This window comes from Oreochromis niloticus, linkage group LG20 (genome assembly GCF_001858045.2).
Source record: "Oreochromis niloticus isolate F11D_XX linkage group LG20, O_niloticus_UMD_NMBU, whole genome shotgun sequence".
Taxonomy (NCBI): Eukaryota; Metazoa; Chordata; class Actinopteri; order Cichliformes; family Cichlidae; genus Oreochromis; species Oreochromis niloticus.
Genome location: NC_031984.2, coordinates 16,818,625 through 16,962,803, shown reverse-complemented (window position 1 = coordinate 16,962,803; position 144,179 = coordinate 16,818,625). Strand labels below are relative to the sequence as shown.

The window sequence follows — 144,179 nt, the reverse complement described above, 5'->3', positions numbered from 1 at the left end:
GTGATCCAAAGTTGTTCCACAACCTCAGTGTCTTACGTTTTCATTTATTTGGTTAAATGCGAAATGATGGGTATTGACTATATATTTGGGTTTCAAAGTAAACATGTAAATGTTTCCACATTCAAATCCATTTTCCCTATTTGCTCCCTTTCAACATGCAAAATAACCTACAAACTGTCTGTCTGTGTGTGTGTGTGTGTGTGTGTGTGTGTCAAGTCAAGTCAAGTCAAGCTTTATTGTCACTTCAGCCATATACAGTTTGTACACAGTGAGGCGAAACAGCGTTCCTCCAGGGCCAAGGTGCTACATGCAACTTAAATTTACAACATAAATTAACAGAAAATCACTAAACTAGCTAACTAGAGACAGGACAGACTGACCTAACATAAATTACAACATAAATTAACAAAAACTAACCATCTAACTAAAACTAACTATCTAACTAGGTAGGTAGTGCAAAGGAAACCGTAAACATACTTGGTATGTAGGTAGTGCAGGAACAGTAAACATAAAAATATTGTGCAAAAAGAGCATTTACAGGTTGATGTGTAAGTCCAGTCTCAATGCTTTGAGGTAGTTGAGTTGAGCTGAGTGATAGAGTGTGTGTGTGTGTGTGTGTGTGTGTGCGTGTACTCTCTCTGGCAATTGATGAGATAACATGACACTTTTTCCAACAGAACCCAAATCACCCCAGGCCACAGACTATTTGCCCTTTATATATATTTATATATATACTGTATATGTATATATAATCGACAGCGCACAGTGCGCTTTGAGGTAGCAGCCAAAAATGGTGTAGTTTTCGTCTGTGAGCACTCGTGTGTCCACCTGTGAGCATGAGCGCACTTGTATTTAAAAGGTTCCTTCATGTAATGATCTGCTAGAGGAGGTTGTGGGGGGCCATAGCCCCGTCCTCCTGGGTATGAAGCAGCTATGGAGGAGATCCAGGCTCCAGACATCCAAAGACCCCCAGAACACAAGAGACCAAGGAAGACCAACGAAGGGGCAACCATGCCACTATCCCTGAAAGAGCTGAGGGGAGCCACAGATGAGGGGTCGCTCAGCAGCCACAGAGCAGAAGCCAGGGGGGGTTGCAGTGATGTGTCCGTGAGCTCCGCCGGCAGCCAGCTGTGCCAGAGTGACCGAGCTCCAGGCTCAAAGGCTGAGGGCCCGAGCGAGCCCCAGGCTCCAGGCCCCAACAAGCAGCCACCACACTGTAAAATATAACTTGTTGTTTCAACTTAAAAATATGAGGTAAAGGGCTGCCTTAAAATTTTAAGTTAAGTCAAGAAATAGAGTTTGTTCTTATAACACAACCAATTGTTATCTTAATGAAAAATCACATGTTGTCTAAACTTTCATCTTAGTTTAGTTGACTGAGATTTATTAGTCAGTTCAACTCCTTTAATTGTCATCTTTACTTGGGAAAACCCTTTCAGCTAAATTAAAATAATCTATTGTTTAAACTCTTGTCCTAGTTCAGTTGACTTGGGTTTTTTAGTTAATTCAAATACTTTAGTAGTTCTTTTAACTTAGGAATCTATTTTAGCTTAACTAACATGATCTGTTAGCTAAGTTGATTTAAGTTTATTAATTAACTGAGCTCCTTAAGGTAGCTGAGTGAACTTGTAAATCAGTTTCATTTTAATTATCAGAGTTGATTGACTGGATGTAAAGAAAAATGTGTATTAAACATCTTAAGTTTTGTTTTGTTTTTTTTGGCTTTCTAACATCCATTTCAGCAAAACTACCTGTTAGGTTTATCTTAGATCTCAGGTTTAAATACCTACATTCCTTTAATTTTCTGTTGTTTACAGAAAAAAAATAAAACCCCACAGATTCCATTAAAGTCTATCTGATCATTTCATACAGAAAGTTTGTTTTAAGAACATGACAAGACAATTACTCATGAGCACCCAACATTCACCATTTATTGTGCCATCTTAGTCATCTGAGAAACAGAAAAATCAGTGACGTAGCTCATCAGGCTCACAATCCATCAAAACTCAAAGGCTGCTCCCTGTGAAACAATAAATTTGAACTTGGTCTTGAGCCCAGTTTGGGTGAAGATGAAATTCTGACCAATACTCTAGGAGCAGTAGTGATTCTTGTGAAGTAACAACATAAAGTCTGCATTAATGTAATGTATCAACGGGACACTTGCTATTTTAGAAAAGTTATTCTTTACATTTACAAAATTTTTAAACTTCATTGTGCTCAGTCACACCTGTTAGCATAAAACTTGAAATATTAAAATAGTACAAAACCTTTGATAAGTGACAGTAAAGATCAGTTTATAATAACTAAGACATCAAACTCTTGTATTTGTCTTCGTTTACAATTGCAACAAATTCCACAGAACCAATATCTCTGAAAATGACTGCATGCTTCTGAAACATTTGATAATATGGATATTTCAGAAACATTAGTTTGAGTCTGCTCAATTGCAAAACAAAGGAAAAACTACTGACTTGCATGAGATAAGCATCTGCAGAGTCCAGCATTATATTGTTGTTCACATAAGTTTCTTAAACCATGAACAAATGAGTAATTGTCTAATCTGGAATGTAAAGTGTAGTCATTTAGTGACATACAAAAGTGAGAATGAGAACTTGCAAGAATAAAAAAACAAACAGTAAAATAAAAACTGTCCTTAACACTAAGGATCATACAATTACAGTTCTGCATGGCTTTCTGCAAGAGTCTGTTTCTTAGACCATGCACTAGTGAGATGCACTGCCTTCCACCAATGTTCATTAGGATGTTCTGAATGACTTCAAAGATGTCCTTAAGTTCCTTTGGATAGTCTATGTTGAGGGCAAAAAGAAGGCCCATCAGCATGGAAATGGCACTTGAGACATCCCTCAGATTAGACAGGATTACTGCCGCCTCAAGGACAACCAACACATCGATGATGTCTTCTTCTTTCACCATCGCAATGCCAACTTTCATCCTCTTAGAAAACGTGTCTTCAATACCTGTCGGCTATAAAAGGGTTCAAAGACAAAAAAAAAAAAAAAATTACACAATTACAATTACACAACATTCTTTGTGCTTAACAATTCATGTCTTTCCAAAGAAGAGCCATACTGATGCTTTGGATGATGGTGATTGGCTTTGGGTAACACTTATTAGTTGTTAAAGTTTTTTCAGAATGAGATATGCACCCCCATGTTACAAATCCATTTCTTGCTTTAAACAAAGACCATGTTCATAAATAACTGAGCATGTCTTCAATTGCAGAATTCAAACAAAATTTTCAATTTAAATGGTAAATGGCCTGTATTTGTATAGTGCTTTACTAGTCCCCTAAGGACTCCAAAGTGCTTTACACATTCAGTCATTCACACACATGGGTGGATGACTGAATCGTGACTCAAGAGTTGACAGTTCGTCTTATAATTGGAAGGTTGCCGGTTCGAGCCCTGGCTCCGACAGTTTCAGTCGTTGTGTCCTCGGGCAAGACACTTCACCTGTTGCCTACTGGTGGTGGTCAGAGGGCCCGGTGGTGCCAGTGTCCGGCAGCCTCGCCTCTGTCAGTGCGCCCCAGGGTGGCTGTGGCTACAATGTAGCTTGCCATCACCAGTGTGTGAATTTAAATCTACTTATGCTAAATATTGGCTGTGCTCTAAACCAAATCTGGCTGAGAATACATGAAATGTGCAAACTGCAGCTACACTACAGGATCAGATTATGGCTCCATAGACAATGCTTCTTTAATCAGTTTATTGATTAAAGTTTATTTTTTCCCCCTATATTAACAGCATGAAAAAAGAGCATATAGACATGGCTGAACAGGTTGCATAATTGGCACTGAATATCAACATCCACCTTTACCCAGCTGCCCAATGACTCTCGGCCAGTAACCTTTAATTGCTTACCCAGTCTACACAGTCTCTTTTCCAGGGTCCAGGACATTTCACCAAAGTATTGCCCCCCACAGCTGTAGCAGCCACTGCAGCCCCTTAAATATCCTAATATCTCTGCCATTACAATATACAATGTGAGAAATCAAACGTAAAGCTGAAGTGAACAGTACAGCAGCGAAATGTCAAAGACCCTGGTGAAGACATGAATAAACACAAGACACTAATAATATCAATGCTAGCTTGCCAGTTAGTTTCTCTGAAACCCAGACCAAATCCAGTGTCAAAGATCTTGTAATAATACATTTGGTGAGGAAAAAGTACACATGTACTTTTTAATTTAAAATCCACTGTGGTGCTGTCATTATTAAATTTACTAAAAGAAACAATGCTAACCTTCACAGTCTTGAAAGTGTGTGAGGGATCTTCCTTTAGAAAATGAGGTCCTCTGTCCTCTTCCTTTGTGTAGGGCTCTGGTCAAAGAAGTCAAAAAGAAAACAAAAACACTTTTTAAACAGTGTTTATGAAGCATGTAGACAGCTCCAAATTCACAGCTTTTTGATGCATAATTCCATCAATATATGATTATCATTGGAGATTTTGAATCAGGCTTATCAGGACATTCAAGTAGAATATGATATCCAACCTACCACCAATATACATAGATTCTGTAAAAGTTACCACACTAAATGTCCAGTTGTGAAATATGATGACAGACTTTACTTATCAGCTTTCTTTCAATGAGTTCATCAGTTGAACTGGATAACCTAAAACTTAAACAAAGGATTAGATTTCGCAGTTGAACACTTACATCATCTCCGAAGCATCTTATGAGCCTAGTTAGCCTTTCTATGCCGCTCTTGATTTTGTACAGCTCCACGAACCTCTCCATAATGGTCAAGCACAGCAAAAAGGAACCCTTTCAGGTCAACAGATGTAAGACGGGCAAATTCTGCTTCAACCTGAGCAATAGAAGAAGAGGGGTGGAGAGTACAGGCAGAATTAAAAAAAGATTCTTTGAGACCCAAATTTAAGCAAACAGTCATCTGAGGCCCATTAGAGAAAACACAAACACACAAAAGCAAACAAACAAAAAGATGCACTTTACCTGCCGTTCAGCAAACAAGGAAGTTCAGAGAACAATAAGCTCTGTCTTGAAATCTTTTAAAGTAGAATGATTGTGAAAATGACTTATGTGATGTAAAACTTTAGTAAACGTGCGATTAAAAGAACACTGAGTAAAAGGACAAGTAACAATTTCCTTATTCCTCAGATGTTTACCTTGATGAGCAATACTGTTTTAGTCCAACTGCCTCATTAAAGTTACACAACAGGCTTTTTACATTAAAGCCAGCAAGTCCATTACATACTCCCTTTTTAGATCTGAAATACTGTGCAGATTCTGTGTATATGTAGTGGACAGCAATTTACCCCAAAGAGCGCAAAGTTTGCAAGTCCACCTCATTTAAATGACAAAGTCAAATGTGATCATCTAGACCTGTGAAAATAAATTAATGACAAACTTGCAGTTATGGATGTTATTACAACCACAAGAACCTAAACAGTCTGCTCCATTGCTTTTGTTAATGAATCATTTGTTGGTAACACGTCTGAATATTTAGTTTATGCCACCTGCATGTGATCATCAATAGTGCCATATTACTTCTTAAGAAGTACCCTGACACTACAATCTTTATATCATTTGTTCTACAGAGCTATTAAATTACAATATAATCTGAGGTGTTTCCAGTATGACAAAATGCACAAATTGTAACTTACCATTTGACTCCACTGACAAAAATAAATCCCCAGCATCAAGTTTGGCTTCACAGACCTAAAATAAGTAAAATAAAAATATATGTTATAATTATATTGTTTTCGCCATTTATTCATGTTTGCTAATTTTCTGACATATAAACAATGTTAGTTTTGTTACAATACAGAGAATGCAGTTTAATTAAAAGGTAAATTATGCAAAAAAAAACAAACTTCTGCAGTATACCATGCCAAAAATCAGTGTCTCTGATGCCAATTATTTTATCACTACAGCTCGTTTAGTATGGAAACTCACACAATCTAGTCATACTGATCACAAGAGTTCAAAAATAAGTCAAAATAGTGAGCTGTTGTTAAGCATAAAGCATTTCAGGGTAACAAATAACTGCACAATATAATTAAAGCAAAAAATAAGCACACTGGAGGACTATCTGATAAAAACTAATATAATGCTGGTTTGTAGACCATATTTTGTCTCAGTCCTCAGTGCACTCTTGCAGCTTAGCATGCAGCAGTTAATAACAACTTAAGTGATTACATAGGGATAAACAGATGACAACAAGCATCCGAGTCCTGCCAAAAAGTTCTTTTTGAACCCAGTCAGTTATTGGAAATATTGCCAAAATGAACTTCCACCAAAATACAACAGCCTGTGAACTTGAAAGAAATTTACAAGTACAGAGACAATATGAAATAAGCTTTATTAATTAGCTGAGTTAGCTTGCTAATATCGCAACAGGGTGAGTGCACAACCTTAAAGCTAGCGGCACAATACTTGTGATTTGCTCAGCGCCACATTAAACCCATAAAAAAGGCCATGTGTCAGTTTATTAGGTCAAGTTTGGTCATGACACACAAGCTGGACCTTGTCGGCTAAAGTTACATTAGCTAAAGCAAACATTTCGGTAAAAGAGAAAAACACACATCATGCCATAAATTCAAAACATGTTCCAACTTTTGTAGCTCTCTTTCCTTATAGTTATAACCAATGTTACTCACCTTGAAAGCATATTCCAAAGAAGACGATTAGAAAACGTCCAAGTAAAGTGAGCATGTCGTTAACCGCCAATTCCCCATGATGCACCTCGGTAGCAGTCACGTGAGGCAGTTTTGAATCCTGCTGTGCTCAACTTACCCGCATTGTCAAGTTCACATAAGTTTCTGATTTAGCTGGACATGAGTTTTCAAGTTAGCTTTTTTTGGTGTAATTGGGACGTTTTTAACTTGTAATTCTATGTTATAACAACAACTTCAGTCATCTATCGTCAAACTGATATAGAATAATATGTTGAAATAACAAACAGCTAGAATTACATTTTACAGTGCAGGAGTGAGCCGGTGGGTATCTGGACGCCCATCCCCGGACACAAAGAACCACCAATGCACCGATATCTGAGGGCGTCTGCCACTGGCAGGGGAGTGGTGGGGGGAGATAGGCTATTTGCCCTTTTTAACCTCTGCTGATTTCTACTGGTTTCCATTAAATAATGTGTGTTTCTGCATAAGCCATTAATATATAGTAAATGGTAAATGGCCTGTATTTATATAGCGCTTTAATAGTCCCTAAGGACCCCAAAGCGCTTTACATATCCAGTCATCTACCCATTCACACACACATTCACACACTGGTGATGGCAAGCTACGTTGTAGCCACAGCCACCCTGGGGTGCACTGACAGAGGCGAGGCTGCCGGACACTGGCGCCACCGGGCCCTCTGACCACCACCAGTAGGCAACGGGTGAAGTGTCTTGGCCAAGGACACAACGACCGAGACTGTCCAAGCCGGGGATCGAACCGGCAACCTTCCGATTACAAGGCGAACTCCCAACTCTTGAGCCACGATCGCCCAAAGAAACAAAGAAATATAAAGGGACACTTTGAAAACACCTCAGATATCAATGGGGAAAAACAATGTATGTGCCAGATGTGCATGTACACAGTTTTTTCTCCAACAGTGGCAATTTTCTGGGCAGAAAAATCTAAATTGAAAACAAAGATCTCCTTTGCAGGATTTGTTGCCAAATGTGTCAATCATAATACACATAATACATAATACAATACACATTTTCCATGTGTATTTTGCATGATGAAAAATGTGATGAAAAGCAAAAAAGTTCAAAGAAAAAAAAGAGAAACTATAATTTCTGCCAGGAGTTGTATAGTTTCCTGTATGTCTAAGCCAATTGAAGTGGAGATCTTTGACCATAAATGTGATTTGCATGTTTTAATACACAGTAATTCAAAGTGGGATCAGTTTCCTTCTGTGTCAAGAGGGAAGGTCAGTGACACTGAGGTAGATAATCAAATATTGAATTTGCTGTACAAATGGGTATCGAAGTTATCACCTCAATGATCAACTGTTGCTTCCTCCATTGAAACAAATGTAATATTGTTTTCTGCTGTGATCCATCAGATAGCTCTATTACTAACAGGCCCAACTTAGTTCCCATGGCTTGGGTTGGATTGGTTTTCTAAAGAGAGAATTTAACACACTCATGGGCAACAACGGTGAGACCCAGAGGGTCCTAACTGGAAGGAATGCCTTGCTGCAATTTACCTAACAAAAAATTAAAAGCAGGTTTTCAAAGCAGATTTGTCCAAATTTCCAGCCAGTGATAAGTTAGTGAGAAATAAAAGCTTTAGTACACACTTCAGTAAACACTGCTGATTAGGCAGAGGATCAATAGGGGGTCCATGACCCTCTTAGGGACATTCCTAATAGAGCTTAAATCTGGGACTCTCCATCAAGCACTCATAGAACTGAAGAAGCTCCTCGGATGAGAGGTGAAACGTCTTCAGGAAACTTAAAGAAGTCCAGACGTTTTTTTAAGACGATGTATGTTGAGCATAATGATTAACATACAATGATCATATGTTGGTGCAGTGAAGTGTGTTTCTCAAATAAAATACAAAACTCTCATATGAGAAGAATAATTTAAAAATACAAATGCTGATGCATGAATATGCAGTGAGTCCAAGCATCAAGTTACGTGTACATATGACTTGTTTAAAACACGTGTATGAGCTCAAACAATTGGTAAAACAAGTCTGAACGTTGGACACACCTAATGCATGAACATAAATAAATAAAGCAGTAGAAAAACTGGAAACACAGGACGAACACAACACAACGGACCTTGAGTGATTGTTCCACAAGTATTTCTTGTTTTATAGTTGAGTCTTCCTCATCATCATGTTTTCTCTTTCCTTTTTTGTTGTGCAATCACCCACAACTTAAAGATGCTCGGGAGAATATTTCCATAGCCATTTAATCATATCAAGAAAATGGGATGAAAGTAATTTCAGAAAGCTGAAGTAAAAAATGTTGTGAAAGAGAAAACGGAAAGGCAGTAGACTGATTACAGCTACCAACAAATTATTTTTTCAGTGATTATTTTGTACTGTTCCTGCCCAGTGATCTTAGCTATTTATAGGCTAATTATATCATTCTCAACATGGCATTTAATCTGTTATTAGACTCAACTGGCTTCTCAAACCTTCCTTTCATATCAAAAATCCTTGAAAGAGTAGTTGTGTCACGGTTCTTTTTGAGTTTATTATGTTATAGTTTAATTCTGCTTCATGGTTTGTTTTCTTATTCTCTTGTAGTGATGATGATGATGATTATTATTATTATTAGTTTCTTGTTTCTGTTTATCCGTGCTTAAGGATTTGTGGTTTCATGTTTTGTTTGAGTTCCATGTGTTATTTTCTGTCTCTCAGTGTCGAGTCTGAGTTCTTGTTTAGTAATTCTTGTTTCCTGTTTTATTGTGAAAGTCTTTGTCTTATGTTAGTGTGTGCAGCTTTGTTCCCCCTGTCTCGTTAGCCCTGATCTCTCCCAGCTGTGTCTCCCTCCTGTTGGCCATTCCCTCATTACTACCCTGTGTATTTAAGCCCTGTGTTTTCCCATGCTCGGTGTCGTGTCGTACCCTCAGATCCTGCCTGTGTGTTCCAGTTAGTGTTTTCATGTTTGGTTTCTGTTTTGTTGGTGCCAGCAATAAAGCTGTGGTTTTCAGTTACATTTCCGTCTCAGAGTCCTGCACTTGGATCCACATCTCCACCTGCCCACACACAGAGCCCTGATAAGTTGTCAAACAGCTAACAGATCATCTGCAGAGGAATTTGGTCATATAACCGGAAAGTCCTGTTCACACACTAAGGTTAATTATGGATTCAGTATTCATTGGATACAGGGTTCAATGTTAGGACCATTTCTGTTTACATTAAACATCCTTCCCTTAGGCAGTAACATCAGAAGACATAGTAATAATAATAAGAAACTTTATTTATAAAGCACAATTAAAACCAAGGGTATGCCAAGGTACTTCACAAGTAGCACAGAGAATGAAAGGAAGATAATAGAAATAGGACCAAAGCAAGTACTAGGTATGCAAGCAGAAAGCTGTCACTGATACATAGAAAGGCAGCAGATACAGAACAAACAAGGAATTAAATGAGCATAAAAGTGCAAAATATAAAATCATAAAAGAAATGTTAACTAGAGGTAAAGGCAAGATTGAACAAATGGGGTTTTAGTCATGATTTAAACAGTGCAATAGAATCAAAGGCGCGGATATCAAGTGGAAGGTTACTCCACAGTACCGGGGCAGCCAGAGCAAATGCACGGTCACCCCAAGACTTCAGCTGAGATCTAGGTTGCGTCAGAAGTAGTTGAGTGGCAGATCTAAGTGTTCTAGCAGGAGTATGTGGCTTGAGAAGTTCACTAAGATAACTCGGCGCTAATTTATTAATATTTTTAAATGTAAGGAGCAATATTTTAAATAGAATATGGTACTTTATGGGCAGCCAGTGCAAGCTAGCTAGAACAGGAGTAATAGAGCAAATTTTCCTGGTACCAGTCAAGAGGTGGACTGCCACATTTTGGACTGTTTGCAGTCTAAGAAGAAGAGAAGAGGGAAGACCTTAGTAGAAGGAATTACAATAATCCAACCTAAAGGTCACAAAAGCGTGAATAAGCTTCTCCGGGTCCTCATGCGGAACATAATGCCTAGCCTTAGAGATAAGGCGCAGTTGGTGGAAGCTAGATTGCACTACAGCAGACACTTGCTTATTGAGTTTGAGCGAGCTATCCAGCAGTACACCCAACTTACTGACATAGTCACAGGAAGAGCTAGCAAAAGGACCCAGGGCAGCACAAAGTTGGACACGAGGGATTTTACTGTTGAACACCACAATCTCAGTCTTCTTATCGTTTAAAACGAGGGAATTACTCAAGAACCATTCTTTGACCTCCCGCATGCATTCCTGAAAGTAGTGCAGGGACACAGCAAGGTCATCAGTAAGTTCAAAATAGATCTGTATGTCATCAGCGTAAACATTTCTTGTTTTATAGTCAAGTCTTCCTGATCATCATGTTTTCTGTTTCCTTTTTTGTTGTGAAATCAGACACAACTTCAAGATGCTCAGGAGAATATTTTCATAGCCATTTAATCAGGTGAAGAAACTGCAGAAAGCTGAAGTAAAAAATGTGGTGAAAGAGAAAATGGAAAGGCAGTAGACTGATTATAGCTACCAACAAATTATTTTTTCAGTGATTATTTTGTACTGTTGCTGCCCAGCGATCTTAGCTAATTATAGGCTAATTATATCATTCTCAACACGGCATTTAATCTGTTATTAGACTCAACTGGCTTCTCCAACCTTCCTTTCATATCAAAAATCCTTGAAAGAGTAGTTGTCAAACAGCTAACAGATCATCTGCAGAGGAATGCGTATTTGAAGAGTTTCAGTCAGGTTTCAGAGCTCATCACAGCACAGAAACAGCTTTACTGAAGGTTACAAATGATCTTCTTATGGCCTCTGACAGTGGACTCATCTCTGTGCTTGGCCTGCTAGACCTCAGTGCAGCGTTCGATACTGTGGACCATAATATTCTATTAGAGCAATTAGAGCATGCTGTAGGTATTACGGGTACTACGCTGCACTGGTTTATATCATATCTATCTAATAGACTCCAGTTTCCTCATGTAAATGGAAATGGTCCTCTTCACACACTAAGGTTAATTATGGATTCAGTATTCATTGGATACAGGGTTCAATGCTAGGACCAATTCTGTTTACATTATACATGCTTCCCTTAGGCAGTATCATCAGAAGACATAGCATACATTTTCACTGCTATGCAGGTGATATCCAACTTTATGAGAATCTATGAACGCATAACTCCAATTTTAGCCAAATTACATTGGCTCCCTGTTAAATATCGCATAGATTTTAAAATTCTTTTGTTTACTTTTAAAATTCTGAATAATTTAGCGCCCAGCTATCTTTCTGATCTACTCCACTTATACAATCCCAACAGAGCACTTAGATCGTCCAATCACAGGCTCCTAGCACAACCTAGGTCTCGAATGAAGTCGAGAGGTGACCGGGCCTTTGCAACTGTGGCACCTAGACTGTGGAATAACCTCCCTGTTCATATTCGTACTGCCGAGTCTATCCAGTCTTTTAAATCACGTCTTAAGACTTATCTTTTTACTTTGGCTTTTGATTCTAACTAGTTGGCTGTTCTAGTTTGTTGTGTTGTTACCTATCGTTTGTTGTCCTGTTTTATTGTTTGTTTTTAATTGTCTCATGCTTTTACTGACTGTGAAGCACTATGGTCAACACTGTTGTTTTAATATGTGCTATATAAATAAATTTTGATTTTGATTTGATTTGATTTATCTATCCATGAAGCCAGATAATACACACCAAGTGGTTAAACTGCGGCAGTGTTTAAAGGCATAAAGAGCTGGATGACCTCTAATTTTCTGATTGTAAATTTTAATAAAACTGAGGATTTTGTAAATGGCCCCCAAAATCTTAGAAATATGGTGGCTGGATGGCATTTTCTTGGCTTGCAGTCACATTGTGAGGAACCTATCAGACCACTGGATGCATGAACAAAAAAAGCAGTTAAAAAAATGGAAAGACAGGTCGAACACAACACAACGGACCTTGAGTGACTGTTCCACAAGTATTTCTTGTTTTATACTCAAGTCTTCCTGATCATCATGTTTTCTGTTTCCTTTTTTGTTGTGCAATCAGACACAACTTAAAGATGCTCGGGAGAATATTTTCATAGCCATTTAATCAGGTGAAGAAACTGCAGAAAGCTGAAATAAATATTGGTTTGAAAGAGTAAAAGGAGAGGCAGACTGATTACAGCTAGCAACAAATAATTTTTTAGTGATTAATGCATGAACCAAAAAAAAAAAATCATGTAGAAAAACTGGACACACATTATTAATACAACACTTAAATATTTAGTCACTGAAGACACCAAGTGAAGTGTTTCAGGTGTAATTTTGTCCCATTCTTCCTGCAAACAAGTCTTAAGGTGGGCAACAGTACGGGGTCTTCGTTGTGGCATTTTGCACTTCAAAATACGCCACACATTCTCTATTCGAGACGGGTTTGGACAAACTTTTACATGATGGCTCAGGACAAGTTTAACTCTTTTTAAATTACTGTTAATCTCCACAAACTCTGTAACATTTCATTTTAGGATGTCACTTTGGACTATGGGATGGAAGACAATGACCCCATCAGTAAAGCATTTTTCTATCGCAAGGACAAGCCTGACAAAGCAATCCCAATATCCAAATCAAAGGTGAGAACTATACCCTTAATTTCTATGAGCTCTGTTCTTTTTTATGCATCTCCATAAGACAACATTGGCTGTGTAATATGTCATTTTTATGCTGCTGTCCTTGATGTCAGGTGTCCAAGCTTCTCTCAGAGCACTTTTCTGACGAGATACTTAGGGTTTACTGGAAGAACCATGAAGGACTGCAAGGAAAAGAGAGAAAAAATAAAGAAAAAGAGGTCAAAAAATTCTTTAAAACCCAATGCGAGGACTATGGCTTTGAGGTACTACTTACTTAATTCTATTTAATTGCATTGATTGGTATTACTACATAAGCGGAAGCGAATGGATGGATGGATGATATTACTACAAAATAAGCCTAATGATCAGTGTAAGCAGGAAAGCTGCAGTTAAAACTGTCTATCTTGTCAGATTCCTGAGTTCAGATTACTCTTCATAACTCTGATGTCTTGTTATTAATAATAACCTTTATTTACAGATACAGAATGCAGAAGAGGATGGTGACAATGACAGTCAAACTCCAGTACCAGTCAATCTGAACATGTGAAAGATTCAGATATCAAGTTTTTGTGTGACTGTAAGGATTTTAATATAGGAGAATTGAATCAGAAAATTTATGCAGTTTGGGTATTTTCCATTTTTCAGTTTAAATGTTAGCTATCTGATTTAGTCTAGATATGAAATGTTATCAAAATATTACATACTGAATGACTTTTAATCAGTTTTTTTGGATTGATAATAAGTGATACTAACTACTTCCTTCAACATGTATCAATATAAAATAAACTCTTGATAATCTAATATTAATTATTTAGTGTAATGTTCCAACTACTAAATAGAGTGCCTAGTTTCGATACATGCAATTTTGGGTACTCTTGTGACTTACTCATTGTGTGGAAATTCATTATTTTTCATGTCATTGCTAAATGAAAATCTACAGAAGTTAAAATCTTTCAGCTGTTTTCCTGTTCCAATTTGTTTACTGCTGATTTCTGGTAAATTCAAAATAAAGCTCTTTTTCTCTCATGTTTTGTGTCACCGTGAAGTTCTTACAACATAACATTTGGCACAGTGTCCCTCCCTCCGGTTCTGCCTGAAAAAGGTAACCAGAATGCGCCATGCGCAATGGCACTGTGTAAAACTAACTTGAAACTTTAACCACTTAAGAATAAATTATAAAAACTTACATTTTAAGCTCATTCATCTTCTCTAATAAAATGAACCTGACACCATCTGTAAAGATTCCATACTAACACAAAGCCAACCAAGAAACTGGAGGAATGATAAAGCCAAGTAGAGCTTAAAGCTTAAGTGGGATGTGTGAGTAGTAAGGAAAGTGTCTTGAGAGCATCTGAAGAATCTTTTGCACTACTTGCCGGGTTGGTAGGTTCCACCTAAAGAGCTGATTGAGAAGGTGGCAAGTAGGTGGTTGCCAAGAGCCATCATATGCTTTTAGATCATCAAGTCTCCAAAAATGAAAGGGTTTCTAAAGTTTTGAAGCATTTCTAATGTTTTATCTGGAGTGTCTCCCTGGACAAGTTCAATTTAAGAGCAGTTTACAAAAAACTGATTTGTTGTTTATAAACGTATGTTTTTTTTATTCCTTCCCTGTGTAGATCTGGAGGGCTATTCGAAGCTAACAAATCTATGCTTATTTAGAGTAATATAACTATGAAGACTTTGTTTCTGAAACTTTACTACACACAGATATTGTAGAAATGATGTCCTGATCAGTATGGAGGGTCTTGAGTGCTAAAATGAATGAATTAAATACATAAAGAATTAATTATATGTATAATTGATTAATTAAAATTTGAAATACATTAATTAATTAAATTGTCAAGATCTTCGGGCCTAGATTGAATGTTAGGTTAGAAGATGTGTCGGGTCACATATTTTGAAGCCAATATGTTAACCTTATCCTGCCAACGATGTTGAGGTCCAGCTTTTGAGATCCAATTAAAATCAAATCACTCAAAAAGATCCTCTGGAAAAGAGTAGAATTTTTAAAACAGAGTTTATTAAACAGTGTCATATGAACAGAAAAACAGCTCATTATAGCAAAACAACACATAGCAAAGCAAGCAGAGCAAACCCCCGGGTGTAGAGCCTTTAAGCACAATCATCAGATACACACAAAGTAACAGACAGGGGGAAAAAGCTGGTCGGGGCATATCTGACCTTCCTTTTATAGGAGGCCACAACCCCTCCTCCAGCTGCTGAGTAACTTTCCATTCCTTGCTTTTTACTTGGACCGTGTTAATTTTAAACTAATAAGTATTTTCTCAACTCTACAAATGTCAATATTACCCCAATTACCAATGTAAGATGTTTGTCAATACTTTTCCCCAATCAGTTGTCAATCCTACTTGCACTTGTTCCTTCTCGGACACTTGTGTTACATAACTTTCTGGCACTACTCCATAACTTTCTGAGTGCTATTCCCAGACCTTGTTATCCATCATTTTTAATTGGGTCCCTTTGACAGTTTTATGACCACAGTGGGTCCAAAAGTCCACAAAACTACAGACATCAATCCAGCTGCAGAGCAAAATCAATTAATCCTCCTGACAACTTTGTCAGGTTTGCTGCCAGAGGTAGGCTACTATATTTGTTAAGGAAGTGTTTTTCACAACTTTGGGCAGCGAAAACATGCAGCACAGGAGCGAGCTCTGAGTACAAGATCATAGAGGCTGGGGTTTATCACACAGGCAAGATCCCAGGAACAGGCAGTGTAAAGATGCCCCTGAGACAATCCATCATATAACGGCAGGATGCAAGATGCTAGCAGGCAGGGCATTCCAGGATCCCAGGAACAACATCCAAGATCTCTGTCCAGAATAGCACAGTCCTAGGAACAGCAGGACCTGTGCAGGACCCCTCAAGTCCCAGGATAGACAGCCTGCAGGGGCGAGAGGGGAATTTAAAAAGAAAAATTCCTCTCTCTCGCCCCTGCAGGTGGTCTTATCCTTCAAGCATGGGTCCTCTACCATAGGCCTGGAAGCTTGAGGTCCTGCGCAGTATCTTAGCTGTTCCCAGGCCTGCGCTTTTCTGGACAGAGATCTCTGATGTTGTTCCTGGGATCTGCTGGAGCCACTCACCCAGCTTGGGAGTCACTGCACCTAGTGCTTTGATTACCAATGGGACCACTGTTACCTTCACCCTCCACATCTTCTCCAGCTCTTCTCTGAGTCCTTGGTATTTCTCAAGCTTCTCGTGTTCCTTCTTCCTGATGTTGCTGTCATTCGGAACCGCTACATCGATCACTATGGCCGTCTTCTTCTGTTTGTCTACCACCACTATGTCCGGTTGGTTAGCCATCACCATTTTGCCTGTCTGTATCTGGAAGTGTCACAGGATCTTTGCTCGGTCATTCTCCACCACCCTTGTGGGTGTGTCCCATTTTGACCTCGGGACTTGCAGGCCATACTCGGCACAGATGTTTCTGTACACTATGCCAGCCGCGTGTTTATGGCGTTCCATGTATGCCCTGCCAGCTAGCATCTTGCACCCTGCTGTTATGTGCTGGATTGTCTCAGGGGCATCTTTACACAGCCTGCACCTGGCGTCTTGCCTGGTGTGATAGACCCCAGCTTCTATGGATCTTGTGCTCAGAGCTTGTTCCTGTGCTGCCATGATTAGTGCCTCTGTCCTTTCTTTCAGTCCAGCTTTGTCCAGCCACTGGTAGGATTTCTGGATATCAGCCACCTCCTCCATCTGCCGGTGGTACATATCGTGCAGGGGCCTGTCCTTCAATGATCCTCCTCTTTCTTGGGTTTCTGCTGCCTGAGGTATTCACTGAGCACGTGGTTGGTTGGGGCCATCTTCCTCATTTTTCATGTATATTTGCTACCTCATCCTGGACTGTGGTGGTGACACTCACTAGTCCCCGGCCTCCTTCCTTCCGCTTAGCATACAGCCTCAGGGTGCTGGATTTGGGGTGAAACCCTCCATGCATGGTCAGGAGTTTGCTGGTCTTGATGTCAATGGCTGCTATCTCCTCCTTTGGCCAACTTATTATCCCAGCCGGGTACCTGATCATGGGCAGGGCGTAGGTGTTGATAGCCCGCATCTTGTTCTTACCGTTCAGCTGACTCCTCAGGACTTGCCTGACCCTCTGCAGGTACTTGGTGGTTGCAGCTTTCCTAGCGGCCTCGTCATGGTTCCCATTTGCCTGTGGGACCCCCAGGTAGCTGTCCTCTATGTCTGTAGTGTTACCTTCTGGTAGTTCGATCCCCTCAGTTCTGACAGTACCTTCCCTCTCTTCGTTATCATCCGACTAAACTTATCCATTCCGGACGACATTCCAATGTCATTACTGTATATCCTGGTGGTGTGGATCAGTGAATCGATATCTCGTTTATTCTTGGCATACAGCTTGATGTCATCCGTGTACAGGAGATGGCTCACAACTGCTTCATTCCATAGTCGGTATCCATAGCCAGTCTTGTCAATAATCTCGCTGAGGGGGTTCAGGCATTCCAGGATCCAGGTGTGGGGCATTGAATCATAGGCCTTCTTGTAATCAATCCAGGCATTGAACAGGTTGGTCAGCCTAGTCTTGCAGTCTCGGCTGACTGCTCAGTCTACCAGTAGCTGGTGTTTTGCGCCTCTGGTATCCTTGCCAATCCCTTTCTGTTCCCAACTCATGTATTGAACCATTGCCTGTTCATCTTAGCCACTATGATGTCTGACAGGAGCTTACATGTGGTACTGAAGCAGGTTATTGGCTGGTAGTTGGATGGGACTGTCCGCCCTTCGATTAGCCATTCTGGGTGTGTCTCGTCAAGTAGCAGCTGGCTCATTTGTGCTGCCAGACGTTCGTAGAGTGCAGTCAGCTTCTTCAGCCAGTAGGCGTGAACCATGTCGGGGCCTGGTGCTGTCCAACTCTTCATACTGGTCCCTGTTCAGGGAGGTTGCTGTGGTCTGCTCTCAGATTCACTAACCACTGAGCGTTGCTGTTATGGGTTGCGTCTTTCTCCTTGTCCCATATGCTATGGATTTCACTGAGCTACTAGTTGTTTCACCGTCAATGTGGATGTTGGGTATGGAAGATTCCATAGGTCGCTCATCCTATTAACGTAACCCCTTCTGCCAGGGTTACTTGCATAGTAGCATGCCCACAACGCCCTATCTTCGTCTCTTGCCCACCGATGCCTTCTTGTCCCAGTAGCCCACTTCCTCAACAGCTGATGCGGACCTTGTTGATCCGGGCAACGTCCGAGCGGGCATGACTTCGTATTTATCTCTCTCATGTATGCAGCAGGCTCACTTAGCATGGGGGTCTAGCCTTGGGACCCTTACCGGATACAGACGCCCCAGGCGGGATTCGAACTCAATATTTGAGACAGAGTAAAACTGAATTCTTTGTAGCGGATTTTGATTGAAACCATTTCAATCCATAGGTTCATGCTCACCTGCATACTAGCTTATTAGCCCAGTTTAACCTGCAGTTAGGCAAACTTTTTGTTGCAAGGAAAACATTTTTTATTGGAAAATGAAAAATAATCATGCCCAAGCTGCAATGTTGGAAAAAACAAAATGATCACACTTTTTTTGTTAATATCAGGTTGATTACAATATTTGTGGTTTGTGAGTGCTCTAAAAAAGAGAGAGAGAGATGTTGATGTGACTCTTCTCTCCCTTTCTTAGCTCAAGAAAGAAGACCAAGAGGAAATAAAAGTAAGAGTGAAAAGTGATCATAAAAAGAGATTAGCAAAACAATGATAATATCAATGACAGCACATGTTCTCTCCTCCATCTGTCAGAAGATGAAGGACAGCTTGGAAAATGAACTGGTTAAAGTCATTCCAAAAGACATCTTTGAAATTACTGAGTTTTTATTCTAATTATACTCAGTAATAAATCTTCCTAAAATCTTGGGTTTGTTTAGTTTAGTTTTTTATTTAATTTTAATTGTGTTGCCAACCTTCACTGAGTCATAATGTACATGTGAACATAAACACAGGCTGGTCTGTCACACTCCTCTTTTAGGTTGTCACTTTGGACTATGGGATGAAAAACAAGGACCCCATCAATACCACAAATTTCTACACTAAGGCTAAACCTACTGAAGCATTCAAGATTTCCAGAGAACAGGTCAGAACTACTGCATGTCTTTGCATGAGCTGTATGTTCTTTCTGTAGATGTCTCTGTAAAACAGCTTTTATGTGACTGTCCTTGTTGTCAGGTGTCCAAGCTTCTCCCAGTGTGCTTTGCTGAGAAGATCCTCAGGGTTTACTGTAAGAACTCAGCGAGTCTGAAAGATGCCACGTTCTGCTTTCAAATCTGGTGTCACAAAAATGACTTTCTAACTGAGGTAACACTTTATTCTCTTCGTTGGCAGTGACAGGCATTACCATGTTACAACCAATGTGATGAGAACATAAACAACAAAGCTGCAGTTAAACCTGCATATCCCGTCAGAGCCTTGGGTTCACATTACACTTTTGACCTTTTGGTTGTACTAATAAACTTGTCTGTGTCCTTATATATCTGCAGGATCGAGACAGAGCAACTCCATGAAATGCAGATGTGAAACACTGATAAATTAGGTTTTTTTGTGTTACTCCAGAGATTTAAAAACAGGTAAATTGGCAAACTAAAGTAGTTTGATGATTAAGTTATTTATCACACATTTTCACTATAATTAGACTATATAGCTCAATGTGGCTGAATGGTTTAGATAAAGGCTACTGTTATGATTTGCTCATTGTGTAAAACAAAAATCATTATTTATTATATAACAGCCCACATAGCAAACAGGTCTGGCCTGGATCTGGTGTCAAGCCGGCACTGCTGGCTGACTTCTGGCATGGTAAGTGGTATGCCATCCAGATATGGGCCGAGCTTAGCATAGATGGCACGATTTATGTGATGGCATGCCACATCTGGCACGATTATGGTTTGATTTATGTGGCCCAGGCTCATAGAAAACAGGTCTGGCCTGGATCCGGCATCAAGCTGGCACTTCTGACTGACTGGTGTCATGGCAGGGTGTAAGTCAACCAGATGTGGGCCAGGTCTGGCAATGATGGCACTATTTATGTTCTTATTTTCTTATTTTAGTTAGAAGACCCAAATGCCATGTTGTAATACTATACTCCTATGGTAGCCAACGTTTCAAATGCAGGTTTGACAGGTTTGTGAGTGTACACTTTATCCAAAACCTAGTGAGGGTTTCCTCATGTTTACCATTGGGTGGCTGTAGCTCAGGAGGTAGAGCAGGTCACCTACTGATCGTAAGGTTATTGGTTCGATCCCTCGCTCCTCCAGGCTGCATGTCAAGAGTGTGAATGTAGTTAGGAAGCACTCAGTTTAGATAACGTGTATAGATGTGTTGTATAGAGCACTTTGAGTAATCTGAGAGAGTAGAAAAGTGCTATATAATAATCAGTCCATTCGGTGTCTGAACAGAGTTTTGTCATGTTACTTTTGCACTATCATGTTCCGGCAAATTTTATTACATGGCTTGATTAAGGTACACATTAGGCTAACATCTGGGGACAGAGCTATAACTGTTCTGGGCCAGCACAGGGCGAGCATTGTGTCTGCAACTGGCCCGTGGCTGCACACAACTTACACATGGCCCACATACCGCAAAGAATGACAGCCCTTTGGTGGCCCAAATCAGGTTTGCCAGAGGTAATCCACACATGGGTCAGCACAGGACCACCAGTGTGTCTGCAACTGGCCTTGTGCTGGCCCATGTGTGGGCCACATTTGGTCCAGGGTTTGCCCAGGGCGCCAAACAGGCTAGGACCGCCACTGCTGGTAACTGTTGGAAAAAGCATCCAGAAAAACCTAATGTAGCCAGGTAGCAAAAGCTCTCATTATGAAACCCCAGTCACCAATCAGACATAGCACAAATTGATAGCAATTCTCGTTGCATGTGATTTTTCAGCGTTCCCTAGTGGTGCTGTTGGAAGAGTGGAGTTTAGGTAATAATAATTATTGTTCAGAGAGATCAAGCCCATATGCTGTTAGCCCCTTTTCTGGCTTCTCTAAACCTCAGCTGTGGCAAACTTTTGTAAACTTTGTAAGAATGAAAGATTACAAGAACTGTGTTGAAGAGAGGACAGCTGGACAGTGTCACAGGACAGCCACAAAAGCTGTTGGCACAATTTAGATGCTTGTGCTCCGACTTACTAGCAAACCAGCTGCACTGCAGTTACGAAGTTTAGAAGAATCTTTATAACACATGTATCAGACCACATGTGTTTGTGTAACACATTTTTGTTGTAAAATTTCAAAATCCCTTTTTTTGTAGCTGGAATTCACTTACAAGCTATTGTCCAAAGCTAGTGAATGTCAAGTGCTGGATGAGTAAAGCATGTGGGGCTGACATTAAATGCTATTGAATGGAACATGAAAATGAACATGCAAAGTCAAAGACTGCTACAACCACCAGAGTGTATTGGTAAAAAAAAATAAATTGAGAGGCAAAGTGACTTGGAAGGATTCTTCCCAGGAAACACAATTTTAAGCTGCACTGAGTTGCCAGTTAAGGAAGTTTGTAGTGTTTTCAACGAGGATGTTGGTGACACCGAGTTAAACCACAAATGAAGACCCTGGAGTTTAGTTGCAGCTTGTTTAATTGTCTCCATGAACATGTGGTGAAAACTGAAATGACAGAAAATAAACTCTATCTCAACAGGTAGAAACATGTTTACACCAATAAAGTGCATTAATCTCACTAAAACATTCATGTTAGCAAAATATACATTAACATCCAAAGCTATTTGTATAAACTGTCATATAAAGTAACTTACGGCGTTCCAGCCTGATAATTCAGAGAAGATGGCATCTGATTACATCTCCATGCTGCCTTCTGCATGAGGAGCCTGTTTCTCAGCAAAAACAGTGTTTGACCCAAACCGGAAGTGCTTGACCGGAACCGGAAGTGAGCCGCCCGAACAGGAAATACATTCTAGCAATATTTTCCTTTTAACTAAAACATATGTAAAGTATGAATTATTCATTTTAACAACACATATCAATGTTTTAATGACAAATCTTTTTAGAATTATTTATTTCAAACTTATGAACCTATTTATTCAGAGAAATGCCTTAAGGGCAACACACTCCCCGCCTGGCCTCGGGAGGCCACTATGCTAAACAAACATTATGCATTCAGTCCTTTGGCATGAGGAGGATAACTTCTGTAACCGGTCGCATAAATGTCTTGATCGCATGTCTTTACCTCAATTTTCCTTACTCGATCGTCCTTGCTTGGGAATGTGGCAGTGACCCTGGCCATGGGCCAGCTGTTTCGTGCAACCTGCTTGTCCTTTAGCAGAACCAGGTCGCCAACTTGGAGGTTTCTGCGCGACCCGGTCCATTTCTGCCTTTGCTGCAATGTGGGTAGATACTCTCGCCTCCAGCGTGTCCAGAACTGGTTGGAAAGGGCTTGGACCCGTCTCCATTGTTTGTTGTAGAGGTCTTTATCCGAAAAGTCTCCAGGTGGGGGTAGGAGGCAAGATTTCTGCGTAAGGAGCATTGAAGGGGATAGGATGAAAGGGTTCTCTGGATCAGAGGACACTGGGACAAGCGGCCTTGCATTTATTATGGCTGTAATCTCAGCCATGAGTGTGCATAACACGTCATGAGTCAGTTGAACCTTGTTTTGTAGTAGCATGGAGTCCAGGATTCTGCGGGCGACTCCAATCATGCGCTCCCAAGAACCTCCCATGTGGGATGCATGTGGTGGATTAAACTCCCAACTGCAGCCTTGGATAGTTAGGTACTGTTGGAGTGATTTGTCCATTCCAAGTTCCTTTGAAGTGCTAATAAAATTGGTGCCACGGTCAGATAGTAGCTGTTTGGCGGGGCCTCTTAGAGCGAAGAAGCGGCGGAGGGCGTTCACGCAGCTGGACGTGTCCAGAGATTCGATTACCTCAATATGCACGGCTCTCGAACTCATGCAGGTAAACATGATGGCCCACCGCTTACTTTCAGCTACTCCGCCCCTAGTACGCCTGGTTGTTATGGACCACGGTCCGAAAACATCAAGGCCGACGTAGGTGAAAGGAGGACAAGTTTTTAGGCGTTCAGGTGGTAGGTCCGCCATGAGTTGTTATTCTTGTTTTCCACGTAGTTTGCGGCAGGTTAAACATTTGTGGATCACTGAATTGACTAGTTTTTTGCCGCCTAAAAGCCACAGCCCAGCAGCTCTGATTGCTCCTTCCGTCAGATGACGACCTTGGTGCCTTGTGAGCTCATGGTAATGGCGAGTGATCAGAAGGGAGATGTGACTGTCTTTGGGAAGAATTACTGGGCTCTTTTCAACACTCTCAATTTCTGTGTGTTTGAGCCGGCCTCCAACAGAAATGAGACTGTCCTGTAACATTGGGCTGAGCTTCTTGAGGGGGCTCTGTTTTGAGATTGGCTTGCCAGCATCAAGGGCAGAAAGTTCCTTCTCAAAGTATGCCTTCTGTGTCTCTTTGAAGATGACAATTTTTGCTTGAGCAATCTCCTCTGGAGTTTGAGGCAGATGACATTTGTGCCAGCCTTTGCATTTTTTGTTTGGATTAGTCCCATTGAAGGACTTTGCAATATGGATAAGATTTGCTATGGCTCTGACTAAAGACTTAAAGGTAGAAAAGTGCTCAAAACGCTTACAGATAAGTACTTGGAGGTGAGTGACGTAAGTTTTTACTTCTGGTCTAATTTCTGAGTCCTTATCTGGTTCAATCAGGTCAAACATTCCACTCCGTTGTGTTGTCTCTGCGGCAGGATGGTGAATGAAGGGTGGTCCGGTGAACCAGGTGGACTTTTTTAGTTGGAATGCCGACAATGACCTAGACGCATGGTCTGCTGGATTTTCCTCTGTGCGCACATAATGCCACTGTTCTGGCTTTGATGACTGGCGAATGCGCTGTACTCTGTTGTGAACGTATGTGTAAAATCTTTTTGACTCATTACAGATGTAGCCGAGCACTACCTTACTGTCCGTATAGAAGTGCACTGCATCAAAGTCTAAGTCCAACTCATCTTGAATGAGGTCAGCCATTTCTGCTGCCAAGACGGCTGCACATAGTTCAAGCCTTGGTATTGTAGGTTCTGACAGTGGGGCTAGTTTTGCCTTGCCCATTATGAACCCAACCTCGACCTTCCCATCTATTTGAATTGCCTTTAAGTAGGCTACAGCTCCTATGGCCTTAGTGGATGCATCTGAGAATAAACACAGTTCCTTGCGCTCTGCTTGACTTAGTGAGGTGGAAGTGTAGGTTCTGGGAACATGTAGTTCTCTTAGATCCTGAAGGGAATTTCTCCACGTTTCCCATCTGCTTTGTTTGTCCTCTGGAAGGGGTACGTCCCAATCTGAACATTCCGAAGTAAGCTCTCTGAGTAGGGCCCTTCCTTGGATTGTAACGGGTGCCAATAGGCCCAGGGGATCAAAGACACTATTGATAGAGGACAATACGCCACGGCGAGTGAATGGCTTGTTTGAGGTGGCCACTGAGTAAGTGAATGTGTCTCTTGTTATTTCCCAAATGAGTCCAAGGCTTCGCTGGGATTGTGTCTCTTCACCACTTAAATCTAAGTTTTTAATGAGAGGAGCACAATCTTCTGGGCAGAAGGCCTGCATAACTGCCTGAGAGTTGGAAACGAACTTATGCAGGCGCAGGTTGGATTCAGCGAGTGAGGCTTGTGTTCTTTGAAGCAAGTCTATAGCCTCAGCAGGAGAGGGGACAGAGACCAGGCCGTCATCTACATAAAAGTGCCTCTCCACGAACTTTACTGTATCTGCACCATAGTCTTTCGAACCTGCTCTGATGGCCTTGCGTAGTCCATAAATGGCAACAGCGGGGGATGTTGAGTTGCCAAACACGTGGACTTTCATCCGGTACTCGACAACTTCTTTGTTTAGGTCATTGTCCCTATGCCACAGAAAACGGAGGAAGTTGCGGTGGTCTTCGCGTACCATAAAACAGTGAAACATTTGCTGTATATCTGCCATGGTTGCAACACTTTCTGTCCGGAAGCGGAGAAGAACTCCGACAAGTGTGTTGTTTAAATCAGGGCCAGTAAGGAGGACATTGTTAAGTGAGACACCCAAGTACTGGGCACTAGAATCGAAGACAACCCTGATCCGATTGGGTTTTTGTGGGTGGTAGACTCCAAATGTTGGAAGATACCAACACTCTTCTCCCTTTTTCAGTGGGGGGGCCACCTCAGCGTGACCATTGGAGAGGATTTTTTCCATGAAGGCCACATAATGCTCCCGCATTTCAGGTTTCCTATTAAGGGTGCGTTTCAAGGAGGAGAACCTTGTGGCTGCCTGCTGTCTGTTGTTTGGTAATTGCTGGCGGGGTTCCTTAAATGGAAGTGGGGCGACCCAACTGTTGTCCACATCTCTGAACATAGCATTGTCCATCATTTTCAGAAAGAGAGTGTCCTGTATTGAGTGAGCTGGTTTGTTGTCGTTATCTGTCTGGTTAAAAACCGTTTGACCCAGAGTTTGTTCGGGCGCTTTACCCGGCCTGTTTGTGTGTGGCATTTCTTTGAGTTGCAGGAGGCTGTTACATGGTTTGAAAACTGTAGGGCGGCCATTTTCCAGAATGACTGTCTTCAGGGTGCTGACTGTAGGCCTATGAACATTACCCAGACAGACCTCCCCAACTACAACCCACCCTAGATCCTGGCGCTGGGCGAAGGGGGCACTATGGGGGCCGTTAATTCTCTGCCTGACCTTGTGTGCCTGCAAAACGTCTCTCCCTAGTAGCAGGAGTATTTCGGCTTTAGAGTCTAGCTCTGGGATGTACTTTGCTATGGTTCGTAGGTGCGGCTGGTGTAGCACTGCGCTGGGAGTTGGGATTTCACTCCTATTGTTAGGAATGTCCTGACACTCTATGAGCGATGGTAGAGGGATAACTACTGACCTATCCAGTGACTCGATATGGAAGCCTTCAGCTATTTTACCCCATGTTTCTACAACACCAGAGCATGTTCTAAGATTGTAGGAGAAAGGTTCACTTTTAATGTCAAAAAGTTCGAAGAACTCAGGCTTGGCTAAAGAACGATTGCTCTGATCGTCTAGTATTACATATGCCTTAACAGCTCTGTCCTTGTAACCTTTAGGGTACACCCATGCAAGACATATCTTGGAACATGAACGTCCCCACTGACCTGGACCGCACACGTCTGTGCAGCTTGTTGTGACATCAACCGTGTCGTGACTGTTTTCTCTCTCCCCGCCATTCTCTTGTGCCGGAGGTGGAGCCTTGTTGGTCTGTGGTGGAGGACCGGGATGCATAACTGCGTCGTGACTTGTGCTGTCACATTCAGAACACTTTATTGAAGATTTGCATTCCTTCGCAAGATGAGTATCTGAAGAACAGCATCTGAAGCATATTCCTTTCTCTTTGAGGAAGGCCTTCCTTTCGTCCAGTGGTTTATTCCTAAATGTTCTGCATCTTTTGAGCGGGTGTGGCTTGTTATGCAGTGGGCAGTTCCGGTTAAAGTCCTTGTTAGGGGGAGAAATATTGGTTTTGTGTACCGTAATAGGTTTGCTGGAATTTAAGTTTTTTGCAAAGGGTTTTTCTGGTTTTAAGTTTTGCTGGTGGAAACTTGGATCATTGCGTTTCTTTGCCTCTTTACATATGAATTCACAGAAGTACTCAAAGGGTGGGAAACAGCCTTGGTTGTTCTCTTTATATTGAGAGCCGTGTGACATCCACCTCTCCTGAAGTCCATATGGAAGTTTGTCTACGATTGGGCTAATTCCACGAGAAGTGTCCAGATAGAGTAGACCAGGCAGATGGCCGTCTTCCTTAGCGCCTTGAATCTCTTGCAGTAAGTCTCCTAGTTCACGTAGCTTGACATGATCTTTGACTGTTATTTTTGGGAAACTGTCCAACCGTTGGAAAAGTGACCTTTCGATTATTTCTGATGCTGCATAACATTCATTCAGTCTTTCCCATGCTTTGTACAGAGCTAATGTGGGGTTGTTGACATATACTGAACGTATGCGTTTCACCTGATCACCTGACTCCCTCCCTAACCACTTCGTCATGAGATCTAGCTCTTGAATGGGGGTGAGTTGGACCTCAGCTGTTGCACTGGTAAACGAAGAGCACCATGCTCTGTAATTCTCTGGCCTGTCGTCGAACTGGTAAAGGCCTGAGATTATTAAATCCCGACGTGCCATGTATTGGGCAAAGGGCTCTGCTGGATTTAAAATGCTGGCCGTGGTGTTACAGTTATGCTGAGGTGTGAATGGTGAGCCGCATGGGTTGAGAGAGGTATTTTGTTTCTCCACTTTAGGTTTTGTTTCACCTTTCAGCTGGCTGGGCTTATTTAGAGCAGCGATATTATCTTTGGTAAGCATTGTTTCAGAGTTGATAGGTTGTGGCTCTAAATTGCCTTCTTCAGAGGGATGCCACGTTACAAATGTATTGGGTGAACTTGCTTGGGGACAAGAAGTGGTTGGTAATTTGCGTGGACTGGGAGATAGCTTGGTGTCCATTTGAGATCGTACATATTCATTTGTACGTTCTAGTTTTACACTTTCTGATGGAGATTTTCTACTCTCAGGTTCTTCTTGTATTGCTTCAGCTTCCTCTAGCACTTCTGCTTCAGCTACAGCAGCATCAGCTTCCCTCTGTAATGTTAACACTTCTAATTCTGCATCTATTTTTGCCTTTTCCAGTTCGCTTTGAGCTTTTTCAACCTTTAACTGTGCTTCTTTAGTTGCATAGCATGCTCTCACCTTTGCAGCCTCCGCTTTAGCTCGAGCATGGGCAGCGCTTACTGCTGATCCAGATGAGCGGCTGGTCCTTAAACTGCGTGCAGACTTGTTACTGGATGCCATTTTGACCGTGATGAATCATCAGTAGGCGCCTTTTCACTGTAGTGTTTTCAACGAGGATGTTGGTGACACCGAGTTAAACCACAAATGAAGACCCTGGAGTTTAGTTGCAGCTTGTTTAATTGTCTCCATGAACATGTGGTGAAAACTGAAATGACAGAAAATAAACTCTATCTCAACAGGTAGAAACATGTTTACACCAATAAAGTGCATTACTCTCACTAAAACATTCATGTTAGCAAAATATACATTAATATCCAAAGCTATTTGTATAAACTGTCATATAAAGTAACTTACGGCGTTCCAGCCTGATAATTCAGAGAAGATGGCATCTGATTACATCTCCATGCTGCCTTCTGCATGAGGAGCCTGTGGCTGTGTCCGAATTCAGGGGAAGGATGCTTAAAATGCCATATTTGGAGGCAATGACGTCACAGCGACGCGACGAGGACTGTCCGAATTCAAAGAGCACTCAAAATGTGGCGACAAATGTGTCCTACTTTTCCGCGAATTTGAGGGTTAGTTGTGTCCGAATTCAGGGGAAGGATGCGCCAATGCCATATTTGGAGGCAATGACGTCACGGCGACCCGACGAAGGCTGTCCGAATTCAAAGAGCACTCAAAATGTGGCGACAAATGTGTCCTACTTTGCCCTGAATTCTAAGGATGGTCTGATGTATCCTTCATGTCCTACTATATCCCAGGATTCATTGCGGGTCATAGAGGAGATTTGTTTCTGATAACGATGGTGGTCAAAGCAGGAGAGGAAAACACTTTCATATGTAAGTATATGAAAATCTGGTTGTACAAAAGTTAAATTGTTATAGCGGTCGTTTTGTTAAGCTTTGGGCATCTGCATAGACATGTTTCTTTTCTTTAAAATAACCATAAACCAGCTTGTATCGGGGGTCCCGCGATTTTTCATGTATTGCCGCTTACATACAGCTAATTTTGATTTTTTCGAATTGGTGATATGTTGTGGGGAACAAAGACCAAACGGCTTAATTTATTAAAACGAGGAGAAAACGATCACCTCTTCACTGGGGTGAAGAATTGGGCCGCTACGGCGTGGATGTACAAGAATAAATCAATGTACACATCATATTCATATGAGTGCGGTCCTATTAACCCTCATGCTGTACAGCAGCGGTCCCCCAACCTTTTTTGCGCCACAGACCGGTTTATGTCAGACACGGAGCGGCCTTTAAGGTATCGCGGATAAATACAACCACATAAAATGATCCGACCAAGACAAAAACTGTGGTATTTTGTAAATATAATAATAAACGTGAATGTACTGTGTAACTGTGTAACTTTATTAGAAGCGTCCTCCTGAAAATGCGCCAATATTGACAGTAACATCCTCCTCTCTGCCACTTAATGCTCTCTGGTCGCTATGGTAACGTGTAAATATTTCTTTCAAAATAAGACACACAACTACAACAAGGGAAAGACTCAGGGAAACCGAGTTAATGATAAAGCCCCTGAAAACCATAAATTTCACGCCGGAGCCTCAACTCTGTGGCCCGGTACCAAACGACTCACGGACCGCTGCTGTACAGAACCTGTGATGTCCAGACGGTGTTCCTCTGGTGTTCTGCTGTGAAAACCTTTGGACTTAGGGATTAACATAGTTGCCATGGTTTCCTTTCTTCTCTTATTTGTTGTGTGTGATCAGGACAATTCTGGAGAGGATGGGCCTGCAGGGGAAAGTCACCCCCTTGCAGGCCAGAAGACATGAGATAACTTTAAAGAATACAAAGTACGTATGTGTGTTATCAAGAAGATAATTCTCAAGAACACAAGTTAATAAATGTGCAATTACTAAGAGTTGTTGTGGTGTTTTTATTTGCCTGCTGTCATTTTTGATTTCCTCTGCCTTTAGGATTGCAAGTATCCAGGCTCAGGAGAGGGGGTCAGTGGGAAGCCCACTGCTGCTACTTGGCCCTGGTTTGCCCTCATGGATGAGGTGATAGGACAGATGCCTTCCATTAAGCCTCCTGTCCTAATTTCCTCTCTCCCTGAGGACACTCCAGGGCCAAGCGCAGCAGTGGGTGACCAAAACGACAGTGATGACGAAGCAGCTCAGCCACCTACAACAGGGAGAAAGAGGAAAAGAGACGGGGATGATGAGCTGCTAGACCTCATCAGAGAGGACATGAGGCAGCAAAGAGAGGCTGAGGAGAGGAGAGCAGGGAGAGGACGGACAGACTGTTTCACTTCTTGAAAGATTAGTTCCCAAATGAGTTATGTATTGAGAAATGTATTTATTTGAATATATTTGTTACATTGTTATATGTGTTGCATTAGTTTAAAGGTTTTATGTTATTAATAAATTGATTCAAACAAACAGTAATTGTCACTGAACTCAATTTGATTTACAGGCATTTGTAACACGTATGAACACAACGCTAACTTTGAACAATATTACTTGGATATTTATTTGATAGCAATAAAGTAAATAACAATAACAATTAAACAAGAATATTTCAAATACACAGTATGTAAAGATGGAAAAACAATATTTACAGTTGTTCACACAGGATTAACCTGAGTGACCTGTTCCTGGACCATTTCTTTAACAACTGTAATAGATTACAGGAAGTCTCTGGCAGTGTTGCTGAATCTGCCCGAGCAAGATCAGACATGGATGAGCTGCAACTGAGACCTGCGGTTTGTCTTTTCTGGTGGGCGAGTGGAGAATCACACAGGGTGGTCTGCAAAGAGAGCTTCAGGATGCTTCCTCCCACTGTCCACTGCATCCTCCATCCACAGGGTTTGCAGGGCTGGCTCACTCATGGCTGCCACACCACTAAGATGTTTACAGAGATATGCAAGCAGGAGATGGTGGATGCTATATTATTAGTATAATACTTGTAACTCTGTAGCAGACAACAGTTTGATAAAGTGCTATGTATAAAAACAAACAAACAAAAGATTAGATTCTATACGTTTCAAAGATATTTAGTTTATATATTTTATATGATACAGTACATGTGTGAGAATGACCGATGTTGTGGCAAAAAATGATCGTCTGCCAAAAACTGATTTCTGGTTTTTGCCCTAAACTGATTGCTCGTATTTAACCTGCCATGAATAACTTGTTGGTCTATAATATGTGAAACATGTCACATGTGTCCCTCATTAATGATATCAAGTCACCTGCCACCAGCAACATTCCAGTAACAAGGTAGAAGCTGCAATCAGTTTTTGGCAGTGACTTTTATATATCCTTTATTCATCCAGTTAAAAAAAAAATCTTATTGACATTAGAAATTTATTTTTTAAGAGTAATCTGGCCAAGAGGACAGCAGACAGCGCAACAAATATATCAATTGTACCTACATTATAACCAGAGTTATAAAGATACTTGAACAACAGGTAATTATTGTATATATAAAACCCCTTAGTAAACCATGTTCACCGAAGTCTATTTACCAACATACATAAAGATATTACACATATTACACTCGGAAACATTGGAAATCAGTTTTGGCAGGCGAACACTTTTTTGGCACAACGCCGGCGATATTTCAATTATCCGTGTAATTAGCTAAGTAATTCCTAAATGCGTGTAGATTAAAGGAAATGATTTTACCTGGATATGATTGTCTCTGATGAGCCTAAGGTACAAAACGTGCGGGCGGTGACGATAAGGTTTTTCTAGCTCCTTGAGAAATAAAATTGTCCAAACAACGGAGCGACATTTCTGGGTCCATTTTAAAGTTTTCGCGCTGTGGCGCTAGCGATCGGGAAAAACACGCAAGTAAGGGCGGAGTTGAAGGCTAGGAGGCTGTCCACAGCCCATCTGTTATGTTGGATACTCATTGTTTGTTCAATAAAGTTTCTATGGAGAAAAAAAGGGGGCTGTCCAGGCCTTCTCACTTCCTGACTACCCGTCCGTCTAAGGACACTACCTTGTGATGTAGGTAGGTAGTGTCCTTATGAGCATCCTTCCCCTGAATTCGGACACAGCCTGTTTCTCAGCAAAAACAGTGTTTGACCCAAACCGGAAGTGCTTGACCGGAACCGGAAGTGCGCCGCCCGAACAGGAAATACATTCTAGCGATATTTTCCTTTTAACTAAAACATATGTAAAGTATGAATTATTCATTTTAACAACACATATCAATGTTTTAATGACAAATCTTTTTAGAATTATTTATTTCAAACTTATGAACCTATTTATTCAGAGAAATGCCTTAAGGGCAACACAAAGTTACAGGTAATATGTGAAGTTGGTACAACGATAAGATGCCGTAACCCATAATGTTACAGATTAGAACTTACTTATAGGTATACTGACATTTTGCAAGGACTACATGTCTGGCAATCACTTGAAAGAAAACGAATAAAAGAAAAAGTATATTAAATGTCATTTAGTAAACATCACAGCAGAGCACAGTCTAAATTCATTGCACAGTCAATCACTGTGATCTCCTGGAAGCACAAAGTTTAATTACAACACCGGGGATCCAATCAGTTCTGTTCACTTCAGGATGTGAACAGTAAGCAAGTCAGAGATGTACTGGGGGAACAAACAACAGAGTCTTACTTACCTGGATGGTTGAGCATGCATTTAAAGGAACCCTGGCTATTAAGACATGTTTGCGTTAAAATATGTACTGTGCTTTCAATAATATCTCTCTACTGTATAGCGTTGCCCTGAGGCAACAAATCACATTTTCATGCCTCACACTGGCCCTTCAAAAAAAAAACAACTTATTTTTTTTTGTGCCTGGTAGCATTATTTGAAGAAAAAAAAAAACGTTTTTCTTTTTCCTCAAATAATGCTACCAGGCACATCTCTGGCTGTGATGGCCAAACCCATGGCCACACTCTAAAGGCGGTAACTCTTATATATTTTTATTCATTGTTTAAACACAATAACACACTTTAGTTTCCAATAAGTTTATTGATTGGTTTGGATACATTTGTTCTATTTGTAAGCACGCACATTTAGTTTACTTCTGTATTCATACCACTTCATTACTTTGATTTTTTTTGACTAACCTTTGTTCCTTTTACTTCTTACCTGCCATCATACCTGGGAGTTGCCACACAAAAGGTGGTGGCCAGGGTTTGAAACCACTAAATGCAAAGAGGGATAATTGGACTGCACCACTACTTCCTGCTGAAGGGGGGGGGATGTGTGTTTTCTTTAATTTAAAAACAAAGTAGTTGTACTTAATTAAATATTTGAATTTAGGGTTTAGTAGTTTTGATTTCCTTCTTTGGTGTTTACTTTATTAACAAACCAGACTATACTGCATTGCTTTTTGTTTACAATTTTGTTTTGTTTAGTTACCCCTCGTGTGTCATAGTGGTCTGATCAGCCATTATATACCCATTATATTATTGTGTGTCATTTCATATTTAGGTCAGTTATGGTTGTTTGGGCAGTTGCTTGTTTTGTTAAGTTTGCAGTCTTTTTTTCCAGTAATATAATGCATTAGTATATGTGTGTAGAGATGTGTTTGTGTGCATTTATATGATCATAGTCAATGTTTTTTACTTTATAATCTACTGATAATTACAGGACGTGGACATAAAAACATTTTATGGAAGGAAACCAAGGGAATGTGCAGTTAGGGACATTCCCTCAGAAAGTGAGGACAGTGAGCTTTCAGGGAGTGACAGTGAAGTGGAGGAGTGGATCCCTGAATCAGATTTGAGAGACACTTAGGAGCTCAGGGGTCAGTTGGTAAAGTAATTGTGTGTGTGCGTGTATTACTTATTGTTGTGGGGACACAAATCTGTTTACACACTCACATTGTGAGATCTCGCCTACTTTATGGAGACAAATTGCTAGGTAAATCATTAAATTTTAGGGTGAAGACTTGAGTCAGGGTTAGGATAAGGTTAGGTTTAGGATAAGGTCAGGGTTAGGGTTAGGTTCAGGCACGGACTTGTGCTGGGTAGGGTCAGGATAAGTCTCCAGGAAATGAATGTAAGTTAATGTCCCCAGAAGTGATGGAAACACAACGTGTGTGTGTGTGTGTGTGTGTGTGCGCGCGCGCGCGCACGTGCATCTTCCTGTTGCATTTATTTCTTTTTAATACTTTTTTATTTTTATTTGTTGTGTATTTGTTCATCCTTGTTGTACTAAAAACTTATTAAAGAATAACTTGGTGTTTGACTACCCTTGTTGCACAATGTTGCCTTGAAGCAACAAACCAATATCTGTTTGGGGGGGATATATATGTGGTATTAACATACACCAAATGTTTTCCTTTTGAGCACATTTTATATAAAACCGACTTACCAGTAGGCCGCCATTGTTATTTACTTCTCAATGTACGTCAATGACGCCATATGGTTGCACCGCATCAAGTTCACAGTTAGCAGTGCACTGGAAATGGCTTCTGTTCAACCTTTCCAGTTTGAACCAGAGCAAACTGAGAGAAAGGATAAAAATAGTCAACCAGTACTTAATTTTGATGAAGATGAAAACAATCTGTCACACGAGGACAGGAGAGTGGGGGAAAACTACTGGTGTCTATGCGGCAACTGCTTGCCTATGGCAACAGCGACTGAGAGCGTTTGTTGTAAAGAGCTCAATTTTATGGCAGCAGCTATCCATGGTATTGCATAAACACATGATAAAAACATTAATAGAATTCTAATTTTTATTATACAGTGAAATTACGATATTGTTATTTTTACAGATTCTCCATGCAACAAAGTGCACCAGAACTTTGAAGCCGTATGTCTTATTCCACATGTTCTTTGGGCAGCACCTGTTAGCCTTCATGACCGGTATAGTACTAGTCTACCAAGTCATAAGCAGGTCACTAGGCAAGTTAATTAATATCGTTGCTACACTATAAAAAAAATTAAGTAAACTGAGCTATGTACTTCTTAACGTTTGTGTTTTACCAGTTAAGACAAAAAGCATAAATGACTAGTCTATAGCTCATTCTTTTTTTTAAGATCTTACAGTTATGCTTCATATCGACAGTTTACCTGGTGGATGCATGGCTGGCTAGGGAAAAGAGTATGTAGAGTCATCCCATCATGACCAGTGAACAAAATAAGGACAGCCTATCCAGAACCAAGTAGCATATATACAGGTTTCAGGTAGATGAGCCGTGGAGAGATTTTATTACATATAGTTTACATTCTTACTGTCTTGTTCTACCACGTAATTTATGTAATTAATAGCTTGACAAGATTTAATAACAAACCAAAGGTTTGGTAACAACAAAGTATACGTGTTAATATGAACACTGGCATTGTTACAATAAAAATGATGGTGAAGTGCACAGCAAAACTGAATGCACTATAGCAATTTTAACAATTTCGCCAAATTAGCAGATCCTAACACCTTCATATCAAAATTTGATCTTTTATAGCCATCGCCCACCCACCTGTTATTGTTTGTTTATGCATGTTATGTCACTGTTGTCACTGCTGAAATGTCACTAAAATAAATGTTAGTGACATTTGAACTTAAGTTGAGAGTACATCTTTTTATTTGTAATGATGCAGCTACTTGAAACGTGAAAACTGTTGTGTTTGAAAACTAATTTGTTATCTGGGTAGTCTTTCTTGTGGAGTGTGTCACGTTCACTCTCATGTCCATGTCTTGGGTTGAATCCAACACAGCAGAGAGAACATCTGTCATCATAGCTGCCATGTATAGTCTTTTCCAGCAGTCACTGGTCTGGCTGTGTCTTGTGGACTTTGCTCCATGAAATTTTGAACTTTGGTTCGCTAACACTTTCCCCATCTTGACAAACAGCCTGTTCAAAAGCATAAATAAGAAAATATATAATTGATACAAAATTCCCAGCGTAACATAGGGGTGAGCGATAAGGCAAAAATATAATATCACAATTTTGTTTTCAACACCATTTTAGTTGTTTAGTTGTAAACTGTAAACTAAACTGTAAACTAGTTTAGTTTACAGGAACGAGCAGAGCACAAAGAATTCACTGTAGCACAATTCAAACATCTTCCCAGATTAGCAGATTGTGATAACTTCATATCTCAATTTGATTCTTTATTGTCATAGTACCCACCTCAAGCATAATGTGCTTACAATCTTAAGAAAGTTATTACAGTTTACATACCTGTTCCTTGTTTACATTGTTGTTATGATCCAGGGCAGCAAGCATGGAGGCGTGGATCATCACATCATATCCAAAATGTGTTCTCTTAGGGAGGTATTTGAGGTACATGGAGTGATATACCTGAAACAAATTTGAAATCAAGAATATCAGGTATATCTTGCCAATATAAGATTAGAGACTATATAAGTGAAAAAAGTAAATCTTTGTCTAGTGTTTTTGTGTGAATGCACTTTGTCAGATGATCAAGGTCTTTCAAAGGCCGCTTGTCTGTCACAATCTGCACGAGTGCATCTCTGGACTGTGTCATCAAGGGGGTTATGGGCACATTGGTGATAATGTCTGTTCCCTGGCCAGTCGTGTCGGATGGTTACATGGTGTATTACTGATATCAATTTCTCCTTCAAAAGCAAAGCATCACCCTCACAAGTTTGTGTGCTTCACCACAGATGATTGATGATGGATGGATCCAAGCTCCCAGACCTTCACAAACCTTTCTCTTAGATTCAGCTGCCAGTTCTTTGGACACTCCTTTAGTCACATGCCAGGGATCAAATTCGTGAAGCTTTTCGGGATTGCTGACCCTCATTTCTTTTACAATTTGAGGATGTCTGTCAGTGGAAATGGTTGAGACCTTCACTTTATGTTCCTCTATGGTTTTGAGAGCTTCTTTAAATCCTTTGATTTCCATGGCATTACAGTTTGAAACTTGGGTGACACTTACTAATTGAAGTCCACAAATTTTTGTACTTTGTGCATCTAAAAAGGTGTATATGCAGTATTTGGCTGAGTGTCCAGGAGGATCACACCTGTCATCTCCATAGAGCACAACGTCTTGTGATTTCATGGTAGTTAGCTCACTATTTTGCTCTTTTATCCACATTTTCTTAAGGATAGGAAGCACAAAGTTCTTTCTTAATGAGGCGTATGTATCTTCAATTATTTTTTTAAGGTTCAGGTTACTACAAAAGCGCTCAAATTTAGCAAAATGAATGGCACTAAAAAAACGGATTCTGTTAAAAGCAGGTTTCCTTGTCCTTTATTGCCACTCAAAGTAAGCTGAGACTACCATCTGTAACTACAACTGTTATCACATGTGAGCTCGTGAGTCAACTGTGATCCTTCATTTTGAAGCTCTTTGATTTCTTCTTGTACAATCAGGGAGCCACACTTCATACAGTGCTTAAGTAATTGTTTTAACTGTTGCTCGTAAACTAGAAAAGGTCTTATGTTTGTATGTGCAGTATTTGAAGTCTGAGATTCAGAGTGCTTTGAGACAAATCAGAAGAACTTAGAATGAATTCAGGGTCATACTGACTGCACAGTGACTTTGGTTCACTAGATTCATCATATGAAATGAACAAATCCTGGGAGTTACCATCATCCATGTCTACTTGTTTGTCCAGTTCAGTCTCCTGTCTACCTTTAGAGGTGTGGTCCGTTGAGACTGGAAAGTGCACATCAGATTGCCATTGTACCGCTACATCTGACTTACTTATCTCAGTCTGGGTTGATGTATCTGTTTTACTTGATGAACACTGAACACTTACAGATACTTTAGTAGCTTCAACTGCTTCATTGTTTGTCTCCTCCATAACTGACACAGTGTCTGAGTTGTCATCATCATCCACGAATATGCTGCAGAAGTGAGTTGTTGTTCATCCAGGAAACTGTTTAGTGTCTAATGTCTTATGTGTTTCTTAGCGTGGTTTTCACTCGCTTTTCACAGATGCATGGTCTCCTTATGGGGAAAAATTGTTGGGACTGCATTTGGTTTTAGTCTTTGCTTATAGCCAGATGCATCTGTGAGCTCTTTTAGCAACTGTGGTCAATTAAATGCCTCAGGGCTAAAATGGCAAGAGCACAGCCGTGGGTCTTTTGGGAGTTGTATTCGACCGCAAGCATCTTCCAATTACTTTCTTCTTCTTTTTTTTTTCATGACGAAAGCTGACTTACATCTGTTCCTTTGTTGCCCTTTGACTGGACATTACAACCAAAAGCTGCACAATGCGGCATGGTAGTTCGTCTTCTGCAACAACAGGTTAGCTGAACGAAAGCGCCCGTACTGCCAACAACCATATACGTCATCATCCCAGAATGCATTGTATGCAAAAAAACATGGTTGCTCCCACAGCTCCAAAATAGTTTTAAACAACGAAGATTTAATGAATAATGAAAACACTGTAGTTATTTTATTTTACTTTATCTGGTCTCTGGACCCCCAAGGAAATATTTGCCCAAACACCCTGGAGAGGACACAGGAAAGAAAGGTGAGTAATCACATCCCATAGTCACTTTTTTTGCACCACTTTTTCTAGATTTTTCACACACATTTGCCCCAGCTCTCCAGGACCTGGCACCAAAAGGCTACCTACTGATTTTAAAATACGCAATAAATATTCAATAAATAATTAAACTTGTCTATGCTAATGTTCTTCATGTGCAAATCTATGCTCAAGGTGTAATGCTAAATAAAGTGCTAGATAAGGTGCTTTTAATCAAGTGCAACAATGCTCCTAGCGTTCTATAAAAGTTATAAATAATTGTAGCAAGAGTCCTCTTCCTTACAACATAAAAGATTTTCAACACTTCTGTTTAACCAGCTGCTGCCTGATAAGAGGATTGAAATGCAACACCTCACCTGTCTCTGTCTCTCTGTAATTCAACACAATGAAATTCTCAGTCTCAGTTTTCAAGTTCTTACATGATGTAGCTGCCCTGTTCTGTTTACTGCTTCTGACTGACAGCTGGGATACAGATGACAGAAGCCATTTTTAGCTTGCTAGTTAACACATGGTAACGTCAAAATGTCCTTTCCTTTTATCTAAAGTAGAAAGGCTGCAAAAGATTGTTACCTTAAACCGGATACCAATTGGACAGTTAGTTTACACTGCCTCTTTTTTTAATGTTCTGGGTGATGGTAAGAATCTACCAGCTAAGTAAAAAAAAAATGACAGTGCATCATTACTTTAAGAACTGAAGGTCAGTCAATCCGGAAAATTTTAAAAACGTTAAATGAGTCCCTAAGTGCAGTTGCAAAAACCATCAAGCACTACAATGAAACTGGCTCATCAACTTCAAAAATCAGGCCTTTATGGTCAAATAGCTGCTAAGAAACCACTACTAAGAAAAAACAACAAGCAGAAGAGTTTTGTTTCAGCCAAGAAACACAATGAATGGATACTAGACGAGTAATCTTTGCTTTGGTCTGATGAGTCCAAATTTTGAGATCTTTGGTTCCACCTGCAGTGTCTTTGTACAACGCAGAAACGGTGAACGGATGGTCCCTACATGCATGTTTCCCACTGTGAAGCATTGAGGAGCAGGTGTGAAGGTGTTGGGGTGCTTTGCTGGTGACACTTTGGTGGATTCATTCAAAATTGAAGTCACACTGATAGTATGATAGTTAAAAATAATTCTGAACCTTTGTTTACGAAAATGTAAATACATTGTGTGGACAGCAGTATAACAGCACTGATGTCATGATTGATGGCAGGTGTGCAAACAGGTAGCTGGGAGGAGCACCAAACCCTTGGCAACACAAACAGAGAGGCAGATAACAAAAAGGAAGAGAGACACAGAAGTGCACGATCATAAGGTGCACTGTGCAAACACTGATAAAAGGTGAGTGTCTTCCAGGTAAATGGGTGTGTGTATTTGTTCCATTTTCCAAGCAAAATGGTCTAGAAACAATTGTAACTTGAGCTATAATGTTTAACACACTTTGCACTGTACTACAACTAAGTTGAATGAAATCTAAGGTTATCTTGTTGATTCCTATGGTGTTTATAGGGTCTTATGCAAGTCTTTTATAAGTTTTTTCTATTTCTTTTCCATATGGGCAGTTATTGTTTTTCATTAATGTATCCAAATCAAAGATGAGTTACTGACAGTAAGAAGTACAAAGATGTCTTGCGTTGCATTTGTGCCAGGCGCTTGTGAAATACAGTTTGCTTCATTAGCCAGTAAGCGTGAATCAGGTCCAGCTCTTCATACTGGAGACTCTTTCTTAGATGTCTGCCACTGTGATGTTTACTGGATCTTGTTCAGTGAGGTTGCTGTGGTCTTCTCTTAGATCCACTAAACATTGAACATTGCTGTTATGTGTTTCCTCCTTGTCCCATATACTTTTCCAGAATTGCAAGCCTTGGTGGAACTGTTCTCATATTGTTCGCCTACCTCCGAGCGTACACCTTGGATCATTCAGTGGAAAAAGTCTGGTTTATTCTCCTGATGGTGTATTTTTATGGTTATTCCTTCAAGAAACCTGATTGCTAGCCTAGCTAGATCACAGAAACCAGGAAACTAGTTAACGTGTTTTATTAACATTAGTTGTCACTATTTTCCACAGTGGAAATGCTGCAGAAGATTGTCAACTTAAATCAGACAACAATTGTATAGCAACTTTACTACCTATTGTTTTTCATATTCTGGGTGATAAAAAAAAATCTTCTGAATCTGTTGGAATGAACAAAATCAGAATATATTTTCATACACGCTTGAATTATATGAGCTAACAGCACCAAATTGAGTTGCTGAACAGTTCTCAGCTCCCACTTTCTCCATAGCAGGAAATACAATATTTATGTGTGATGTGAGCATTCAGGTGACCCTTTTGCGTTTAGCCATGACTTGTATCAAAGTACTGTTAAAAGTGTCACATCACAGTGTTGCCTAATAAAATAAGTATCCTAACTTGTCAGTTTTGTCGCACCAAACACATACATTATTTTGCAATTAACTGTTGCCTTTTGGTTATAGTGTAAATTACGCTGCATCATTTAACTTAACAGGCCTGACCAGCAATGATGCGAAGCGCTTAGGCCTCAGTTGCATCTTCAAACAGCAGACTTGGATTAAAGCTGGTTAGCAGTAATTTATTGCAATACATGAATAGGTAGGGATGTCAAACTGATCCATTTTGAAGTTTAAAAATCTAAAAAAAAAAAGAAAAAAAAAGTATACAGTATTTTTTTAAACATGAAACTCTTATCCCTCATCTCTTTTTCTAGTATTTTGTTCTTGTTCGTGTTTGCAATTCAATTTTCTTCTGGGTTTAAGTAAGTCCCTGCATTTTGGTTTAATCTGATCCTCAGAGTGTGTTCTTATCAATCTAGAAAAGTCCTTTGCTGAGCTCCAGAGGTTCCCCTCTATCTACTATTCCTAATGCCTTTTCCTTTACCTTGAAGAATTGCCCTGGGAACTGAAACAGAAAATGGACTACAAAACGTGCTTCTTAGACACAAGGTGTTTTTACCCCGTTGTTTCACACAGGTCAAAATAAAGGAAAAACACATGCTTATGCAGCATTTTAGAAAGTCCTACAAATACCTATGTAATGATATCACTGTAAAACTGTGTGTTTTGTTTTGTGTGGGCCTGCAAAGGTTATGTTTGTTAGGAAAATGTTCCTCTTAAAACACACATTAATTTCTAAATAGGTTTTGTTTACATTGCAAATAATTTCAGAGAATCGGGTAGGGCTGTTGTCTGAAGTTGTTCCATAATCAGATACTCAGTGACTCACATTTTTACTTGTTTTTGGTTAAAACAAGAGGGAAGGTCAGTGACACCGAGTGACAAATCATTTCACAGAATCAGGTAGGGCTGTTCTCCGAAGTCAGATACTCAGTGCCTCATGTTTTCACTTGTTTTTGGTTAAATGATAACATGGATCCAAGACATATGATGCCCATTTCCTCTCTCTGACACCATCTAATTATTTTGCTGACTGTAATAGTTTTGTACTTTGACATATTCATTCTTAATTAAGAATTTCAGCACTTCCTCTATGGGACTGTTAAAATTGGAGAGCAACATTGGAAATGTTTTAAAACATACCATTTTAAATTGCTTAATTTATTCTCAAGTGAACGCATAATGGCATGAACAGAAACAACTTTAGAAACAAGTTATGTCAAAATCAAGTCAAAAGTCAAAATCATAAAATAAAGATTCAGTGTCAGAACAATATTACATCCATAAATAGTCTTAATTCTTAGCATGAATTCTTTCGAATATGATCAAGATGAACATGTTCTGTAGTAGGCAGCATGTTGGCACGGTGAATAACACTGTTGCCTCACAGCAAGAAGGGCCATCACCTGGCTGTATCCTTTGTGTGGAGTTTACATGTCCTGCCCGTGTTTGCGTGGGTTCTCTCTGGGAACTCTGGCTTCTTCCCACAGTCCAAAGAAATGCAGTTAGTGGGGTTAGGTCAATTGGTCATTCTAAATTGCCCATAGGTGTGAATGTGGGTGTGAATCTGAGTGCGAATAGTTGTCTTTCTCCATGTGTTGGCCCTGCGACAGACTGGCGTCCTTACCAAAGTGTACCCTGTCTCTTGCCCTACGGTAGCTCGCCCAGGCCACTGGATGAGCTCCACTGAGTGCTTAGCAGCTGATGGAGGCAGCGCATGAGAGAACTGAACTGAAGGTAAATGAAAGGTGAGCCTTTATTTGGGCAGATACAAGAATCAAAACCAAAAGCGAGAGGAGGACTACACATACTGTACATTAACTCATAAATACAGAAAAACTAAACTCAACAGCTAAGACAAGACTAACTTTGACTATGACTTTGACTATGTTAAAGATGGAGGGGCGCATAGTTGCAGCTGCTCACTGCTCCTCACGTTCGGTCCTGTTTTTTTATATTTTCTACGTGTATATGTGTGGGTGTATGTGTTTTTTACTACTATATATCAACTAGAGTCTACTTACAGTTGTCAGGACCTTCTGAGTTTTGGATTACGCTGTGCAAGGAGCATTACGTCGGACTATCACCACTTCCACAGAATTCCAGAGGACATAATAAGAACTCCAGGGTCTCTGTGCGGCAAGCCAAAGAGGAAAGATAAACAAAGGAGACAGAAGCATGGCTGCAGGGCCAGCTCCATAGCATGGCTAAAGAAAACCATTTAAGCCACCACTTCAGAGTATTTTCCTCTCCAACGTCAGGTCCATAAACAACAAAATCGACGAACTGAGATTACAGGCTGAAGTCAACAAGTGTATACGGGAGAGCAGCATTATACTACTCAGAAACTTGACTGCAACCATCAATTCCAGACTCGGCTATTGAATTAGCATGCCGCACGGTCTGCTGTCACGACAGGAACGGCCTCTCTGGTAAGATAAAAGGAGGGGGGTTTATGCATCTACATCAATGACAGCTGGTTCAAAAACACAAAGACTGTAGACAGCCACTGTTCCCCGGATTTGCACTAGTTGACTGTGAAATACAGACCCATCTATATACCTACGGGGCGATCGTGGCTCAAGAGTTGGCAGTTCGTTTTGTAATAGGAAGGTTACCGGTTCGAACCCCGGCTCGGACAGTCTCGGTCGTTGTGTCCTTGGGCAAGACACTTCACCCGTTGCCTACTGGTGGTGGTCAGAAGGTGCGATATGGCAGCCTTGCTTCTGTCAGTCTGCCCCAGGGCAGCTGTGGCTACAATGTAGCTTGCCATCACCAATGGGTGAATGACAGAATGTAGTGTAGAGCACTTTGGGGTCCCTAGGGGACTAAGTAAAGCGCTATACAAATACAGGCCATTTACCATTTACCTTGCAAGTTTATTGCCTTAATGGTAACAGCCATGTATGTACCACCTGATGCTAATACTAACTCAGCCATGGATGAGCTGCACAAGGCAATAAGTCGTCAGCAGAACTCCTATCCTGACAGTGCACATCATAGCTGAGGAATTCAACCATGCTGACTTAAGGTCAGTATTCCCCAGATTTGAACAGCATATTAAATGTGCAAAAAAGGTGGAAAAACACACTGGATAAAGCCTACAGCAACATCCAAAAAGGCTATAGAGCAACTCCTCTACCACATCTAGGTTGGACATGTCAGACCACATGTCCATGTTGGTGATCCCTGCATACAATTCCGTTAGGAGGAGAGCCCCCCCAGCGACAAAGACTGAAAACCTGGCCAGAAGGTGCATCACATCAGCTGCAGGACTGTTTTGAAAACAGACTGGAGTGTGTTTGAACACCAGGACCCCAAAGAGCACACAACATCAGTGCTCTCATATATTAACTTCTGTGTCAACAGTGTCAATGTGGACAAAAGTATCCGGGTGTATTGCAACCAGAAACCTTGCATGATAAAAGAGGTCCAGGTCCTGCTGAAGCAACCTGACGCCGCTAGAAGACCACTTCAGCAATAACAACTCATGACAGTGTTGCGGGTTCAGATATTGAGGACGGGCACAAAAACAATGGTCCAGAGGAGTCGGTCAAACAATGATTTTTAATGAACACACGCACGTGGGAGATGTATGCTGCAACATCAGCTGTAAATCTCAAAATGGTGGAGCATTGCTCAAACTCTTATAGCTTCTAGTGGCCCCCACCTAGTCATAAAAGCCTAAACATTCACATTCTTTCTAACTCCTAGCGAGCCTGACTTATGGCCTTGGCACCCTGTTTATCTGCTTCCAACAAGGTGGTGGGGGTGAAGCTCCTGTGGAATGTGCTCTGTCTCCTCTGCTATCAGAACAGAAAGGCCCTGACTCTCTGCACACAATATTCTCTTCTTAACTCAGCAGTATAGTGCATCGTAAAACAATACCATCCATTCACAATAAATCAGCAGTCCAATGTAATACAAATCAGTTTAACCAGTGTAATAATTATCACTTTCTTCTAATTCAGGAGAATAATGCAAACTAAAACTGCATAATATTTTCACCATCTTTAATTAGGGGTATAACATGGCATAAGATAATATTATAATCCCACAACAGGTATGGCAGGGAGTTCAGCACTTAACTACAAGCCTGGCAATACCACATTGACGGAGGGCAACGCAGTGCTTGTGGAGGAGCTGAACCACTTGTTTGCACCCTTTGAGGTGAGGGGACCAGAGGCAGTAGCAGCAGCTAAAACATTGGACAGCAGCTGCAGCCCAAGCTTCATGGTGCAGGAATATGAGATGAGGCGCACACTGAGGGCAGTGAACCCTAGGAAGGCTGCTGGTCCAGATGGGTTTCTAAAAGAATGTGCAGACCAGCCGGCTGGGGTCTTCACTAAGATCTTCAATGCTTCACTGTCCTAGTCCTGCATCCCGCCATGCCTAAATTCGGCCACAGTTGTCACACTGCCTAAGCGTACCACAATTAGCAGCCTCAATGACTACCGACCAGTTGCTCTAACACCTGTTATAATGAAGTATTTTGAGAAACTGGTCTGACGTCACATCATTTCCTACCTGCCACCCACACTCGACCGGCTCCAGTTCGCATACAGAGCTAACAGACCAACTGAAGACGCCATTGTTACAACGCTCCACACCACCATCTCTCACCTGGAACAGCGGGGGCATTATGGAAGGGTGCTCTTTGTTGACTTTAGCTCTGCTTTTAATACAATACTCCTGGACAGACTAATAGTAAAACTCCTGGATATCGGACTTCTTTCTACCACCTGCTGTTGGATCAGAGACTTGCTCTCAGAGTGCTGTGCAGGCAACAACCTGGACCTCAATATCACCAAGACAAAAGAGCTGGTGTATTCAGCAGGAGGAAGCCTGTGCTGCAGCCTGTCAGCATCAACGAAGAGTGCGTGGGAAGGGTGTCCAGTTTCAAGTTTCTGGGTGTGCACATAGACACAGACCTCCAATGGAGCTCAAACACGTCGGCGGTTTTAAAGGCGGCCCAACGGCATCTCCACTTTTTGAGAATCCTCAGAAAAATGGACCTGAAGACGGAGCAGCTGATCGTCTTCTACCGTTGCTCCATTGAAAGTGTGCTGACATACTGCATCTGTGTATGGTTCTCCTGCACCATGGCACACATGGTCAACAGCAATAACTGTTAAGGAGGAGGTTGTTCAGAGTTAGTTGGAGCTTGTTACCATCATGGGCTCATCCGGTCAGAATGAGAATGAACAGTCATCAATCACTTGCAGGTTTCTCGTTTTATTTGAATAATCAGTATTAAAGGACACATATGGACTGCTAACTCTGAAACAAAACAAAGTATGATTTAAGTCACTTGCTGTGTCCGAATTCAGGGGAAGGATTCTCATAAGGATCCTACCTACCTACATCACGTAGGTAGTGTCCTTCGACGGACGGGTAGTCAGGAAGTGAGCGGCTGTGAACAGCCCCCTGTTTTTTCTCCATAGAAACTTTATTGAACAAACAATGAGTATACAACATAACAGATGGGCTGTGGACAGCCTTCTAGCCTTCAAGTCCACCCTTACTTTCATGTTTTTCCGTCCCCTAGTGCCACAGCGCGAAAACTTTAAAATGGACCCAGAAATGTTGCTCCTTTTCTTGTACATTTTTAATTCTCAAGGAGCTAGAAAAGCCTTATCATCGTCGCCCGCATGTTTTGTACCTTAGGCTCATCAGAGACAATCATATCCAGGTAAAATAATTTCCTTTAATCTACACGCATTTTGGAATTACTTAGCCAATTACACGGATAATTGAATTATTGCTGGTGTTGTGCCTAAGAAGTGTTCGCCTGCCAAAACTGATTTCGAAGGTTTCCGTCTGTAATATCTTTATGTATGTTGGTAAATAGACTTCGGTGAACATGGTTTACAAAGGGGTTTCATATATATAATAATTACCTGTTTTTCAAGTATCTTTATAACTCTGGTAATAATGTAGGTACAATTGATATATTTGTTGCACTGTCTGCTGTCCTCTTGGCCAGATTACTCTTCTTTTTGAGCTTGATAAATAAAGGATATATAAAAGTCACTGCCAAAAACTGATTGCAGCTTCTACTTTGTTACAGGAATGTTGCCGGTGGCTCAAGGTGACTTGATATCATTAATGAGGGACACATTTGACATATGTTTCACGTATTATAGACCAACAAGTTATTTATAGCAGTTTAAATACAAGCAATCAGTTCAGATAAAAAAAACCAGAAATCAGTTTTTGGCAGACGATCATTTTTTGGCACAACACCAGTCATTCTTACACATGTACTGTATTATATAAAATATTTAAACTAAATATCTTTGAAACTTATACAATCTAGTCTTTTGTTTGTTTGTTTTTACATAGCACTTTATCAAATTGTTGTCTGCTACAGAGTTACAAGTATTATACTATATTATAATATAGCATCCACCATCTCCTGCTTGCATATTTCTGTAAACATCTTAGTGGTGTGGCAGCTGTCGATTGAGCCAGCCCTGCAAACCCTGTGGATGGACAATGCAGTGAACAGTGGGAGGAAGCATCCTAAAGGTCTTTGCAGACCACCCTGTGTGATCCACTCGCTGACCAGAAAAGACAAACCGCAGGTCTCAGTTCGAGCACCCATCCATGTCTGATTTTGCTTTGGCAGTTTCAGCAACACTGCCAGAGACTTCCTGTAATCTATTACAGTTGTTAAAGAAACCGTCCAGGAACAGGTCACTCAGGTTAATCCTGTGTGAACAATTGTAAATATTGTTTTTCATCTTTACATACTGATTATTTGAAATATTCTTGTTTAATTGTTATTGTTATTTACTTTATTGCTATCAAATAAATAGCCATGCAATATTGTTTAAAGTTAGCATTATGTTCATACATGTTATAAATGCCTGTAAATCAAATTGAGTTCAGTGACAATTACTGTTTGTTTGAATCAATTTATTAATAACACAAAACCTTTAAACTAACACAACACATGTAACAATGTAACAAATATATTCAAATAAATAAATATCTTAATGCATAACTCATTTTGGAACTAATCTTTTAAGAAGTGAAAACAGTCTGTCCATCCTCTCCCTGCTCTCCTGCGCTCTCCTCAGCCTCTTTGCTGCCTCATGTCCTCTCTGATGAGGTCTAGCAGTTGTTAAGGTTCAAAAATATAGGGAAGTAAATACAGGCGGAATGCAAGTAACCACACTGGTCCAAAAGGTAAAGACGATGATTTTTAATGAAAAGACACGCGTGGGAGAATGAGCTGACTCTGTAAGCAGAGAGCCCCACAATCTCATCCTCCGAACATCAAACTACAGTTTTATATGCATCAGAGTATATTTAGTGACGCCCCCTCATTGCGTCATCACAAAACCACAAATGTTCTGTTTGACAACTTGTGACACAATTAAAAGAACATCGCGTCTTCACCTCCATGCAGATGTTTTCCCCCACACCGCTGTCGCTTCTCGCTGGAACCAGCAGATCGGTTTCCTGAAACAGCTCGGTCGCGTATGCCGGCACTCTTACAGTTATAGCAGAATTAAATCTGAACTCTTTACCACAAAATGGGCCTACTACTATGTGTATGTGTGTGTGTGGTTATGTCATCACCGCAGCTGCACTTTGTCTCACCTCCTCCCCAGACAAAGGCCAGCACATACACAACTGAAACTGATGTGTAATATATTGAATAAATGTCTTACTTAAATGGTACTACTTAAAACTTAATCAAAGAATGTAAACAAATAAAAGATCATAAAAATAACCTGATATACATGTCTTGTAAGCGTGTGTTGCGATCCTTCCACAGCTCCAGTCAAACTCACAGTAGATTGGCTGGTCATAACGCCAACCAAAAGTTTTTGACCCTCACTTGACCAAGGAGCGACAGCTCTTTAATAAGCACAAAATGCAATTATGTATAAATGATTATAATCATTTTCATAACAGAAGTTCCAAAGGTTTCAAAAGTTGCCAATATGTTCGCTCCTCCTAATATAGTCTAAAAGCAACCCCAAGCAAAACAATTTAAACTTTCCCCTATAAATGATCCCGCTCTGTCTGTGTGTGTGTGTGTGTGTGTGTGTGTGTGTGTGTGTGTGTGTGTGTGTGTGTGTGCGCGCTAACCACAATCGCACCCCATTTCACCTGCCGACTAGCTCCTCAGAATAACTTTCACTCAGACTCTGGTTTCACTTCCTGCAAAGCATGTAACTTCAAAAAACATGTAACTTCCTGTCTTATTTTGGCACAGAGTTACTCTTTCACACTGCAGTCTGCATATAAACATTTAAGATTATAAATCCAACTCAACAGTTTAAAGTGGTTATAACTGCACCTGTAATAAAAACTTAATTGGGTGCCAATGTGTTTAAACATCTAAATGCAATATCACTATTAATAAATGCGTCAATGCAAATGCTTGTTATATGATTATGATGCAATAGCAATAACAAAATAATGAAACTAGAAATAATAAAATTAAATAATAAAAATGGCAGAAAAATAAACACCTCAATTCCTCACACAGTTCATCATTCCTGTCTCTTTTCCTCTTTTTCCCTGTTGTGGATGGCTTTGAATAAAAGCTGAAGAATTGAGATTTGACTAGATTCTAAATTTATTACTGTTCTACTGTAATAAAGGGTGGGGGGTGGTTCCTCATCGCTTTCGTTTTGGTCACCCACTGCTGTGTTTTGCCCTGGAGTGTCCTCAGGGAGAGAGGAAATTAGGACAGGAGGCCTAATGGAGGGCATCTGTCCTATCACCTAATCCATGAGGGCAAACTAGGGCCAAGTAGCAGCAGTGGGCTTCCCACTGACCCCCTCTCCTGACCCTGGATACTTGCAATCCAAGAGGAAGTCAAAAATGACAGTAAACAAATAAAAATGAATGAGCCGCTTGGTCTTTGTTCCCCACAACATATCAACATAAAGATTAATTCGGAAAAATCAAAATTAGCTGTATGTAAGCGGCAATACATGACAAACCGCAGGATCCACCATACAAGCTAGTTTAGGGTTATTTGAATTTTTTTTTTAAAATGCAGATGCCCATAGCTTAACAACACAGCCGCTATGACAATTTTCATATACTTACATTTGAAAGTGTTTCCTCTCCCGCTTCGACCACCATCGTTATCAGAAAAAAAAATCTCTGGTATGGCCCGCAATGAATCCTGGGATATGGTAGGACACAAAGGATAGATCCGACCCATCCTTAAAATTTGGGGAAAAGTAGGACGCATTTGTCGTCATATTTTGAGAACTTTTTAAATTCGGACAGCCTTCGTCGCGTCGCTGTGACGTCATTGCCTCAAAATACGTACTTTGGAGCGTCCTTCCCCTGAATTCGGACACAGATACTCATTAACTTTAAATAATACATGAACTCAGGAGACCCAAACAAAAACTCACCTCAGCTGCCACCCCATGTGGGAGTGAAGAAAGCGCGAGCTGTAGGTGAGTGCAATTATATAACGTGTGACAGGTGAGTGCAATTAAGGGCAAGCACCACACCCAATCAAAGGTGAGAAAAGGAAACAAGGGGAATCTGGTGAATTGAGTAACAATAACAATGTGCAATAAACACACACTCATTCCTTTTATTTATTAAGTTATTTCTTTTGCATTACACCTTGCGTTGCACCTTTAAAAATTCCACTTTAAGTTAAGTTAAGTTGCTGTGTTGTGCTGTCTTGTGTTGAGTTGTGTATAGTGCTGACACGGGACAGTTTCCAATTTTGTTGTACTGTTGTACTATGTATGACTGTGCAATGACAAAGCGTTATGTCTTATCTCTATGACTATGACTTTGACTAACATGGGGGAATATAGGCAAACGACTGCTGTTGGTAGTAAATGGTAAGAGAAGCTGATGCCTGATCAGGTTTAGAAGGCTAGAGAGGAAGGATGGATTTGGTTTGTCTCACTGGGCTACAGTAGAAATATGGCCCACTAGAAGGTTCAGTGTGACTGATGGACTTACTGTGGTTTTTATTAACTGTAAATATGAAAGCAATAGTCTGTTTCTAAATACACAGCACACTAAATGGTCTACACAGGTATTGCAGCAGTGATGTAAGCACCACACCCATAGGTGCACAAATAGAAAGACAGAAAACACAGGGGCGGAGATTAAACACCAAATACATCTTATTATAAGGAGGAGAGCTTGAAGTGCATAGCAGTCAGTACTTGACATCAGTAACACAGTAACAGAGACATCTTTTTCTGAACTGAAGTTCATCGTCATGTCCAAGGTAATTAACAAACACGTAACACTACTACATGTAAGATACTTCAGTTTAGGGTTTTAAATGGCAGTTATTACAGGTGATTATGTATTAAAATGGTTGATCTTATGAGTATAACATGTTATTGATCAATTTCCATTAAGAAAGCAAAAAGTTTAAATAAAAAAAAAAAAGAAGAAAAAAAAAAAAAGCAGGTATAATGTTAAGTATATTTGGCAAAATGTTTCCCTCATAATTTCCCTCGTATTTCATTTTGTTGTTCACTGCATCTTTACTTTGTAAGTTAGTGTTGGGATTTGTGCATTTGATGTTGTTATTTTATTAATAGTTTTATTTTGTCTTTCGTTGAGTTTTTGATTTGATATAATGTCAAACATTGTTAAAAAAAATATTAAGATTTTAAAACAGAAAAAAAGCAGAGTACCAAAAAGATGAATTTATGGTTCCTGCACTGAACAAATCATCATTATTTTTTCAACTTTATTATGAAACAAAAATCAATGGTCAACTTTAAACAATCAGCCACTATAAGTCAAATAGCTCAAAGTCAATGGAAACAAACAAACAAACAAACAAAAAAAACAAAAAAAAAAGCTATTTCAGCTCATTATTGCAACAATGCACAAAGTCTTCACATTTAGCAAGAAAATGAATTTTTACAAAACACTATTTCAAAAAATTAAATATCATGTTAACTGCACACATCATAGAAAACTGCATAATTGTTCTTTTTGGTACAGCTTCTGGATCCACAGAGTTGTGGATCCAGACTCTCTCACCACCTCCCTTAACGATTTATGACTGTAGTTCATTGGCTAAAAAGAGATCAAACACAGCTGACTGATGGCATTGGTTGCTTCAGATCTTCTAGGCTCCAGACATAATTATATCTTGAAGTGAATTCCTTTTTACAGAAAATCTGAGTGACATCTTCAAATAACATGCTAACATAATCTGGTGCTCAAGAGACAGACTCCCCACATTTGAATTTTAAGTATTTTTTTAATTTCTGAGACCTACAAAGGACATGTTATGTAGATGACTCGACCCTGAAGATGCACATTTTCTGATCATCTCTACTTCTCTGGCCTGCTGCTGTGTGGGTATCACAATAGACATAGTAGCAACTGGTTTGTTATGCATTGCACTGAATTACTGTCAGGGTTCCTGGTCATTGACCCAGTGTTTTCAGTTTTTTTCATTATTTTGGCCTCGGTCTATGTGCACTATGTTCCAGTTCTACTTCCTATGTGTTATTAGTCAGATTAGGTTGAGCTGTGTACTCACTGGTCTCTAATCATCCTCATCAGTCTGTGTATTTAAGTCCTTAGTTTCCTCCTGTTCATTGTTTTGTCACCATCTTCGCTGCATGTGTGCTTCAGTTCAGTTCAGCCAGTCTTTCCAGTCAGTCAGCTATACTTCTCATGTTGTATTCATCCGTTCCTCACAGTAAACACCATTCTCATCTTCAATCAGCCTGTGACTCTTGTGTTTGGGTTCTCTCTTCTTCACATCCACCCAAGCGACGCCTGACAATTATTAAGTGAAACAACCTCATAACAGAAGCACATTGTTCATTTTAGTCACAGCTTGTTGTCGTTTACAATCTCTTTGTTTTCCATTCCTTATTTCTATAGAGATTTCTCCAAAACATGTTAATTATGATTACTGATAGTCTAGTATAATAAATGCCATTATTTGAGAATTGTGCAAGGTCTGTCTGCATTTTTGTTTCACAAAATAGGATTATCAAGACCTGACGATAGCAAAAAGTAGGCAACAGATGTCAGATTGTTTCATATACAACTGCTTCAAATGTTTCAGTGCTTTCCAAAGCCTTGCATTGCCCATCACTAGAATCGTGCAATTAGAGGTCATTTCAGTGGAATCATTTGCATATTTTGGTATGTGTCACTCCTACAGCTTTCTGGTCAGGGCCACCTCTACTTTAGACATAAAGGAAAGGATAGAGCCCTGGCTAAAAGCTTTTTATTTCAAAAAACAACTTTTTTTCATCAAATAAACAGATCACAGATATGATCAAAACAATTTTTCTTTAATAACTAATAGAGATGGACCGATACGATATCCGATACTGACGTAAATTACTGGATCGGATATCGGAGAGAAATTTAAAAAAAAAAAAAAAAAAAAAAAAAGAGCACCTCACAAAACTTGCGACACAGTGTAACTCTGCTCATAACCGTAGCATGTCGGAGCAGTGTGCTCACGTGATAGAGCGGCTGTGTGTATTTGTAGCCTCGCTACCAAACCGGTGTTGTGCCAAAAAGTGATTGCCTGCCAAAAACTGATTTCCAATCTTTCTGTGTATTTTTCTTTTTTTTTTTTTTTTTTTTTTAAATGTGTAATATCTTTATTTACGAACATACATAGACTTCGGTGAACAGGGTTTACAAAGAGGTTATATATAGAATTAAAAAAATTATCGGTTTTTCAAGTATCTTTACAACTCTGTTATTGTACTTACATTATAACCAATCCGGTCCTTTATCCCCACTTAAAATATTTTTACACAATTATTGTAATATTTGCTGCCAATTCTGCTGTCCTCTTGGCCAGCTTACTCTTACAAAAGACATTTAATGTTAATGAGATTTTTTTTTTTTTTTTAACTGTATAAATAAAGGTTTTATAAAAGTCACTGCCAAAAACTGATTGCGGCTTCTACCTTGTTACATGAATGCTGTTTGTTGCTCAAGATTACTATGTCATCCATAAGGGATGCATTTGACATACGTTTCACATATTATAGCTCAACAAGTTACTTATAGCAGTTTAAATACGAGCAGTTTTTGGCAAATACCGGAAATCAGTTTTTGCCACAACATCTCCGAGGAAGTTATCCCAGAGAGAAGCAAAGCAAGTGTGTAAGTGCATCTCTGAATGTTTGTAAAGCATACCCACGTTAAGCTTAACAACCGATATATGGAGCGACTGCCTCTTCTCTCTCCCTCTCCTGTTGCTACTTCAATCATGAAACTGCTTAATGATCAGCTGATCGGCTCTGTCGTGAGTCCGTCTCTCTTCTTTGTTTTTGGCCCACTTCGCGCCAGAAAGAGGAAACCAGCGGCTGAACAACAGCAGCACGTTTAAACTTGATAAGCTGTTGTTAGAATTTATTTAATATTACTTTCTACACCAGGATCCTTTTCTATGTAGCTGACGGCTGGTAACTGTGCAGGGGCGGATCTAGCAAAGTTAAGCCAGGGGGGCCGATAGGGCATTAACAGGGAAAAGGGGGGCACAAAGACTTGCTTTTCTTTCTTATTCTCATTTAAAAAGTCTAGCTTTTAATAAATAATTATCTAAATCTTACACCCAAAGTTTTAATCTGATGTAAAATGTATAGAAGTCCATTACTGTATATAGTAACTATTAAGTCTAATATACCCTAGTAAGCTATAGTACTTTTTCCTTTGGGAAGGTACCATCTGTGCAGTCTGCAGTTCTGTTGAAGAAAGATGTTGAATCTATTTAATTATTCTTGAAAAATAATTTAATTCTGTGCATTTTTTTTTTTTTTTGTTAAACATACTGCATCAAATTAAAGTTGATTACGTCAATTAAGCATCATGAGGTGGAGGGTGGGGGGTGGTTCCCAATTTTTTTTGCTGGGAGTTTGCAACCCTATTACTTAGGTTGCTTAATATTTCTGCTAAGTACTCTTTAAAATAACAGAATAGGAAGGATGAGTAGGTTTAAGTTTATTAGATTGATCAGTATTGCTGAACTATGAAATATTTTGGGTGCAGTGTATTTTTTTTTAACATACAGGTATAACAGAATAGCTTTAGTGTTGTTGTTTATTTAAACTTGAGTATGAACTTATACAAAATGCAGCAAGATATTAAAAACAGTTTTATTGATTAAAAAACACACTATATCGGATTCATATCGATATGGGCAGATACTTCAAACAGAGGTGATCCAGTAAAGCTGCACTAATGAATAAGACTAACTATTCACTTTAGCTAAAGTTATTAAGTTCGCTAAAGAGCTGGGATGCTGTGTAAGACATAAATAAAGCTAAAATACAAAGGTTTGGACAGCGTTTTGCATGTTTCCTTACTCTAGGGGTCTCTGCAAGCATACAGGGCTCTGACAGGGTACAAGATGACAACTTTGGAATTCTACTAGAAACAGTCGATCATATTTGTTTGTCAAAGCTGAAATCAGGGCAAACTACGCTAAATTAGCGTTTTTAGCTAGCAGCTACAATAAGCATAAAGGTTACTGTACGGCTATCATTTGTTAACATGACGCTTGTTCTTATACATGTAATACATTTATTACCAACCTGAGAGTTTATCCGCTGGTCATTCGACATGACGAATGACTTCTGAAGTCTTAATTCAGCTCAAGACGCTATAGATTCCCGTCAGTAACGCTATCAGTCTGTAGTTCTATTAATCTGCGCTTGAACCGGAACCGGATGTAAGTCCCAAAAAACTGAATTTTGGAACTGAAATTGAATTGTAGAACTGAAACTGAATGGTGAGAAGTGAATCTGAAATTATTCGAGAGCTGAATTTTTAAAGGATAAAATGCAGTTTCAAAGCAAATCAATTCATTTTCAAACCATAAATTCAATTTCAAATTAAACTAATTCAAATTCAGTTTTCAAAAGCTTTCATTCAAGTTACAATTCAGATTCAATCCGAGTAATTCAAATTCAAATTTAACTTATTCAAATTCAGTTTCTGATGGCACAGATTTCTGCCCATATAGGGGTAACAACAAATGTGAACCACCGCCAACACCAACTCCACCCAAGAAAGAACCAAAACCCTGAGCAATTGAAAATGCTATGCTATGTGTAGGAGCTATGCTGAAATGACAAACAAAAGATCTCTAAGAGTCCCTAAACTTCCTTGTCAAAAAAAAAAAAAAGTGTCAAACAAAAGACAATTCGCTTACTTAAAGTCCTTCGAAAAACAAGAGACAACAGATTTCAACAGAAAGGCTTCTCTCTGCTGCAGTGTTCAATACATACATTGAAACATTATAATGTGTCTAATTTACAAACTATTTACAATTATTTACAAAGGTCCCATCTTAGCACTTATAACACCAGACACACAAGTCAACTTATACACACACTAACACACTGTTTGGCCAAGATTTTACACAGAAACACTCAAACTATTAGAGCCACAGGCTGTTTTAGGGTGGTGAAGGCCAGAAAAGAGGAGCACGGTGGCTGTCAACTATTATCCAATCTGGGAACAGGAATAAATTCAACCTAAACACTCAGCAGGCACTTGTCTCCATCAAGACACAACCATGCAGACACCTGAGGGAGGGAGGAGACAGAAAAACCCACAACCATATCCTCTGGTGTTAGAAGTCACACACAACCCACATGATCTTGGGTAATAACACACAAGTGGGTTAATTTTGTGGTATTGCCTACTGTTTATTGTTTTTATCAAAGGTTAACAAGAGGTTATTGCAATACTGAAAGAGGGAGGCTAGTAGCGGAGCCGGCTGAGAATAGAAGAAAATAAACTTAGAAACACAAAAAAGCCTTTTCTTTCAGATTGTTTTTTATGTACCTATTAGGTCTATTGAAATATGATAAAGGCAACTGGATTTGTGAGGCAGCCAGTGGGTACTGATGCATTTTTGATATATTTAGCCCAGAAAAATGAAGGCCTTGTATTACTTTTACAAACCTACTTTGAATCCTGAGACTGGAGGGTTTGATGTCATTTTTTGGTCATAAGCTTTCCACTTTCCTTTCTAATAAATTCACAATTTCTAATAACATAATTATGAATACTTGATTGAAAGTAAATAAATCCTACACACAGGTTTCACAGCAGAGATGTGACAATGTGAAGGTGTGTAATCAGGAGGAGAGAAAGCACCACATCCATAAACAGAGAGACAGAAACACAGAGTGGGAGCAAAGGGTGGAGGAGAATCATAAAACACTAAACAAATATATCTGTATATAGAGAGGAACTTGCAGCACATAGCAATCAGAACTTGATGTTGCTGACAGAGACATCCTTTCTTGTGCAGACTGAAGTTCAATCGCCATGGCCAAGGCCAAGGCTTATTTCCGGCGCCCCCCGTGTGCGGCAGCCTGTTACAGCAGCTCTGCTCATTCTGAGTTTCTTTCCTTCTTATCTTTTTTCTTCTCGTAATTTTTATAATTAACGTAATAGTAATTAGACTCTGCAACCATGTTCTACCGTTTTGTGCTAGTCCTGGTCATTTTTCTTAGTTTTTTCTCTACTTTTTTCACCCGTGTCTGGGGACCCAGAGCAGGGATCCTTTGTTTACAGTAGGGATCAGCTGTTAGCGCTGCGTCCTGCAGCAGTACTGCCGGCGGACAGACTCGACATTCCCAGTGAGTTGAGGAAGAAAAGACGGGGGTGTCGTGCTGGGAAGGAGCGCCGTCGCCCGAGAAGGAGACGTTATTGACCATCTCTTCCTTCTGTAATCATTGGAAATGTAAGATCTTTGCCCAATAAGATGGATGAGCTCACGTTGCTAACCTGGTCACAGAGGGAGTACCGGCAATGTAGCATCATGATGCTAACGGAGTCCTGGCTAACACCACTAACTCCGGACATGAGCGTGACACTACCGGGATTCTAGCTGCTGCGGGCGGACAGGACGAGAGAGAGCGGTAAGAGGAAAGGAGGGGGACTGGCAGTGTTTGTGAACGACAGATGGTGTAACCCTGGGCACATCACTGTGAAAGAACAACTCTGCAGCAGAGACATTGAGCTGTTAGCCGTTAGCATGCATCCGTACTACCTGCCTAGGGAATTCTCGCATGTTATCGCGATAACAGCGCATGTCCCCCCCTCGGCCAACGCGGATGCAGCCTGTGACTCTCTCCACTCTCTGGTCAGCAGACTGCAAACACAATCTCCGAGAGCCCTTCTCATAATATCAGGGAACTTTAATCATGCCTCACTGGACTCCACACTGCCCACCTTCACCCAGTATGTGACATGCCCAACCAGAGACAATAGAACACTGGACTTACTGTATGCCAGTGCAGAAGAGGCATACAGTTCATCACCTCTCCCTCCCCTGGGCAGATCTGATCACAACCTGGTGCACCTTGTCCCTGTGTATGAGCCCTTAGTGCGCAGGGAGCCTCTAGCCACCCGCACAGTAGAGAGATGGTCGGAGGAGAGCGAGGAGGCTCTTAAGGATTGTTTTGAGTCGACTGTGTGGGAGGTGATCTGTGACGACCACGGAGAGGACATCGACAGCCTTACTACATGCATTACTGACTATATTAATTTCTGTGTGGATAACACCGTACCTACCAGGACTGTACGGTGTTTCTCCAACAACAAACCTTGGATTACCCCAGAAATTAAAGCTGTCCTCAAGCAGAAGAGGAGGGTCTTCAAATCCAAAGACAAAGAGGAGTTGAAAAGGGTGCAGAGAGAGTTGAGGGGACTGATAAGGAATGGGAAGGACAGCTACAGGCAGAAGATGGAGAACCAGCTTCAGCAAAACAATGTTGGCGAAGTCTGGAGAGGCCTCAGAACCATCTCAGGCCACAAACATCAGAACTCTCTGCCTGGGAGGGATGTGAGGTGGGCAAATGAACTGAAGTTCATTTGAACAATCATTTCTTCAACAGATTTGATTCATCCATGAGGCAGTCTCATGTGGGGAAACGCCCGCCTGGCATTTCCTCATTTTAAAATCATGATGATGTCACACATGACATCAGCAGGTCAAACCAAGTGGAGAGGTTTCTTTTTCCATAGAGATGCTTCCTTTTGTTTGTGTTAAGGTTTAAAGGGATTTGTTGAATGTTTTTCTTTTCATTAATACTGCCATTTAGTTGTGTAAATGCGCATATTAGAAGTGTGAAGAGGTTTTGGATCCAGACTCTCTCACCACCTTCCTTAACAATTTATGACTGTAGTTCATTGGCTAAAAAGAGATCAAACACAGCCGACTGATGGCATTGGTTGCTTCAGATCTTCTAGGCTCCAGACATAATTATATCTGGAAGTGAATTCCTTTTTACCGTGAATCGCTACCTTATCGTGGTGGAGGGGTTTGTGTGTCACAGGGATCCCAGGGGCTATGTTGTCTGGGGGCTTTTGCCCCCTGGTAGGGTCTCCCATGGCAAATTGGTCCTGGGTGAGTGACCAGACAAAGAGCGATTCAGAAGACCCGTATGAAAAGAACATCGAGGGAACAGTTTACCCTGCCCGGGATAGGGTTACCGGGGCCCCGCCCTGGAGCCAGGCCCGGGGAGGGTGCCCGAGGGCGAGCGTCTGGTGGCCGGGCCTTAGTCCATGGGGCCCGGCCGGGCACAGCCCGAAGAGGAGACATGGGCCCATCCTCCCGCAGGCCCACCACCCGCAGGAGGCGCCATAGGGGTCGGGTGCAATGTGTGTCGGGCGGCGGCCAGGAGCGGAGGCCCTGGCGGACCGATCCCCGGCTGCCAAGACTGGCAATAGGGACATGGAATGTCACCTCTCTGGTGGGGAAGGAGCCTGAGTTAGTGCGTGAGGTTGAGAAGTACCGGCTAGATATAGTCGGGCTCACCTCTACGCATGGCTTGGGCTCTGGAACTAGTCTCCTGGAGAGGGGCTGGACTCTGTCTCAGTCTGGAGTTGCCCCTGGTGAGAGGCGGCGGGCTGGGGTGGGTATTTTAATATCCCCCCGGCTTGCTGCCGGTACGTTGGGGTTTTTCCCGGTGGATGAGAGGGTTTGTTCCCTGCGCCTCAGGGTCGGGGAACGGGTCCTGACTGTCATCTGCGCTTATGCACCGAGTGGCAGTTCAGAGTACCCAGCCTTCTTAGAGTCCCTGGGGGGGGGGTGCTGGAAGGTGCCCCACCTGGAGACTCTGTTGTCCTACTGGGAGACTTCAATGCTCACGTGGGTAACGACAGCGAGACCTGGAGGGGCGTGATTGGGAGGAACGGCCTCCCTGATCTGAACCCGAGTGGTGTTTTGTTATTGGACTTCTGTGCAAATCACAGTTTGGCCATAACGAACACCTTGTTCGAACATAAGAGTGTCCATAAGTGCACGTGGCACCAGGATGCTCTAGGCCGCAGGTCGATGATCGATTTTGTAATCGTATCACCAGACCTGCGACCATATGTTCTGGACACTCGGGTAAAGAGAGGGGCTGAGCTGTCAACTGATCACCACCTGGTGGTGAGTTGGATCAGGTGTTCTGGACACTCGGGTAAAGAGAGGGGCTGAGCTGTCAACTGATCACCACCTGGTGGTGAGTTGGATCAGGTGGCGGGGGAGGACGCTGGACAGACCCGGTGCACCTAAACGCGTAGTGAGGGTGTGCTGGGAACGTCTAGCAGAGGCCCCAGTCCGCGAGATCTTCAACGCACACCTCCGGCAGAGCTTCAACAACATTCCGAGGGAGACTGGGGACATTGAGTCCGAATGGACCATGTTCAGCGTCTCCATTGCCGAAGCTGCTGCATTGAGCTGCGGCCGCAAGGTGGTTGGTGTCTGCCGTGGTGGTAATCCCCGAACCAAATGGTGGACACCAGAGGTGAAGGGAGCCACCAGGCTGAAGAAGGAGTCCTATCGGGCTTGGTTAGCCTGTGGGACTCCAGAGGCAGCTGACAGGTATCGACAGGCCAAGCGGAATGCGGCTCGGGCAGTGGCTGAAGCAAAAACTCGGGTGTGGGAGGAGTTCGGAGAGGCCATGGAAAAAGACTTTCGGACTGCCTCGAAGAGATTCTGGCAAACCGTCAGGCGTCTCAGGAGGGGAAAGCCGTGCTCTACCTGCACTGTGTATAGTGCTGGCGGTGCGCTGCTGACGTCGACTGAGAAAATTGTCAGACGGTGGAAGGAATACTTCGAGGACCTCCTTAATCCCACTGACACGTCTTCCGAGGAGGAAGCAGAGTCTGGGGATGAGGGGAATGACCCGCCAATTTCTGGGGTCGAGGTCACTGAGGCAGTTAAACAACTCCTCGGTGGCAGAGCCCCTGGTGTTGATGAGGTCCGCCCCGAGTTCCTGAAGGCTCTGGACGTTGTAGGGCTGTCCTGGTTGACACGCCTCTACAATGTTGCGTGGAGATCAGGGGCAGTACCCCTGGACTGGCAGACCGGGGTGGTGGTCCCCATCTTTAAGAAGGGAGACCGGAGGGTGTGTTCCAACTACAGGGGGATCACACTCCTCAGCCTCCCTGGGAAAGTCTATGCCAGGGTGCTGGAAAGGAGAGTTCGTCCGTTAGTCGAACCTCGGATACAGGAGGAACAATGCGGTTTTCGTCCTGGTCGCGGAACACTGGACCAGCTCTTTATCCTCTCGAGGATACTTGAGGGTGCATGGGAGTTTGCCCAACCAGTCTACATGTGTTTTGTGGACTTGGAGAAGGCATTCGACCGTGTCCCTCGGGGTGTCCTGTGGGAGGTGTTGCGGGAGTATGGGGTGTCTGGCCCACTGCTACGGGCCATTCGATCCCTATACAACCGTTGTAAGAGTTTGGTTCGCATTGCCGGCAATAAGTCGGACTCGTTTCCGGTGGGTGATGGGCTCCGCCAGGGCTGCCCTTTATCACCGATTCTGTTCATAATTTTTATGGACAGGATTTCTAGGCGCAGCCAAGTGGCGGAGGGCTTTCACTTCGGTGGCCTCAGAATCTCATCTCTGCTTTTTGCAGATGATGTGGTTCTGATGGCTTCATCGGGTGGGGGCCTCCAGCTCGCACTGGAACGGTTCACAGCCGAGTGTGAAGCAGCGGGAATGAGGATCAGCACCTCCAAATCTGAGGCCATGGTTCTCAGCCGGAAAAGGGTGGAGTGCCCACTCCGGGTCGGGGATGAGTTCCTGCCCCAAGTGGAGGAGTTTAAGTATCTCGGGGTCTTGTTTGCGAGTGATGGGAGAAGGGAGCCGGAGATCGACAGACGGATTGGTGCTGCGGCTGCAGTGATGCGGACGCTGCACCGGTCCGTCATGGTGAAGAGGGAGCTGAGTGTAAAAGCAAAGCTCTCAATTTACCGGTCGATCTACGTCCCGACCCTCACCTATGGCCACGAGCTGTGGGTAGTGACCGAAAGAACGAGATCGCGGATACAAGAGGCAGAAAGAGCTTCCTCCGAAGGGTGGCTGGCCTCTCCCTTAGAGATAGGGTGAGAAGTTCGGCCATCCGGGAGGGGCTCAGAGTAGAGCCGCTGCTCCTCCACATTGAAAGGAGCCAGTTGAGGTGGTTCAGGCATCTGACAAGGATGCCTCCTGGGGGCCTCCTGGGTGAGGTGTTCCGGGCATGTCCCACCGGGAGGAAGCCCCGGGGCAGACTCAGGACACCCCGGAGAGATTATATCTCTCGGTTGGCCTGGGAACGCCTTGGTGTTCCCCCGGACAAGCTGGTGGAGGTGGCTGGATAGAGGGAGGTCTGGGCTTCTCTGCTTGGGCTGCTGCCCCCGTGACTTGGCCCTGGATAAGGGGAAGAAGATGGATGGATGGATGGATGGATGGATGGATGGATGGACCTTTACTGCTTAGATAAAGAAGACAGGTTCATGCCCTAGGCATATGTAAACTCATTCTGTAGCTCTAGCCTTCTTCCATAACACAGAATATTTTTATGTAATATTTGTATGCGATGGGAGCCTTCAGGTGGCCCCTTCCCTTAAAATCATCCACATGTTGATCCCGTAACACTCTACTGTGATCACTGACTATTTTACAATATATCGTTTTGGAGATATTGTTGTAGCAAAAACATTTGTGCATGTACGTGTGTGTGTGTGTGTCAAAGGAAAAAGCCTTAGAGAAGCAAGAAACACAAACTCAAGTTATGGCATGTACATGGGCGAGGCTTACTGCGTGGCAAGACACAGGCAAGTCGCGCAGAGCCTCAGTCCGTTCTTTATTTTATAGCAGAGAATAGATTACACAGCATCTCTAGGTGGAGCATACGTAATAGAAAAATATCTCTAGATATGGTTATCGCATGAGTGCCCGTTATCCATAAGACAAGAGGAACTAGTATCTTTTGTCATATCAGCTTCAGGTTGGAACTGTCTCTGCCTGAGCGTGTGTGACTTTGTAACTTCCTCACGCATGCTTCTGTTCCTTAATCTGTAGGTTGCAGGCACATCATGTTTTCACAAGAAATTATACTTAAGCAAAATAAAGGTTATCAAAGTAAGTAAATGTAAAAATCTCTTAACAGTGTGTGTGTGTGTGTGTGTGTTAGACATTTCTGGGTCCAAAACCTCTTCAGTTCCCAAACTCAAGCAAATACTGCAGCATCACTGAGAGTTAAAAACTGTCTGAATTCTTTCATCTTTAATAAGATGATCAGTGTGGCTGCTCTACCAGTTGTAACCAATGACTGTAGAAAACATGGACGACGCGACAGTGCCTCCTATAATTGTGCAAAAATGAAGCCAAAATATCCCGCTTGTGGAGGCTGCCATCTTGCATTTTTGGAGCCAGAGACTGCACAGTAGTGACTTGAGGTGGAGCGACTGTGTAACGCTCCCGCCCACACACCCGCTGGACATGACCGCAAACACACCCCCCCTACACTTTTTACGTAGCCCGGCTGCTCCAGTTTTTAGCTGGTTTACCGCGACTGACGATTCGTTTAATTAAGGTAAATACAACCAAACAAATACTGTTATAAAAAAAAGACACACAGCTTATCATCTTATAGTTCTAAAATCACTCTGTTGTTAATTCGTTTGCTAGATTAGCCGCTAACATACGCACTGTGTTGGAGGCTTGTTGCTAGCTAGTTAGCGATGCTACACACCTGTTACTCTAATAGTCTGTATTATTGAAGGATTCAGCACTTCTTAGGTTTTGTTATCCATTTTTAGACAGCAATGAGATCATCTGTATACTCTACAGAGGCCCAGAGTTACTATTAATATCAAAAATGTAATGCTGTCCTTTAAGATTTTAATATTTAAGACTGTGAGTGTAATGGATCTAAAACTGTTTAAATCTTCACAGCTGTCTACAGCCTGGTAACATGGAAACTTGAAAAATAGCAGCAGAAGGTTTCAGTAGTGTAGTCTAATTTGTTCTTTTCATTTAATAATAGAGTCCATATTATATCAACAGCTACATTCACCCTGGGGAGAAATTAGTGAGGGAGACCATGAGGACTAAGCTGGGTTTCCTGGGTCCAGAGGTTTGGAGAAACTTCTTCCCTTTCTTTCATCACAGCTGTCCTGTGCCAGAAGTTCTGTTGACCCACTGAGAGAGGCTTCATTTAAGAAACACCACGAAGACTGAAGCTCATCGCATTGATCAAGCAGGACTCATGATCTTCACCAGCAGCTCCTTCACAGGGAAATCTTCAACACTCCTCTGTAGGCCCGCTCCAGAAGATGGATAAACCCAGCATTTCATGAACACTGTGATGGAGACCTTTGGTTTGTGTAATGTTATAAATACTCGGATACTCCCCAGAGGCCCCGGACTTTTACATAAAGATATTATATTCAGTCCTGTAGAAAGTTATATATTTAAAAATATATGATCCTCTCTGGTTACTCTGGTGTAAATAACTCCGAATTACTTTATGGCAAATAACACACTATCTGCAAAAAACTGTTTGTGACGACCTATGACCTTCATCAGGTTTTATTTAATTGTGTTAGAGAAAATCTCATATGCTCTTCATGCAGCTGAGTACATCAAGTGTTTAAAACGGAAACTGTGCAAGTCTGAGATCAGCAGCTCTCTGAAACACCAAACTGAGGTCCTGTTAATGCTGATATATAGTGACACAGATACAGGGGTGCTCCTATTTGCTATCTGGATCCTCTTGGTGGCGCTGTCACTTGGTGTTCGCTCGCTTTGTGGTAGAGTATCACTTCCTGTTCCTGCTCAAACACAGTGGTGTTTCTGAGTAGATTTTCTGCTTAGCAATTTAATTTAAATCTTTTGATACATCCCTTTTTCATAGTATAATCTTAACGTGCTTCATCAGAATCACCCTTTCTGTGTGCTCACTACCTAATTTATAGCCAAAGTATTCACTCACTGTCTCTTTACTGTTTCGCTAGCTTAGCTTAGCTCAGCTTAGCTCGTAGCCGACTCGCTAGCACCATGGCTACTTCACCTGTCCCTCCTGCACTTTCCTGCTCATTGTGTCAGATGTTTAGTTACTCCTCGGCCTCCTTTAGCAGTAATGATACCTGTAACAAATGTAGCATATTTGCAGCTCTGGAGGCCAGGATTACTGAATTGGAGACTCGGCTTCGCACCCTTCATTCACCCGTAGCTAGCCAGGCCCCTGTAGCTGTGCAGCCGAAGATAGCGCAGGCCCCGCTAGCTGTTCCCCGGCAGACCCCAAGCAGCTGGGGAAAGCGGGCGGCTGGGTGACGGTGAGGAGGAAGCATAGTCTTAAACAGAAGCCCCAGGTACACCACCAACCTGTTCATGTGTCTAACCGTTTTTCCCCACTCGGCGACACACCCGCCGGGGGTCAAACTCTGGTAATTGGTGATTCTGTTCTCAGACATGTGAAGCTAGAGACACCGGCAACCATAGTCAATTGTCTTCCAGGGGCCAGAGCAGGCGACATTGAAGGAAATTTAAAACTGCTGGCTAAGGGTAAACGTAAATACAGTAAGATCATCATTCACGTCGGCAGTAATGACACCCGGTTACACCAATCGGAGGTCACTAAAATCAATATTGAATCGGTGTGTAACTTTGCCAAAACAATGTCGGACTCTGTAGTTTTCTCTGGTCCCCTCTCCAATCAGACCAGGAGTGACATGTTTAGCCGCATGTTCTCCTTAAATTGCTGGCTGTCTGAGTGGTGTCCCAGAAACGATGTGGGCTTCATAGATAATTGGCAAACCTTCTGGAGGAAACCTGGTCTTGTTAGGAGAGACGGCATCCATCCCACTTTGGATGGAGCAGCTCTTATTTCTAGAAATATGGACCAATTTATTAAACCCCCCAAAATATGACTATCCAGAGTTGGGACCAGGAAGCAGAGTTGCAGTCTTACACGCCTCTCTGCAGCTTCTCTCCTCCTGCTACCCCCCCAAAAACCCATCTCCATTGAGACTGTGTCAGCTCCCAAACAGACAAAAAACAAACTAAAAACCAGCAATAAACAACTTAAACATAAAAAATCACAAAGAAAAAACAAAACAGTATCCACATCTGAACCAAAGAGTAAAACAGTGAAATGTGGATTATTAAATATTAGGTCTCTCTCCTCCAAGTCTCTGTTAGTACATGTCTTAATAATTGATCAACAAATCGATTTACTCTGCCTTACAGAAACCTGGTTGCAGCCGGATGAGTATGTTAGTTTAAATGAATCAACACCCCCGAGTCATTCTAACTACCAGAAACCTCGAAGCACAGGCCGAGGGGGCGGTGTGGCAGCAATTTTTCACACCAGTCTATTAATTAACGAAAGACCAAGACAGACTTTTAATTCATTTGAAAGCCTGATGCTTAGCCTCGTCCACCCCAGCTGTAAAACTCAGAAACCAGTCTTACTTGTTATTATCTATCGTCCACCTGGGCCTTACACAGAGTTTCTCTCCGATTTCTCAGACTTTTTATCTGATTTAGTGCTCAGCTCAGATAAAATAATTATTGTGGGTGATTTTAACATCCATGTAGATGCTAAAAATGACAGCCTCAACATGGCATTTAATCTGTTATTAGACTCAATTGGCTTCTCTCAAAATGTAAAAGAACCCACCCACCACTTTAATCACACTCTAGATCTTGTTTTAACATATGGCATAGAAACTGAACATTTAACAGTGTTTCCTGAAAACCCTCTGCTGTCTGATCATTTCCTGATAACATTCACATTTACAATAATTGATTACACAGCAGTGGAGAGTAGACTTTATCAAAGTAGATGTCTTTCTGAAAGTGCTGTAACTAAGTTTAAGAATATAATCCACCCACTGTTATCATCTTCAATGCCCTGTACCAACATAGAGCAGAGCAGCTATCTGAACGCTACTCCAACAGAGGTCGATTATCTTGTTAATAATTTTACCTCCTCACTACGTACGACTATGGATACTGTAGCTCCTGTGAAAACTAAGGTCTCAAATCAGAAGTACCTGACTCCGTGGTATAATTCTCAAACACGTAGCCTAAAGCAGATAACTCGTAAGCTGGAGAGGAAATGGCGTGTCACAAATTTAGAGGATCATCATTTAGCCTGGAAAAATAGTTTGCTGCTTTATAAGAAAGCCCTCCGCAAAGCCAGAACATCTTACTATTCGTCACTGATTGAAGAAAATAAGAACAACCCCAGGTTTCTCTTCAGCACTGTAGCCAGGCTGACAAAAAGTCAGAGCTCTACTGAGCCAACAATCCCTTTAACGTTAACTAGTAATGACTTCATGAACTTCTTCACAAATAAAATTTTTATCATTAGAGAAAAAATTACCAATAATCATCCCACAGATGTAATATTATCTACAGCTACTTTTAGTACCATTGATGTTAAGTTAGACTCTTTTTCTCCAATTGATCTTTCTGAGTTAACTTCAGTAATTACTTCCTCCAAACCATCAACGTGTCTTTTAGACCCCATTCCTACAAAACTGCTCAAAGACGTCCTGCCATTAATTAATTCTTCAATCTTAAATATGATCAACCTATCTCTAATAATCGGCTATGTACCACAGGCCTTCAAGGTGGCTGTAGTTAAACCTTTACTTAAAAAGCCATCTCTAGACCCAACTGTCTTAGCTAATTATAGGCCAATCTCCAACCTTCCTTTCATATCAAAAATCCTTGAAAGAGTAGTTGTCAAACAGCTAACAGATCATCTGCAGAGGAATGGCTTATTTGAAGAGTTTCAGTCAGGTTTCAGAGCTCATCACAGCACAGAAACAGCTTTAGTGAAGGTTACAAATGATCTTCTTATGGCCTCTGACAGTGGACTCATCTCTGTGCTTGTCCTGTTAGACCTCAGTGCTGCATTTGATACTGTTGATCATAATATCCTATTAGAGCGATTAGAACATGCTGTAGGTATTACAGGTACTGCACTGCAGTGGTTTGTATCATATCTATCTAATGGACTCCAATTTGTTCAAGTAAATGGAGAGTCCTCTTCACACACTAAGGTCAATTATGGAGTTCCACAGGGTTCAGTGCTAGGACCAATTCTATTTACATTATACATGCTTCCCCTAGGCAGCATCATTAGAAGACATAGCATAAATTTTCACTGCTATGCAGATGACACGCAGCTCTATCTATCCATGAAGCCAGGTAACACACACCAATTAGTTAAACTGCAGGAATGCCTTAAAGACATAAAGGCCGCTAACTTTCTGCTTCTTAATTCAGATAAAACTGAGGTTATTGTACTCGGCCCTGAAAATCTTAGAAATATGGTATCTAAGCAGATTCTTACTCTGGATGGCATTACCTTGGCCTCCAGTAATGCTGTGAGGAACCTTGGAGTCATTTTTGACCAGGACATGTCCTTCAACGCACATATTAAACAAATATGTAAGACTGCTTTCTTCCATTTGCGCAACATCTCTAAAATTAGAAATATCCTGTCTCAGAGTGACGCTGAAAAACTAGTTCATGCCTTCATTACTTCCAGGCTGGACTACTGTAATTCATTATTATCAGGATGTCCTAAAAACTCCCTGAAAAGCCTTCAGCTGATCCAAAATGCTGCAGCAAGGGTACTGACAGGGACTAGAAAGAGAGAGCATATTTCTCCTGTTTTGGCTTCCCTTCATTGGCTTCCTGTTAAATCCAGAATTGAATTCAAAATCCTGCTCCTCACATACAAGGTCTTAAATAATCAGGCCCCATCTTATCTTAATGACCTTGTAGTGCCATATCACCCTATTAGAGCACTTCGCTCTCGCTCTGCAGGCTTACTTGAGTATTTAAAAGTAGAATGGGAGGGAGAGCCTTCAGTTTTCAGGCCCCTCTTCTGTGGAACCAGCTTCCAGTTTGGATTCGGGAGACAGACACTATCTCTACTTTCAAGATTAGGCTTAAAACTTTCCTTTTTGCTAAAGCATATAGTTAGGGCTGGACCAGGTGACCCTGAATCCTCCCTTAGTTATGCTGCAATAGACGTAGGCTGCCGGGGATTCCCATGATGCATTGAGTTTTTCCTTTCCAGTCACCTTTCTCACTCACTATGTGTTAACAGACCTCTCTGCATCGAATCATATCTGTTACTAATCTCTGTCTCTCAGCATGTCTTTCATCCTGTTTTCCTTCTTTCACCCCAACCGGTCGCAGCAGATGGCCGCCCCTCCCTGAGCCTGGTTCTGCCGGAGGTTTCTTCCTGTTAAAAGGGAGTTTTTCCTTCCCACTGTCGCCAAAGTGCTTGCTCATAGGGGGTCATATGATTGTTGGGTTTTTCTCTGTATTTATTATTGTGCGATCTACTGTGTAATATAAAGCGCCTTGAGGCGACTTTTGTTGTGATTTGGCGCTATATAAATAAAATTGAATTGAATTGAATTAATCCTTTTGACTTTTTGTCTTTAACTTTATCAATAAAACAGCTGCAGCTTTCATTAACAGCACATGTGGTACTTTAACCTTTGTACTGTTTTCATCAGTTCATTTTGCAGTTAACATGTGAACATGTTGGATGATCTGTCTGCTGGTGCTGAGGTCTGAATCTGAGGGCAGCTCCTGTAATCACAAAGAGAACAGAATCATCACAAACTCAAATGTAAATTTTAACCCCTCAAAATTGAAATAAAGTTGATCCTTCTGTCCTCGCACACCCAGGATCTGAAGTTCTTCTCTTACATTTTTTTTCAGTATTACAGTACAGTACTTTAATCCATAGTTACTGATTAAATGGTAAATGGTCTGTATTTGTATAGCGCTTTACTAGTCCCTAAGGACCCCAAAGCGCTTTACACATCCAGTCATCCACCCATTCACGCACACATTCACACACTGGTGATGACAAGCTACGTTGTAGCCACAGCCACCCTGGGGCGCACTGACAGAGGCGAGGCTGCCGGACACTGGCGCCACCGGGCCCTCTGACCACCACCAGTAGGCAACGGGTGAAGTGTCTTAACACAAGACCGAGACTGTCCAAGCTGGGGCTCGAACCGGCAATCTTCCGATTACAAGGCGAGCTCCCAACTCTTAAGCCACGATCGCCCCAGTAATGAGGAGTTACTGAAGTACAAGCTTTAAAAAAAAAAAAAAAATGGTGTTACTGTCTTTACAGATGTGGCAAGAGACTGAAAACATGCTGTTGTTTACACATATTTAATAATCAGCTCTGCACAGGAGCTGAAGCAGAGTGCAGCCTGATATTTTTCGAGTATAATACTTGTAATAAAAGTACAGTAATGGTAATTAGTGACTGAGCAGCCCAGGGCATTTCTCTTGATTTCCTTAGTCAGGGTAAATTCATTCACCTGCACGGATTAGCTAAACAAACTTTACAAAACAAGTATCCCCGACAGCCGAGGGCTCATCTTAGCTAGCTAGGTCTCTGGACCTAGCTAAGGACGGTAGTTACGGATTAGTTTATAAACACGTTTAACATACCGAAAAAGTCCAGCGGGGCCTCGGGTCCTTCTGTCAGGTAGTCCAGTTTACTGAAGAACACCTCAGACTGTCAGGTTAAAATAGTCGGTCGTGTTTTCGCAAGGTAAACGCTGGCCCTCCTCTCAGAGCCTACGCTCTATCTGCTATTCCCGAACAGAGATACGCAAGTTTCTCCGTGACTGCAGCTGCCAGTCAAAGCTGCTATGATAACGTTTCATCCCAATTTAACATAACCGCGGTAGGAATTAGAATCAAACTGATGGGAAAGGAGACCCCTTAGACATAACTCAGCGTGATGAGAACTATTGATAACAAAAGAAAGAATCTTTGAAAAAAAATTATCTGAGGAGAATTAATTTATTTTAGTCTGACCCCAGTCCCATTAGCTAACATGGAGGAGGCGGGGCCAGCCCCTGGTGTCTGCAGCCAGACACCAGGGGCGATAGAGACGTTTCGGCTTCATTTTTGGGGAGCTGTCGCGTCATCCATGTTTTCTACAGTCATTGGTTGTAACAATAAACTTTAACATCCAGGCATGCATGAAAAACAGTATTTGTGAAGTTTAATGAAGTTAGCAGGGAGTTAGCTTGCTAGTTTCCATCTAAAGATGATACACTATGTTCTGAGGCATTTCTGAAAAATTAAAACATTCAGCTCCACTATCACATTGGACATAAATGAAGACAATACACTAAATACCAGGCTACGTATATTAGTGTTCATGTCCATAGGACCTCTGTGTATGGGCTATTTATAGTCCAAATGTGGACATCTTTTTAATGTCAAACTTAGATTTATTTTAGACGTTGTTTTTATAATGTTTCTACATGTATAGGCTCTGTAGTCCCATGTTTCCAGAGGATAGAGAGCATGTTTTTTTATACAAAAACAGTTCTGAAGGAATGCAGAGTGAGAAGCAGACATTTTACAAGATGGCGCACGCTCTTGACGCTAAAAGGAAAGTGAGCAACTGCTCATGTCCCAGGCTTCTTACAGGCAGTTTGCAAAATGTGCGTATTGACAAAGATTGTCGAGCAGATACCTCATACATACAATTTTTCACCAACTTCCTTCTGTCACAACTTCTCTCAGTTCTATTATCAATCACAAACACACTGACTTACTCTTACACAGCTCTTCACAATAAAACAAGATATCGACCTCACTAAAGTGAAAATGAACCATATATAATGCAAATGCTCTTTTAAAATTAAATTAAACACTTTGTACTTCTCATAAAAGGGATACAACATTTTTATAAATACTTTAACCATTATTATGTTACATTTTAATATGAATTTCAATATTTTTTATTTTTCGATACATTTTAATAAATGACGACCTAGTTACAAACAAATGATTTGTTTAATTAAAGTAAATAAACTAGTTAAAGAAAAAAAGGAACATGTAAAATAACAGAAAAAAAACTAAAACCCCAAATGTACTAAATAAATCAATACGCTAACACCTAATAAATCGTGTTTATTCATAAATATTCTGCATTCGTATGTATCATGTTGATAACAAAAATGTTGATATTGTCCAATAAAAAAAATACATTTATTAAACATGAAAATTGCTTGCACCTGTCATAGATATCTGTATGACATCCAAAAACATTACCCATTCCCAAGTTCAAATGTTGAACATCTGGGGCCCGCAATGGTATTTCTCTGGTAGTGTAGGTTTTCTTGACTTCTATCTGATTAGTGTAAATTTCCTTCTGTGCCCAGAGAGAGTCAAATACAGTAGGTAGACATATCTAAATGTATATTTGACTTTGCTAAATATCCTGGGCACCATCCAGTTTCTGTTGCAGCTGTTCATTAAATCTCTTCAATCTTGCAGCTTCCGTTTATGATGGGTCGTTACAAATGGCTTGTTAAGGTGCTGTCAGTGGGTGCGGAATGTAAGGGTGAGGACCCAAATGGAGAACACAAGAAGCCAACTTCAACAAAACGTGAGTCTTTAATATGGTTGTGAACAGAAAGCCTACAATTACAGAGTCTTGAAAGCAACTAACCAATAACTAACCAACTTTTTTCACTATGGCTGTAGAGTCCAGCTCAGGTCTGATGTAACCTGCATGTAGTTTTGTACTTGTGGGATAAATGCAGACGTTACCAGACAACCAGTGTTGGGCAAGTTACTTTGAAAAAGTAATTAATTATAGTTACTAGTTACTTCTTCAAAAAAGTAACTGAGTTAGTAAATGAGTTACAAGATTTTAAAAGTAATTAATTACTTGAAAAGTAACTATTGCGTTACTTTAGAAAAAAAAGTGCTTCGATGATTTCGGAGATGTCTGCCCAGCCCAGTCTCACAGCAAAGCGTGGGATAGACCCGCCTGCCTCGAAAGCAGCCGAGATGTTATTACCGCCGACAAAGCGCAGGTCCCGGTACACGGCTGTAATAACCCCCGCACTGGCTTCATTTACTGAGGTTATATTTATCGGGTTTTTATTTCCTGATGTTTGTATGTGTCGTACCTGTTTCAGTCGCCATTTCTGAATTATAATTAACATTAAAAACATGTTTAAGGAGGAGAGAGAGCAAATAAATCTGTTTAACATCTGATCTTTGGGTTTTTGTTCAATAATCAGCGTGACCTGTGTATAAATGCATAAAAGAAATAACGTTGGTGTTTCCGTCATGTACAAACTGCTAGGTTTAACTGTACAAAGGTTGTTCGACACTATGAAACACATACAGACTTCATGATGTTCGGCTAATATTTTTATTGTGAATATTAATCATGAGGGTAAACAGCCCTATACACCACGGAGTGAGGTCAGCATATTCAGCTCTCTGAGTTAACACACAGTTTCCCAGCTGGATCACATGAAAGTGTTGGCAGCATCAAACTAACGGTCATCTACGAATAATTCACGGCTCATATCTATATGATTTTACAGAAAATCATAATTATTACTGCCAACTATTCCAGAGACGTGAAAATCTACAGCATAAAGAACACAAAAATATAGCAGTCTAACGCAACACTGTAACAGAGATGAACCGTCAGTTTGTCACATTCATGAATACAACCGTCAGTTGTATTAATCACCAAATGAATACACGCAAGAAACGATCAAACCTGTTCCGACAATTTGAGTTTGTATTCCCTCAGCTGCAGACTCGCTGCTGTTTAAATGTTTGAGAGCGAAGATTAGATATAAAACAAACGTCAAACAGAGTATACGTACACATTTGATATGAGGCCAGGACGTATAATCGCTGTCCTGTTTTAAGATCATATATGTAAAATTGTTGTTTGACTTGCGTCGATCCAGCCGCTCAGAGTCCGTGGTTACCATGGTTACTGCATAAGCGGCTGTAATTTAAACAGCTGGCACAGCGGAAACCTACCGGCGACATGAGTGTTTATGTTTTTCATTTCAAAAGAACTGTCTGAATGGTTAACTGAAGTTAACTTGGATACATTACAGTTAATGAGTATCACAGCTAACGCCCACGGAGCTGTGTGACTGTACACCACTACACTGAAATAAGTAGGCTATTACTGAAATACACGTGCTATATCATAAACTATGATATAAATAGGGAGGTCCTATTAACATGTTTAGTTTTAAAGGACACCTTCCTGCCTTTAGTCTCATTCATGAGCAGTATTAGTTTTCTTCTAACATCCAGAAGTCTGCACGATGTGTTTCATAGTTTGTAACAAGCCTTTGACAGTTAAACATAACATGACCGAAACAAAAATAACAAAAAAAATCACACAAATTATATGTTAAACTCATTTATTTTCAGTTAAGTAAACTCTAAAAATTCTAACAGACAGCTGGTGCTTAGAATACAGTTGACAAACTATTAAAAAACAGATGATATAATATTTCTGTCCAGGTTGCAGTCTTCATGATGAACACGCTGTTGCAAACTCTGCTCCTCTCGGTGGAAATGCGCCTTCTCTTTCCTCTTTGTATAAAAACATTTTAAAAGTCAGTTTAATCTCAAAATTCACTGTTAAATCCAAAACACACCAGATAAAGAAAAGCGAATGGTTCAGTGTAACACATGTGCCAGTGAACCATTAAACTTCAGTAAAACTGTGCAGTTCTGAAACGTAACTTTAACCTCAGCCAAACCGATTTGCTCAGTTGTAAATAAAACAGCGAAGTAAACGTGACCTGACAGACAGAACCTGAGTGAATTAAGTTAACCACTGAGAGCTAAAACTCAGGTGAGGTTTCAAAGCTGTGTGCCGATGATTGGACATCAGCTGCTGATAAAGCTGGTTCACCTAAAAGGTGCTCTGTTGGGAAACAAGCTCCAGCAGCTCTGCATTCGGGAAAAAAGCTACTTATTTACTTATCTTGTGCAGAAAAATGCGCCGACATTGTGTTATATCGAGCACCCCCGCCCCAAAAAAAACAAAAACAAAACAGTTAAGCTGGAACAGTGGGGCTGTGAGCTCGGTACACTCTGTCAGCTGACTGTTAGCAGAGCTAATGACATCCCTGAAAACATCTAAACACTTGCGCAAACATGTTATATGTCCACAACCTGACCAGACATGTGAAGATTACGCTGCTACATTCGCGGCTAAAACACTATTAAAAGTGTAGTTGGTGACAGAAAAACGGAGTATTTTAAAACTTTACATCACCACCATTGCTGCCTGTGATTTGAAATGCATTCTGGGCTGCCCCAAGTCCACACAAGCAATCGATTATCTAGGATCAACCTGTCTTGATTTACTTTGCACGGCAACCAATCAAATGCTAGAAGCTGCAGTGGCAGCGTTAACCCTGCCCACTTAGTTTGATGGGTGAGACTGACATATAAAATGATTTCAACATGAAGGGGACAAAAGTGTCATAATGAATTAAATCAATCAATCAATAAATAATTAATTAATTAAAACTGTCAATAATTATTTAAATGTGTTATTAATTAATTAAATGTGTCAATAATTAATTAAATGTGTCGTAAATATTTATTTAATTATTTATTGCCACATTTAATTAATTATTTAATGGTGTATTTAATTAATTCATTATGGCAGTCCTGGCGTTCCATAACATTTTACCTTTAAAAACTGTTTTATTTGCCTTGTTTGGTATCATTCTTTTCAGCACAACCTCACATGTCTGAATTTAAAGTTATGTTTTCATTTTGACATACTGTATAACACAATTGATCTAAAATCAGACAAAAAACATAAAATCCGAGTAGAAAAAGTTATATTTTTTACTGTAACAAGCACAAACATGTTTAATGATCATATTTCATAACTTTAAATGCAAATATAAATTATCAATTTTAAAATCATACGCACAAGTTTTGCAAACAACAAGGTTATTTGCAGCGATTTACCTTTTACCCCTTTTTTAATAACCACTTCAAACTATTTACATAACAATCAGCTATTCTGCATTCAATAAGATGCCACACAAATTATTTGTGCCACTCCAAATATTTCTGTCCACTATAAAGGACACCATCACAGCCTGATATCTGCAGGTGTGACAGCAGCAGGTGTATCACTCCAGTTTTCTACCTGTAGACAGCAGTCACCTCATTGTTCTGACACACAACACAAAACTATCCACAACACTACACACTAACTACACAAGACAACACATTAACTACACACTCCAGACACGCTAAACGTCACAAATCTCTCACATCTCAAAACTCGCTCTCTCTCTTTTTCTATTCTCTCTCTCTCTCTCTCTCGCCGTGACTCCTAAAACTTCCCCCGCTTCCTAAACAACCAAATGTCATGTTGCCATATCATTTTTTGATTGGTCGACATGGTGCATTTTTCCACCAACACGAAAGGGCAGGGGTTTTTTGTGTGTGTTTTTTTTTTTTTGGTCATAAGCAGAGGGTGCTTGCTAGCGCTGTCCTTAGACAGTAAATGTGGTGAAACTATTCAGGAAAAAACACGCGTATATATTATTTATCATGACTCTGGTTTTACGTGGCCTATCAACACAATTTAAAAACTGGTATATATCACCTTGTTGTTGTGTCATCTTGAAGTGGTACCACCCCTGGCGTCGTTGCCCACCTCTCAATTTTAAATACATGTAGACATTGAGGGCTATCAGGAGGGGCTATGCGCTTACCTGCTGCTCTCTGGCAGGTAGCTCCATTCCCTCCTGGGTTTTAAATGCACCTTAGAACACACATGCATCAACACTACATATGAGCGGGCGGAGAGAGGTTTGGAGTCTTCACACACACACCCGTTCTCTGCGGCCTGTTGGAGCGGGGGGGCTGGGAGGAGGAGTTGGCCGTCCGATTGGGGTCTGGATTGTGGGGCCTCCCTACTGCTGCCGAGTGGGGGCAGTATGCTTCTCTCCACCACAGGGAAAAGGGTAACACTACCTGGGTCTGGGTGCAGTTTCCCCCTCCAGGGGCAAGGGTACCTAGACCTGGGGCTTAGAGTACACTTGGGGAGTGTGATTGTGTGTACAGTGTCTATTTATGTCTGTCTCCACGTTGGTTGAGTGTTGAGTAATTGCATATGAGAGCATTAGGGTGGAAATGGATGTTTGTATCTGTGTGTGCCTGTATGTCTGTGTCTATATGTCAGGTTGGGTATCAGATGCCACCTCTCTAGGGACATCTCAGGCCCTCCAAGGTATGGAGGTCTATCTCCCCCCACCACTTCCCCTGCCAGTGGCAGACGCCCTCAGACATCGGTGCGTTGGTGGTTCTTTGTGTCCAGGGATGGGCGTCCAGGTACACACCGGCTCACTCCTTGGTGGCTGCTTGTCGGGGCCTGGAGCCTGGGGCTCGCTCGGGCCACTTCGGGGAAGGGGTGCCCTCAGCCTCTCGGCCTGGGGCTCGGTCACTCTGGCACAGCTGGCTGCCAGCGGAGCTCACGGGCACGTCACTGTAACCCCCCCTGGCTTCTGCTCCGCGGCTGCTGAATGACCCCTCATCTGGGGCTCTCCTCAGCTCTTTCTGGGATAGTGGCGCAGCTGCCCCTCTGTTGGTCTTCCTTGGTCTCTTGTGTTCTGAGGGCCTCTGGATGTCTGGAGCCTGGATCTCCTCCATACCTGCTTCATGCCCTGGAGGACGGGGCTATGGCCCCCACACCCTCTAGCAGATTGTTACATGAAGGAACCTTTTAAATACAAGCGCGTTCATGCTCACAGGTGTACACACGGGTGATCACACACACAAACTACACCCTTTTTGGCCCCTACCTCAAAGCACACTGTGCGCTGTCGATCTTACGTGCTGCACAATAATGTTTAATATTTAGTATTTACTGTTATGTTCCCATAGATCATCGTGATGTTGTTTATGTTGCTCTTTTTTTTTCTTTTTTCTTTCTCAACAGGTGATCCAGGTGATTGATATATGTATTTTTTGTCTGTTTGTTTTGTTTGTTTTTTGCCCTTTATCCCCGTCCCTCTTCCCCGCTGTTTTTCTTTCCCTCTTTCTTTCTCCCCTTTCTTTTCCCCAGTCAAGTCTGTCCCGTATTTAGCAAGTGAAAATAAAATAAAATAAACAATAAAAGGTGAATCAAATAGACCATTACGGCAAGGCTGGGATGGTCCATTTGGTAAAGTAAATCTGTTGGGCATCTTTCTTTGCCTTTAGACAATAATTCTGATGGCAAAAGAGCCAAACGGGACAGGCCAAAAAAAAAGAAAAGAAGTGGTACCACGACTACTTTATTCTTCCTCAGTCAAACAGCAGCACTCATGCGATTGTTTTGCCCCCTTAGCTCCAGGTGTCGTGCCAAAAAGTGATCATCAGGCAGAAAATGATTACCGTGCGCGGGAGCGCGCACAGCTGCTGAAAGCTGTAGCGCCCAGATTACTTACGTAGACAGCTACATCCGTGCAACTGATATAAGATGCGGTAAGCTGAACACAGCTTCAACCGTCTGTTTCTTGAAAAATAGTAACGCGACCGCACCGCATTTTCTTGTTAGTAACGGTAACGGCGTTGTAACGATAGAAATATTAATTAGTTAGATTACTCGTTATTGAAAAAAGTAACGCCGTTACTTTTAACGCCGTTATTCCCATCACTGCAGACAATGCCACATTATTGCACAGCACATGAGAACACACTGTTACAATGTGTTAGAGTTTGTTGTTAGGCATGACGGCAAGAAAAAACATCTTTATAAACTACTTGTGATAACAGATCATCAGTATTGATTCTTCTCCCCTTTGGTACCCAGAACAAAACACCACTGCTCATACTGAGGCGAAGTAAGTATCTAATGATAAACCAAGTTGCATTTTCCACCAGTTTGTTAAGTATTTTTCTGTTATGCTTTCTTCTTGGTTTTTACTCTTTAGAAAATGTCTTGATGAAAAAGTTGAAAACAACATTCCTAAGAAGCCACGCTTCTACATTGAAGAACACAAGGTGAGACACTTTGTATTTTCAAATCTTTTGTTTCTGAGTCAGAGACAAGACTTGCCAATAGGATGGGCAGATTCTTATTTACTGTGATTTTGTGACTTTCCATAATTACACTATGTTGAGTTCTTTGAGGCTGCTGAGTCAGAAACAGTTTTAGTTTTGCTGGCATTTTAGAAACTGATCTCATAGTTGGCCACAGCAAAATAACAATCATTTTTATTGTAAAAGAACAGCAGTGGAAGTTTATTACACCATCCATATCTGCCTCTGCTTGGTTCGGCTACAGTTCCTCTGCTGCTCTTCACAGCAGACCACCTGCACGATTCTCTACACATTGCCTTCACACACCAGTCACCACAGCTCTGTATTCCTCACAGATATGCACTGTGTAGGCAGTGGAGATATGCCTTTGCTCATTGGGAAGATCGAGAGTATACACCCTCACAGTGGTGCTCTGTTAATATCAAGTCAGCCTGATTTCGCATTTTAAAGAAAAAGACCTTTGTTTTTTTTTTGTTTTTTTTATTCAGGATGCTTCATCATATGCTCACCTTAAATGTGACAGAAGTGGCCATATAAGTTATCTACATAGGTTATTGCTATCCTTAGTCCCTGCCAGTATGATGACTTTGTTTAAAACAACAACAACAAAGAGATTTGCTACAAGTTTGGGGTACCTAAAATATCATCTTTTGCTGAATATTTCTTTTTATATTGGGTGAAGGCAAGCGAATCCAGTGGTTAATATTCTGTGTTTACAACGAGTTCCCACAAGTCAGATTTGTAAAATGGTAAAAAGTCAAAAAATGTACAGAAGACAAGAAATGGACTCCACTGTCTCACAATTTTAACTGCAAATATTCAAATACTACAAAAAATCTGAGTCAATAAAGATCAAATAACTTACCTTAAACCATGTTCTTGTATTCTAAGTAAAATAGTGTCCAAATCAAGGATGAACATGAGTCACTCACAGTAAGAGAAACAGTCACAAGTACTCAGTCATGTATGATTCTTTAGAGAATTTCCTAACCAATATCATTATTGAATGTGTCTTCTTTTGCATACCCTGTCTTCAGAATTGACTGTGTGTAAAGTGCAATGTTTTCATAATATTATTGAAACTGTTCTAAGAATTATCACCTGCACTTCTATCAAAACAACGGATTGTTTTTCTATGTTCCAGATGTGATTATTATTAGTCCTCTGAAAATAAGCTCTCTTTGACTTTCACCAATAATGATAAATTCTATAAAAATGTTCTTAAATAGCAATCAAGCTTTTTTTACCACAAGGAGTGGGTTCAGTGGTATTTGTATCATATCACACTAAGATTCAAACTTGTCGGAGGCTTTTACTAGATGCACCTATAGTATTAATTTCAAAATCCTAGGTGTAATGGAGGATGTCACTTTAAGAGAGACGAACTTGACCTCCTGAACTATGAATGATGAAGATGGTAAGGTGCTGACTCTATGCATCCACAATCTTAACAGGGTTGTCTGATAAGAACAGATGTCTTATCCAAAGAATCCACTTCCACTCATGTATCTGTCGTTCACTCGTTTATTGAACAGGAATCTGGGCTACACATCCATAATGTGAGTGAGTGGATTTAGAGTGTAGTAAAAAGCTGTATGCCATGTGGTGAAGTGATGGTGTAGTTTCTTTTGGAAAAGACCATAAAAGTCTTACATAATAACGTGAACAGAGTAAATCAAAGGTGTAATACAACAACACAAACAATACTGCAGCTGGATAGTGTAGTGGTAAGACTACACACCTGAAGAGTGGTGGTCGCAAGTTCAGTTCCCACCCAGTATCCAGTAAGGGTCCTGGCTAGATCCCCCATGCTAAAGACTAGCCCTAGAGTGGTGCGGCTATGTCTGCAGCCTGTCTGCACTTCAGGACACAAGAAGTTCACTATATGTTGTACTGTGTATGTGACAAATAAAAATTTGTATTTCTACTGGGTAGAACATTCACCTAACATAAGGGAGTATCAACAAATGCTAATTTTACTATTTACATAAATCCTAACTAGACACTTTACACAAGGGCCGGCATGATAAATTAGTGACGATCCCTTAATGGCCGCATGGCAGAGGCTGCTTCGCAGTAAACGTCAGTAACATTCGGTACACAAAGTGGCAAGGAACAGCAAGAACAAACAACATAAAATACAGAAACTTGCAGTCTCATGGACGCACACCATTAACAGCATGAGAAAGAACGAATCACGTTGAGTAAATCTTTGCTGACTCTCCCCACCAGGAGCTCCGACCGAACCCTTTGCATCGAAGCGTGTACTAATGAGAAGGTGGAATTGTGTCTTTTGATTGCTGCAGAGGATGGGTTGCCTCACCACTGACTGGCTAATCGGCAGCTGTATGCTGATATATGTCTCCAGTAGATGTGGCTCCACTAGTGAGTACTAGTGGTGTGCAATACTGCATATTTTGGTATCGATCCGATACCAAGTAAATACGGGCCAGTAACTCCAATACCAAGACCAATACTTTTCCATAAATAAGGTGGATGCATCATTGAACTGCTAAATCTCAAATTACTTTATGAACTTTTGTGATGTTTCCTTTTAACGAAGATTTGCCACGGTTATGGCGCCACATGGGTGGCCATCGAACCAGCTGGAGGCACGGGTGGCCCCCGCAACCACCTTGCGCATCCGGTGCCGCTGGATGCGCGGGCGACCACCAGAGTGGACACTTCCCCGTTGCTGGGGCGGGGCCTGGGGCGCTGATGGTCTGGGCCGATTCCCTTGCCTGCTCGCGGAGGTGAGGGTAGGGTTTGGCCGGATGGCTCCCCGGCCTCAGTCGGGCGATGGGGGTATGTGGCAGGGCGTGTTCTGCGATGCTGCTGCAGGTGAGATGGACTCACCTGTACAGCATCTACAATCACGCCTCGCCGGCTTAAAACCTACGCTCTGCTTGTGTTGTTGTTGTTGGTGGTGATGTGTACGGCTGGAAGCGGGAGAGCTGCAGTCGTTGAATGTACTATTACCACAACCGTGTCATTATTGTACGAATAAATGATGCTGCGAAGCATGAAAATGCCATCGGGTCTGCCGTGGTGGTTTAGAGTTATCTTTTTTTTTTTTTTTTTTTTTAGAAAAATCTTCACTGAAAAGTGCTCGCAAACCAGTAAACAAATTAAAACAAAAAAGTACTGTTGACAAACTATAATAAAAAAAATTATTATTAAAATTCTCAACAACAAAAACAACTAGTGAAAATATAAATAATATGTGCACAACTTAACACCCCCAAAGCACCTAAGTCACGTCACGTGACAACGCAACATCTAAACACAAGAGAGGGGAGGGGGAGTAAAGTGTGCCTGCTCTGCGCTGACATAGGAGCGGCGAGTCCGGCGACCTGGCTGTTTCGTCTTTGCCAAAAGCACAGCATTGCAAACAAGAGCAGAACTTAAAGTAAAAAATCGATCTCACCAGGTTAGTAACGATCCAATACCGATGCCGACTTGGTATCGCTACAATCGATATTTGGATCGATCCGCCCACCACTAGTGAGTACAGCCGGGCTGGCCTTTTGTACACTAGGTGCCTTTGTTTTTGAGTTATTGCATTACAAGATATTCAGAAAACTCGACCTATGACTTTGACCTTGAGGTTGAGGTCACTAAGATTTGAACTTATCAGAGATTATTAGTAAATGCACCCACGCTTTCAATTTCAAATTCCTACATCGCCTCATTCTTAAGTTATAACATTCACAAACTCAGGTGTCCACATGCCCAGGCAGCGGGGTGACAACAGGACCCCATCAGCATTTTACAGCTAAGGGATAAAAAAGAAAGAAGAAAACTGAAAACCACACTGGAAGCTTTAGGTTGAGCAATCCGGTCTTTAAGTCTGGCGTCATAGCCGTGTCTGGGCCCAAACTCCGCTTCAGGTCCCAAAGTCAAACAAACACTGCGGCGTCACTGAGAGTTAAAAACTGTCTAAATTATTTCATCTGTAATAAAATGATCAGTGTTGCTACTTTACAAGGTGTAACAATTAAGTTTAACATCCAGCCATCCATGAAAACAGAATTTATGAAATTTAACGGAGTTAGAGGTTAGCAGGAAGTTTTTTCCATTTTTTTATATCTTGATTAGCTGCATCAGTCTTGTATTGTGGTTCTCTGTGGTGTTCTGAAGGGGAAATTCCTAGAAATACACGTATGATGTCACAGAAAAAATAACAGAGTCAGTGGGGTCATATCTACCTATTGTCTTCACCAGACAGTGTGAACTAGCTACTGATCAAGAGGCACAGTGTTGGTTTGGAACTGAAAGGCATTGACAGTGAAGGTATTTTGGTGGTTGACTTTATCAGACATGTATTTGTAGGAGTTTCCATTAAAGCCTGTAAAACTTTGGGAAACAATTTCAGGTTTACATGGTGGAATAATTTGGAATAATGCAGCTCCTGCCTCTGGATAGGTCTACCTGATACCCCCATTTTGGTGCTGTTCCTCTAGAGGACTAAGTCTGCATATATCCCACAACATGCTAGAATGGCAATTTATTACAAATAGCTGGCAAATACAGTTTTTGTTTTAGTTGTGAATGTGATGCTATTCCTTCATTAGTTTGTTTGAAGTCTTAAGTAGGTGAAATAAGATATGTACTTCTGTTAATTCTTCTAAGGATTTTCATCATTTTATACTATAAGATAGTCACACAGTGGGCCCATGTATTCAGAATCATTTACTGCAAAGTTGGTTTACCAGTATTACCAGAATGTTGGCGGTTGAAGGTACAAACTGTGAACAGGAAATGGTAAATTCCAAGCCTCTTTACTGTAGGGGGAAATTGGGCTCTTATCAAGCATTAAGAAACAGAGGGCAGTTTGTCAATCTTTTGTTTAAATAGTCTTTTAGTCATTGTGAATAAACTTCTGCAATTGTGATTTTTGTGTAGAAGTCTCGGAAGTGATAAATAGAATATCTTTGTCATATTTTGGGTAAGATAAACTAATTAATTAATGCTTTCATGGTTTGTTCTTATGGGAGGGGCTTAAGCTTTGTAAGCCTGAGTTAATTCTCCTGAGGGTGGAGTTCAAGGTGGCCCTGTAAAAATAAAGGCTGGTCGGCCTTTGGAATTATCTTTAGTTGATTTATACGTTTTCTTAGTTTTTTTTTAACAGTTTAAGTTTGTTTGTACAAGTTTCTTTTTGGTTATTCATACCACCAACCTGTGCTGCCTGGCTATCAGTATCCGGTCTTTAAGTGATGACGTGATGAATGCTGCTTCTGGGCCCAAACTACCCTGCGTTTAATAAGGCTTTTGTGTTTTTAACATGTTTTAATGCTTTGTATCTTGTTCTATTTAATCTCAAAAAGCCCCTAAAAACAGTCACTGATCAGTCAGCCTCTCTTGGTTTTTATTATTGCTATTCATTTTATAGCTCAGTTTTTAAAACCTTACGATGTAACTACAGCCCAGCCCATGCAGCAGTATATTAATGACAAACCTCGTATTGTGGAGGGATTATCTCAGTAGTTCGGCTGACTGAAGTTTGGTCCATTTACAGCATCCTGCCATGCAATTGCATTTGTCCCTGACCATCAGGAACCCTCTGTTAGGAGACCTGCGTCGTTGACCCAGAGTTTTGAGTTTTCTTTACTATTGTACTTTGATTTAGCCTTTAAGATAAGATAAGATAAGATAAGATGACCTTTATTAGTCCCACAGGTGGGAAATTTGTTTCGTTACAGCAAAAGTGCAAAGTTATGTAGCAGAAATTAGAAAACACTGGAATGCAATAAAATAAAATAAAATACTATATACAATAGAATAAAATAGAATAATATATACAATAGAATAAAATAGAATACAAATGCTATATACAACTGAGTAAGAAAATACAAAAGTACAACTTTGTCAGAAAAAGAATTGCACATATAGCAGTCTTATTGCACATGTGTGGGTTTGATCAGCTGCAGAAGTCTTTGTTGTGGAGTCTGACAGCAGTGGGGAGGAAAGACCTGCGAAATCTCTCCGTCCCACACCGTGGGTGCCGCAGCCTGCCACTGAAGGAGCTGCTCAGTGCTGTCACAGTCTCCTGCATAGGGTGGGAGATGTTGTCCAACAGGGATGACAGCTTAGCCGCCATTCTCCTGTCACTCACCACCTCCACTGGGTCCAGAGGGCATCCTAGAACAGAGCTGGCCCTTCTGATCAGCCTGTTCAGTCTCTTCCTGTCCCCGGCAGAGATGTTGCCACCCCAGCAGACCACACCGTAAAAGATAGCTGAGGCCACCACAGAGTCATAGAAGGTCTTCAGGAGTGGGCCCTCCACTCCAAACGACCTGAGTCTCCGCAGCAGGTACAGCCTGCTCTGCCCTTTCCTCTAGAGGGCGTCTGAGTTATGAGTCCAGTCCAGTTTATTGTTCAGATGAACACCAAGGTACCTGTAGCTGTCCACAGCCTCAATGTCCATACCTTGGATGTTCAGTGGTTGCAGTGGAGGATGTTTGTGCCTGCGGAAGTCTACCACCATCATCATATTCATCATTTCTAGTCTTTTGGTTTGTTTGTCAGAGTTCTGCCTTCTGGTTTCTGTTCTGTGTTCCTTAGTTGCTCTTTCTCCCCTGTGTGCTGTATCTTCCGTATTCCCAGTTTAGCCAGTTTTCTGTTTTTTTGCCATCCACCATTAAAGTTGCATTTGAGTTCACCTTTTTGCTCCGTGTTTCTGCACTTTGGGTCCACCACTCTTGCCTGCACAGAGCCACACTTGACACCCTCACGTTAACTTTTATCAAGTGGAAAAAATTTAGCATTCATCCTCCAGCTGCACTGTTTATATTATGCTAACATAGCTGTGTCGCTAGTGATCACATAGCACATCGTTATATACCAGCTAGCCAAACCTCAGTAACTCTACAAATGTCACTGCTGTTTACTGTCCTGTCTTCATTTATGTCAGAAGTGATAGCAGAGCTGTACGTCTTAATTTGTTTCAGAAATCCCTCAGTCAGAACATGGTATATGATTGAAACTAGCGAGCTAACTCCCTGCTAACTTCTATTTTCCATTAAATTTCATAAATTCTGTTTTCATGGATGCCTAGAAGTTAAACTTAATTCTTACTCCTGGTAGAGCAGCTACACTGATCATTTTATTACAGATGTAATAATTAAGACAGTTTTTCAACTTTCAGTGATTCCGCAGTGATGGTTTGATTTTGGGACCTGCAGCAAAGTTTGGGCCCAGACACAGCTAATGACGTCAGACTTAAAAGACCGGATTTCTTGTTTTTGTAAATAAATTGCTCGTTGGGTGAAGTGAATCCCTGGCTCCATTGCATCTGTGGCTCTATTACTCTGCCCTCTGGATAAATTTTGTGCTCCACCTGAGTCTCAGACTTCAAGAGCTCACAGAAATTTTTAATAGTTTACTTTTATATCAAAACCACATAAATGTTTCTTCAGTGTCCCCTAATTTATCTGCTCATGATGCTTTCAGAAAGAAACGTGCGTAAAACCTGCACTTACACATTACCCACAGTAATATTATTATTATTATTTAAGACATCATTGCCTCACAGTGTGGGTGTGCTTGCTTTATGGCTCTAATTTGTGTTACTTGATAGGATAACTATTGAGATAAACTGAGTAGCCACATCTCGGTATAAAAATTAATGCACTGTTAGAACAGCAATTAGCAACTTAAAGAAGTCCAGACGCTTGTTGTGCCTTCAATACTTATGAAGGAATCGCCTCGGAGTTGTCGTACGGTTTCATTTATTCAGTACATCAGGATCAGCGCATCCACATAACTGTCAACTGCCGAACTGGCATACACACATACAGCCGGCGTACACTGTGTACTTCCGGTGATTTTAAAATAAGAATCCGAACATTACAATGCTTTTCTTTCCAAGCTCCTTAGACCAGCAAATAACTTTCCTTTTTGTTTTTCCAAACACAATGATGTCGTCCACTCCTGCCACTCCTTCCAGGCCTTCATACGTCTCGTCAGTCCTCCTCTGGAACTCATCTTGAGCAGACACGATGCCAAAGGGGAGTCTGAGAAAACGGTATCTGCTGAAGATTGTATTGAATGTAGTCAAAAAGGATGACTCTTCACTTAGCTTGATGGCCCAATAGCTGGAACGTGCGCCAAGGATGCTGAAAAAGTTTGCACCTGTAAGCTTGTGTGTCACATCCTCAAGAGTGGGGAGTGGATAGTGTGGTCTCATTATGGCTTTGTTTAGAGGGCTTGGGTCCAGGCACAGCCGGAGTTTGGGTCTTTTTAGGTTCTCGCAGATTACGAGAGCGTTGACCCATTCGGTGGGCTCTGTGACTTTTTGGATAATCTTGTTGATAGGTTTGTAGCATAAACCTATTCGCTGGAACGTTCAGGACAATTTGCTATACAGCAAAAACAAGACACAAGTAGGCAAAGTTCTTTGTAGTACTCATGCATGAGGGAGGCCTGCCTGGAGCCAAGTGTCGTTCCACCCACTTGACCTCCGTCAGACTCTCAGCAAGGTTCCCCATAGCACTCCTTTTATTGTGGTTACATGAATATGCATAGGTTCATTAACATATGACATCTTACATAGGTATACATGTGAACAAAGAATACCCTGTGTGTGTGTGTGTGTGTGTGTGTGTGTATCTGTGTGTGTATGGGGTCAAGATGTAACCCCAGGAAGACTCCCCAAAGCTGGTGCCAGGAGTCTAGCGGTACATCTGAACAAAAGGCTCTTAGACGCAAACAGATATACGTGTGTTTGCTATACCATATATCAGCAAGAGAAGATACGACCTCTCCTAGGAGGAGTGTGATCTATGCCAGAACACTCTGAAGAGGAGTGAACGCACTCCCCTCTTCATGCTACACAGAGTTGTTATAGACCTCCTAGGATGAGACATTCTTCCAATATGCCATCAACTATATACTTCTAAACACAAATGATTACATGTTTCTTAATACAAATGACAATAATAAAATATAAACCCAACATCACCACCCTGTATTGTCATTTTATAAGGCTATATGGTGTATATATATCTCTTCAGCTCTACACCACTTGTCACCATTTTCAGTGCAGGCTTCATTCATACACACACATTAGCCTTAGCATCCATGTCACTCTGCTGCAACAGTATGTAGTTGGTAAAAGTGTTAGCAATCATTTTATTCACCATCGATCTTACACATGGCAAAATGCAACCTGTAAACAAGCAAAACAACACCACCAGTGTGAGAATGGGAGTCAAAAACTTTAAGAACATATTCCACCATGGTCCAGATGTCAACCAGGCTATCCAGCCTTGGGACGCGTCTCCTCCGGATGTGTGGTCTGCCACATATTTCTGCAGAGCAGTTAAGTTCTGCAGTGCCTCATAGATGTCTCCTCCAGTCGTGTATCCATCTGGGATGAATGTACAACATGTCTCCCCAATGAGCTTACACACTCCTCCTTGTGATGCTGTTATCAAGTCCAGGGTCAGCCTGTTCTGCAGAACCATCGTTCTGATGGCCTTTTGCTCCTCCGCTAAGGCTGTCCCCAGCTTCTTAGTGAGATTAATGTGTCGCAGTAGGGCATACCGGTTGATCTCCACGTGATCCCGCACCTCTGCAACTCCGATGTTTGGGATCAGACTTTGGAAGAACTTAGCTCCTCCACCCCAAATGCGGAATTCCCGCGGCACTCCAGTGTCTACTGTCACTCCAAAAGAGTTTGGTGAGGCTATATCCACCTCACGCTTCCGTCGGTTGCTAGGGTGATGTTCAACTCTGTCCATGAAGAAGACATGATCCGATAACTTCACCAAGGCACACAATCCTCCCCATCCCTCAGGGAGTGATAGATAGGCTTTATGTCCACACATGAAATACCAATCAGCCAACACTCTTGTTCCTTTACTGCTCGGCACTGTCTGTGCACAGTCTGTCCACTTCTGGCTCTTTGCTTTTACTGGTATTCTGTAAGCCAGGTTGATCTTGCATTCGGTCCTCCTCAATGTCGAGTTCTCAGCACACTTTGCACTGGTCAAGCATTTCATACACCTGCTCTCGTTCTCTGGAGGGCAGTAGGTGTATATGTATTTACATAAGCGAAGTGGCAGCTCCCCCACTGACAGTGTTCCATTGTTCATCACACACACTGGTAGTTGAGCTGTGTCTAGCTTATTCAGCAATATTATGTCTGGCAGCGGGTCTGACACTTGAGGCCAGGCCAATAAGTCAGTTTGTTCAGAACAATTCACGTTCAGAAGTGGCGACTTACTCCAGGTGATGTTCAGAGGTGTACTGTAGTTGGCCTTGGACCAGAGGACTCTGTAGCCAGGATGAGTTGCTAAGCCTAACAAACACCAACTTCTGTCCTCTGTTATGCTGTACGGCCACAATCCAGATGTATATGCGGACAATGGCATATGAGCACACACATAGCAGTCCGTCCTATTATTCAGGTGAGCAGTTGTATTCATAAACTGCCACCAAAAGTTTGTAGAATAGCCATGAGGGTATTGGGTGTGGTTTCCTTGGACATACAGGGTCTCCACTGCTGACCATGACGACATCAAAGCCATTACACCCAGCAGGGTAGACAACACTTTTCCAGCCATTCTGATGAGTACCTGTGGCTCAGTTGGTTTCTTCACCGGATTGAGACGAGGGGCCCTGGAGGCTTTCCCCCCCCTTTGTACCCGGTCTTCCTGCCACTTACTCCGAGCTGGCCTGGATGTGTGTCACCTTTTTGCAGTGGCTTTGGTGTATCCAGGTGGGTCGCTCTGCGATCTTCACAGCTGTTGGTGTTGTCAGCAGAGCCTGGTATGGTCCGTCCCACCGTGGCTTCGACCAGCACTTCCTCTTTATGACCTTTATCAGCACCCAGTCCCCTGGCTTCAGGCGTTCTTCCTGTACAGAAACAGAATCATCTGGCAGATTATTTGCACTCATGACTTCTTTGCTTTTCAACATTTTAATCATCCAGTCTGCTAGTGTGTTTTCTTCTTCTGCTTTATCAATATCATTACAAAACACTGGAACTCTAAATGGCCTGCCATATATTATTTCAAAAGGCGTTAGACCATTATCAGTCGGCGTAATTCTCATATACATTTTCACCAGCTCAATGCAGTCTACCCATGTTCTGCCTGTTTCCTCCATTGTTTTCCTGAGTCTCAGCTTTACTGTGCCATTAGTCCTTTCAACCAGCCCCGCACTTTGTGGGTGGTATGAGCAGTGGTTTTTCAGTGTTATCCCCAGATGTTGTGACATTTTCTCAGTTATTTCATTCACAAAATGAGGACCATTGTCACTGTAAATAGTCTGGGGGATCCCATGCTCTGGGATCACATTTTTGCATATTGCCTTAGCCACTGAAATAGCATCTGCTCTCTTAGTGGGGACAATTTCAACCCACTTTGAGAACGGGCACACAATTACCAGGCAGTACCTGTAGGTGTTACAGTTAGACAACTCAATGAAATCCATATGGATTACTTCAAATGGGTAGCTGGGTCTGGGAAACCTTCCTCTTCTAGGTCTGAGGTTCCCCTGAGCATTATGTTTACAACATATTAAACATGCTTTACAAAAATGTTTTGAATAAGCATTGAATCCCAGTGTGAAAAACTGCCGTTCGACTGCTGCCACCATCCCGGCTGTGGAGACATGGCAAAGCCCATGGCTCAAAATTGCAGCAGTCCTATATAAGTTTTTAGGCAAGATAGGTTTATCACAAAGATAGTAGACATCACCTCTCAGGCTTGCTCCTTTAGTGAGCCACAGCTGCTTCTCAGCTGGAGGTGAGTGTGACTGCATGTCTGCTAACACATCATGTGTAATGGGCATAGTTTGCTCCTGAGACGCCAGAATATGAACCCCATGTGTTCCAAGGGCCGCTTCCTTTGCAATTTTATCTGCAAAGGCATTGCCTAGTATAATGGGGTCAGTGCCACGTGTGTGTGCTGCACATTTACAAACCGCAACTTTACTGGGCAATAAGACTGCTTTCAACAGGTCCTGTAAAAGTGTTGCATGCTCCACAGGTTTCCCTGTTGATGTTGTCATGCCTCGTCTTGACCACTGAGCGGCAAAGAAGTGAAGTGTAGCATATGCATACTGACTGTCTGTATATATAGTCACTGCCTGCCCCTCAGCTGCTTTGCAGGCCTCCGTAAGAGCCACTATCTCAGCTGCTTGGGCAGACATGGAATGTGATAATTGCCCAGCACGGATGACCCGCACATCATCCACAACAGCAAAGCCTGTTTTAGTCTTTCCCTCTGCCGTTTTAAAACTCGAACCATCAACAAACCAAACTTTGCCCTCAGTGAGTGGTATGTCCGTTAAATCACTTCTAGGTTTACACTGTGTTTCCACATGCTCACGACACACATGTGGTGTACCCTCTTCCTCTGTGGGTAACAGTGTAGAGGGATTCAAAGTTGTACACCGCTTAATAGTTGTGTGTGGCTGGGAGAGCAACAATGACATTAAAGATAAGTGTCTTGCCGGTGACAAGAACGTCATTTTAGTCTGCAGCAATAAAACATCCACCTCATGTGGAACTAGCAGGGTCAAAGGGTGAAACAAAACAATTTCACCAGAGCACTTTACAGCTTCAGCGGCAGCGCACACAGATCGCACACAGTGAGGTAATGCACAAGCCACTGAATCCAGCCTCTTAGAATAATAGGCTACTGGCTTCATTCTACCTCCACACTTTTGTGCTAACATGGACGTCATAAAATGTCCTTTACAGTCAACAGTTTGAACAAAAGGCTTGTTATAATCTGGAAGCCCTAGAACTGATGCTCCTGTCAGCATCTGTTTCAGCATGCACAGAGCTTGCTCCCCCTCAGGGGTCCAACTCAAACTTTCTGACATAGCCAAAGGTTTACTGTACATCATATCTAACAATGGCTGCACAACTTCAGCGTAATGGGGCATCCATGATCGACAGAAATTTAGCAAACCTAGGAATTGCATCATGTGTTTCTTTGTCACTGGCCTAGGTGCTGCCAAAATAGCTGTTTTCCTCTCTGGATGTATGCTTTTCCCTGCAGCACTAAGGAGATGTCCTAAAAATTTCACTTCTGTCTTTACCCACTGTAGCTTTGAAAGTGAGGCCTTGTTACCTGTCTCAGCTAAGTGAGTTAGCAATGCCAATGATATGTCTCTACAATTCTCCTCTGAATTGGATGCAATTAAAATGTCATCGACATATACCAACATCTGTGAATGTGATGGAATTACAAAATCAGACAGACAATTTGTAATATTCTGTGTGAAAATTGTAGGACTGTCACAGAAACCTTGCGGCAATCTGGTGTATGTGTATTTTTTGCCTTGATACGTAAAACCAAACCAGCCTTGTGAATTCTCATGCACTGGTATGGAAAAGAAAGCATTACTTAAATCTACCACAGTGAAGTGTGTCTTGTCTGGTTTGAGCTGATTTAACAAGGTGTGGGGGTCAGGGACGCATGGAGCTATACTCTCCACTGCCTGATTTACAGCTCTTAAGTCTTGAATCATGCGCCACGACTGTGAATCAGCCTTTCTAACTGGGAAGATGGGTGTGTTACATGCTGCTTGTGGAGCTTCAACTAGTATCCCTGCTTTAATCATATCCTCTATTACTGGTTTAATGCCTTCCACTGCATCAGGCTTCAAGGGATATTGTTTCACTCTTGGCCTAAAAGACGTTTTGGGCTTTATTACTACTGGACTCGCTGTTGTCATTAACCCCACATCAGTCTTCCCAGTAGACCAGAGCTTCTCTGGGACCTGTTTAAGCTCCGGGTGATCTCTGACATCTACAACATATCATTCTGTTGTGTCATTCTCACCTCCCTCTAAGTGTGTTTGTGGTATAGTATGTGTCACCCATCCCAGCTTTTTACGAAAGATGCTGTGCTGCATGTCTGTCTCCCAACCCCCTCCAGCTTGCTGCCACATTCCAACACTCTCCCCCTGTCTCACCAAAGATGCTAAGTTTGACCACTCGGCTGTGCCACTCTTTGTCAGTGAAATATGTGGTGTCTGCCCTGCAAAAAGTTGTTGTGCAGCTTCAGAAAGGATCACACTACATCCAGCCATGGTTTCACCATCAGTGTATATTGCTTTTATGGTGATTCTCTGTGGCCCTAATTTCAGCACTTTATCTGTGTAGGCCTCATCAGGCCCAAGCGTGGTCTTAAATCTCAGTGTGACATGCAAGTCTTCTGGTGGCTGTGTGTCGTGGCTGGTTGTCAACATTTCCTCAGCTGCAGCTAACAGTTTACAGTTTATTTGATCAGGTCTGGAGGCCGACAGGTCAAGTGTCCAGTAATAATGCAAATCCCCACTGTCCTGATGAACCATTGTCTCAGCAGTTTCTCCTTTTCCTGCAGCTATCATCCCAACGGATGTTGGAATTATTGAAATTCCAAGTTTCATCATCATATCTCTTCCCAAGAGGTTCACTGGACAAGTCGGGCACATTACAACTGAACCCTGGGCTGCCTCTCCTGTGGTAGGATCTCTAATCCACACAGGTTTAGAGATTCTATGCTGATTTAACTGACCATTTGCAGACTTCACATAAATTGTGCCACTTGAAGGGTCAACTCCTGACAAATGATCTTTTAAAACAGTTTTATCTGCACCTGAATCACACAGAAATTGAATGATTTTACCCTGCACGGTTAACGTGCGAACTGGTTTTACTTCTTTCCCTGACAGATTTAACAATACTTCAGTTAAATCTAGAGTCTGAAACACAGGCTGTTGTAAATTCTGGCAAACTAAAGGATCATTTGTACATGTATGTGTGTTAGCAGTGTCAACAGGTGCTAGTCATTTATTATAATAAGGGTTTCTTGCATCAGGGCGTTTATACTCTTCAGGTTTGTTCTCAGGGCACTCTCTTGCAAAGTGGCCCCTCTCCCCGCATTGGTAACATTTCTCATCTCTTCTACGGTTATCCTGGGGTCGCCATGCGCCTCTACCTCTCCTACTCCTGCCTCTATTTTTCTCTCTTCTAAACTGTCCCTGGAAAAAGATTTCATCTGCTAAAAAGGCAGCGGCCTCAGAGCTTTGTGACTTCTTTTTTTTATTTTTAACAACTTCCTGCGCATGGCGGGCCCAATTCATGCATTCAACGGACCCGTCAGTGTTCTGATTAACATTTTGTTTTCTGATGAAAGCAGCAATGCGTGGATGGAAGCCATTCATCAGAGCATGCTTCAACTGCTGCTGATATGGGCTGGCCTTCTCCGCACTCTCTTCAAGGCCGCTATGCTCTTTAAAAACTTCCTCTAATCTCGCTCTGAATTCATGAACATCCTCTCCTTCTTTCTGCACACATTGGGCAATTTTGTTGTAATCTACAGAAGCTTTAAAGGTAGTTCTAAGACGCTCATAAACCCCATCAACTTGGCCTCTTAAATTTGCATGGCCATAGGGTAGGATGGTATTACCATCCCTCCCTGTATAGGTGCCTCGCACCCGAGCCCAGTTATATGTGAGACACCTCCGAAAGGTGGCTTCTGTTTCCTGACCGTTTAAGCGGTACGAGGAGCAGAGTTGCTTGTGTCGGGTGATAAATTCATCAACATTAGTCAACGGGTCTCCTAAACCTTTACATGCCTCTGCACATTCAGATTCAGTCCATGGCCTGTAAACACAAATAACACGGCTTTGGTCACCTTCAACACCAAAATGGGGATTCGCAACCTCCACCATAGGAAAGGTATCTAGGACAGGGTAGACAGGCATACCAGCTGCACTCGCCTCATCCCTTTTGGTTTTGGCTCTAGTGTTATAAGGGCTTAAATATTGTGCTGCGGCTTCCCCAAACTCCTGTCGCACCCTATCCTCCTCCTCTCTCTCTCTTTTTTCCTGTTCCTGCTTTTCTTCCTCCTCCCTGGCCTCTCTCTCCCTCTCTAATGCTGCTCTACGCTGTTGGTCCCTTAACGTCAGCACCACTGAAGTAGACTGTACCGTCTCATCTTCAGGTTTCACAGCTAATGCTTGCAAAGCTGCGCTCTTCGCGTTCACTGCCTCCTGTCTTTTCTGCGCCTGCTCTAACCACAGTTTAGCGGACGCCAGTTGTAACTCTCTCTCCTGTTTCAGTTTCCCTTTTGCACAAGCTGCCTTTACTGTCAACTGCTCTACTAACATTTGACATTGTCCTACAACCAATTTACCTTCAAAACCATATTTCTTGCGCCAATGTCCCAAATACTTTGTGCTTCCAGGAGCGAATTTCATCATAAACTTCTTGTCACCCTCTGACGCACTCTTAGTTGCTTGGGAACCCATAATAACAACAACAGCTGTCACAGACCACGTGTTCTGCTCTGCATCCACTCACACAAACACATCCACCCAACAGCACAAAATAGGCCTACTCCGGACCCACACCGGACCGCTCGGGACACCAACCCAGGTCTGGGACCCTAACCCAGTTCTGGGACACTAACCCCGCCGCGCGACAAAGCCCAATGAAGGGACGCTTGGGACACAAACCCAGGGCGATTTCTCGGGACACACACCCAATATCGGGACACAAACCCAATTCTACAGTTATAGAGTCACTCTCCAACTTACTTGGTGTTGCTTATTGCGTGTAGCATCAGTCCCGAATCCCGTCAGTCACCATCCATCGAGGAGAAAAACAGACGGCTAATCCACCGGCCCGATGACGAATTCTCACGCCTCGGGGCTTTGCTGCAGGACCTCTATAAATCCTGGCTGACGTCAGTCTTTCGGCGTGTCTCTTTTCCCCTCGGTGAATGTCGATTCCAAGGATCCGGCTCAAGAAGGACCAATTAATGATAGGTTTGTAGCATAAACCTATTCGCTGGAACGTTCAAGACAATTTGCTATACAGCAAAAACAAGACACAAGTAGGTAAAGTTCTTTGTAGTACTCATGCATGAGGGAGACCTGCCTGGAGCCAAGTGTCGTTCCACCCACTTGACCTCCGTCAGACTCTCAGCAAGGTTCCCCATAGCACTCCTTTTATTGTGGTTACATGAATATGCATAGGTTCATTAACATATGACATCTTACATAGGTATACATGTGAACAAAGAATACCCTGTGTGTGTGTGTGTGTGTGTGTGTGTGTGTGTGTGTATCTGTGTGTGTATGGGGTCAAGATGTAACCCCAGGAAGACTCCCCAAAGCTGGTGCCAGGAGTCTAGCGGTACATCTGAACAAAAGGCTCTTAGACGCAAACAGATATACGTGTGTTTGCTATACCATATATCAGCAAGAGAAGATACGACCTCTCCTAGGAGGAGTGTGATCTATGCCAGAACACTCTGAAGAGGAGTGAACGCACTCCCCTCTTCATGCTACACAGAGTTGTTATAGACCTCCTAGGATGAGACATTCTTCCAATATGCCATCAACTATATACTTCTAAACACAAATGATTACATGTTTCTTAATACAAATGACAATAATAAAATATAAACCCAACACTTGTCTCTTTCCATATTGTCCAGCTCTGATTTGACATGATCCCTGAGGGCAAAGGGCACTCTTCTTGGTGGGCACATGACTGGTGCAACAGTCAGGTCCACAATAAAACTGCACTCACCATGGAATTCCCCAATTCCTTTGAAAACGTCAGAATATTCGCTCATAATGTCTGGTGCTTTGGTGGGCTGCCCTTTTTCCATGCTCTCCTTTACTGCGTACACAACTTTAATGAGTCCGAGGGCTTTGCATGCTCTGAAGCCTAATATTGGTGGGCCATTGCAGTCAACAACATGAAATGTCTGTTCTGATTTTCGGTCTTTGTAACTGCTAATCAACTCACAGTGTCCATTGACTTTGAGTGGGTGGCCCCCATAGCCAAACAGCTTGTCCTTGTCCTCCCTGAGTGGAGTTTGTAGCATTTGGAAAATGTTAGCTGGTATGATGTTTGCTTGTGCCCCAGTGTCCAACTTGAATGTGAGTTTTATCTTATTTGGTCCCAGTAGTATGTCTGCAAATGCACTGTCTCCATTATCCTCTGCAGCTATGGTGTCTATGAACAGTTCTGGCTCTGAATCATTAGCCTCTTGTACAGTGTGCACCTCTCTGTGTCCTGTTTTTCTTTCGACATTGGGCTTAGATCTGCACACTTTTGCAAAGTGGTTGAATTTCTTGCATTTCAGACACTGCTTTCCTATGGCTGGGTAGTCAGTTCGTTTGTCGTGACTCCTCCCACAATCCATGCAGACTTTGTTTTGGTGTCTGGAACTTTCACTTGCCTTGCTGGTTTGCGCTAAGTTTTGTGGTTTTGCGCCTTTGTGACGTACGGCATGCACTTCATAGTTGTCGTTAGTCATGGCTTTTAGCTGTGACTGTGCTAGCTCATTGGAGCGGGCTATGTCTTTAGCTTTCTCTAGCATAAGAGTCGGCCCTTGGCTGAGTAGCTTCTCTCTGACGTGAGGAGAGTTGGTTCCAAAAACTATTCTGTCTCTGATCATTTCTTCGCTTTTATCATAATCACAGTCTTTAACAAGGAGTTTTAGCTCTGTGACGAGGTGCTCAAAGGACTCACCGCTGTCTTGTGTTTTCTCATGGAATTTGTATCTGGCGAATATGGGGTTAGCTTTCGGCGTGAGGTACGTTGTGAAGCCGTTGTAATACGTTTGTAGCCGCTTAGCTTCGTCTTCTGTTAGGTTCCACGTATTACTTATACCTTGTCCTTTGTCTCTTATCCACAAAAGTAGGAAGCTGCACTTTTGTTCCTCTGACTTGTCTTTGAGCGGTCCAGAAAACATTAACTCAACATAATGTTTAAATGGGCGCAAGGCGTCGGGTAGGTTGGACGAGTCCCAGTCCATTCTCGGGGCTGGTACACCATTGGCTTCCATTTTCGAGTGGGTCCGCTGAGGAGTTACTCACTCTGACACCATGTTATGGCTTCAATACTTATGAAGGAATTGCCTCGGAATTGTCGTACGGTTTCATTTATTCAGTACATCAGGATCAGCGCATCCACATAACTGTCAACTGCCGAACTGGCATACACACATACAGCCAGCGTACACTGTGTACTTCCGGTGATTTCAAAATAAGAGTCCGAACATTACAATGCTTTTCTTTCCAAGCTCCTTAGACCAGCAAATAACTTTCCACTCCTGTGTTTACATATTTGCAAATGTGTCATCAGCCTAATTTGCCTCTAAAAGTAAAATCCAACAGAGTGATTGACCCAGGTGCAGAGCGCTAGTACATCTAGTCGTAAATATCTCCATGACAGCTTTGGCCAATTGTTTTGTCTTTATTGGCTTTCTTGCATCAAATATGCTGAAAGTGTTTGTTTGGTAGCACCTTGCAATGAAATGGCTGATTATAAGCTGTTAAACATTTTATGTAAAACACAGAGAAAAGGTACATTGTAGCTCATGGTTTTTTAGGTAATATTTTATGTTCTTCATATTTAATTCCTTAACACTATTTGTTTAATTCTATGACTCTTTTTTTCCTTGTTTTGGAAAATAAATGAGTGTGTGGGTGCAGCCCTGAGCAGCAACTTTTGCTGTAGCCATTATCACTGAAGCAGTGTGCAGCAGTGTCTCCTGAGGTGATAGCACTAATCCAGTCCTTTAAAAAAAAACATATTTAATTAATTTTAAGTGATGCCACAACATCCTAAGGTTTGAGGTCTCATTGTCATGGTCAGACTACAGCAAAACAACCCAGAACAAAAAATAAATAAATAAATCAAAAAAAGACTCAGCGCTACTACTCGTCTTTGTATAAGGATAAGACACAGTTTATCAAAATTTTTCTTTTTTCTTCACTCAGGTGTTTAATGATCCCATCCATGGCCACATCAAGTTACACCCACTTCTTGTCAAGATCATAGACACGCCCCAGTTTCAGAGACTACGAAAAATCAAGCAACTTGGGGGCGGTTATTATGTTTTTCCAGGAGCATCACACAACCGCTTTGAGCACTCAGTTGGGTATGTCAACATGTTTGAAGTTAAACATTTTTTGTTAAATTGTTTCTTTTTTCAGTTTGTTTCATGGTGAACTGTGTGTTTTGTGATACAGGGTGGGGCATTTGGCAGGAGAGCTTGTAAAAGCTTTGAGGGCAAAACAGTTGGAGGAGTTGGAGCAGGAGCAGGAGCCGTCAATGGACTCGGAATCCCTCATCAATGACCGAGATGTCCTTTGTGTGCAGATTGCAGGTCTTTGCCATGACCTAGGTAAATCATACACACGTTTTTCAGTATTACATGCATTATATTGAAAATGGAAAGTGGCTCCATCGTGTAGTCCATACACCGCACTTTCAAACCAGTTGCTTTGTTTGAAAGTTGGAGGAGACTTTGTTTTTTCCTGGAAATTTACAAAAGCATTAATAACAAAATACAATCAAATAGATTTTGATTTGATTTTTGTCAGTGTTCACACACATTCACCATATTTTTTTTCTTCAATTCAAGGTCATGGGCCCTTTTCTCATGTCTTTGATGGAATGTTCAACCCTCAAGCAGACCCAAAAGGTGAAAAATGGGAGGTAAGAAAGAAAAATATTCCTTTCGGTTTTGTGTGAAATGGGTCATAGCAGTCATTCCAAAAACTGAATCATATATAAAAATACAGAAAAAAATGGAAATGAACCAGCAATTATTTAGCTGTTTTTCTGGTCTTATTGACCACTTGAAGCACTACAAAACTTTATTTCCATACACTTTGAGCACTTTCTCTCCTTCACATGGCCCATTGAGAAATATATATTAGCAGAATATGCACATCTTTGGATTATGGGAGAAGAACCTGGAGGAAATCCAAAGTCCATACAGAATAAATATAGGTGAAGTATTAAATTACAGCTACCAAACAGTTAGCTTCACTGAGAGTGAAGACTGAAAACTTAAAACAAACTGTCTCTGTCCAAAGTTAGGAAAATCTGAGCCTCTGTAAAAGAAACTAAAGCACACTAACTTACATGGATGTAAAAGCAAAAAACAAAAAAACTAATTGCTGTTGGCAGGTGGTGAAAACAAGAACAGTAAGTCTCTCCTTTATTACTGTTGTCAATATGTTACATCTATTATGATGGGCATTTCATTTGTTTAAATAAAATTTAATAAATAAATTTGCCAAGTAACATTAGCTACAGTAGTTCCACTAAATGGTAAATTACAATGAACATGCATTCCACAGGTTAGGTCAGACCTGTTGGCTTTGTAAAAGGAATTGTGACTGTTACATTTGAAATGTGAGATACAAATAAATGTTGTTGCTTATTACCTGAGAAATTAAAATGTGTTTTTTTGTTTGTTTGTTTGTTTGTTTATTGGGGGGGGGGGGGGGGGGGGCACTTTAAATCTGTGATCATTAAAATGTTTGTCTTTGTGTTCTTGCAGCATGAGGACGCCTCTATATTTATGTTTGATCACCTAGTGAATGACAATAACCTGAAGCCACTGATGAATCATTACGGACTGATAACAGAAGGTGACAATGAAAATGACCTGGTGTTTATCAAGGAGATGATTAAAGGATCTCTTAAGAACAATTCACCTCAGAACGAGGTATTCATCTTTTTTGTGTGTGAATGTTTTGAAATCAGTCAGGATTATTCCTGGAAAAATTTTATTATTCCGGCTTTATCTCCACAGAAGCTGTATAAAGGTCGAAACAATGAAAAATCCTTTCTCTATGAAATTGTGGCAAACAAACAAAATGGAATTGATGTGGACAAATTTGACTACTTCGCAAGGTGAAGCTTGCTATCCAGTTCTTTGTATCAATTCCTGTTGAACATCAACAATATTCAATCATTTGTTTTACTACACGATATGAAGAATCTCAGGAATACTTTGAACCTCTTTGTGGGGGGGAGTGGTTGTTTTTTGAAATCCACACCTTCTCACTCCTATTTCAGGGATTGCCACCACCTGGGCATCCAGAACAACTTTGACCATCGACGCTTTATCGTATTTGCCAGAGTGTGTAATGTGGACGGGCAGTTGCACATTTGTTCTAGAGACAAGGTGTTGACCTTTTTTTAATTAATTTTGAAAAGAGCAAACTATTTATCTCATTCTCTGTGACTAAACTATTGGAATGCTTTCAACAGGAAATGGCAAACCTGTATGACATGTTCCACACAAGAAACTCTCTCCACAGAAGAGCCTACCAGCACAGAGTAAAAATGGCAGTAGAGATTATGTGAGTACCTGTAGTTCAGGTGTCAATACTACACAACATTTAATTTGTCTACTGTTTCACCTAAAACTGACATGTTGGCCATTTTTATCCAGGATTAAAGACGCTCTCTTAAAAGCAAATCAGGATCCACACTTCCAAATTAAGTCCTCAGAAGGGAAGACGTGCTGTCTCTCCGAAGCTAAAAGAGACAAGGAGGCATACACCAAGCTGACAGGTAGAGGATTTGAACTGTGGTGTTTAAAATTAACTGCTCATTTAACTTTTAAAGCATTTGAAGTTGTCTATACATGCATTTTATTTGTTCTGTTTGCTCTGTAGATGAAGTGATTGAACAAATACTCCACCATGATGCTTGTTCTTGTTCAAATGAATCCACCCCTTCCTCTCTGGGGGAGGCAGCACAGATTATAGAGAGGATCATGTCTCGAGATTTGTACCAGCTTGTCGGTGAAATAAAGGTGTGCAGTTAGCTTTTCATGTGTTTGTATTACAAGTTCAGTATTGACAGCTGAAGATGTTTTCTTATTCTTATTCTTATTCTTATTCTTATCTACAATTTCTAAACTTGACATTATGAACATGTAGTCATGGCCAAAAGTTTTTACAGTGGAGTAAGTTTTTCATCTGCATTCCTGCTTGAGCTTTTATTTAATTTTCACTTGTTTCTATGATATAGTGAATAAAAGTAGTAAGAAAGATTTCATATATTTTAAACTTTTATTGGCAAATACATGTAAAAAAAAATTGCACTGGCGACACTGGCAAAACTTTTGTCCACAACTGTACAAAACTGTATAAAGATAGAAGTTATAAACTATTTAGTCTAGTAAATGTATTCTTGACAAACTAGTGGTAAACTACTAATTATATCCACAGCAGTAGCCATCATGATGTCACCCAACTTGTTTGTGAAATATTGTTTCAAAGCCTTGAATTTGGCAGTGACCATGTTTGTCGCTACTTATAAGTTAGCACTAGTTAGCATTTGTTGGCATTTAAAGGGATACAGATATCTGCCAAAAAAAAAAAACTAGTTACACTTTCTATAGTTTGTCATTGCCCTGATCAATGTAGTTATTTTGTTAGTGATTTTAGAAGAACAGTCTTTCAGAGAGAGAAAAACTTCTTTGTTGCTAATGTTGCTTGATGAAAGGGATTTCTTTTTTTTTTTCCTCTCTCTGTTTCCTGTCCCGTTTGGTTCTTTGGCCATCAAAATTATTGTCTGAAGGCCATGAAAGATGCCCAACGGATTTACTTTACCAAGTGGATCCTTGCTATATTGGTCCATTTGATTGACTTTTGTTATTATTATTTATTTATTTTATTTTATTTTAAGTTATTACACTTGGGACAGACATGAGTGGGGGATAGGAAAAGGAGAAAGAAAGAAAGAAAGGAAGGAAGGAAGAAAACAGAGGGCTTCCCCTCTGTTTTTTCTTTCTTCTTTCTTTTTTTTTCTTTTCTTTCAATGAGAGAAAACACTTAAAAAAAATCTCCTGGATCACCTTTTCTGACATTGCCTTTATACACAGGCCCCTAACAGAAGCTAGGAAGGTGTACACTATTACCAAGCTGTAGATTTAATATTTTGAAGTCTTCGAAGACCTAATAAAGTCTTCAATTTAGGGATCTGAGAAAAATCCAGTTTCAAATAGAAAAAAAAAAATGAAAATTGAGAAACACATGGAAGGAGTGTAATGTGAAGGTTCTCTTACTGTTATTAATAATGAATAAATCCCTGTCTTCTCACTCCAACTTTTCTGACTTTCTCAGCTGAAGAAAGAAGACCAAGAGAAAGCAGAGGTAAGAATGACAACTCATCATAAAACAAGATTAACAAATCAATAATAACGATAAAGGCTCGGGTTCTCTCTTCCTTACCTTAGGATGTGACTAAACGTTTAAAAACAGAACTGGCTAAAGCCATTCCTAAGGATGGAAAACAGGATGAAAATGACAACTTTGAAGTTAAAGTGAGTTTTTAATCTAATTGCCTTCAATAAGTCTTTTCTTAATATCTTGGATTTTGTTAATAATCATTTGATTCAAAAGACATTGCGAACCTCCAATGAGCCATTACTTACAGTGAATATAAACACCAGCTTCTCTATCACACTTCTCTTTCAGGTTGCCAAATTTGACTATGGAAAGAAAAATGAAGACCCGATCAGTAACTATACATATTTCTACAGCAAATTTAACCCTACCATTGGATTCAAGATCCCCAGAGAAGAGGTCAGAATCACAGTGCATATATAGGGCAACTTTCTGCTGCATATTTTGTCATTTTTATGTCACTGTGCTTGTTGTCAGGTATCAAATCTTCTCCCAGAATGCTTTTCTGAGAAGCATATTAGGGTTTACTGGAAGAGACGTGATGATAAGAGTCTGGAAGATGCAAAGAAGTGCTTCAAGGCTGTGAAAAAGGTATTACTATTCTATTTAATGGCAGTGGTGTTACTACATAAGCAGCAATGTGGTGGGAAGATAAGCATGCAAACTGCAGTTAAAAACTCTGTATCTTGTCAGAGTCCTGATTACAAATTACAGATTTATAACTTTGCCTTCTTGGTTGCACTAATGAACTTTATATAAATACAGGAGGTGGAGGAGAATTAGAGTGACGTCAAAAAAGCAACACCAGGAGATGCCCAGTGAATCTGAAGATGTTAAACATTCAGACACTAAGTTTTAGGGATACTGCAGAGATTCTGAAACAGGAATTTAAATCATAAAAGTGAAGTACTTCGTCTATTTTACAATATCTTGTTTTTGTTTTTTTATTTTTACTAAGTGGTTTAGTTTGGAAATTAAATATAACCAATATATTTACATACTGAATGATTTCTAAATCTTCCACATCTCTAGTTGACATGGTTTTGTGGTTAGCAGGGCTTTTTTTACTTTCTTCAATATATATCAATGTGAAGTAAAAACCTAAAATCTAAAACGAGTAATGTATTGAATAAACTATATATCACGCAAGTTTCACTGTTATATTATATGATATTATATGATATTATATTATATAGCTCAGCTCTGATCAATATATGGTCAAGACAAGCATTGGGTAGTCTTTTGATTTTTGATTGTGTGAAAATGTATTCTTTATTATGTAATGGGTCTCAAAATGAACACCTACCAAAGGTTAATAAAACCTTTCAGCTGTTTTACTGTTTAGATGTGTTTGTTGATTTCTGGTCTACTCAAAATAAAGCTCCTTTTCTCTTTCTGTTGTATCACTGTGAAGTTACACCATAAGAAGGAATTATGATACCAATGCTATATTTATAAAACCATATATTGACTTCCCATACATACAACAATGGAAAAAAGGTAAACTTTTTTTTTTACCTTTCTTTCCTATTTTAAAAGCCTTTTATTTCTCATTTTATGGGGCATTTTCTCCTATCAAGGGGAAGGGTCTGCATAACAGATGAACAACTGGTATTAAAACGTCCACACGTAAACGGCGTTTTCAGTCACTGAAAACTGAGATTTTTAAAAACTCCTGCCAGGGTGGAGATTTTCGAAAACACAGTTTTTGCACTTACTCGTGGACGAGGAAAACGGAGAAAACGCAGCGTCAAAGGTGTGCGCCTTTTTTGACATCACACTGTGCGTCACGTTATTGTTTCGGTGAAATGGATTTCTACAATGGCGGACTTAGACAAAATACTGTTACTGTTAATTTTACTCTCTGCAGTGTTTAAATGCTTACATATACACACACAGTTTCTGTCCCTCCACACATACGACTCAGTTCTGCTTCTATGCGCCATCTTTGTTTACTCTTTCCCACCCAGGCTTCTAGACTTCTGATTGGCCAACATTTCTACACGGTGAGGAATATATCGCCACCTGTTGCTTTGGCATGTTCCTAGCAGCGTTTTCCTTCGTTTTTGCGTTTACGTGTGGACGGGATTTTTAAAAAAAACAAAAACGGAAAATCTCAGTTTTCAGAAATACCCGTGTACATATGGACCTAGCCTAAATGTCTTAACAGAGTCTGCAAGTGCCAGGAAGTTGGAGAGTACTGGGTATTTATGGCAGACAATGATTAAGAACAACTGGTGACTTGAGGATCCACATCTTACTACTGCAAACAAGCATCTACAGGCAGAACATACAGGAAGTTAATGGTGAGGCATAGAGTGGACAGCCAGTGTCACGGAATCAATCAAATGCAGAGCAGTGAAACAAACCACAGAGGCCCCAGAAAAGTGCAATCAAACGGTGAGTTTATTAAACAGGAGAAGAAATATCAGCATATGTCTTCCGACAAAAATACACTGGATGCTGATTTTATAGCATAGGGGATCTCGCCCCCACGTACGTCAATTACAGATTAAAAATACATTGTTTTCAGTCAATGGTACATCTTGTACATCTTTAATGGCTATAAACAGACATAAAACTTCTTTCTATAACACCTTCCATACAAGGCAATAAATTTCAAGCTTCAGGGTCTCTAAGGGCTAATTATTGACCCTCATCATCAGTCACCAAGTAGACTAAAATGCAACAGGTTACAAAAGAAGCAGGATACATTTGGGCCTTCGCTCAGGCCTGTTACTAGATTTTATGTGTATTGTAAGCATGCATGCAGTCAACCTTCTACGTTCTCATCTTCCCTCAGCATGTATCACCTGGACAGTCGCACCAGTGAAGCTTAAGACCCTTTTGGATGGAACATCAACTCCAAATAAGCACAAATATGCAATGTGTATAGATTGATCATAACTACACCTGTAATAGAAAAGTTCAATGTGATGACAAACATCTTCAATACAATATCAACCCTGTAAGAAATATTATTAATAGAATAATGCTGTAAAATATGTTATTAATGCAATTATAATAATGCAGGTTACATGGCAGCAATAAAAGAATTTCTGAATCTCCACATTCCCTCTTTTGACATTCCAAAAAGGAATGTCACCACACCTCGTGTTGTATCACTCCCTGCCCCACTCTATGGGTTCTAAGTTCATCATGTAGATGGACCCCACCCGTCCGGGGTTCGCAACCCTCGCCATTATCTTTACCAACAATCCTCTGACACAAGGAATGATACAACACCCACCGATGACCAGTATTCCTAAAAGTGTGGCCAGGGAAAGCATCACCGACATGGCCAAACCTTTCCAACGTCCAAACACGGATGCCATCCAGGACTCCAGCGGGTTTTTGATACCTGAGTGCTCATGCATGGTTTTAGACAAGGTTTTCAGGCCCTCCAGAGCTCGGGTTACTGAGCCATCTGGGGCAGTATTATTGGGGATAAAGGTGCGGCACATGTCTCCGAACATGGCAGACACGCCTCCTTTCTCCGCCAACAACATGTCAAGGGCCATTCGATTTTGCACTCCCATCAGCGAACTCGGACCCAATTGTTCTGCAAACCCTTCCATGGCGTCCCTGGTAAGATTAGAGAGTCTCAGCAAGTTGTAATGAACATAGTTAATGTGATCAACATTCTTATTAGGCGTTACCCAAATGAATATACTTTCAAATCCTGAAGCTACCTGGTCTGCCAGCTTATACTCATCTGGAACTCCCCTGGGCACTCCGATGGAGTCTATCCAAGTCGGTGAGTTCAGGCGAGGATCGTAAGCATGTGTACCCTGGGTCCCTCTTTTTGCCAAAATGTGTCTTTTACGTCTGGCGGCGAAGGTACGTGTGTTATGTTGTGGAATGGTCTTTACCTGATTTCCAACAAGTATGAGTGGAGCTCCCAGCCGCACCATTGCACATGTCCCTACGCTTCCCATAGGAACACGAACCAAAAGAGTGCTTTCCCCACAATAATAATACAACCCACTTCTTGCCCATGTACCAATAAATGTGCTTGGGTCGCTTACATTATTGGTGGTTCTTCCCGTGAGTGTGACAGCACACCAGGTTGGGTCGATTTCTCCCACCTTGTACTTTTCATTATCTGTAGAAAACTTGAAACGTATAGTTATCTTGTTTTGGCATAAATGGTCCCACTGTTGTCTGTTTTGAAATGGGAGGAAAAAGTCTGGACAACAGAGTACAGTCGCCAGTAGTCACTGCACCTTTAGTTAGCTGCAGCATGCAATCGTAACCCCACTTATCCTCTGGATACAGTGGTGCGGGCTCCGTAAACAAACGTGGTCTAGCTGAAGCACAAGCAACACAGTCAGATACATGTTGTTCTTTAGCATTTTGAGCCACCCAATCAAGCCATAGATTACTATCCGTGAAACCGGTGGCACGCTCGATCAAATCCTGAGGCTTCAATCTAGTATAATCTATTGTCAGAACTGGTTTCTCTTTTGGTTCCTGCCCCTTTTGAACTACAGTTGCCGAGGTTATTGTTTGGTCAGCCAGAGTGGTGATTGGGTCAACTAAGTTTACCCTAATTACCCCAAATGGATCTGTTCCTGACACGTCCACCCCGATTACCAGATAGAACACGCCTCCCGGGCTTTCGGATTTGGGCAGGGAGCTCCACGGACCTAGAGAAAGGGTGATAGGGTTCTGGGAAACAGAAAAATCCCTCTGTATTGCTATTCCCTTCAATCCTTCAGGCACATGTGGCTGCCACCTTCAGTCTTACTAATGTCTTCTTCAATTTGTTACCACTCCTTTTTGGTGGCGCGGTGACCTTCTGCGCTGCTCCTCTTCTTTCTTCGGCCTCCCAGGTGGTCTACTGGTTGCCCTGTTGCACAGGTGAGAGGATTTATTCTGCCTCTGTTCGTTGACACCTGTGTTGGTTGGAGACGAGTTTTCCTCTATCAAGCTCTCATGTGCTGGTGCACACTGCGACCAATGGTACCAGGTATCACCTTTCCCTTTTAGTTGAACTGCTGTAGTTGTTCTGGCAATGACCTCGTAAGGACCCGTCCAGCGTGGCTCCTTCCACTTGCGTTTGATAACCTTCAGCCACATCACCTTTGCCTCTGGGGTCACCCGGTCCACTGTATGCAGTCCAGAGGTAACCTGTTTTGTGAAACTGGAAACAAGACATTTTAATTCATCCCAATATTCTGCATGAGACCTGTTACTCCTGGTGGTGTGTTCCGCCGGGACCTCTGTCCAGGGTGCTGGGAATGGCCTTCCCGTCTGCAACTCATGTGGCGTGAACCCTGTAGACTTATTAACAGAACATCTTATAGTCATTAGAGCAATTGGTAGAGCTGAGACCCAATTTAACCCCGTCGCTGCGCAGATTTTAGATAATTTGTTTTTCAAATTTAAGTTCATTCTCTCTACCTTCCCTTGAGATTGAGGATGGTACACTGTCCCAAACCTGTGCTTTACTCCCAACATTCTCTCTACTTCCTCCAGGTCTCGATTTTTAAAGTGGGTTCCATTGTCTGATCTAATGCGCCTTGGAAACCCATGCCTGGGGATGTAATGATTGATTAAGCACTTAATCACGCTTTTGGCGTCCTCTTTTCTAGTAGGCCATGCTTCGGGCCAACCGGTCAGAGCATCTACACACACTAACAAATACCTGACTCCCCCAGGGCCCACATCAATCATGTCAGTGAAATCAATCACAATTTCTTCTGGCCTCTCTGGCAGGAGAAACATACCTGCTTCCGGTTTTACAACTGGTTTTGGATTGTGTGCTCCACAAATTAGACACGTTCGGGCTTTTTCTCTTATCATGGCTGTTAGATCTGGGTGCCACCAGTGACACAAATTTCTCTCCATCTGTGCCACTCCCACGTGGCCAAGCCTGTGTGCCTTGGTTATCTTCTGTCTGGTCAGTTTGTCGGTTAAGACCGGTCGTCCATCAGCTCCTCTCCAGAGACCATCCTCTTTCCGGGCTCCTTTGCTCTGCCACACCTCTTTCTCCTCCAAAGAAGGAGAAAGGGCCTGTCTGGCTTCCTCCAACATATTGATAGCTGCTTCCTCTTCAGCAGTTACCTGCACCATTTGTTGTCGTCCTTTATACCCTGCTGCTTCCTTTGCGGCTTCATCCGCTTTCTGATTTCCTTTTGCAACCATGGTGTTTGCCTGAGAGTGTCCTTTACATTTAATAATGCTCACCTCGCTTGGGTCATGCAGGGCCCTCTCCAGTTCCTCCATTTCCTTCCTATGGCAAATAGGAGCATTTGTTGCCGTTCTGAACCCTACTCTCTTCCACTGTGGGAGTTCCACGTGGGCTGCTCCAAAGGCATAGGCTGAATCAGTATAAATGTTCACTCTTTTGTCTTTGGCCAGTCTCAAGGCCCGACTCAGTGCAATTACTTCTGCTCTCTGAGCAGACTGTTGTCCTTCAATTCTTCCCACTTCTTTTACTTCAAATTCAGTTCCTTGTTTGCAGACTATAGCATAGCCTGCTTTCAATCCTTCTTCATCACGATGACAGCAGCCATCTGTGAACCAGTCCTCAGCTCCAGGAATAGGTTCTGCTTTTAAGTCTTCCCTGACTTTCCCTTCAACTTCTGCTTTCTTAACACAGTCATGGGGTTCTCCTGATCCCATTAAATCTGCCATATTGATTCCTTCATGTGTAAATGTCAGATTTGGAGCATCTAGAACTTTACTCAATCTGTGTTGTGCTAATGATGTCATAGTAAACGCTTGTGAGTTCACATATGCCACCACACTGTGTGTAGTCAGAACTTTTAATGGGTGTTCTCTCACTACATGTGTTGTTTTCTGTATTATTTTGGCAAAACCTGCTGCATGCTGTGTGCATGTAGGATGCCTTGCTTCTGTTGGGCTCAATCTTATGCTGACATACATGAGTACCTGTCTTCCTCCCTCTTTTTTCTGAAACAACACACCATTTATTATTCCGTGTGTTTCAGAAATATCCAAGTAAAATGGCTCATCATAATTGGGTGTAGCCAGATCAGAGGCTCTTGACAAGTCTTGTTTTAATGAAATGAATGCGGCTTCAGTGTCGAGCGTCCATGGCAATTCAGCCTTAAGGTTTCGAACGCCCACCTGTTTGATCAAATCCCGTAAGGGGGCCGTCCTCCCTGCATAGTTTGGAATGAACTGTCTGCTGTAGCCCGTCAGGCCAAGAAAAGAAAGGAGTTCTTTCACCGTTCTTGGTTTTGGGTGTGTCAAAATTTGGTCTTTGTGTGTGTTCATTAGTCCCAATGATTTATGTGCTATTACACGGCCCAGAAATGTGACTTCTGGTCGAACCAACTGTAGTTTTTCTTTACTTACTTTGAAGCCGCATTCAGACAGTCTGTTGAGCACTGTGAGCGATGCTGCCGTATAGGCCGCTGCTGAAGGAGCCGCGATGAGCAAGTCATCTACATACTGTATTAGTGTACACCCCTCAGGCAACTGACAAGGTGACAGGGCTTCTTTGAGCACCTGATTGAAAATGCCCGGGGACAGGGAAAAGCCTTGTGGCAAGCGTGTGTATCTAAACTGGCGGCCTCTGTATGTGAACGAGAAAATGTCTCTGAGTGAGTCATGTAAGGGGAGACAAAAGAACGCGTTAGCTAGATCAATGCATGTAAACCACTTTTGGTCCCAGGTTATTGCTGTTAAAGCTGTGTATGGATTAGGTACGGGCACCGTATCAGTGCGTAGTATGGCATTAATGACTCTTAAATCATGTGCCATACGGTACTTCCCTGTCCCATGTTTCTCCACTGGCAAAATTGGTGTGTTCCAAAGGGATTGCGAGGGCTCAAGCTCTCCTGCTTTCAGCAGCCCTTCAATCGTCTCAGCAATCCCTTCCTCGGCGTCAGGTTTGTGCTTATACTGTGGTCGTGAAATTGGTGTCTCTGACTTCAGCTGGAACAGAACAGGCGAACAATGGGCTAGGCCGACATCTGTGGGTCCAGTAGACCACAGAGTGTCAGGCAATTTTGAAAGTTCTGCCACTGCGTCTGGATGATCCGTTCTTTTGCTGCCATGGGTTCTTGATATTTGCTGATGCTCTAGTATCACTGCGTCACTGGACACACATGTGATACGGTATGTTTTACATTATGGTGCATAACAAAAATTTGGAATTTGGGTGGGTTGCCACCAAGCATTATCCAGCGCTTGCTTCACCATTGTTCCCAACTCTTTGGCCTGATGACCTTCGTGAACTGCCAATGTGATGTGTGGGGCCGAATCTGATCCCATATTGTATCAAGGCAATTGTTCATCCGTTAATTTGACAACCGCAGCTACTCCTTCTGGCCCCGCATAGATATTTTGTGTTTGGACATTCCAGGTCTGACCCTCAAGTTCAGACTGGAAGGCTTCCCGGTAAAGATCATCATCGTCCCTATCATAAAAGAGAGTGACGTGGTAAGGATCTCTAGGTGAGGAGTACACCGCAAGACTCATAATCCAGGGTTTCCACTGTTGGAATTGTCCCAGAATGCCTTCTTCTACCAGGCGCCCCCAGTAGATGTCAGCAGGGGGTGGTTCACAGTTTTGCATCAAGTATTGATTCTTTGAGTTCGTTTCCAGGCATGGGAGTTTTGTTCCTCCTGGCAGAGTCACAAGTAATCCATCTGCCGAACACATGATGGTGGCTCCCAGTTTGATGAGTAAATCTCGACCCATCAGATTCACAGGCACTTGTGGGGAGACCACATATCGGTGCTTCAAAGTTTGTTTGCCCAGCTTGGTCAGAGCTGGGTCTGTAAGTGGCAGAGTCATCGGTACCCCAGAAAAACCCACCACACTAACAGTGTGGTTTGAGATGGTTGCACTATTTGGTGTCGTTCTCAGTGTCGAGTACGTCGCCTCAGTGTCCACCAGGAAGGGCAATTCCGCACCTTCCACTGTCATTGACAGCATGGGATCTGCCATTCCCCTGCTGCTTGGTCTCTGTGGGCTCCATCAGTGCTGGTCATCCCAGCTCCAATCCGCCACTGGATACTGAGAGCGTGGCGCGGCGCTTGGGTTAGGAGCTTGATGTCTGTCTTGGTAACCGCCTCTGCCTCTCTGACCTCCACGTGCCTGGTATGAATAATCTCTCTGTTCATAGCTTCGGGGCAACTCACGGCATTCTCGAGCCCAGTGCCCTTCTCTTCCACATTGGTAGCAGACATTCCATGAGTTCGTTCTGGGATTCCCTGAACCACGAGCTCTCGGCTCCTGTCGCCAGAATCCACGACGTCCTCTCTGCGAACGGTCGGTCCCCCGATTTCACCCTGAGCGTCTCTGCCTTGGTATTTCATGGTCACCCGAACAGGAACTGGGACCAAGATCTGGCCGATCGGGCACAGGATTAGCTTGGGGATGTACAACCATCATAGGTTTACTAGCCTCTTTCTCCTTTTTCTTAGAATTGTGCTTCTCACGAGCTTCACTCAGCTGTAATTTTAGCAGTTGCGCCTGTGCGTCTTCTAAATTCTTCTTTTGTTTGTTTACCTCATCCTGTTCCAGCTGTAGCCAATGTGTCACATGCCTCTCCCACTGGGTGGAGTCTGCTACTGCAAAATCTGGGTTCTTTTCTAAATCAGTCGTTACTTTATCCGGCAGCCCCTTCAGCACCGCTGCGCAGAACCAAGCTCTGTGTTCTCCTTCCTGGCCTGGATGTATGCCAGTTTGTGACATCCATTGTTCCTTAGCTTTTTCTAGAAATTCTCTTGGAGTGTATTTTGGATCCCAAGTTATTTTTGGTATCGAACCTACATTTGGAGTCATGTATTTTCCACGAACTGCGTCAGCTAGCTTATCTTCTACTCTGTTATATGGCACGTCATTTGGAAAAGTTGTGGTGTTAGCAATTTCTTCCACGTCTGCTAATCCCCCGGCTATCATACACCTGCCTGCGATCGCGCGAAAATCGCCAATAGCTAGCTCTTCCCCTTCTGTTAAGGTCCTTAGCTTCCTCAACCAAGCTGCTCCTCCCTCTGTTATAGGTGGGAGCTGTTTAACCAGCGCCTCTAAATCCCTCATCCTGTACGAACAATAAACTGGTTCCTGCTTTGCCCCACACATTAGGGGCATCTCCCATTCTAGGTTATCTAAGCTATTCTTGAAGTGCACTTCCTTTTCTTCAGGCTTCAGCTGATCATATTTTCTGAACTCGGACTGCCGTTTTTCTCGCCCTGATATGGTCTTGTCCTGGTTGACCAGCTTTTGTTTCGGTTTTTCCATCCGATACACAGTTCTCTGTGATCGCAACTTCATTCCTGCCATTTTGGTGTCCGGTCGAACTTCACGACCTTCCACACAGTCTGGCTCATTCTCTTCCACCATCTCGTCTTCTTCATCAAAGACAGCCAAGTTTTCTTTCTTTACTCTCTCTTCTACTTTGATTTCTGTCACGGTCCGCCAGGCAGACCGTGGGGATGTGGGGAAAGGAGGACCCAAAACGCAGACTCTGCGATGCAAACAGTGCTCTTTATTTACAGTGAAAAACTGTAAACACAATAACTCCCCGTTGCTCCCTTGAACCCCGTGTGTGTGCTTCCCTCCGACGTCTGTGCTCGTGCTCCCCGCGGTTGTGTTTCCGCACCCCCGTGCATGCTGCCTTTCTGGACCACTCTTCCTCCTGCAGGAAAACCATAGAAGCAGCCGTCAACACTAACCCTCGGCGGGCAGACACAAACAGCACTGACATATGCTGACACACACTAACTTGGTATGCTAACTCAATGATCCCGCGCCGGTGGGAGCTCCAACACTCTCCTAAGTAGCTCCCCCGACGAGCCCTGATCACCAACAGGTGTGTGGCAGGAACTTCAGGTGTGGCCAGTCCTCCTGCAGGGCCACACCCATCAGGCCTGCATGTGGCTGTCCTCTATCCTCCAGCCACACCCGCAGACCACACACACATACACACCCACACCCTGCCTATACATATGAGTGGAACACAGACTAACACAGCATTGTGCAGAAACACACACACATCACCAAACAATAACAATAACAATGACAACAGTCAAAACTGCTCACGGACCCCCGAGTCCTCCAGAGCCGGGTCCGTGACAATTACTCTTCGCAGGATGTCTGCCAGAGCATCTTTGTCAGCTTGCACTTCTCCATAAACTTCTCCTTTCCACTGAGCCTTTTCCATCCCAGCTGTCTTTATTGGCTGAGCCTGTTCTTTTCTACCTGGGTTAGGCAATGGGGTAAACTCTAGCCTCCGGACCTCGTCCGCTGGTGAGGCCATACCACCTGTTGATGGGGTAACAGAGGTTCCTTTTTTCGGCCCCTCCTGACTGGTAGCTGAGTTCACACTCCGGTGGTCCTCAGCTCCAGGTTCCCCTTGTGTTTTTAGTGGGTCAAACTCCATGAAATCTACAGACTTGGGAGATGAAGTTGGGCCTCCAGCCTTAGCTGCGGCTCCTGTTGTTCCTCCCACACCCATGGGCTGTAACGCCCTGGATTGTGCACTAGGTGGCTGACCTACTGCTGCAGGGGTGATGTGTACAACATCTGCAAATCCCCCAATCACTGTGCCCTTTTGTCCTTGAGGCCCTCTGATCTCTCCTCCTGCTAAAGACATTACAGGGAAGGCGTAAGGAGGGGGCGGAGCAGATGGCGCCGGCGTGACCCAAGGGTAGAGCTGTTGTAATAGGTTTACTGGTGATGGAGGTGGGGGTGGCGGCAGTGTGTCTCCTAGTAGTTCAGAAGAAGTGGGGAGAGCATTGAAAGGCAGTGCTAGCTTCGCATGCGCATGCTCCAGTTTCTCTTTTGCTGTGTTCAGCAAAGGTTCTTGTCCTTCCAGTTTCTTGTTCTCCTGTTGCAAATCAAGGAGAGATTTCAACATGGTGAGCACCTGTTCTACTGTCTCTGGTTTCTCTTCCTGTTGTTGGGGAGGTGAACTTACCTCCTCATCCTCTTTCATCCAATTAGAAATTCCTTTACACATTATTATCCATTTGCAGCATTTCCCATGGTTTTCCTTCAAAAGTTTTATTTCTGCTTTGGTTTGTCTGTTCATTGCATGAGTCAATGTTTCCTGCTGCAATTGCTGTAATCTTTTTGCACAGTTCTCACTTTCCTCTTCGAAAATCAGGTGGAGAGGTTGTCTGTCTTGCAGAGTTTTTTGTTGAGCAGCACAATTTCTCCACATATTTCCTTACAGCTTTGAACTCTTTGTCTGCTGCTTTAGTTGTTCTTGAACAAGACATGTGGATGGCTCTGTTTAGCTCATCCAGCTGATCCTTTAGTGGCTTATATACTCTTTGTCCACTAGATGTCCCAGTTGAACTTTCCGCCATTTTGTTCCTCTGAGTTTTTCACAAAATGGCTGCTGTATGGCTCCGCCTCGCAAGCTCCTTGACGTGACTTCCTGTTTCTTTGTCAGAAGCCCTGCAGCCACCGAACAGTCACTTCCTCCTTCCGTCAGAAGTGCTGTGGCAGGCCACGCAGTCACTTCCTCTTTTCGTACCTGGTTGATGTAACACACACTGACCCACACGGGGTCAGAACAGCCTTTATTTCATAAACTCACAAAACAGCCACATTTATCAGCACTACAAAATAAACTCCCCAAACTAGCTGCAATTCTTGCTCTACAAACCAATCAGTGAGTGGTGATTGGTTTTTTTATAGTCCGTGCAGCTTATAGACAGGGCCTTGGTAAAAAGAGGAAGTCCAGGCCAACCAAGATACTGCGCAGTTCTATATTTCAGTTATTTTAGACATGCACAAAGTCAAAAAACAATTCTCTTCTCTTTCTGCTAAAGTCAAAATCACACCGTTCAGCAAGGCGTGCTATTTTAAATCACTAAGAGACAAGCAACGTTATTCTTTTAATCTTAAAGAGGCCTACAGTGCGTGTTTCTTCTCTTGTTAAAAGGGGAAGTAAAAAGAAGGAAGTTGACCGCACCCAATCACTCTTGGCTGAATCAATATCTGGTGGTACGACTTTGATAAAAAACCCAAATGATTTGAACTGCACAGCCCAGCCAATGCTGACAAAAATCACATCCAAAACACTCCACTCTCTCCTTCAGAACCAGATCCTCTCTCAGCAATTTCAGTCAGCTCTCTAAACTTCCTTAAACAATATCCAAGAAACTCAGGGAGGTGCTCCTCAATCATATATGCAGATAGTACAAGCATATAATAATTATTCTGCATTTCCCCCTGAACTAAACCTACCACATGAATTCCTTCGTGGAGATCAATCAATTCTAATCTTACAGACGAACAATATACCATACTTCGTCATCAACAGGAGAACTAGGCCTCATCCGATCATCTGATCTGCTCCTAAAAAACCAAGGAATAACCACGTGAATTATCCCGTAAATTCTCTCGGTGTCTGCCGAGAGAAGAACAATATGGCACACCAACATTTACTGTAAAAATTCTCACTCCTCTAAATAACCGTGCTGTGCCAGAACTTGAGCTAGACCTTCATACAGTTCTACACAAGCAGCCAGGAAACTGGGAAACTCTGGCTCAGTTAAAAGCTCTGCTCTAGAAAAATTAAACTCTCTATCCAGTGTTTCACAACAAACCAACACCTCCACTAGCACCTCTCCTGGCTCGCCATAAATTACTGGCGTCAGCAGAATAGTGAAAGTAAGGCCAGTTAATTGACTCGGATCAATTGTAACAAGAGAGCCCCGCTCAATCTCTGCACCGGATCTCTTTTTGACAAGAAACACACTCAAAAAATTCTATAAATTCTCTGTACTTCAAGAGGAGGCTCACACCTTTATTTATTACTCTGTTTCTGGTTTGATTAAGATAACTCTTGTGTTAGAATCACGCGTACATTATCCTGTCCACTGATACTGTATTTCAAAATCATCAAATGCGCGCTCACAGAACAAGGAAAATGCATGAGCAGCCTCACGGGGGTCCTGTGCTGTCCTCGCACAGTATTTGACTAGGCAATGGAATATGATGGAGCAACGGAACAAAAAGTTCTCTAAATCTAACACACTTATTTCTGCAGAGACTATAAAACCATAGGAGGTCTCTGGCGTTTCACCGTGACATATGCATCTCATGTAAAGAAGATCCCTTGTACGTGAAATTTCAATTTGACACGATCTCGAAAAGAGCATGTCTTTTTCTTCAAAATGAAACTGAAATTACTACACCTCGTTTAATCAACGTGCTTGTTATGTTGAACCTAAAAGGAGAAGTGACCGCACCCAAATGTTAACTACGCACTTTCTTAACCAGAAAGAAGAGAAAGGAAAAAGAGACCTCACAGCCTCACACACGCTTAGCCTACAGCCAGCGGCACTTAAATCATTTCCGACAGTTTCTTACATCACTGTTTTCAGCTGTAACGGGTGGATCACAGCAACCCGGATATCCACACAGCTGCACGTCTTTTATGAGACCTCAACAGGTCCGCAGACTTTAAGGAAATATCAACAGAAACACGGCTTTTCACGAACCGCGGCGGGTCCCCAAATACACAGGTAATACTTTAATCGTCTCTCATAACCCACAGTATTATTATCAGACTTATCAGACACAGTAGACCTTGATTTCCTTCAAGCTCACTTTACTGTTACGCTCAAGCTCACGGCTGGCTTGAGTTCTCTTAAATCATATGGCAACTCCTCGGACCTCTGCGTCCAGTATTACTCTTTTTCTCACCAATAAGTGTATCTCAAAATGATCCTCTGACCAGCTATTTCTGGGGCCACAAATACCAGCGGCGCCACCCGAGTAGGTCTTCAAGACCACCTAGAAAACGTCTTTCCTAGGGAGGGAATTCTTCAATTCCCTGACTAAACACTTATAATCTCTTTATTCTTTAATCACACATTGATCTCTTTTCTCTCTATTTCCTTAAAACAACATCTCTAGTTACTTTTCGCTCAGTACTGTTTCTTACGAGCCGACCTTGAACACAACACTACTTCGAAGTTTCACTTTCACTCAAACAACACTCAAAACAGAGTTCAACGGGTAACCTCTTGACCACATATTTTAGAATTATAATCCAATATAGCACAATTTCAGTTTAACACTAGAATTACTGAGCCTTTTTTCCCTGGTGCAAGTCCCTACTACTAGATTTACTGGCCTGCGCAGATTTGCGTAAATTCCCCCCGACCTTAACACCTCTTGGCACCCCGCTGAGATTTTCACAGGTCGTCAGCTCCATTGTTCTCCTGCTTTTGTTGTGCAAACACACCCTCCCCCAACCCCTAACCATGAGAGATTCAAGTTTTTCCTTCCCTGCAAGGCTGCTTTCCTTCCTTACCTGCCTGCATGCCTGTCCATAAACATATATACACAGAGTTGTACATATATTTATATAGCCACACCTTATATAATATGCATAAAGTCTAGTTATACACACAGACACATCTATATCATATATGCACACACATATATATATATATATATATATATATATATATATATATATATATATATATATATATATATGTATGTATATATATATATATATATATATATATATGTATATGTATATGTATATATGTATGTATATGTATATATGTATGTATATATATATATATATATATATAATATGTATATATATATATATAATATGTGTATATGTATATATATATAAAATGTTTGTATAGTGCACTTTCTATACCTTGCTCTGTCCACTTTTTTGCAATGACAATGCAGATTTTCCACTTGTGGGACAAATAAATGCAGATTTGCTGTGTGTGTGTGTGTGTGTGTGTGTGTGTGTGTGTGTGTGTGTGTGTGTGTGTGTGTGTGTGTGTGTGCGCAACATTGGCATTTGTTTACTCAGATCCAAGGCAGGCCAAACCTCTGTGTTACAACCTACATACAAAAGACAGACATTCACAATATATGGGTACACAAGTCTGTTTTATTTCAAAGTCTTTCAAACTTTACAGGGTTTGCAGACCCAGTGTCCATCATCCCTGCATTTGGCACAGGTGAATTTCTTACATGTTGCACAGGTAAATCTGCTGCGATTCCTGTTGCAGCTCTCTTGCACCTGGCACTGCGTTGTCTTTACAGTCCCTGGCACAGCAGCTGCAGCAGCCTCCCTCTGTGCTAAGATTTCCTTGTGCTGCATGAATCGGCAACGAAGTTGCTAAGCTAGAAGACGCAGAAACAATCTTCTTTTGCCTGTCCACCCTGTACATGCCTTGTACAAAATGTAGGCATTCACTGCCGCCAGGTCCAGCATATTGTAGAAAACCGCTACTGGCCACCTGCGTGTTGCTGATCTTACAGAATACATCCGTGCCATTTGGTCCAACACGTCTACACCACACTGTAAAAGCAGAGCGAGAGAGTCATGAGTATATGTTTTTTTCTATAGGCCTGTATAGCACACATCAGAAAACATCGTAGCACTGATGTAAAATTGTACACACATTCACATACCTTCATGTGGTTGTAGTCTGTGATCGTGTTGGGTTTCCTCTTTCTGCCGTCACCGATCGTCACGTCTTGGTGCATGGAACTTAGAACACACACAGTCTTGTTTTTTTTTGGTGCATAAATTGTCAAGGACACACTGCCACTTCTAAGCACTGAAGTGGAGAATACCTCTCGCTTTGCAGTATCTTTTGCAAGTTGAGGAAGTTCACGTCGGACTTTATTCACCGTGCCCAGTAATGTTGTTTTGCGCTGCAGCAGTCTGTGCGACAGTGACAGTGAAGTAAAGAAATTGTCCGTTGTGATATTTCTTCCATCATCCAAAAACGGCTCCATCAGTTTCATGACCACGTTCTCTGCCAGCCTCTCTCCCTTCTGACGACTGGGGTCCTTTCCCAAGTAAGGAGATGCACTGCAGACATATTTGGTGTCCAAATCCGTGGCCATCCAGAACTTGATCCCAAATTTGTCTGGCTTGGTTGCAATATACTGGGTGAATGGACAACGAACCTTGGTAGGGAACAGCTGTTCATCTATGGTCATGTGTTCCCCTGGAGTGAAACTTTTAGCACAGTTCTTGTTGAAGCGTGTCCAGATGTCGGAGATCGCTGCAAATTTGTCTGTTTTCACCCGTTCTGCCCGCGTGTCCCTGTCATCAAATCGAAGGTGTTGCATAATTGAAATGAATCTATCTAGGGGCATTGTCTCTTTGATTAGTGGCACCAGAAAACTTTCTGACCAGCAATCCACAATGGCACCAACAGGACACATGATTGCTCTTACAAACAGGATTGAAATGAATGCCATAAGTTCATGAACTTAAAGCATAAAGTCTAGTTATACACACAGACACATCTATATATATATATATATATATATATATATATATATATATATATATATATATATATATACATATATGTGTATGTGTGTGTATGTATATATATATATATATATACATACACACACACACACACACACACACACACACGTAGATAGATAGATATGTGTGTGTGTGTGTGTGTGTGTGTGTGTGTGTGTGTATACATACACCAATATTTTTGAATACACGTGTCCATATTTATGTTTCCAGATTGTTTGTATAGTGCACTTTCTATACTGTGCTCTGTCCACTTTTTTGCAATGACAATGCAGATTTTCCACTTGTGGGACAAATAAATGCAGATTTGCTGTGTGTGTGTGTGTGTGTGTGTGTGTGTGCAACATTGGCATTTGTTTACTTAGATCCAAGGCAGGCCAAACCTCTGTGTTACAACCTACATACAAAAGACAGACATTCACAATATATGGGTACACAAGTCTGTTTTATTTCAAAGTCTTTCAAACTTTGAAACGAACCTTGGTAGGGAACAGCTGTTCCCTACCAAGCATTTCTTGCAGCTGGCAACAACGGTCGTGCATTCAGTATAGTTGTGACTTCCGCAAAAAATGTGGTCAAAATCTCATGAGTAAGTTGAAGCATTTCTATCAGGCATTTCTGAAAGTTGTAACACAGAGGTTTGGCCTGCCTTGGATCTGAGCAACTCTGAGTGAGCAAATGCAAATGTGCCAGGCCTCAAGGACAATGGGTGGTTTGCACAACAAAAGCTGTAGGAGAAACAAGCTGACGACCTGTGAAAATCTCAGCAGGGGTGCTTAACACCTCGGGACTTGCACCAGAAAATAAAAAAGCCAGTAATTCTAGGGGGTATTGGGTTTAGGGAAGTTACGCAAATTTGCGCAGGATAGTAAACCTAGTGTTAAGAGGCTTGTGCTTACCTTTTTATGTGGGCCCACAGTGGTCAAGGAGTCACTCAAGACGTCTGCCCGTCTGAGCACCAATCTGATCTCGACCTCCGCCGAAAACAGCAGCTCTAATTCTTCTTACTGGTCTGCAAGTGCCCGCATCCTCCACCAATGCTGTCGCGGAATCAATCAAATGCAGAGCAGTGAAACAAACCACGGAGGCCCCAGAAAAGTGCAATCAAACGGTGAGTTTATTACACAGGAGAAGAAATATCAGCATATGTCTTCTGACAAAAATACACTGGATGCTGATTTTATAGCATAGGGGATCACGCCCCCACGTACGTCAATTACAGATTAAAAATACATTGTTTTCAGTCAATGGTACATCTTGTACATCTTTAATGGCTATAAACAGACATAAAACTTCTCTTTTCTATAACACCTTCCATACAAGGCAATAAATTTCAAGCTTCAGGGTCTCTAAGGGCTAATTATTGACCCTCGTCATCAGTCACCAAGTAGACTAAAATGCAACAGGTTACAAAAGAAGCAGAATACATTTGGGCCTTCGCTCAGGCCTGTTACTAGATTTTATGTGTATTGTAAGCATGCATGCGGTCAACCTTCTATGTTCTCATCTTCCCTCAGCATGTATCACCTGGACAGTCGCACCAGTGAAGCTTAAGACCCTTTTGGATGGAACATCAACTCCAAATGAGCACAAATATGCAATGTGTATAGACTGATCATAACTACACCTGTAATAGAAAAGGTCAATGTGATGACAAACATCTTCAATACAATATCAACCCTGTAAGAAATATTATTAATAGAATAATGCTGTAAAATATGTTATTAATGCAATTATAATAATGCAGGTTATATGGCAGCAATAAAAGAATTTCTGAATCTCCACACCAGGTAGGAGAAAACTGAGGTAAAGCTTTAGGACAAGTCGACACATTTGGTTTCTATGTAGGGATTTTTGAGAAAATAACACTAAATCAATTTACTGATGGTGAATAGGAACAAGGTCAAGGTATAATGGATGACTAAACATGCTGCAGCACGTTAACAGTTTAGATTTATCAGTGTGAATTGTAAGCACTAAAACTGAGGTTGGACTGACTCAAGTGGGGTTATCATTAGTACATTAGTATCATAAGATATAGTTATAAGAAATTAGAAAAAAACTTATAAATATGTCAATATTTAATTTACTTGTTTTACAAACCAAACAATCAATTGAACAAAAATTTAAAATAAACAAATAAAGAAAACGAAATAAATTAAATAAATTGTGGAGGTATTGTAAAGACGACACAGGAGCTGTAACTTTCCATTCCGACTTTATTCATCTCCAAACAACAACTGAAAATGTTAGGTTTATATAGTGGATTGTCATTTATGCTTAGAAATATCTACTCATATATGCTTAGAAGTATATAATCATTTGTAGATTGAAAGAATGTCTCATCCTAGGAGGTCTGTAACAACTCTGTGCAGCATGAAGAGGGGGGTGCGTTCACTCCTCTCCAGAGTGTTCTGGCATAGATCACACACCTCTTGGCATCATGAGGAGAGGCTGTATCTTCTCTTGCTGATATATGGTATAGCAAACACGCGTATATCTGTTTGAGTGTAAGAGCCTTTGTTTATGTGAACTGCTGGTCTCCCTGGCACCAGTAGGGTGGGGAGTTTTCACGGGGTCACATCATGACCCCACACACACACACACACACTTACACAACGTACAGGCAAGGTACTCTTTGTGTGTATGTAGACGTCATATGTTAATGAACCTATGTATATTCATGTGACCTCAATAAAAGAGCAGTGTTACGGGAGAGCGGACGAGAGCAACTGGGGTCAAGCGAAGGAACGGCGTTTGTCCGGTTCTCTCCCGTGCACGAGGAACATGAAGAACTTTGCCTACTCGTGTCTTGCTTTGCTGTGTAATTACATTGTCTTCAACGTTCCAGTGAATAATTTTAAGCTACAAACCTATCAGAAAACATGGGTGTGAGTGGAGCCCTCTGGTGGGCCTGCGGGTGGTACGCCGTGGTGCGGTGGACCTTGACCCCCAGGCCGTCAGCCATGGCAGACCAAAGCTCCGAAACGAACTGGGGGCCCTTGTCTAAGGTAATGTCAGTGGGGGTACCAAAACGCGAAACCCACGTTGACACGAAAGCCCTGGCCACCGCCTCCACCGTCGTGGAGGCCAGGGGACCGCCTCCGGCCACCTGGTCATGCAATCCACCACAGTCAAAAGGTGCATGTGTCACGATTCGGCTGTGTGCAGGCAGGAAGAGGACCCAAAATGCAGGGCTCGCAACACACAGGAATTAACTCAGGAAAATGCAGCTTTATTAACAGACTCAGGGAAATGATGCAAACTAAACTAGACTGGGAAAACAAAACCTAAAACTCCACAGAGAGGCACACCAGGGATCACACAGCATGAGGGAGGATGTGACACTGACACAGAGAAACACAGGAATTAAATACACTGGGAATAACGAGGGGAATGAGACACAGGAGGAGAGCACAGCTGGAAGAAATCAGACATGACGAGACCAAATGGAAGCAAAACTAGAAACCACACCGGCGTGTCCTCCAACACGAGGCCCGTCTGTGCGGAACGAAGCGCAAGGACGTCCGGATCGGCTCGCTGCTCAGTGGCCATGGCAGTGTAGTCGACGCCAGAAGAAACCAACATGGGGGACAGACAGTCAGTGACCCGGCTGGACTTACCAGCCACATGCTGAATGTCTGTTGTGAACTCTGAAATGGCCGCTAACTGTCGCTGCTGGCACGCGATCCACAGGTCGGAAATCTTGGACATAGCAAAGGTCAAAGGCTTATGGTCAACGTACGCGGTACGCTGTGACCCTCGAGGAAAAAATGCCGCGTCGCAAGGTACAGAGCCCACAACTCCCTATCAAAAACGCTGTACTTGCGTTCGGCGTCACGGAGCGTGCGACTGAAAAAGGTGAGCGGCAGCCAGACGTTGGAGATGCACTGTTCCAACACGGCGCCCACCGCAACATCCGACGCGTCAGTGGTCAATGCGATCTCCACTGACGGAAACGGGTGGGTCAGCAGGGCGCCATTGGCCAGCGCTGACTTCGCCGCGGAAAACGCTTGGACACATTCTGGGGACCAGTCAACAGGATCTTTAGCCGGCTTACCTTTTAAAGCGGCGTAGAGTGGCTGCAAAAGGTGGGAAGCTCTGGGGAGAAAACAATTTTAAAAGTTGATCATCCCCAAGAACTCCTGCAACGCCTTAACCGAGACGGGACGCAGAAAAGTCGCGACAGCCTGGACCCTGTCCGGCAACGGAACCCCACCGTCATCGGAAATGCGGTGCCCCAGGAATTCCAGGACTGGTAATCCAAACTGAAACTTAGACGGATTGATGATCAGTCCATGCTCCGCCAAACGCTGCAAAACCTGGTGCAGATGAGACTCGTGCTGTCCATCGAACAGCTGGCCACCAGTATATCGTCCAGGTAGACGAAAATGAAAGGCAGGCCCCACATAACAGAGTCCATCAGGCACTGAAAAGTCTGCGCAGCACCTTTCAGCCCAAACAGCATGCATAGAAACTCAAACAAACTGAAGGGAGTGATGACGGCAGTTTTAGGAATGTCCTAGAAAAGATCTGAATGTGTGGAATGAGGTCATTCTCCGTAACGTTATTTAAATGTCGAAAATCCCCGCACAGCTGCCACAGTCTGTCCAATTTGGGCACCATGTGAAGTGGAGAGGCCCAGGTGCTGTTCAAGTGCTGCGAAATGCCCAGGTGCTCCATGGCCGTGAACTCCTCTCGAGCGACGGAAAGCAGGTGGAGGTGCTGTCGGCGGGTCCATAGCCAGTGCTTCGAAGGTGCGGGAAGCCAGAACGATTTGGTCTGCTTTTTCCGCCAGGGAAATCCCTCGCTGCCAGAAACAGGGAGTTGGCAATGCCGGTCGTCTTTAGTGTTTAATATATTTATTATTTTCCACAATGAAATACAAAAATACAAAGCATCAAATAAAAGTAAAAGAGGGGAGAAAAAATAAATAAATAAAAATAAAAACCCACCCTAACAAACAACACCCCTGTTCGCTGTCAAGTAATCAAAAGTTTAAAAGAAAATACTTACAGTCAGTGCAAAATAACACCAGCCAAGGTATACAGAACAAGAAGGAAGAAAAAATAAGCAAACAAATATAATTAAAAATAGATAAATAAATAAATGTCATTCCTGAACCTGTGTAGATGGTTGGTCAAAAAATATCAAAAAGGGTTTCCAGACTTTATTAAATTTATTTACAGAGCCTCTCAAAACAAACCTAATTTTCTCTAATTTAAGATGAAATAATACATCCTTAACCCAATGCGAAACTGTGGGCGGGGCTGCGTCCTTCCACCTCAAAAGTATTAGACGTCTTGCCAGTAGTGTAGAGAAGGCAATAAGTCTTTGACCACCTGCTGGTAGTGCCAGACCATCGGAATTGACCCCAAATAAAAATAAAAGTGGATTAAGCGACACTCTTATCCCAAATATGCATGACAAAGCCCCACAGACATCCGTCCAGAACTTTTGTATTTTGGGACAGGACCAAAACATACAGATCAAGGTCGCCTCTGCCAGTTTACATCTTTTGCACGTTGGGTCAATCTGGGGATACATCTTTGCCAATTTTGATTTGCTAAGATGAACCCTGTGCACTATTTTAAACTGCAGAAGGCAATGTCTTGCACACATGGAGGACGAGTGAATATTACTTAAAACATTGCCCCAGTCTGCTTCAGTAATACAGATTTTAAGATCCTCTTCCCAGGATCGCTTAATTGCAGACACAGAAGAAGAACCCAGGCGCAAAATCAGAACAAGTAGTGATGATATGGCTTTTTTCTTAGCCGGGTTAAAACACATAATGTCATCCATTACATCATTAGGGGGTTTATTTGGGAACTCTGGGATAGAGCCTGAAAGAAAGTGTCGTATTTGTAGGTACCTAAAAAAATGAGAAGGGGGTAAGTTGTATTTATTAGTCAGCTGTTCAAATGAGGCAAACGTGCCGTCAATGAATAGTTCTTTTAAAGATCTCAGCCCTCGCCTCTGCCAGCCCTGAAATGTGGCATCAGACATTGAAGGGGAAAAAACATAGTTGGAAGCTACTGGGCTCCCTAAGCAGATCTTCAGAAGATTAATATGTTTTCTAAACTGAAAGCAAATCTGGATAGTATTATTAACTACAGGATTCTCAATCGTCAGGCTTTTGGGTAACGGGATAGAAGCACCTACGACAGACGATAGCAAGAAAGAACCAGAAGAGAGCTTCTCCATTTCTACCCACACGGGTCCACTGCAATCGTGCTGATAGTGCAGCCAGTAGGTCAGACAGCGTAAATTGGAGGCCCAGTAATAATAACGGAAATTCGGTAGAGCCAGGCCCCCGTCTTGCTTTGACTTTTGCAGATGTGTTTTACGCAAACGTGGTTTCTTATTGTTCCAAAGGTATGATGTAATTACAGAGTCCAATTTCTTAAAAAAAGCGTTCGGAACAGTGGCGGTCCTAGCCTGTTTGGCGCCCTGGGCGAACACTCCCTCTGGTGCCCCCCCTCCACCACACACACACACACACACACACACACACACACACACACACACACAAAACATATTAAGGATCGTACATTAACATAAAACTGTTGTCCACACACACATATGAAGACAGAGAGAGTATGCATAGTATGCAAACGGCTACCAAACAGACATCATAATTCTTCATACAATGAGAACAGGACAAATCAACAACTGACAATGACTAATTAATATTAAAATCTGTAACATAATGTATTGTTTGGAGTTTAATCTGTTAGTGTTACTATTTTTACCATTTCTTCTTGGAGCAGCTGTAACACACGTAATTTCCTTAGGAATTAATAAAGTATTCTGATTCTGACTGTTTCAGGATGACCTGCCATTATCCAATGACACATCTGCTTACCTGTATCTTTTGCTCGTTTCTCCTCCTCTTCTTTTCTATTTTTTCTAAACTGAGCACCTGATGGCTTTGAACTTTTCTTGTCCATCTTCCATTGGTTTTAATTTTGCACTCCAGTATGAACACCCATCCTTCAACCCGAGGATCACCACAACATATCCTAACAGACCTACACCTTAGTTCACAGATTCACTTTGTCTGGGGTTTATTTCTGGGATTTCACACAACCCAGGATTCAAATCATGAATACATAACAGACTTGGATTTACAACATTAGGAATGAAATGTGCTCGATTTGGAAGCAGCCGGGGCTCCTCCCCTTTCGACTGGTTGTGTGTGAGACTTTAAATCATCAAACTGTAAATTTTGAATTGTCATTGATCCCTTTACCCCGAGTCCTAAAGTGTATATTTATTTTCTTACTCTTCTTATATTTATTGTTTGTTTACTTGCACTGCTGTAACTGGAGCCTCGTCGTCTCGTCTCTCTATATACTGAACTGTATGTAGCGGAGATGACAATAAAGTTTACTTTGACTTCAGCAGCGAGCAGGCGCACCGAGGGCTCTCGCGCTCACTTTTCGTGTATAGAATTTTGAAAAAACATCGGTGCAAATTATAAGTCTGTATCATGATGTCTGGTGTTTTCGTGTTTGTTATTTTGTTTTATTTTGCTAGTTGGTTATTAGATGCCGCTCCAGTCAGCCAGAGAATCCCCCGCCGCCCCGCCCTCTCCTCTCTGCGCCGCAAGCAGCAGGCGCACCACGCAAATGGAGGGCGCCCTTACTCCCAGCAAATGGGCGATAGAAAACCGATCGATGCCTGTGCCATTCCCAATATGCGCTGGCTGCCGTAGGGGCAGCATGAGTACGAGCGTTTTTTTTCTTTTTTTGCCGATGCCCGTGATGCCGCCCCCCATCACGATGCCGCCCCGGGCAACCGCCCGTGTCGCCCGTATCTAAAACCGCTACTGGTTCGGAATGTATATAGGGAGGCTTTGAAACAGATAAAGAAATTTGGGTAATACAGACATTTTAACTACATTCACTCTCCCAACTAACGAGAGAGGAAGCGGCGACCATTTCGACAAGTCTTGTTGCATACTCAGGTGTAACTTAGTAAAATTTTCTTTAAAGAGATCACTGAAGTTTTTCGTCACAGTTATGCCTAGATAGACAAAGCTGTGTGTTGCAGTCTTGAAGGGAACAGTAATGTTTGCTAATGTGGAAAGAGGCATATTTAGAGGCAGTAATTCACTCTTGTGTAGATTCAATTTATAGCCTGACACAAGCCCAAATGTGTCAAAAAGTTCAAGAATGTAGGGAATTGTTACCTCAGCCTTGGATACAAACAGCAGGAGATCATCGGCATAGAGAGATAATTTATGCTCAGTTCCATACCGCGAAATGCCTTGGATGGCATGATTACTTCTTATATCTATTGCCAACGGCTCAATAGCTAATACGAAAAGGAGGGGGCTGAGGGGGCAGCCCTGACGGGTTCCACGATGTAAGCGGAACGGTTTAGAATAATGGTTATTAGTGAGTACCATAGCTGAAGGAAAGGCATAGAGTAATTTCACCCAGGATAAAAAGGAACTTCCAAACCCAAATCTTTGTAAGGTCTCAAATAGATATTCCCATTCTACTCTATCAAAAGCCTTCTCCGCATCCATGGAGAGAAGGCATTCGGAAGCAGCTTGACTGGGGGTGTACATTATATTGAGTAGTCTACGAATACTAAAAAAGGAGTGCCTGTTTTTAATAAAACCAGTCTGATCTGAAGAGATTATGTTGGGTAAAACTTTTTCCAATCGGTTGGCCAAAACCTTCACTAGTATTTTATAGTCTGAATTCAGGAGTGAAATCGGCCTGTAGGATCCACATTCCAAAGGGTTTTTATCTTTTTTGGGAAGTAATGTTATACAAGCTTGGTTTAGGCTATCAGGCAAAACACCTTTGGCAAGAGAGTCAGTATATAACGTAGCCAACACAGGGGCTAGTTTTCCAGCAAAGGCGGCATAAAACTCGGTCGGTAAGCCATCAGGGCCTGGTGATCGGCAAGACTGTAACGATTTTATTGCCGCTATGATCTCCTGCTGCTGCAGAGGTGCATCCAGGGTGGAAACCTCGTCTGGGGACAATGTTGCAATCTTTATGTCTCTAAAAAAAATCAGAGAGGAAGTTAGAATCATTGGTATTATGATTATGGACCTTGTTTTTACTATTGGCTTAACCATGGACTGTATTAGTTCTGAGGATATTTTTATCTCGGACCATCATTGTATTATATTTAATTTATCTTTTTATTTGCCTCCTCCTCCTGAGCGTTGTGCTCTTAGCTCGCGCATCTTAGATTCTTCTACTGCTGCTAAATTTTCTGACGTTTTTAATTTGGTTCTGCCTGTTTCTAATGATGTTGATTTATTAACAAATCTTTTTAATAATTACTGTCTTTCTATTATCGATAATATTTGTCCTATTAAAACTAGACTAGCCCCCGTTACAAAACCCTCGCCCTGGATAAACGACAGCATTCGCTGCTTAAAGCGTGTCTGTCGTAAAGCTGAGCGTTTGTGGAGAAAGACTCATTTACAGGTTCATCTCTTTCATTTAAAAGACCTTTTAGTTTCTCTTAACTCTTCAATTCGTGATGCAAGGGCTGCTTATTTTTCAAACCTAGTCTCTAGGAGCAGAGAGAACCCTAAGGTTCTATTTGACACAATTAGGGATATTGTTGCTCCGGCTTCTGCTGCTGTCCCTATTTCTTCGAATGAAGACTGTGAAAATTTTCTTTCCTTCTTTGTTGAAAAGGTTAGCAATGTAAGGAGCAACATCTCTCCCTCCATGTACCATTTGCCTGTTCCGATTTTAATTAAGCCTGTCATATTTGAAAGATTTTCACCAGTATCTTTACCTGAGTTGTTGAAGCTGGTCTCTTCAATGAGATCATCCTCTTGCCCCCTTGATATTTTATCTGGGTCTTTACTTAAAAATGTTTCTGAGTCTATTGGTCCTAGTGTTCTTAAAATTCTTAATGCATCTCTACTCTCTGGTCAGGTCCCTGTTTACTGTAAAAGTGCTGTCATTCACCCACTTTTAAAAAAACCTAAACTTGATCCTTCTTTGCTTTCCAGTTACAGACCCATCTCAAAACTGCCTTTTATTGCCAAGATTTTAGAAAAGGTTGTGGCCAAGCAACTCACGAATTTTCTAGATGAACACAAGGTTCTTGATAAATTTCAATCTGGCTTTCGTAAGGCTCACTCTACCGAAACTGCACTTCTTAGAGTGTCTAATGATATTTTGATGAATTATGATGCTGGAGAGTGCACTGTTTTGATGTTGTTGGATCTGACCTCTGCTTTTGACACCGTTGATCATCTTATTTTGTTAGATAGATTAAACCACTGGGTGGGTGTATCGGGTACCGCATTGGAATGGTTTAAATCCTATTTGTCTAATCGATCTTTCTCTGTGGCTACCTCTAAGTTCAGATCCGCTGTCAGCTCTCTTGCCTATGGGGTGCCTCAGGGCTCTGTCTTGGGACCGTTATTGTTTTTGTTGTATTTACTCCCTCTTCTGCAACTTCTTAACTCTTTCTCTGATATTTCATATCATTGTTATGCAGATGATATTCAGCTATATATCTCTTTTAGGCCACCTGATTTTTCTAAGCTCCAAATTTTGCAGTCCTGCTTAGATTCCGTTAGAGATTGGCTGGCTGGTAACTACCTTCAACTAAATGCTGATAAAACGGAAATCATTGTCTTTGCTCCTGAGAAATTTGTTCCCCACGTGGTTAAAAATCTAGGCCCTCTTGCTTCTTACATTAAATCATCCATTAGGAACCTTGGTGTTACATTTGATACAGCTCTGACGCTGGACACACACGTTAAATTTTTGGTTCGCTCTTGTTTTTACCATTTAAGAAATATCGCTAAGCTGAGTCCCATTGTGTCACGTTCCGAATTGGAAATGATTATTCATGCTTTTGTTTCATCCCACTTAGACTATTGTAATTCCTTGTTTACTTGCTTAAGTAATGCCTCCCTGGAACGGCTGCAGGTTGTTCAGAATGCTGCTGCTAGGCTTCTGACAAAGCATCACAAACACTCCCATGCCACTCCCCTCCTGATTCAGCTGCATTGGCTCCCTGTCAAGTTCAGGGTCCAATTTAAGATCCTAATCATGACTTATAGGGCCCTGTACAGTGTAGCTCCAACATACTTAAGTGATCTTCTTCTTTCCTATCACCCCAGCAGGTCCCTGAGGTCTTGCGACCAGGGGTTGCTGGTTGTCCCGCATACAAGGTTAAAAACAAAAGGTGACAGAGCGTTTGTATCAGTGGCTCCCAGACTCTGGAACTCGCTCCCTTTGAGTTTGAGATCTGTGGACTCAGTCATGTCTTTTAAAAAGCAGTTAAAAACTTATCTGTTTAAACTCGCTTTTGGTTAATTTTGTTTTGTTTTGGATTTTAATGTCTGTTTTTTTGTCTCTGTAAAGCACTTTGTGATTTTTATCTTGAAAGGTGCTATATAAATAAAATTTTACTTACTTACTTACTTACTTATTATCGGAACTATACAACTTATAATAATAATGCTGAAAAGCATCATTTATCCCCTGTTGATCTGTAACAGTTCCACCATCTCGGGTTGCGACCCCATTAATAGTTTGCCTGGCTCTTGCACATTTCAACTGTCTTGCTAGAATCTCTCCCCCCTTATCTCCGTGCTCATAGGTATCACTGCGGTTCTTTAACAATAAATATTCTATAGAATGTGAGGCAAGCACATCATATTCTGCACCCAGTTTCAAACGTTCTTTATATAATTTTGGTGAGGGGTTCCGAGAGTTCCTATTATCCAAGTCTGCTATTTGCTTTTCCAAATCCTTTAGTTTAGAAGTAGAAGTGCGTTTCTTATTAGCTGTAAACGATATAACCTGGCCGCGAAGATAAGCCTTAAGAGCCTCCCAGACTGACGAGATGGAAATATCTGGAGTTAAATTAAATTCCAAAAAGTAGGTAATTTGATCCAAAATAAATTCTATAAAGTTTTCATCACTTAACAAAAGAGAGTTAAATCTCCACATCCGTTTAGGAGACTCCATACCGGGTATATGCAGTGTCAATATTAAGGGCGCATGGTCAGATATTACAATAGGCTGATAGTCACACGACTTAACAAGAGAGGTTAGTTTGTTATCAGTAAAAAAATAGTATCCTAACTTGTCAGAGTTTTGTCGCACCAAACACATACATTATTTTGCAATTAACTGTTGCCTTTTGGTTATAGTGTAAATTACTCTGCATCATTTAACTTAACAGGCCTGACCAGCAATGATGCGAAGCTATGCTTAGGCCTCAGTTGCATCTTCAAACAGCAGACTTGGATTAAAGATGGTTAGCAGTAATTTATTGCAATACATGAATAGGTAGGGATGTCAAACTGATCCATTTTGAAGTTTAAAAATCTAAAAAAAAAGAAAGAAAAAAAAAGTATACAGTATTTTTTTAAACATGAAACTCTTATCCCTCATCTCTTTTTCTAGTATTTTGTTCTTGTTCATGTTTGCAATTCAATTTTCTTCTGGGTTTAAGTAAGTCCCTGCATTTTGGTTTAATCTGATCCTCAGAGTGTGTTCTTATCAATCTAGAAACGTCCTTTGCTGAGCTCCAAAGGTTCCCCTCTATCTATTATTCCTAATGCCTTTTCCTTTACCTTGAAGAATTGCCCTGGGAACTGAAACAGAAAATGGACTACAAAATGTGCTTCTTAGACACAAGGTGTTTTTACCCCGTTGTTTCACACAGGTCAAAATAAAGGAAAAACACATGCTTATGCAGCATTTTAGAAAGTCCTACAAATACCTATGTAATGATATCACTGTAAAACTGTGTGTTTTGTTTTGTGTGGGCCTGCAAAGGTCATGTTTGTTAGGAAAATGTTCCTCTTAAAACACACATTAATTTCTAAATAAGTTTTGTTTACATTGCAAATAATTTCAGAGAATCGGGTAGGGCTGTTGTCTGAAGTTGTTCCATAATCAGATACTCAGTGACTCACATTTTTACTTGTTTTTGGTTAAAACAAGAGGGAAGGTCAGTGACACCGAGTGACAAATCATTTCACAGAATCAGGTAGGGCTGTTCTCCGAAGTCAGATACTCAGTGCCTTATGTTTTCACTTGTTTTTGGTTAAATGATAACATGGATCCAAGACATATGATGCCCATTTCCTCTTTCTGACACCATCTAATTATTTTGCTGACTGTAATAGTTTTGCACTCTGACATATTCATTCTTAATTAAGAATTTCAGCACTTCCTCTATGGGACTGTTAAAATTAGAGAGCAACATTGGAAATGTTTTAAAACATACCATTTTAAATTGCTTAATTTATTCTCAAGTGAACGCATAATGGCATGAACAGAAACAACTTTAGAAACAAGTTATGTCAAAATCAAGTCAAAAGTCAAAATCATAAAATAAAGATTCAGTGTCAGAACAATATTACATCCATAAATAGTCTTAATGCTTAGCATGAATTCTTTCAAATATGATAAAGATGAACATGTTCTGTAGTAGGCAGCATGGTGGCACTGTTGCCTCACAGCAAGAAGGGCCATCACCTGGCTGGATCCTGTGAGGGCCAGGGTGTACCCTGCCTCTTGCCCTATGGTAGCTGGGATAGCAGGTTCTTTCTGCGTCAAGAGGGAAGGTCAGTGACACTGAGGTAGATATTCAAATACTGAATTTGCTATACAAATTGGTATCTAAATTATGACTTCAGTGAGCAACTCTTGCTTCCTCCATTGTAACAAATGTAATATTTGTTTTGCTGTCAGCCATCAGATAGTTCTTTATGTTATCAAAAATAGACACCACTTTGCAATTAGCTTGTGATAATTAAAATTGATGGGCTGGACTGGTTCTTAAATAGCACTGTTTTACTCAATCTGAGCACTCAGAGAGCTTTATACAAAATGTTTCATTCACCCATTCACGTAAGCACTTTCTTTCTCACATTTCCACCGATGGATGACAGACACACCTCAGGTTCTACACCAATATGAGGCAAAATTTCTGTGGGTGATCTGCTGTTGATAGTAAACAGTAAAAGCGAATGACTGAGAAGGCTGGAGAGAGAGATTAGTGGGAAGTGAGAGATTGGCAGGCTTAAGGCTTAAAGGACCAGCGAGTAGGAACTGGTGGCTGCAGCTAAAACTAAACCTTTCTGGCAAATTTTGTCACGGTACTGGGTCTGTGACCCAGTGTTTTCATGTGTTTTAGTTATATTCTTTGATTATTGTATTTCATGGGCTTTGGTTCTGCTCGTGTTTTAATCTTTGTCCTGGGATTTTGGTTTCTGTTATTTTGCCTTTTGTCGTGTTCCTTGTCTTGTCATGCTTGTCTTCATGTCCCCTCTGTCTCCCTGGTCAGTCATGTCTCTCTGTCTCAGTGTCAAGTCCACGTCTCTGTGTTATATTTCCTGTTTTAATTTGACAGTCCTTTGTCTCATATCAGCGTATTCTGTTTTGCTTCCTCCCTGTCTTGTCATGTTTAATTAGTCCCAGCTGTGCTTCCTTCCTGTCTCCTGGTGCCTGATTACTCCCTGGTGTATTTTAGCCCTGTGTTTTCCTTTACTCCTTGTCGCGTTGTTAACCTAACCTACACCTTCATAGCTGTGTGCCTCCCGTGTGTCTCAGTATAGTTTTGTATTTTTCCCTTTCAGCAAATAAAGCTGTATTTCTGAGTTTAAGTCGCGTTTCCATGCGTCTGCATTCGGGTCCTTTTCCTGCCTGCTGCACAAATCCTACACTGGCTGGAACGTAAATGTAAAACAGCCTTTTCTTAGCGCCAGGGTTTCTTTGTCTCACTGGGCTACAGTACAAATATGGTCCAATGTAGAAGGTTCAATGTGACTGATGGACTTACTGTATAGATATGGGGGTGGCTTGTTCTAAGCTGACAAATACACAACTGTAATTATGAAAGCAATAGTCTGTTTCTAAATATACAGCACACTAAATCCTACACACAGGTATTGCAGCAGTGATGCAAGCACTGCACCCATAGATACAAAAACACAAATAGACAGACAGAAAACACAGGGGTGGAGATTAAACACCAAATACATCTGATTATAAGGAGGAGAGCTTGAAGTGCATAGCAGTCAGTACTTGACATCAGTAACAGAGACATCGTTTTTGTGCAGACTGAAGTTCATCGACATGGCCAAGGTAATTAACACACACTTAACACTATTATATATGAGATACTTCAACTTAGGGTTTTTAATGGCAGTTATCACAGGTGAGTATGTATTAAAATGATTGGTCTTATGAGTATAACATGTTATCGATACAATTTCATTAAGAAAGCAGAAAGTTTTTTTTTAAAATAAGGAAAAACATGCAGGTATAATGTGAAGAACATTTTGCAAAAGGCTCCTATTTCATTTTTTTGTTCACGCATCTTTACTTTGTGAGTTAGTGTTGGAATTTTGCATTTGATGTTGTTATTTTATTAATAGTTCTATTCTGTCTTTTGTAAAGTTTTTGATTTGATATGTTGTCAACCATTATTAAAACATTTTTTGTTCAAAAATCTGATTTACAAAAAGAAGAATTTATGGTTCCTGTAGTGAACAGAACATTTTTTTCTTTATTATGAAACAAAATCAACAGTCAACTTTAAACAATCAGTTTCTATAAAGTCAAACAGAAACATAAAAAAAAACATTTCAGCTCAATATTGCAACAATGCACAAAGTCTTCACATTTAGCAATAATATTAATTATTATAAAACACTGTTTCAAAAACTTGAATATGTTAATTCCACAAATCATAGAAAATTATCTCTACCTCTCTGCCTGCTGCTCTTTTTCTGAATATGGAACATTAATTTTTTTTTTTTTAAAGGAATTTTAAAAGGAATTTTTAAAACTAAAATTCAACTAATAATTTAAACGTAATTGAACACTGGCCCCAAATTTAATTTAAAAAAAACAAAAAACAGCTGGATTTATTGATTTGATGAAAACTACAAAGACACTGGGCACCATAAAATGTAAATAAAATGTGTAATAATTTGCAAACCCATATTTTATTCAAAATAGAAAGTTTGTTAAGTGTTTAAAATAATTAAAACAAATGTTACTTTGAAATTGATGGCAGCAACATGTCTTTGGAGAGAGGCGTGTTTACCACTGTGTAGTCTCTCGTCTAACAGCAGACCCATTTACTTTTAAGGTTTGGAAACTAAGGAGACCGGTTGCTAGGCTTTTGCTTGACACCGAGTACTGTACACTAAAACGTGCTGCCTTGCCACTGCTCATCAAAATACATGCACAAACGAAAATTGGCAAACCAACTGTAAAATTATTTAAACTATACACGAAAACAAACCTTCCCTATTAATGCCGAAATATGACCAGAGTGACTGACAAATGAAAACTTTGACTGTTTACCTCAATTAAAAATAATCTTAATTTTAAACACTCAGCCAAAATGTAGTGTAGTTAATTTAAAAACTGCAAATAGGAAGCAAAATATCAGAATGTTGTTTCAAAGAACAAGGAACATTAGTGCACCACACACACACACACAGTTACTATACACTACACTCACACAGCAGCAAAATAAAATTAAACAGAATCACTGAAAATGAACCAGGTCAGTGAAACAATAGAGATAGCAGCAACTGGTTTGTTATGCATTGCACTGAATTATTAAGTGAAACAACTTCATAAAAGAAGCACATTGTTCATTTTAGTCACAGCTTGTTGTCTTTTACAATCTCAATGTTTTTTGTTCCTTCCCTACAGGGATTCAAAACATGTTAATTGTAATTATCGATAATCTGGTATAATAAATACCAGAATTGTGTAAGGTCTGTTTACATCATTATCATGGACCAAGCAGCCAGGAACACACAGGCACAAATGTAATCTTCAAAAAATGGGTTTTATTATACCCCAAAAAGGACAAGATGATTACAAAAATTCAAAATGAAAAAAACAAACTTTTTTAAGGACCAAGTGGGCACATAAAAGAGGTTAACTTAACAAAACTCTACTCAAAAGTCACTTAAAAGAACACAACTCAACAAACTGACCTCCCCAAATGAGAAACAGCTCCAGTTATATAGCAAATAAATAAACCATTATATACACCAAAGGTGAAAACTATAGAGATAACAGCTAAACATCATTCAAGAAGAACCCAATTCCCCCCTACATGATCACAATAGATGGTCCAGTCCATTTTATTGGCTTCTGCATTTAAACCAGCTCCACCGTCAGCCTCCTCTTTCACCCAAACCAGGAAGGACTGGAGCGGAGGCCAGGTAACTCAAAAAGAACAGAAATATAATTAATATAGCATATACCCATATAAAATAACAAACAATGCAAAACAGAGTCTATGCCACCATTTAGACTATAGCTCCGTGCTGTCATGCATTACAGGTAAACTCAAAATATTAAATTGGCTAACTTATGATCACAGAAGCTTTAGAGGACAATGTAAACATAAGACAAAAAGTTAAAATGAATATTACCCAAGTATTTCAATTGTGTGGTTGCATGCAGCCATCACACACTCCCCCCCCTTCGGCATTGAGCTGGAACAGCGAGAGAGAGAGCCCGCTGTGCAGTTATTCTTGCCTGCAATGTGCTGGATGGTAAAACGGAATGGCTGCATCGTGAGGTACCATCAGGTGATTCTTCCATTTGTATCCTTCATTTTCTCCAACCACTGGAGCGCCTTGTGGTCTGTCTCCAGTGTTAATTCCCAGCCTAGGAGGTAATACTTGAGGGAATCAATCAAGTGCCCACAACTGGCTTTGTAAACCAGCTAATGAGCACTGATGCATTTGTGATCTATTTAGCCCAGAAAAATGAGGACCTTTTACTACTTTTCCAAACCTACTTTGAGTCCTGAGACTCGGGTGTTTGATGTCATTTTTTTGGTCATAAGCTTTGCATTTTACTTTCTAATTTTCAATTTCTATTAACATAATTATGAATACTCAATTGAAAGTAAATAAATCCTACACACAGGTTTCACAGCAGTGATGTGACAATGTGGAATTATGTAACAAGGAGGAGAGAAAGCGCCACATCCGCAAACAGAGAAACAGAAACACAGAGTGAGAGCAAAGGGTGGAGGAGGATTATAAAACACTAAACAAATATACCTGTATAGAGAGAGAGGAACTTGCAGTACATAGCAATCAGAACTTGATGTTGCTGACAGAGACATCCTTCTTGTGCAGACTGAAGTTTAATCGCCATGGCCAAGGTAATTAAAACAGACTTTACAATATTACATTTTAGGTTTTTAAATGGCAGTTTTAGTGTGTGATGTCTGAAAATTGTTGGTCTTATACCTTATACCTGATTAGAAGTGCTCAATGTAAGCATTATTATTATCTGTGACCTGCAATAAACAGTGATGATGTTTTTATTTTAACTTTTTTTTTTTTAATCCATAGTCAATCTTAAATAAGATCCCTAAAAAGGTTATTACTAGTCATTACTAAAAACAGGTCCTATGTCAGCACATCTATGCATACACAGAATTTTGTTCTGTGTTGAAGAAAGATTGTAATTTGTATTTGTTTTTTTAATGCACAAGAGTCCAAAGGTCCCTTGGCTTCCATCAGATTAGTGTCAGTTTCTTTTTGTGTTTAGAGGAAGGCCAATAACACTGAGGTTTATATACTCAAATGTATCCCTGCAGTTAAATTGGCTGTCCAAGCACATGTTTAAATACCTTCCAGTAAAAATGAGTCTGCACTGCACTTGCTCCATTTTTGAACCAAAATGGTTTTGAAACATTTGTAAATTTATCCTAAAATTTAAACTACTTTGTACCTGAACTGTCCATCCTCAAGATGTTTGTCTACAAACTTGCAAACAGTGAGCATATAAAAAGTCTTCTTTTTTCACTGAATAGCCTTTTTTATATTGGACTATATTTGGTTAGGCCAAACTAATCTAGTGGTTACTATTCTGTCCTTGCAATGAGTTCTCATTTTCAAAGCTCATTGTTTCTGTTTCAAAGCAGAAGTGGGCTCATAATTAACTAATAAATAAGTTAAAATGTCCTTACCTCACCTACAAAACAAGTGCACACTCAAACCTTTCACTGGATTCATGAAGCATGTGCAGTGACCAGTTTTGCTCACAATAACTGCATAAGGGGAGACAATCTGGTCTCAAGAAACAGAGGAGCATCATGTCATGATGCTGTCACCACAGTTGCTACTGTTTTTTGATTTTATTTCAGTAAAGGCGATACATACTATTGATGATATTGTAAAAGTGAGTGGGATTTTTTGTTTTTTATGTCTTGATTGGCTGCATCAGTCTTGTGTTGTGGCTCCCTGTGGAGTTCTGAAAGGGAAAATCCTAGAAATATATGTGTAATGATGTCACAGCAAAAATAACAGAGTAGGTGGGGTCATATCTACCAACTGTCTTCACCATGACATTAGTGTAAACTAGCTACTGATCAAGAGGCACAGTGTCAGTTTGGAACCAAAAGGCATTGACAGTGAAGGTATTTTAGTGGTTGACTTTATCAGACATGTATTTGTAGGAGCTTCCATTAAAGCGCAATTTCAGGTTTACATGGTGGAATAGTTTGTAATAATGCAGCTCTTACCTCTGGATAGGACTACCTGATACCCCCATGTTGGTCTTCTGCCCTCTAGAGGACTAGGTCTGCATATCTCCCACAACATGCTAGAATGGCAATTTATAACATCTAGCCTGCAAAATGCAGTTTTTGTTTTAGTTGTGAATGTGATGCTATTCCTTCATTAGTTTGTTTGAAGTCCTAAGTAGGTGAAATAAAATACGTACTTCCCCTAATTCTCCTAAGCATTGTACTAATTTACCATTTCATACCATAAAATAGTCACACAGTGGGCCCATGTATTCAGAACCATTTATTGTAAAGTTGGTTTAACAGTATTGCCAAAATGTTGAAGGTTGCTGTGTTACATGTTGCCACCATTTGGAGGTACAGACTGTGGATAGGAAATAGGAAATTCCAAACCTCTTTACTGTAGGGAGGAATTGGGCTCTTACCAAGCAGTAAGAAACAGAGGGGAGTTTGTCAATCTTTTGTTTAAATAGTCTTTTAGTCATTGTGAATAAACTTCTGTATTTGTGATTTTTGTGTAGAAGCCTCAGAAGTGACAAATAGAATATCGTTGTCATATTTTGGTTATGAGTATCGAGTATAAACTAATTAATTAATGCTTGTATGGTTTGTTCTTAGGGGAGGGGCTTAAGCTTTATGAGCCTGAGTTAATTCTCCTGAGGGTGGAGTTCAAGGTGGCTCTGTGAGAATAAAGGCTTGCTGGAATTACACTGCAAAAACTCAAAATCTTACCAAGAGTATTTGTCTTATTTCTAGTCAAAATTATCTCATTACACTTAAAATAAGACAGAATCAGATAAAAGGGCAACATTTCAGTAAGCTAAAGGAACTTGTTCCAAGACAGTAAATCTTAAAACTAGACGATTTTCACTTGTTCCATTGGCAGATTTTTTTTTCCCACTTATTTCAAGCTAAAATATCTTGTATTAAGATATTTTAGCTCACACACTCTATCACTACACAATCGATTATACACCTCTAAGCATATATGGAAACTTGTATCATTAAAAGATTATACTGACTACTAAGTACAATTTCCATTGACAATAGCAGTCAGTACTTGACATCAGTAACAGAGACATCGTTTTTGTGCAAACTGAAGTTCATTGCCATGGCCAAGGTAATTAACACACACTTAACACTATTACATATGAGATACTTCAATATGGGGTTTTAAATGGCAGTTATCACAGGTAATTATTTATTAAAATGGTTGGTCTTATGAGTATAACATGTTATCAATATACAATATCACTATATCATGTTAATTCCACACATCATAGAAAATTGCATAATTGTTCTTTTTGGTACAGCTTCTGGACACACATAGTTGTGGATCCACACTCTCACCACCTTCCTTAACGGTTTATTACTGTAGTTCATTGGCTAAAAAGAGATCAAACACAGCCGACTGATGGTATTGGTTGCTTCAGATCTTCTAGGCTCCAGACATGAAATTATATCTTGAAATGAATTCCTTTCTACAGAATATCCGAGTGACATCTTCAAATAACATGCTAACATAATCTGGTGCTGAAGAGACACAGACTCCCCACATTCTAAGTTTTTTAAGTATTGTTTTGTTTTCTCTGAAACACCTAAATACTGAGTATGTAAAAGGAAATGTTATGTAGCTGACTCGACCCTGAAGATGCACATTTTCTGATTCTCTGGCCTGCTGCTGTTTCTGAATATAGAACATTCATTGATAGTGACAATTTGAAGGGATTTCTAAACTAAAATTCTACTAATATTTTAACTGTAACTGAAATTAACAATTTTTATCAAAAAACTGACAGCTGGATTTATTGATTTGATGACAACTACAAAGACACCAGACACTAAAAAAAATTGCAAATAAAATGTGCAATAATTTGCAAGCCCTTAATTTTATTCACAATATAAAATATGTCAAGTGTTTAAAATAACAATTCAAAAAAGGTAACTTTTAATTTGATAGCAGCAACATGTCTCAAAAAACCTTTGAGAGCGCCATGTTTACTACTGTGTAGTCTTTCGTCTAACAGCAGGCCGTTTTCTAGGCTTTTTCTTGACACTGAGTGTGATATTGTACACCAAAACCTGCTGCCTTGCCACTGCCTATCAAAATCATGCCCAGAAAAAAAAAACGGCAAACCAACTGCACAATAATTTAAACTTTACATGAGAACAGAAAAATGACCACAGTGGCACCACAAGGAAAACCCTGAACGTTTACCTCGATTATGAATAATCTTAAACCTTAATTTTAGAATAAACCAAAATGTAGTGTATTTAATTTAAAAACTGCCAATAGGAAGCAAAACATCAGAATGCTGTTTCAAAGAACAAGGAAAATTATTGAACGACCACACACACACACACACACACACACACACACACACACACACACGTACATGCGCAAATGTTTTTGATACAACAATAGCTCCAAAATGATATATTGTAAAATACTCAGTGTTTACAGTAGAGTGTTACAGGATCAAGATGTGGATGATTTTAAGGGAAGGGGCCACCTGAAGGCTCCCATTGCATACAAACATAACATACAAATATTCTGTGTTATGGAAGAAGGCTAGAGCTAGAGAATGAGTTTACATATTCCTAGGGCATGAACCTGTCTTCTTTATCTAAGCAGTAAAGGTCCATCCATCCATTCTTCCGCTTATCCAGGGCCAAGTCGCGGGGGCAGCAGCCCAAGCAGAGAAGCCCAGACCTCCCTCTCTATTGTGAAAACCACCCAGGTTTTGAGCTGTTCTGAGTTTGAGTTAACAAAATTCACTGACCTGGCTCATTTTCAGTGATTCAGTTTAATTTTATTTTGCTGCTGTCTGAGTGTAGTGTAGTAACAGTGTGTGTGTGTGTGTGTGTGTGTGTGTGTGTGTGTGTGTGTGTTTTAGCCATTTCTGGGTCCAAAACCTCTTCAGTTCCCAAACTCAAGCAAACACTGCGGCATCACTGAGAGTTAAAAAGAGAGTCAAATACACTAGGTAGACATATCTAAATGTATATTGGACTTTGCTAAATATCCTGGGCACCACCCTGTTTCTGTTGCAGCTGTTCATTAAATCTCTTCAATCTTGCAGCCTCCGTTTATGATGGGTCGTTACAAATGGCTTGTTAAGGTGCTGTCAGTGGGTGCGGAGTGTAAGGGTGAGGACCCAAATGCAGAACAAAAGAAGCCAACTTCAACAAAACGTGAGTCTTTTCTGTTCATATGGTTATGAACAGAAAGCCTACAATTACAGAGTCTTGAAAGCAACTAACCAATAACTAACCAACTTTTTTCACAATGGCTGTGGTGCTAAGAGTCCAGCTCAGGTCTGATGTAACCTGCAAGTAGTTTTGTACTTGTGAGATAAACACAGACGTTACCAGACAGCGCCACATTATTTCACAGGACATGAAAGCAAGCATGTTAGCGTTTGTTGTTAGACATGACTACAAGAAAAATTTTTTATAAACTACTTGTCATAACAGATAATCAGTACTGATTCTTTTCCCCTTTGGTACCCAGAACAAAACACCACTGCTGATAATGAGGCGAAGTAAGTATCTAATGATAAACCAAGTTGCATTTTCCACCAGTTTGTTAAGTATTTTTCTGTTATGCTTTCTTCTTGGTTTTTACTCTTTAGAAACAACATTCCTAAGAAGCCACGCTTCTACATTGAAGAACACAAGGTGAGACACTTTGTATTTTCAAATCTTTTGTTTCTGTCTTTCCCGGACCTGGGCCTGCTGAAGGTTGCCAGGGATTGGCAGATGCAAGCGGACTTAGATCAGTGGCTCTGCGACCAGACTTTGTCCTTTGGTCTAACTCCCAAAAACTTGCGTATGTCATTGAGCTGACGGTACCACGGGAGGAAGCAGTTGAGGAAGCATTTGAGCGTAAGAAGATGCGATATGTCAACTTGGCAGCTAAGGCTGAGGACAGAGGCTGGAAGATCAAGGTGCGCCTGGTGGAAGTGGAGTGCAGGGGCTTTGTTGCCAGTACAACAGCAAAACTGCTTAGAGAGATTGGGATCAGAGGACAGGCACAACGGCAGGCTATAAGAGAATTGGCTAACACTGCTCAGAGGACCAGTCACTGGCTATGCCTAAAAAGGGCTGACATCACTTGGGCAGGTAAGGCAGTCAGCTAACCACGATACACATGCCAAGGATTGATCGACTCGTGGTGGGCCTGCCTCAACAGGGGGCGTCAAAAGGGTAAAACATAACATTAGAAGTTTTGCTGGTTGACTGATACAGCTGCCTCAGGGTCTCCTGGGGACTGTGCAGTTAACCTCATGGTAGTGAAACTAAAAGGAGGAATAGAGGATGTACTTCCTGAGACAACTGGGGAAGTACAGTCTTCCACAGGAGCTGCTGATCCAGTTCTACACTGCAGTCATTGAGTCTG

General features: G+C 41.5%; 3 protein-coding genes across 4 annotated transcripts; 2 read left to right on the top strand and 1 right to left on the bottom strand.

Annotated features, from left to right (window-relative positions):
• The first annotated feature begins 13,158 nt into the window (after nucleotides 1-13,158).
• Nucleotides 13,159-14,278, top strand: LOC102076631 (deoxynucleoside triphosphate triphosphohydrolase SAMHD1). The gene is made up of 3 exons (XM_005448829.4): nucleotides 13,159-13,257; nucleotides 13,368-13,517; nucleotides 13,733-14,278. The coding sequence occupies exons 1-3, from the start codon at nucleotides 13,174-13,176 to the stop codon at nucleotides 13,799-13,801; spliced, it is 303 nt and encodes a 100-aa protein (XP_005448886.1). The 5' UTR covers nucleotides 13,159-13,173; the 3' UTR covers nucleotides 13,802-14,278.
• A 7,484-nt stretch (nucleotides 14,279-21,762) lies between these two features.
• Nucleotides 21,763-27,655, bottom strand: LOC112843219 (uncharacterized). Its single transcript, XM_025901285.1, has 3 exons — nucleotides 22,458-27,655; nucleotides 22,027-22,140; nucleotides 21,763-21,877 (listed from the first exon to the last, which is right to left on the bottom strand). Exon 1 carries the CDS (start codon nucleotides 27,585-27,587, stop codon nucleotides 23,331-23,333), a length of 4,257 nt encoding a protein of 1,418 aa, XP_025757070.1. The 5' UTR covers nucleotides 27,588-27,655; the 3' UTR covers nucleotides 21,763-21,877; nucleotides 22,027-22,140; nucleotides 22,458-23,330.
• A 23,332-nt stretch (nucleotides 27,656-50,987) lies between these two features.
• Nucleotides 50,988-104,101, top strand: LOC100706185 (deoxynucleoside triphosphate triphosphohydrolase SAMHD1-like). 2 transcript variants are annotated; one of them, XM_019350226.2, is made up of 19 exons: nucleotides 50,988-51,077; nucleotides 72,436-72,547; nucleotides 77,912-77,920; nucleotides 78,767-78,797; nucleotides 78,888-78,957; nucleotides 98,746-98,906; nucleotides 98,998-99,152; nucleotides 99,393-99,466; nucleotides 100,320-100,487; nucleotides 100,575-100,675; nucleotides 100,841-100,949; nucleotides 101,036-101,127; nucleotides 101,220-101,341; nucleotides 101,446-101,585; nucleotides 102,901-102,930; nucleotides 103,014-103,100; nucleotides 103,255-103,362; nucleotides 103,441-103,554; nucleotides 103,729-104,101. In XM_019350226.2, the coding sequence occupies exons 1-19, from the start codon at nucleotides 51,069-51,071 to the stop codon at nucleotides 103,744-103,746; spliced, it is 1,710 nt and encodes a 569-aa protein (XP_019205771.1). In that variant the 5' UTR covers nucleotides 50,988-51,068; the 3' UTR covers nucleotides 103,747-104,101. The 2 variants fall into 2 exon arrangements, with proteins under 2 accessions (XP_019205771.1, XP_019205772.1); XM_019350227.2 differs by lacking the exon at nucleotides 77,912-77,920 and having other exon boundaries at nucleotides 103,729-104,100.
• The last annotated feature ends 40,078 nt before the right edge of the window (nucleotides 104,102-144,179 follow it).

Bases quoted from the DNA above. Each gene is read 5' to 3' on its own strand.
- LOC102076631 (XM_005448829.4), top strand. From the start codon at position 13,174: ATGGAAGACAATGACCCCATCAGTAAAGCATTTTTCTATCGCAAGGAC. The intron at 13,258-13,367 runs GTGAGAACTATA...CCTTGATGTCAG, and splicing joins TCCCAATATCCAAATCAAAG to GTGTCCAAGCTTCTCTCAGA. The intron at 13,518-13,732 runs GTACTACTTACT...CTTTATTTACAG, and splicing joins GCGAGGACTATGGCTTTGAG to ATACAGAATGCAGAAGAGGA.
- LOC112843219 (XM_025901285.1), bottom strand. From the start codon at position 27,587: ATGCTTACCAAAGATAATATCGCTGCTCTAAATAAGCCCAGCCAGCTG.
- LOC100706185 (XM_019350226.2), top strand. The intron at 98,907-98,997 runs GTATGTCAACAT...TTTGTGATACAG, and splicing joins CGCTTTGAGCACTCAGTTGG to GGTGGGGCATTTGGCAGGAG. The intron at 102,931-103,013 runs GTAAGAATGACA...TCCTTACCTTAG, and splicing joins AAGACCAAGAGAAAGCAGAG to GATGTGACTAAACGTTTAAA.